The following is a 117335-nucleotide window of genomic DNA, read 5'->3' as shown; positions in this document are numbered from 1 at the left end:
CTCACAGGCAGCCCCACCCCTCCCCGCATGCAGCTGTCTACTTGCAAACTTAACTTTCAATGTTATTTTACACTGTAAATTCTCACTGCCCTGTCTTGTGTAGGTTGTGTGCGTCATATATCCCTGGTTTTTATAACTATGGTGCAATCAGTAAGGATTCCTGTAATACTGCTTTAAAACTGCTGCTCAGAAGGGCGGCCTTCATTTATAGGACACCTGTACACTTTGATGCACTAAGTGAATAAAGGCACAATTGAACCTGTCCTGAGAGCTGTCTCATGGTGTCGGGTGGGAACTGGGCCCTGGAGTGTGCCCAGGCTGCTCGTGTTGGAGGGTGGGATGGGCATCTTCCTCTCCTTGGCCAACGCCTTGCCACTAGCTCCTGCTCTTAAATTCTCTGGATAGCTGACTGACCTGCCAGCTGTGGTGTGGGAGACCTTACCCATGTGGACAGCCGCTCCACAGAGTCCCTCAGGGCAGCCCAGGAAGCCTCACTGGGTGACAGGCCTTTCAGGTCCAGTGCTGCCTCAGCAGCTCACAGTGAAGTCAGTCTCAGCCAGGGCTGTTCCAGGTTCCTGGAAGAGCAGGGCAGGCCATGCCACATGAGCTCTGTGGCTGTCAGAGCACGCAGCTGAAACCTCTCTGACCCAGCCAAGCATGTATACTGTAAGGGCACTGTTGAATGCTGGGAACAGCAGAGGAAGGCCTGGAGTCCTAGGAATGGGAAGAGAGAAGGAAGACCCTGCCTCACTCTGTGACAGAGATCTGGGAATGTCAAACACTTGCATTTTTTCAAATTTTTATTTTCCGTACATTAAATTTACTCATAAAAACAGTCTAAAAATGTACAATTTTCCTTTTTAACAAAGTATAATAAAACATAAAAACCCCAAAAACAGAATACTTGACATTTACAATTCAAAATCAAATTAGCAGAATATTAAATATTTACAAAACTATATCTTTTAAAAATATTTATAAAGTTACATGCAGTTTTGTAGAATTGACAAAAGAATGGCTCAAAAAGGGAGAATTGTCCTTCATTCCTAAAAAGAAAATATGCCCAATAGAATCTGCGAAGGTTTCAGTCTTGGTACCAACACCTCCTGTGTGTGCATGAGACCTGACCTGTGCTGAGGGCGGGGCCACTGCCCCCTTGTGGCAGGGCAGAGACCTGGACCTGGTCTTGCCAGTATAGTATGTGGTTTCCTGAAATACTGCCAAACCCTGGCCAGGTCAGCAGTCTGGTCTCCGGACCACCCGATCTGCTCTATGGGAGTCACCTGCACTTTGCAAAGGACAGCTGGGCCTGCTCTGGCTCCCCAGAACTGTCCTTGAGGATGAGGATGAGCAGACAGACTGAGAGGCCTTGCAACCTTTTAAGACTTCAGCAAGTAATGTCACCTATCAGCTGTCGGTAAAACGAGCACGTCAGACCAAACAGGAAGCAGAAAGAGCACAGGGACGGAATGAGGGTGAGACCCAATTCCCACTGGGCTGTCCTCAAGGGACTGTCATAGTACGCGTGTACCGCCAGGCTGACCCACAGAAAGGACTGGAAGCCTAACAAATCCCACACAGAAACTGCTGACTACAGCATTAACAGGCCAGCTGCTGTCATCTTTGGAGCTGAGCGTGCCACTGCTTTCCTAAAACCCAACTATACGTATATTCAAGAAAATCTTTTGCCTGTATTGTTGAGTGGTAGCTCCCATTCCTCAATGCTCTTCAGCAGTTAAGTTTTCAGCATTAAAACACTTTCCAATTTTCACTATTTTAACCGTGAAATAAAAACTAGAAAGGAAGGTAGAAAACTGAGTTATTTTGCTTAAAGAACAAAAAGGTCACATAGCTGTTTTGTCCCAACGTAGTGTTCTCCTTCCTTCCTATGTGAATGTCCCACTTTGTACCCTGAGATGTTAACACAGGACTAGAGACTGATGATGCAGCCCAGGGCCATGCCATCCTAGGTACCACTTGACACCGAGCACTTTTAGGGAAATGACCGGAAGGGGCTGGTCTGTTAAGTGTGTAACAATCAAGTCTCCTGATGATCAATAAGTGCTGGCCAGGCTGACAGCACCTGCAGGCTCTGAGAGTGAGCCCCATCTGCAAACACCACCTGTGCTTCCATGTTGTACGTGCTCCTGTCATCCTCTCCGGCTCCACAGAAATGCCACACCACCACACAAGCTCTTCGAAAGGCAGCAGCGGGTGGCTTCCAGACACAGGCTGATGCTGCCTGGACGGCTGAGATGGTGCTGGAGCTTGTTCATCTCGGCTGAATCCCACAAGTTTTATGGGAGTTGCCACAGCAGACTACTGTCTTTCAGGTTAACGGCTGTAAGAGTAACACAACACTTCCATTCCCTACACTGACCACAAAACAAAAAACTTGAATATGATTTTTTTTTATTTTGCTATGAGACAGTTTTCAACGATTTCTGTGTTGAAATAGGATTTATTTAAAATATTTCTTTGCTTTAAAAAAAAAAAAAACAAAAATTTTAAAAGTTTGGCTTTCAGCACATATCCAGGCCACTGTAACGGCCTTCAGAAATATTAAATCGTAAACATCAATGACCACTCTACGTCTTCCTTATTAACAATGCAACCAACCCCAGTCTGCTGCTGTTTAAGGCAAAGTTGTGTCAGTTCTTGTATTTGACATTTGTAGTGTTTCTGAGTGAGAGATCACAGCATCCCTAACACCTCAGAACAGATGTGACACTGTGTGCCGTGGACAGAACAGAGGTCTATCAATCCTGCACTGCACAGACTCCACAACACTCACGCCTTCCACCTGGCTTTCCACAGACAGGAAGCCCCCCTTAGGGTATGAAGCCTTACGTCACAGCCCCTCCAGTTCTAGGGCATTTTGTGATTGACACTAACTCTGCATGAGGGTGATTGTCCCATCTCAAAAATGGTCTAAGGACTGTGATTTTCTTCTCCATAAACAGGAAGCTGGAAAATCCTTGGCAAGATCTTACCATCAATTTTTAATACTGAAGGCTTCAGCATTTTAAATAATGTTATTTGAGCATAAAATTCCCTTTAACCTCGGAGGTCTAAGCCCCTCACACCGCCATTGTGCTGGGTTTGAACCCCACCCCTAGTCTGGACTGTAACTGGTGAGTGGTTTCGAGGAGTCTTGCATCTCTCTACTGAAGTTTTCCAGGCAATTTTTAACGGAATTAACTATCAACACACAGCCTACTACAAAAGAAGCTGACAGTTTCCAGTCTTGTTCATGGATCACAGGACTGGATTACCACAGCAAGCCCTGGGCTGGGGTCCTGGGGAAGCCACTTGACACGTGACAGCTTGCCAGCTTCTTATAGAACGAGGAGCATCGGTCACGACCAACTCATAAAGACGAGTCATTCCCATGTCCTCAAGAGTTGGTTCTTGTTTGGAGAGAGCAGGCTCAAAGCCACCAATGGGAGGGGTGGTCTCAAGCCTCGGTGACTGGATTCCCTGGGACTTGGACCCTTAGAAATGAAGTTGTCGAGAGTGAGCTATGTCTTATTTACTAATATAGTGTAAATCTCTTTACAGAAAAAAAATATTAAAAACCTGGAACTGCTCCAAGTGTCTAGAGAAGGACACTCTGCAACCTCTGGGTATACTAGGCTGAGCAGCCTGCTGGTGCCAACTCCAGTGCCTACCGATGGGGTCCCAGCAGAGCCTACCTCCCAGACTGTGGAGGTCCTTGTCAGGTAGTGCAATCCTTAAGAAGCCAGACATGAGGCTCCCCATTCTAGGAAATAGCAAAATCCAGTTGGCACTTTCTAGGCCAAAGGAGTCCTGGATCCGACTGGGGAACTCCACTTGAGAGAACTCTGACCTGTAGTCTTGACTCAGGTCATGCATAGCTGCCCTGGAATTATGTGTGCGCCTGGAAGGACCAGCGATCTTCAGGAGACAGGTCTTCACACTGCAGCAATGGTGTGATGGCCACACTACTGCCACAGAGATGTCCACTAGGCAATCCTTTTATCAAGCTCCAAACTAGGAATTTGGCAAAGAAATCGAGTTTGATGCATTTCTACGCTAGATTCTCTATCCAGTATAGTAAAGTAAAGCACCTTTGGGTTAAAAATATTGGCTCCACAGCAACTCGACTTCAGCTCTCTGTGATTTTCCTTAGATCTCCATGGCTCCACAGCAACTTGACCTCAGTTCTCTATGTGAATTTTCATGGCTTAATAAAATGTTCTGTTGCCAAAAAAAAAAAAAAGGATCAGTCCGTGGAGTCCAGACTTTCTGCTGGAGGGGCGTATTTCAACCTAAAAGTTCCTGGAGAGAGAGAGAAAAAGGAGAAAGAGAAAGAGAGAAAGAAAGAGAGAGAAAAAGAGAGAAAGAGAGAGAGAAGAGAGTGAAGCCTGAGTCAGTTGTAGAAGTGCACACACCACCCACCTGCCCTGAGAAGCCACCTAGGACTGACAACTCCCATGCACAGCTGGAGGTCAGGGGTCTCCAACACCTTCTGGGGGAAGTGATCAAGAGAGCACCACAGCCCATCTTTCTATGCCTTGATCTCTTTCTCTGGACATGGACCCTGTACCCAAGATAGCAGCACACACGCATGGGCAGGGAAGGCAGCAACCTGTACCACACCACTGCTCTGTCACGTCAGCTCTGCAGGTGGGGAGGACCAACAGGAGACTGTACAATTCTGAGATGGAGGTGCTAGGCTTCCAGAGTTGGGCAAAGTGGGACCAATTTTCTTAACCATACTGAAAATTTTCCAAAATACACAGCAAGAGTAAACCTAGTGCTTTAGGTGTGTGATATGTGTTAATAAATCCCTACACTCTGGAGACTGAGACCAGACAATAAAACAAGACAGGAGTAAGGCTGGCAATAAAGCAGTAGACATATTTAAGTCTGAATAACAAAGGCAAACTATAGGAAATAAGAAACAACGGGAAGGAAGCAGCAGCCAATCAGCAAGACAGTCTAACATAAGGGTACACACCCACACTGACTGGACAGCGCAGTAGAGAGGGCTGGGCTGGCGAGGACTCCTTACCTGACTACACTACCCTTAGTTCTTAACATAGCCTCCAGGACGTGGCAGAGATCACTGAGTTCCACCCAGCTATTTCTGTTTAGACAAGGAGGATCTGAGGTGATCTTTGTGTTTTTTGTTGTTTTTAATGTGTGTGTGTGCGTGTGTGTGTGTGTGTGTGTGTGTGTGTGTGTGCGCAGGTGCCTGGAGAGGCCAGCAGAAGGCAGTGGATTCCCTAGAGCTAAAATTACAAGCAGTTGTGAATGGCCCAACATGGATATAGAAACTGAACTCAGATCCCTTTAAATAAGCTGGCTTTAAAAACAAGTTTACTATGTTTTCAACAAGCCAAGCAGCCATGGGCACTTCTCTCAGGAGCCACAAGCAGTAGAGCCAGGAAGATGCAGCACCTGCCAGTGTTTACCTTGCCGGTTGAAGTCCATGGACGGTTGTTTGCAGTCCTGAGCACGGTGGCCAGTGGCCCCACAGTTGTAACAGGAGAGATTCCCACTCTTTTTGTGACTGGAGCCATTGGTACTGCCCACCAGGCCTTGGGTTTGGTACACACCCGCTGTCCCAGCCATGAAGTTCTGCATGGGTGGCACCGCAAATGTAGACTGTCCGCCTAGGACGGGGTCTGGAGTCACACTGCCACTGTAGGGTGCATGTACGACGGGGAAGGCAGAGCCACCACCATACTGCTGGGTACTGACGTAGCCGTTACTGCACATAGGATTGAAGGGGAGGAAAGGGAAGGTAAACATGGACGGTCCAGAGAATGGGTGCTGGAAGTAGTTCGCATAGCTGACTGTCAGGCCGCTAGAGCCACAGCTGCCACTGCACCCACAGGACGTGCACACAATGCAGCCAGGTGGGGGTGGCGCAGGTTGAGGGGGTGCAGGGGGCTGCTGATGGTGGTGGTGGTGGTGGTGGCTCTGACTTGAGGCAGGAATGTTTCCTGGGGAGCTGCTGCCAGCGCCGCCACTGTAGAAGCTGCTTTCAGGGACAGAGGAGAGGGCAGGGCTGGAACTGGGGGCTGGGCAACTGGGTAGAGTGGCCATGCTTGCAAAAGATGTAGAGGGGTGGCTGCTGGGGGAGGCAGTGTTGCTGTTGGCACAGAAGCTGCCCTGCAGTGGGCCCACAGGCACACTGCTCACTGCAGAGAAGGCAACTTTGGTGTTGGCTGTATACAGAGCAGTCCGGGGGCTGACTATTGCAGGGGGCACGCTCATCTGCCCGTTGTTGGGACAAGAAGTCTGCCCAGAGATGGCAGCATCAGCAGGAACAGAGGAGGGCAACAGCAGCTTGATGGGCGGCCGGGCCACATGCAGGACAGTGCTCGGTGTCCCTGTGGTGGCTGAGCTGCTCTCCACAGTCAGGGCTGGCTGCTGTGCTGTCTTCAGCACCCTGTCCAGTGTGGCTGCATGCACAACTTTGGCCCGGGGACCAAAGGAGACGGTGGGTGACACAGAGTTGTTCTCTACAAGGCCTGAGAGGACCTGCACTGGTGGATGAGGCGCCGCTGAGGGCAGTGTGTCCAGTACAGCTCCGCCAAAGCTTTTGTCCACTTTTGTGCCACTTCTAGGACCAGGCCCCTTGCTCCTTTCTTCCAGGGACAGAAGCGAGTGGACAGAGGATGAAAGGAGTGTCACGTCCGTGCTGCCTCTGTCTGACTTGTGCACAGAGTTCAGCATGCGGACAGGTGCCAGGTGTGAAGCTGCTGGCATCAGCTGTGGGGGCAGAGGGTGGTGACCTGCGGGGCTGGAGCCAGCCTCATTCTGCACAGGCAGAACTTGGGCTGTGGGTCTTGCAGAGCTAGATGGGAAGTGAGTCAGCAGCATCACAGGCTTCTCCTTATCAGTCCCCTCAACATGTATGTCCACACCTGAGGATGGAGAAGACCGTTAGCACAGCAACTGCAAGCTCAGAAGGTGGGGCAGCAACAGGCCACAGTACAAGTGTCTTACGTCTATCGCTCTCCTCAGCGCTGTCTGAGCTCTCCTCACGCACCTGCACACCCATGGGGCTAGAGGAGGAACTGGAATACTCAGAGGAGCTGCCTTCCCGGGGCAGCTGGTGAGCCGGGGGCTCCACCTCCACCCGCAGCTCTGTGGAAAAGGCAGGTAGAGGTCAACAGCTGTGTGGCGCTCAGCCACAGGCAAAAGAAGCCTGTGTGAACACTAGGAAGCAGGGCACCAACCGCATTCCTTCAGACTAAGCTCCAAGAATCTTGAAAACTGTCACATTGTTAGGTGACAGACAAAGAGTACTCAGGGTAGTAACTGCAAGGCTGAAGCCCAGGCACTGTCAGGCACCCTGTTCCATCCTGCAGAGTACAGAACAGCACTGTGCTATCTGCCATGATGGCTCCCTATGGCAGACTGAATTGTCCAAGATGGATAGGGATTTCTTCTCAATCTGCCATGACTTGTTATTCATCGTCTTGTTGATGAATAAAGCAAAGCTCAGTGCTTCCTGCAGAACAACACAGCCACTGTTTCATTAAGTCCCCACCCTCGCCACAGACAGGGATTAGGGAAGAGGAGGACATGGGCTGAAAACTCAAGTCTCAAAGCCTCCCAAGTCTTTAAGGGGAAGACAGGAAGGACAACAGTGTTCAGAGCTCATGCATGACAGGCACCTGCATAGCAAAGGGCCTTTCACCTCTCTGGACTGCACCTTGCTTTCTCCCAAAGTGTAAGAGCGTGGGGCCTAACAGTGATGCCCAAATAGCCTGGGGCCAGGCTCCAGTGTCTGGCACCTAAGGCCACCCATACAGTTACTTTCCTGTACTAGACACTACTGAGTCAGGATAAGGAAAGTTAAGTGTAAAGTTTTAAAGCTTGTAAATAAAAAACAAAAGTGACCTGAAATATAAATTCTGATCCAAAACCCTACCATACCACGACTGTACACATGCCATATAGCTGAACCACAGGCCCTCACATACCTGAGGCATGGCTGCTACGCCCAGGCTGCACAGGCCCCACATGGCTGGTGGGGGTGACTCGGGCCACTCCACTGCTGGTGACCAAGGAAGGGGCTGAGGAGCTGAGGCACCGTCTCTCTGACTTCTCCCTATGAATGACACACACAGTCAGAAAGCTCCTCCCTGGCCACACTCCAGTCTCCAGTGCAGCTCCCAGGCAGGTCCAGAGACCAAAGGATCACCTGAGAACTAGGTAAGAAATGCAGTAACCTGGACACTGACTCTTAGAAAATCTGCAGATTCTAACCTGCTTGGCACATGAGAAACTAAGATGGTCAGTTGGTTCTGTGCTGATTTGTTGTTTTGAGACACAGTCTCACTATGTAGCACAAGGTACCTCAAATTCAAATCCCCGTACTCCTACCTCAGCACCAGGATTGCAGCGTGGCCACACCCAGCAAAGCACATATCAAACACGGTTTCTCTATACAGCTTTGGCTATCCTGGAACTCACTCTATAGACCAGGCTGGCCTCAAACAAGACATCTGTCTCCCTCCCAGTGCTGGAATCAAAGGCGTGCACCACCACCCAGCACACACCACATCATCTCATGCTTACTTTTCTAGCTCCAGCTGAGTCTTGAGCTTTTTCTTTGCTCCCATGGTGAGGGACTCAAATTTATTCAGATCTTCTTCAGTAAGGCTCAGAAACTTGCATAGGAGAAACAAAAGACAATTACTGAGATGACCACAAGGACTCTGGAAGCACCACACTTGGAGCTGAGTGCAGGACAACAGATTAAAAGGATAGCAAACAAAAGCCCGAGACCACTTCCTACCGTCCTGCCCCCTGCACCTCAGCACAAGTGCAGCAGACAGCCACCCTGCAGCCCTCTGCTCCCTGCCCCTCACTGTCACTAGGCAAGGATGCACAGTTTTAACCACTAAGCATTTCAACGGAAGGTTGTCCCTGCCCTCTGGAAATGTTCTTGTCCAGGTGCAGCCTCTGCACACCGAAGCAGAGTATAGTTGCCTCGAGATGGTTCTTTTCATAAATCACCTTCAGCAACTTTGTGAGGACTCGAGTACTCTAGAAAGAAGGCATTCAGATGAAATGGTAACTAACTCATAGGCCTGACATCCCAGTACAACTGGCAACACAAGCCCCCTGTGGGAGTCTGTCATCTCATCATAATTCTGAATAGAAAATTGAAACTGATTATGACCAATGTTAGAAAATCTCGTCTTTAAGATTTATGGGCCCTCAGCAGCAGCATTGAAAGCACATAGGCTGCACTTCCCACTATGTACAAAGCTCCATGCCCGGGTCTAACAGAGTTTTTGGACATGTGGAGCTGTTAGTCATCTTGTCCAGCAGGGGGAGCTCAGATTCTGAATACCTTGTGCAGGTATCCTTTGGCTTCCTTCGTCAGTGGCACTGCGGCTCAGAATGCCAACATGCATCCCTAGCCACAACTGTCCACTAACACACACTCTGCCATGACTCCAGCTCCTACTGGTAAATGCAACCTGGGCTGTCTGAGTGCTACCTGCTTGCGTTCACGGCCATGGCCTGTGAGCTGGCCACACTGAGACATGAGCTACTCTAAAGAGGAGTAAAGGGCAGCTGAATGAACTTTGGCATGTAGCACCGTGAGGGATGGATCCAGTTCAAGTCAGAGTTCCTGGTCTCTTAAGACCTGAAAGTTCTAGAAAAGCTTGGTTTGTTTAGGCTACAGGCAGCCTGGGAGTGAAATCCTGGTCCCCTCTAACCAAGCCATGTGACTACCACCCAAGTTCTTCCATGTTATGGCATCTATAGTCCTTGCTTGACCTCATTAGGAATGAGAACAGAACACCAAGTACACTGTTGTGACCCTGAGTAACCAACATACCTTCTCCATGGTGAGCTGTTTAAAGACGGGGTAATATTTATGCAAACGCAGCTTCCTAAGCCAGTCTAAAATCCCATTTTGTTCCTGGGGCTGAGGGGCCTGCAGACCAGAGGGCATCAGGATGGTAGGCGAGTTGTCCACTTGGGCCCGGTAAGCCAGCGCTGAGCCTGTAGCCCCTGTGTGGGAGCAGTGGGGCAGGGAAGCAGACGCACTGGCCGAGTGTTGCAGGTGGTGCTGGGTGCTGCTCTGTGAGGATGGGATGCCGGCCACTCCACACACAGGCCTGCAGGACAGGGGATAGTCGAGTGCAGACGCTGTTCTACAAGACTGCTAGCTGGCACCAGGAGGCGAAGGTATCCAATGCTGGCACCTACTCCCTTATGGTATCCTGGTGTTCAGCACACTTGGGGTCCTGTCTGCCACGCCCATTACAACTTCCCCCCCTCACAGCACAGTGCCCATAGGACACTGCTGTGCCCACATGCTGTGTGTGCCCATGTGCAGAGATTCAGCTGAGCTACTTGGTGTCTGTCACCTCCAAGGAACACAATGATAGCAACAGATCACTGAGTTAAAACAAGCCGCTCAGCACTAAGATCATCATAAAACTGGGAAGCCCAAAGCTGGACCCTTTCTACCCAACTCCTCTCCTGCGTTATCCAAGAGGTAGGCCAGCAACAGCTCTGAGAGCAGCTGCTGGCAAACAACACAAGGGAGACAGTGCTGACCATGCTGGCTAAGAAGGGCTGCTCACCTTCCAGAAACTCCCATCATGGCACCTACTTTAGGAAGGGAGGGGTTGCCAGGACCTACAAAGTAGAAGGAAAGTAGCACAGAAACTTATAGACAGTAATGTGGCTTTATTTTTATTTAACTATTTACAAACGTACTTGGACTCTGGAGCTGTTGGGAGGGAGATGGAGTGCTGAAGAACTTCCTAATGTGGTCGTGTTTCAGTGTGTGGGAAGGTATTGAAGCCAAATACCTGGGGAGTAACACAGCAGCTTGTCAGCATTGAAATGATACTCAGAACAAAACAAACAAAAACATTAACATTGGGAGAATCTGAAAACTTCAGCCAAGAAAATAAGATATTAGAGAAAAAACAAGCAAGTCCCATTGCCTGACACTCTCTTTGCTGTCATTCAATTTGCATAGTTCCCTTCAAGCCCTTTAGCTCTACAAGAGCCCGTGGCATGAGCACTGGAACCCTTGTGGCCCCGAGTCTACTGGAACCAAGTCACAACATGAAGAAATGGTCCCAGAGTCCAGAGAGAACCAGCCGGAGGCTGCACCTAATACCACACAGACTGTGCAGTGAGGCACCAGCCCTTGGGAGGTAGAAGCAAGAGGATCACAAAGGCAAGGCCATCCTCAGGCTCACAACAAACCAACAGAACCACCTAGGAACATCAGCCCTGCACAGCATCAGGGTTTAGCCACACAGTACAGATGACTGTTTGCATCACACAGACAGCAAAACCCCACAATATGCACAGGCTTTTGACTCCTTCACCTCATCCTCAGCTCACTCTAAGGTGGTCTGTATCCTTCAAATGCCCACAACAGATAGCCCTGGAGATAAGGGACAGACCCACACCAGAACAGCCACAGCCACCTGGCCTTACTTACCTCAGGCCTGCTTCCAAATCCATGTGGTTACGCTCCACATAGAAGGAATCTGGGCCAGCCAAGCAAGGAATGAGTTTGTCCAAGTTCTCTTCAGGGCAGAGCTGGGATAACTGAAAGAAAGGACAAAGCAGAAGGTCAGTCTTCGCAGCACACCAGCACCCTGCCTTGCTTGGTGACAGGCCTCAAGAACATCTGTGGTAGGATAGTTTGGACCTTTCCAGCTGCTAGGTTCTACATATAAGCAAGACACCACACCATAGGCAGGGGAAAGGCCCCAATATACTCAACCCCAACTTTATGAGTCTAACATAATATGAGCCATAGGACCAGGTCCTGACCAGAATCTGAACAGGGACCAGGCCTCCAAGGAAAGCAAAGACTCTTCAATGCCACACCATGGCCAGCACAGATAAGGTGAACATATTCCCTGGGACCACACATGGCCATTATACAGAGAAAGACAGCAGCCAGCGGCAGAACAAGTACTCTGGAACAACCAGGGCCTTGTCTGCAGGGCAAAGGTCCTTAGCCCTTAGGGGAGAGACTATTCCTGGCCCAGTGTATAAAAAAGACCCCCAGCTTCTCAGGCAGGCAGTGCTCTGAGTGGAAGAGAAAAGCAAACATTGTCTGGCCCTAGAGTAATGCCACAAAAGGCCCATGGGTACAGGACCCTATCTCACTGGGAAGGGGCTGACAAAGTCTAATCTCCAAAACCTAGGCACACAGCCCTGTGTCTAGGACCAAGAGCAGGACAGGATAGTGGAGAACCTTCTCTCATCCTAACCATAATAAGCCTAGTACCAGGTAATGGGCATTGGTAGCCATTTGAGAGAGGACACAAATAGAAAGAGACCCTTTTGTGCCTCAGGTGTATTGGGGCAAATGAGAGCTGAGTGTTAAGCAAGGCTCTCAAGAGCCTTCCAGTACTGCAGGTAGCTTAAGCCCCAGGAAACAGCAGCCCGTCAAAGATAATGTCCCAGTGACACCCAGAACCAGCCATGCCTGCCTAGATTGACCCAAGGAACTCACTACTGACCTGATGGGAGATGAGTACCCACTGTACTCATGACTACTGTTTCATCAGATTCTGCAGCCTTCCAACGATAATGTTTACATAAATAAATCTCAAAGACACTGGGTGGTGGGGTACATGCCTGTTATCCCAGTACTCAGGAGGCAGAGGCAGGAGGACCTCTATGAGTTTGAGGCCAGCCTGGTCTACAAAGTGAGTCTAGGACAGCCAAGGCTACACAGAGAAACCCTGTCTTGAAAAACTAAAACAAAACAAAACAAAACAAAACAAAAAAAAAAGGAGGGGGGTTGGGGGAGAGACAAGACAAAAATCTCAAAGACACAACAGAATATAGGGTCAGTGACTATATCAATGTTATCCAAGAGATAGATTGTATGTGGTGGTCCATGCTTGTGGCTCCAGAACCTCTCTGCTGATTGTCATGGCAGCTGAAGGATGGAAGCCCTGATAGCATTGCACTTTTCACTCCTGGAGTCCTTCATCACCTTACCTTTGAAATAAATTCAGTCACTTCTGAGGAAGACTTGGTTACTGATGTAATTGAAGAATCAGACCATAAGACCTTAAAAACAAATAAACAAGCCTTAAAGACAGATGCCACACACTTGGAGTTAAATAATAAACAAGCTTTAAAGACAGATGCCACACACTCAGAGTTAACTGTCCAGGGCTCACTATAACTACTGCCTGGTAAATGGTACACTCACACTTGCTATGAAGACAGCAGTCACATAACTCAAGTCCATCCGTACACCATCACATCACTAGAGTAAGGGCCACTCCTAAGGCATTGCCTGCCACATGAGCACCCATGTGCACACGGCATCTAGTCACCAGAAATCAGCCTCTTCATCCAGAAGCAGGTGTCTGTGCCACACAAGTGCTGTGGCTATGTCAAAACTTGAGCCCAGGCCTGGCTTGGGCCCTCGGGCTTGACACCTGCTGGAACCCATAGCAATGTGGCCAGCATGGTCTTCTGACTTCATAAAGCTCTTGGCACTGGCTGAGCTCTCGTCATCTCTTCTTGACTGGCACTTGCCTACGCTCACCTAACAGTAGCTATGCAGCTACTTCTGCAAGTGTATATGTTTGTTTGTTTGGAGGAGGGGTCTGTGCAAAAAACAACCTGCATCCACTTAGAAAGGCAAGGACAAGAGGCGTGAGGAGTAGGCTGCCTGGGAGACAAAGAACACAAATTTTGCTTAAAAGGCAGAAGTCATTGCTCAAAAAGGACACCTCGCAGTTACCCTGATACAGAGGCAAGAGCTCAAGATGCCGGGCCTCCAATCCCTTCTCTGCATAGCGGAGACCTCTACCTGGGAGGGCTACAGGAATCTGTCTGCTTCCGTATCAGCACTCTGTAGGGCAGCTCTTGGGAAGCCACAGAAAATGGGGAGAGGCCCAGGACTTCATGGGTTGGGCAGCTACAGACTCTCGAGCTACCTGCCAGGAGCGTGGCTTTCATGCCAACATGTGTGCACTTACAGGAAAATGCCTCTGTAATTTTGTCTCCCAACAATCCCACAAAGCTGATATTCCTAAATTTGGGTCATATTCACCCTGACATCCCAAGTTTTAGATGAAAACTTGAGTCACCCAGAGCCTTAACAGAGACAGCTGGTAACCCGTTTCTAGCCGAGTCTTTTCTTCTACATCCATTCCACAGGACACATTTAACCCCAGGAAAGCACGGAGTCCACGGCCAAACACTGAAGCAGTACGTCAACCCCTGTCAGGATCTGACTGTGCCCTGTGTGTGTTCCTGAGATCCTCGTCGTAGCCAAGAACAGTGTTGGGAACTCACAACCCAGTCCCAGAGATCTACTGGTTCACTTCCAGGTTGCCCCACTTCAGCTGGCCAGGCCCTAGGGCTGCTCTGGCCTGCACCCTCTCTCCACTCACTCAGCACAGGGCACTGGAGGAACACAAGCAACCACAGAGGCACGGAGATGTAAGAGGACTCATATGCACCAAAGCAGAGCTGGCACCTGCCGTCCGCCTCCAGGAGCTCAACCTGAGAAGGGCTGAGGCCAGCTCCACACGCAGCCTCTCTTCCTATTCTCATGCAGCACCTCTGCTAGAGTCACTCAAATGGCAAGTTCTTCACTGTGGACCAGCTAGGGGCTGGGCAGACGGCCCCGCCCAGACACAAGGTACCTGGAAGCAGGTACAGCCCAGCATCCCCTGCTCTACCCAACCTCCCATCCATCTTAAGGAAGACAGCAACATGGAGGGTGAATGCCAGCAACCCACGCTCTCAGGGTCTTAAAGCAGAAGGGAGAGCTTGGCTGAGGCAATGGTCTGGCAGAGTAGGCAGCACAGGCCCCACGGAGGACCTGGAGGAAAGCCTCAAGCCAGCAAAGCACCACAGACAAACTAGAAACAGAAAAGCCAAGTAGAGACATAATGCCAGGGTAAGTTGAGTCCCGTAAGATGGACAAGGCAGGTGACACCAAGACTCTTCCACTAGTGTATAATCCTTGGCTGGAGCCCCGAAGACTGCCAGAGGACCAGCCAGGGTGAAATCAGGTAAGCACACTCCCACATTCCTCAGGAAAGCCATGGCTAAAGCAGGTATGATGGCATACTCCTTTAATTCCAGCAATCAAGAGGCAGAGGCAGGTGGTTTCTGTGAGTTCAAGGCCAGCCTGGTCTACACAGAGACAGACAGCTACATAGAGATACCCTGTCTCAAAAAACAAAACAAAACAAAACAAAACAAAAAAGAAACCATTAACTGCTGGGGGGTGGGGGAGACAGATGAGGCATCTCTAGCAGGAAGCATCAAAATGGTATTGCTTGGCTAGCCCTTAAGACCCTGCCAGAACTCACAAACGGATGACTCACCAGGTAGTGGTAGCTTATGTCTTCTCATTAAGAGTTTTTGCCAATGTGACACAAGCTAGAGAAGTGGTTCTCAACCTATGAGCCTCGGACCCTTTGGGGTTGAATGATATTTTCACATCACAATAGATATTTAATTACTATTCATAAACCAGGCTGTGGTGGCACCTGTCTTTAATCCCAGCACTCTGGAGGCAGAGGAAGGCGGATCTCCAGGGTATCCTGGTCTACAGAGTGACTTCCAGGACAGTCAGGGCTACACAGAGAAACCCTGTCTCAAAAAACCAAAAATAATTACTATTCATAGCAGTAGCAAAATTACAGTTATGAAGTAGCAATGAAAATAATTTTACAGTTGGGGTCACTACAACACAAGGAAATGCATTAAAGGGTTGTAGCATTAGGAAGGCCAAGAAACACTGGGCTAGAATAATTTGGGGAAAATGAAACTCAACTAAGAAAATTATTCCAGCAGACTGGCCTGTAGGCAAATCTGTAGCTCATTTTCTTGGCTGATGATTTACGTGGGAAGATGGCCAAGCCCACAGCAGACAGTGACACCCCTGCATTTCCAGGCTGAACAACCCATAAGGAGCAGTCAGGAAGCAGAACTCCTCCATGGCCTCCGCTTCAGTTCCTGCCTCTAGGCTCCTATCTTGAACTCCTGTTCTGACTTCCCTCAGAGTGTGACCTGAGAACTGTGAGCTGAAATAAACCCTTTTCTCCCAAAGTTTCTTTGGTCATGGTGTTTATCACAGCAATAGAAATCCTAACTCTGACATACTGGCAGCCATTAAACAAAAGCTAGAGAACCACACAGGCATTATAGCGGGAAGCTCTGGGCTGTGTCCTAAGCACACAGGGCTGCCCACCACAAGCTCCAGGGCTCAAGCCAAAGCGCAGAGGATACTGCTCTCAGCAATGGTCCTCACTACTCCTACTTGTTCCAGTCTGTGGAGTCGGGGCACACCGGCTCTCACACAGCAGTTTAAGGTTTTGTTTGGTAAACCACACTTGGGAGGCTGAAGCAAGAGGATGGCACACACAAAGCCAGCCTGGGACACAGCACACCTTAGACTCTACCAAACAGAAGAAAAGAAATGTTCGCTTTGCTTTACAGTCGATGGTAAGCCACACACAGGTGTGCAGTCAGATGTTTTGGCACCTGTGAAACCCCGCCCACTCAGGACAGGTGAACACATCACCACGGGCCCCCAGCAGACTCTCATCCTTCCTACAGAAGCTCCTGGCGGGCATACTCCCTCACCATGGAGCAGTTGCACTTCACAGGGCGGTGTGTAACTGGCTTGCATAGTACACACCTTTTTGGAGGAGACTGAGTCACTGTGCTCCTCCGTCCCACCTGTGGACTGCCCTGGGGCTCCCATCATTCACCTTGCAGCCTGCAGCATCACAATAAAGCTGTGCAGCACACATGGAAACAAGGGTCTACAGTACACGTGACTCAACGGCGTGCTGAGGAGGGGTCCTTTTGCCTTTTCAAAGGGTCACCTGCTCAGTGTGCCTAAGCCATTCCCTACTCCAGCAGCAGCAGCAGCAGCAGCAGCAGCAGCAGCAGCAGCAGCAGCAGCAGCAGCAGCAGCAGCACACAACTCCAATCTTAAGAGTGGCCAGCCTTCCTCATGTCAGCTCCTTCCATGGGCAAGAGCTCTTCACCCGGCCACCAGGCTGCTGGCACACCTTTCCACACATGCTCACTGCCAGTCACGCCTGTTTCCTGGTACTGTCTGTCCAAATGCTTTGCCCATTTGGTTCTTTTCTTTTTAAGATTTTATTTATTTATTTTGTGTCTGAGTGCTCTATCTGCATGTACATCTACATACCACAAGAGGGCATGAGATCACATTATAGATGTTTGTGAGCCACCATGTGGGAATTGAATTCAGGACCTCTGGAAGAGTAGCCAGTGCTCTTAACCACTGAGCCATCTCTCCAACCTGTTTCTTTTCTTTCCTGTTTGTTGGTTTTATTTGAGACAGTGTCTCACTATATAGCTTTGGCTGACCTGGAATTCACGATGTAGACCAGGCTGGCCTTGAATGCATATAGATCCACCTGCCTCTTCCTCCCAAGTGCTGGGATTAAAGGTGTGTGCTTCCAAGTCTGGCCCCATTTTTGACTGGGTATTCATATATCACTGAGCTCTTGAGAGTTCTTTGTAGAGTCTGGATGTCAATTCTTCAGGTGCCCTCCCACTCTGTGTCTAGTCTGTTCTCTTCAGAGCCCTGGGCAACAGCTTTACAGTAGGCAACAGTCCTATCTGTCAGCTGCAACTTTGTGGGGGATGGGGGTGAAGACAGGGTTTCTCTGTGTAGCCTTCGCTGTCCTCGAACTCAGCTATCTTCCTGTCTCTGCCTCCTGATTGCTAGCCCCTAGCTGTAACTTTTATAGAGCAAGTTTCAGTACTGGGCTCTGAAGCCTTTCACTAGTTTGTTTCCCAAAGCTTTCTGTTTTCTTCCAGAAACTTTATAGCTCTGACTCCCAGTCAGGTCTCTGGTCATTTCTGAGTTTACATCTGAGAGGGAGGTTCTAGGGCAGATGTCTGTTCCAAGCCAGCCATTCTCCTTGAGCCTCTGTCCCCTACGGAGCCTACCAATTCAGCCCTCTGGGCAGAAAGCTTCTCTGTGGTCTGGTGCACTGGTCAGTCTCTCGATGAGCACCAAGCAAGTCTGCTCCAGTGAGCCACACTGCTCCTCTGCCACTCTATCCTCAGCACACAGCAATAACTACTCCGATCCTGTTATGAGCCCCTCCTTCCAGAAGAGGTCAGGCAGCTGCACTACCAACATCCACCTTACACAGAAAAGCTGTAGACAGTTCTGGGTACCATGTCACCAAGCCCAGGTTCCCTTGCCACAGTAGCTGCACTGAGGACCAGGGGATTCAAACCTACTGTGACAGACTAGCAGAAGCAAGGCTGGCTCTCAAGATGGCTCTATGCACATTACCTCTACGAAAAGGCCCTGGTGGACTAAGAATGTCCCTCTCAGATATACTAGAGCAAGCAGGACAGAAAGAAGTGACATGGGAACATATCCTCAAATACCATGAGACACCCGCAGCCACCACAGCATGTCGGAGCCCCTGTGGAAGCTGCTTGCCACATTACCTTGAGCAGAGCTTGATGGACTCACAGTCCTCTTATGTTACCCACAAGTCAACAGCCCCTAGAACCTGCACCAATAGTTCTGGTGTTCAGAATAGGCCCACCTGCCAACACAGCAGGGTCTCTCCACCGAGCACCTCCTGAAAAACAGGCTCACACAGCACTAAACACTGAGCAGGGGTCTCTTCTGCGGGCTTGCCAGCACTGCCAGGGCAGGTTCGCATGATCTGTCCATATTTGAAGACAGAATCTGAGCAATGTCTAACCTGCCATGCAGGTGAGTAACAGAACCCTGATATAAGCCACCAATGCATTCCCAAGCTTCCTCTGCAGCTAAGTGAGACCAAGAAACAATTCTTGTCAACAAAATATAAGTAGAAGCTCTTCCAGCTGCTCTTGAGCATGCTCCTCCTCTCTAATCCTGCCTCCATTAAGGATGAAACTGTGAGTACTAGAGCCCTAGCTGCCATCTTGGACCACAAGGCCAAAGACTACATACATCCTGCAAGCACACACAAAATAAGCTGACGGAAGCCTGGACTGCCTTCCTGAGCACTATAACAGGGAATGAAGGGAACTTTGGACTGTCAAAGCCTTCGTTATGGCAAGCCTCTCATCACACAAGGGACAGCCCTTCCTTCACAGTGTGTGTTTGGAGCACAGTCCCTGTGTCCAAATGGCTATGGCCATGTAACCAGCATGTACGTGTGGTCTCACCTAGGGATACACATCTACAGACTTACTGCCTCAGAGTGCCCAGTGCCACAGCCTGGACTCCAGTTTCTCCAGACCCAGGGTGGATGCAACCCTGTCTCCCCTCCTGCAGGGAGAAGGCCACGAACAGGTTCAGCCACTGTTCTAGTGATATGTGACAAGGACTAAGTCATGTGACCTAGAGCTTAGCTTCTCCCTGAGACAATGGCTATCCCTCAACACCCTAGCCCGCCCACCCTAGAGACACTTGCCCCAGCCAGGCTCCAGGCCCACCTCACTCAGCACTACTGCTCTGCAAGAAGCAGAGCTTTTATTCTGGTATATCAAGTGACATGTGTGCCCCTCAATACAAGGAGAGGGAAAAAAGAGCATCTTACCTCAAAGGAACACTCAACACTTCTGTCATTTTTCGTGTGTGATAATCCCTTCAGGTCTATCTTTTCAACACTCACTGTAAAAACAAACACAAAATTGTAAGAAGGAAGTAAGACTTTGAGACACACACATTCACTGGGCACGTGACAAGTAGCTATTTCACACAAGGCTGCCAGAGCCAAGACCTGAGTAGTCCCTACACCAGCCTCACCTGACACTGGCATTTGGAAGACTAAGAGATAACCAGATACCAACCAAATCCCAAGAAACGATTTGTAGGGGGCTTCTTGGGACTGCAGGTTTGTGAGCCTTTGTGCTGTCCTTCAAGACAGTCAACTCCTGGGAAACCCATGACCATGCCTCCCCACGTGAATGTCTGTATGAGATGCCTGGCACATTCTTTGAGGGTCTCTCTTTATAGGCCTGCATGCTACTCACTGCTCAGCTTTGCTGCCAAGGCAAAAAATGGAAGCTCTGAGTGGCAAGGTCTGAGAGGAATCAAAGTGGTTCCCAGACACGATTACAAGGCTGGGGACAGAGCATCCTAACAGAGACTTGTTGTCCCCAAGGAGCTCCAAAGCTTCACTCTAGCTACAGGCACTGTTTCTGGGTCAGTCCGGACAGACACTCCCAATCCAGCTCTCCACTGGGCACACATGCTCCTCCGGAGGACAGTGCTGCTGATAATCCCATCCAGGGACTCAGCCTCTTCTGCCAGGCAACCACTGTCCACAGGCATGGCAGTCACATACCCACTGCATGAGGCAACGAGAGAAAAGCACAGTCACCTCCATGTTCTGCAGAGATTTCCACAGAGAACCCTACTGGTGGTTGGTGAAATCCTCAACAGGCTTTTACACACCCTGCAGGCACAGTCTTCGGGTGAGAAAGCCAGTCCTGTGAGATGCTGAGGGACAGCCCACAAGTTTTACAGACAGAAGACGTAGAAGGGAGGGAGTGTGCGACCCTCAGCAATGCAACCTGCTCTGTGTGGCTGCACTGCGAGCGTCCATTCTGGACACTGCTGCACGTCAGCGCACTCAGCCCCGGCACAGACCAGCTGCAGGAAAAATGGAGGCATGGCAGGAACCCACAGGGAAAAGAGATATGCCAGCATCTTGATGGCCAGTGTGGTGCCCCTGCCATTCCAGCCACTCCTTCAGCCAGAGGCCAGCAGGAAGTGACCCCTCTGCAGAGACTCAATGACATCATTGTAGACCACCGTCTTTCTCTAAGCAGCAGACTGCACACCCAGTGCCTACCCAGGCCAGAGAATCAATGTGTACCCAGTGTTCCCAGACCAAAGAGCATCAGAGTGCATGACAAAGGAAAAAGGAAAAGCCCGTTTGGACCAAGGGAAGTGACTCAGACCTGGACAGGAAAACGGGCAGGAAAATGGGCAAAGTAGATAAGTATCATTTAGCTGTTTGTATATAAGAGCATTTTGGAGCAAGGCCAATTGCTCACAGCCAGGCCACTGCCCATGAAATATGTTTTAAACCTAAGTAGAGACCTCACTGCTCTACTGCTGCCCTACAGCACCCAGCTAATTGTAGGCGCTTCCTCCAGGCTCCTGATACCATGGGCAGGGCAGTGGCTTAGCAGGTAAGGGTGTCTGCCATCAAGCCTAATGACCTGATTCAATCTCTAGGACCCAAGTGAAAGAAGGAGAGAACCATCTCTTGGAAGCCCTCTGACCTCCACAGATGTGCCATGTCACAGCACACACACTAAATAGATAAAAAAATGAATGTAGTAAGAATGTTTTAACACATCTTTAATCCCAGCAGTCGGGAGGCAGAGGCAGGTGGATCTTTGTGAGTTCGAGGCCAGTCTGGTCTACAAAGCGAGTCCTGGACAGCCAAGGCTACACAGAGAAACCCTGTCTCGAAAAACCAAAAAATAAATAATTTTTTTTTTTTTTTAGTTTTTTGTTTGTTTGTTTGTTTTTTGTTTTTTAGTTTTTTGAGACAGGGTTTCTCTGTGTAGCTTTGGATGTCCTGGACTCACTTTGTAAATCCACCTGCCTCTGCCTCCCAAGTGTTGGGATTAAAGGTGTGCGCCACCACCGCCCGGCTTAAAGAATGTTTTAAAACACCATGTTTCAGGACTGGAGAGATGGATCAGCGGTTAAGAGCACTGACTGCTTTTCCAGAGGTCCTAAATTCAATTCTCAGCAACCACATATGGCTCACAACCATCTATAATGTATATGTAATAACAGCACTGTATACATAATAATAAACAAATAGGTCTTTAAAAAAAAAAACACCTCACCATGTTTCATTACACTCTCCAACTTGGAGTCACTAAAAGCCATGGTTATAGGAACTGAAGTGGCTTAGTGGCAGAGTGCAAGCCAGGTCTGCATGCTCCAGCCCCAACACCACAAAGGCAAAACAAAGCTCACACAACTGACAACGATGAAGGACATGCAGGAGGCCAGAGACTAGAACTCTCCTCTGAGCAGCACCATGTACTGGGGAATTGTACATCTCACACCAATGCATCATGGTTGCTGCCACCTTTGTCCTTTGGACAAGAGAACCAGAGGCACCCACACAGCGGCACTGCAGCTTTGCAGCTACCCTTAGGGTACCAACAAAGCTGCACCCCAGAACACTGCCCACAGCTCTGAACAGCACCCAGGGCTGAGGTGTAGGGCAGTTGGCACCTTGGAAGCTCTATGGGAGCTAGGGAACGCCTTCCTCAGCCTTTCTTTATTTCTTTTAAGATTCACTTATTTATTTCAAGACATATTTATATGTAGCCCTGGCTGCCTGGATAAATTTATTTCCTTTTTTATTTTTATTCTATGTAAATGAGTCGGAGAGGTTTAATGGACGTTTTCTGGCTGTGACTGTTCTACCATCATTCCCTCTGTGCTTCGTTCTCTCTGACAGCCATTGCCACCCCAGGAATGGCTAGGGGTGGGGCAGGCCGTAACAGGGCACCGCTTGTGCAGTTCCCCACAAGATCCCACTAATACCTTACTACCAAGACTGCCACACTGGGTACAGGCCCAGCAACCATACCAACCCAGGAACACAAGCGAGGCTCACCATCTAGGACATTTTTGGGATAGTGGTTTGCATAGTCTGTTTTTACGTTCAGCTTCAAAATAAGCTTAAATAATAAGGGTCGGAGGAAAGCATTTCCAAAGGTTATTCATGCTTACTGATGCTGTTCAGAAATCAAGCTATATAAATACTCAGGAATTACTATTCCAAACAGGGAAGCCATTTTATCTCCTGAACAATGTACTGCTTGGCTTTCACCCCACAGAATGCTTTAACACTTTGGGGCAAAGCTTACACAGGGCGATTGTAAAACCTCAAGTCCAAAATCCAGTCAGTCAGGTTGACAGATGGACCCCCTGGGTCACCAGTCCTTAAGTCAAGTTGGGAGTCAGCTACTGGTACACTCACCTGCAGGCTGAGGCAGGGCGTGCAGATGCACATACCTGCGGGCTGAGGCAGGGCGTGCAGATGCACACACTCCTCTGCTCTGTGCAGTTCTTGGTTCTTGACCAACTTCCTCAGAAAGGCTATGTAAAGGACATCTACCTCCTGCACTAAGGTAAGGTCTGAGCATTGGCTTCCATTACACTTCCTTCTCTGTATCTTTCTGGGATCCACTGCACCACACTTCAGAACCAGCAGTGTGTGGGTCCATATGACCTCTTAGGTCTGCCCTAAGCTGTGTGATCTCGGGAAATAAAGCTGACTGCAGGTATGCAGAGTCATGTGAAGAGCTGGCATTGTGCCAACTGCTAGTGTGGACTAGTCACAGTTGATACACATCAAGGTCTAGGGGCAGAACACTGCAGTTGTCTTGCAGTTAATACCAGCCTGGTCTACACAGTGAGTCCAGGTCAGCCAAGGCTACACAGAAAAACCCTGTCTAGAAAAAACAAAACAAAACTTTTTAAATTAATGAAACCAAGGACATTAAAAAGGGATCCAAATTTCCCTGGTACCATACAGTGGCTCTGTTGGGACACTCACTTATAATAGAATTTGCCTTTGTAAACCTTCTTTCCTACTCAGTGCATTTCTTTTTTTTTTTTTTTTTTTTTTTCTTTTTTCTTATTTGGGGGGGGGACGACGACAGGGTTTCTCTGTGTAGCCCTGGCTGTCCTAGTCTCGCTTTGTAGACCAGGCTGGCCTCGAACTCACAGCCTGCCTCTGCCTCTCAAGTGCCTGCAAGGGCAAGCAGATCACTGAGTGTTCAAGACCAGCATGGTCTACAAAGTGAGTCCAGTACAACCAAGGCCACACAGAGAAACCATGTCTCAGGGGAAATCATGCTTTTATTTGGAGGTTTTTATTTAAGTCCAAGATTCATGAGGTTTAGTCTTTAAGCTGTTCTTCATCATGATAACATTATATAACAAAGCTATAAGCCTTCACGGTACACAACCAAAACACTACTCAGGCTGAAATCCTCCACTGTCTGATGGTGTAAAGTTACAACAGACATGATACATGTAAACATCAACTCCTTCATGCCCACCATTTGTAAGAACCCGATTATGAGACGTTTCAGATCTGCAGTTTAATCTCTGCCATGTCAGAAACAGACATGCTACTCCAGTTCTAGGAATAAAGGCACAGATGCTCCCGTACTGAGGATCACTAAGCTGCTTCCCCTTTGCTTGCACACGGAGAGGCCCCTAACCTCTTATGCTAGTAACAACTGACACAGAGACTGGGTCCTGAGGCCAGCTGTCTTTTGTACAATGGTTCCCAACCATGGCAGGGAGTGAGGGAGGCAACCACTCAACAGGCTTGTGGACTTCCCATCCCAAACCAATAGCTCTGCTCCTACACAGAAAGGTAAGAAAAAGCACAAAGAGAGACTGTACTCCTGGCGCTAACACTTTCCTTTCCTCCCTACTCTCTTCATCTCTGCATGTTCTCACAGGGCAAACATGTGCCCCAGGAGCTCACCTGTCACTTAAGTCTCATCTGCAAAGTGGGATATATTACCACTGGAATTAAGGGTTTCAGTTCCTAGAGTCTGAGAGCACTGTGAAATAATGGGAACACAATAAAATGCTTTAGGAATGCTAAAATCTCAAAGCCTGACTATTCTGTAAATCCCTTCATATTGCTGTAAGACATCCAAGACAGCAGAGAAAAGCTGAAACTGGACAAAAATTCAGATGAAGTGACCACAGATCAATAACCAGCACAGAGAAAGGGACCATGAGAAAGGTACTGAAAACTGAGCTAGCTCCTGGTGGTTTTTCAATTCTACCCAGAGGCTAGAGAGGCTCCTCAGTGGTTAGAGCACAGGCTCCTCTTCCAGAGGACCTGGGTTCAGTTCCCATCACCCCATGCAATTACTCATAACTTTCTATAACTCCAGTCCCAGGACACCAATGCCCTTTTCTTTTCTTTTCTTTTTTTCAAGACAGGGTTTCTCTGTATAGCCCTGGCTGTTCTGGACCAGGCTGACCTCAAACTCACAGAGATTCACCTGTCTCTGCCTCCCAAGTACTGGGATTAAAGGCATGCGCCACTGTAAGGCGCAGCCACACCCATTAATGCCGGCGACCTTTACCACTTGGCGGCAACCGTTACCGCTCCCGCACATGCGCAGACATAAGCCCTCTCAATGCACCCCTCCCGAACAGGGGTATGCAAATGAAGCACTCCAACACGGCCCTCTCGACTGCGGGCATGCTAATGAGGCATGCTAATGAGGCATCCAAATGTAACCAATGAGACTTTGACACGCCACATACAGACAGTATTTAAATGACGTGCTCGCAGGCATTCGGGGTCTTTCGCTTCAGCTTCAAGGGCGCTTCCAATAAAGCTCGATTGAGAAGAATCCTGGTGTCTGCGTCGTTCCTGCCAGCGGGAGGGCACAACACGCCACCACACCCAGGTTGCCCTTTTCTTTTTCTTTTTCTTTTTGGTTTTTTGAGACAGGGTGTCTCTATGTAACAGAGCCTTGACTGTCCTGGACTCACTTTGTGGACCAGGCTGGCCTCAGATGCACAGAGACGTGCCTGACTCTGCTTCCCAAGTGCTGGGATTAAAGGTGTACACTACCACCCCCGGCATCCAATGCCCGTTTCTAATGTTCACAAGTACTACACAGACATGGCACAGACATACATTTAGACAAAACACCCATACATAAGATAAATCTTAAAAAAAAAAAAAGAAAAGAAAAGAAAAAGGAAAAGGTAAAAGAAAAAGAAAAGAAAGAAAGAAAAAGACAATGAACTCCACAACCCTGGCCCTTGGTTATATCTCAGGAAAAAGCACTTTGGCACAAGGTGGATGCTCTGTGCGGTCTGGACGGTGCACAGAGGAAGCAGCCTACACTCCAGGTGCCAACTCCATTAGGGTGGGACAAATGGTCAACGAAGGAACACAGTCTCCTGGGAACCACACGCACCATGTGCACTGTGACCTTCCCAGGATTGCTGTTACCCACTGTACTCTACTGTGCCATGGTCTCAAGACACAGATGTAGCACAGTAGCAAGGAAGCACACTGTCGTGAACTGCAACCTAGCAGAGCAGACAGCACTTAGGCAGAATGAGCACAAGCCTTTAAAGCAGCAGCATGGAACATGCCTGTGAGATAAAAAGCTGGTGCCTGGGACACAAAAGATAGAGAAGGGCAGAAGGACCAGCTCAAGTTACAGAAGGCACGGACACATGAGCGAGGAGCAAACCCAGGCAACCCAGAGCAGAGTTGGTCAGCCTCCCATGAGTATCAGAGTACAGGAGCAGTCAAGGCAGGCCGGCCTAACTCTGCTAAGATCTGGCCCCACCAACAAGCTCATCCAGTTTAAAATACTGACCCTGTGACTGCCTAGGTGCTTCCTGAGCCAATGTGGCAGACAGTGAGGAGGACCAGGGCCTGCGATGAGAGGTCCATCAGCTACAGGGCCACACTGAGTAACCCACACTCGCCCAGAGGCATAGCAGTGTGAAACTTCACTAAGGCTGGTGGCATTGGCCAAGTGAAGACAGATCAGAATCGACTAGGTTGGGAAAGAAGTGTTCTACAGCCCAGCTACTTAGATTCTAGGCCTTGTTCTGCTGAGAGGATAATTAACCTTTTCCTCCCCTCCCTTAATAAACACTAGTATTTAAAGTTCATATTGCTGATATTTGGGTTTCTTGGGAGATTCAGGAAGATAGCCCCTCTGAGCACAGTGATGACACTTAAGTCCCAACAGTCCACAGCTCTGTAGAGTGCATTCCTCCGACCTGCACCTGGGATCTCCCACTAACATCCAGCATCCCTCACCCACCTTTGCAATGTTTTCCCAAAGGCCTCTTGGGCAAGGACTCCTCCGTGGAATGTGCTGATGTATGCAATGCATTCTCCAGACTATTGCTGATGCTGCTGACAGGGGTCTCAGTTCTGGACGCCACCTGAGGAGACAGTATCATCTTCTTAGTTTTTTCTGCACAACTTGCTGAAAGTCTCACACACATGTGGCTTCAAGTTTTCCTACCATAAACTATGCACTTCCCGAGAAAGAGGAAACACCACCATTCACTCCTTTCCCCAAGCCCATAAATGGTTCCGGGCTTCTATCTAGGATGGGTCATCAGACAGAACAGCAGTCTTAGCCATGGTGGCATGCACCATATGCCTTCATATGCTACAAAACCCAGTTTTTATATCTTTAAATTAAATGCTTTCCTGTGACAAATTCTGCAGAGCTTTAGAAGCCACAGAAAAGCAAAGAACAGCACATCTGGCTAGGTACAATTTTTGAATAGCACACAAGAGAATCCCACAGCAATTCCACTTCCAGGGATGTTGTGTAACCGTTCCCTCCCAGACTGATACATTCCATCCTCAAGAAAGCTCTTTGAGCACGAAGGTAAACAATTCAAGGTGGTTTCAGGAAGTCCCGGAAACTGACCAGATTCACTAGGCCCCTCCCTGCCAGAGAAACAATAAAAGCTGAGAGTCTCTTCAGATGCAAGGAAGCTACACAGCAAAAGCTCTCAGATAGTGAAGCTGAGCTGGCAAGATGGCTCTCAGGGAACAGCTGAGCAGACAACTCTGGAGCAGACCAGATGCATGGAAGAGTGTTAGACCAACCAAGGAACCTGGAAAGGATGCTCTCCAGCTGGCTGAGCTGCCTGAAGGCTAGGCCGTGTGTTCCAGGTTCCCAGCTTTGTGAGCTGTCACCTGTGGAGTGCGACTTAGTGATGTAAATGTCCTATACGTAACACATCACCATAATCATGTAAGTAACCTCAATAAAACAAATTGGTTCACTAGACTGGACTTTGATTTGGTAGTATTCGTGCTTTGCTCGGCCCTGGAATCCCAATCTGGAGCAAGTAGACATGTGCTGCATCTCCTCAAGAAAAGTTCTGTCACACAATAGGATTTGCCACATCAATGCTCTTACACAGGAAGAGACCTGACACCAAAAACTTCATTATTCAGAGACAGGGACCCTATGATACACACTATGGGACACCACAGCTGGACTGTGACACTGCTAGTCTCTGCCTTTTCTAGGGGTAAGGAAAAGATTCTTGTGTTGATACACACAGAACTGGAACCATAGGAAGAAGCCTTGGTCAGCTGAGTGGATGCAGAAAAGGAGATGGGCTGCAGAATCCTCCACCTCCCCCCCACCCCCCCATAACAGCCCAAATAGCCTAAATATAATTTAAAAAAACAAAACAAAACAAAAAACAATGCTTTCGGGCCGGGCGGTGGTGATACAGGCCTTTAATCCCAGCACTTGGGAGGCAGAGGTAGGTAGATCATTATGAGTTCAAGGCCAGCCTGGTCTACAAAGTGAGTCTAGGACAGGCAAGACTACACAGAAAAATCCTGGCTCAAAAAACCAAACCAAAACAAAAAAAGGCAATGCTTTCATTTCGGTCTTAAGATCTTGAAGTTTCTAATATTAGGAGAAGGCCCAAGATTTTAAATTAGGCAAAAGACTTGTGAGTTCCACAACTGAGCAGCCTGCTGTGTGTGCCACAGGGGTGTGAAATGGAGGAACTAGCAGATATTCTCAGTCCAGCCTTTATCCTGAGCAGTGAGCAGTTGTGATATGCTGCTCCTGATATCCTATCCCTGTGCCCATGGCTTTCCATTGTTTCCTGCCTGATGGTGGCAGGTGTCACTGGCCTCTGAAGAACCTGAGGTTGAGGCAGACAACCACTGAGTTTGTCAGAGCCACTCAGTAGAAGTTTGGCCAAACTGGGGTCAAGAAGGCTTGGTGGTCTATGCTTTAATCTCAGTATTAGAGAAACAGATTGGTTGACCTCTGTGAGTTAGAGGCCAGCCTGACCTACATTGTGAGTTCCAGGGCAGCTGGAGTTACATAGAGAGCCCTGTCCTAACAACAACAAAGGCTTACTCTGCGTCCAGTATTCAGTGGAGCACAACATACGCCTATAAGCAGTGTGCCACCAGCCTGTCTATGAACTTTAACGAAACTCAAGAAAATAAATCCTAGCTATTCATTCACTTTAGAAAGGCAATTCATGGGGCTGGAGAGACGGCTGCTCTTTCAAAGGTCCTGAGTTCAATTCCCAGCACCGACATGGTGGCTCACAACCCTCTATAAAGAGATCTGGTGACCCCTTCTAGCATGTAGGCATTACATGCAGGCAGAGCATTGTGTACATAATAAATCTTAAAAAGAAAGGAAGGAAAACTGATAGGCAGACAAACAACTCACTGTGGCTAACATTACCAAGAAGTTATCATGAAATTTAAATTTGGATCTGGGGGTGTCGGTAGAGTGCTTGCCTAACATACATGAATTTCTAGGTTTGATCCCCCAACACTCCATAAACCAGGCAGAACGGAGTAAACCTGTAATCCTAGCATCCAGGAGGTAGAAACAGAAGGATCAAAAGTTCAAGGTCCCCCTTGGTTATATAGTAAGTTCAATGCTAACCTGGGCTGCATGATATTCTGTCTCAGGAAGGGAGAGATGGAGGGAGGGAAGGAGGGAGGGAAAGAGGGAGGAAGGGAGGGAGGGAGGGAAAAAGTAAATAAAGAGGGTTGGGCAAAATGGCTCAGTGGATAAAGACATTTGACTTACAAGCCTGAGTTCAATCCTTGAAAAAACAATAAAGAGGTAGGAGAACTGATCCCCGGGGGTTGTCTTCTGACTTCCACAAGCATAGTGTTATAGTGACATGTGCCCCCATCATACACATACACAGTAATAATAAAGTTATAAGAGACACCAAAGAATGTTAAGTTCATAAGCCTGCCACTTCAAATGTGCCTAGAATCCCTGCACCTGGAAATCAAAATGGAAGGATCCTAAGTTCCAAACCAGCCTCAACTATACAGCAAGCTGCCTTCTGTTTAGCAGTTTCTTTCTTCATCATTCAGCAGTTGAACATGAAGACCAGGAATGCCTTTCTCCACTAACCAACCCAAAAGAAGTAGACAAGACACATCCCTATTGGGAGACAAGACTCTTAAGTAACTTTGTGAGCAGCTCAGGTACAGCCTTTCAGTTACATGGCCACCAGCCACGAGCAGCCTGTCCTGGCTGCTTAAGTCAAACAGCTCCTGACTACATCCTGGTCCCAAAGGGAGGCCAGAGTTGCTTTGACCAGTCACAGGAGACCAGCACCCCCATCACCAGAGAGCCACTAGCAAACCCCAGCTCCTACCCTAAGACAACAAGTGAAGGCAGTAGGGGTGTGCTGACAACAGGCCTCACCAGAGCAGCCCTATGCACCCAGGCCAGAGTCCTACAGAGGCTTAGCCTTGTGTGGTGGCAAGTACTGAGACGCCAGGCTGAGATAAGGACCACTTCACAAAGTACCAGCTTGCCCATGCGTAAGTGACAGGAAGCATTTCCTGTGTCCATGTAGACTCAGCCCATAGCTAAAGCTGCTATCCCCAAGCCAGGGGCCGGGGCCAGGGCCAGGTCAGGGTAAGGCTGTGAGCTGCCTGATGAAAACACATGCAGGGGGAAAATGCTTTAAAAAGTGATGAACCCGAGGCCAAATCTGCCTGCCTGCCTGGTCTTCCTCCTCTGTCTCTTGCTCCCTCCTCCCCTCTCTATTTACACTGAATGCTGCCTTCAACTGCAATTCCCAGAAATGCTGTTTTAGGTTATTTTTGGTTAGGTTAATTTGTCCACATGACCCACAGTTCGACTCAGATGCTCTCTGACTCACTTTTAGCAGAGCTCCAGTGGTCTGATGTGCATGCTGCCCTCCATCCTGTGCAAGGCCTGTAGACTAATCCACAGATCCCCTCTCTACGTTTCCTGTGAGTTCAAATCCTTTCTGAGCAAAGCACCTTACTTTATTTCCAAGGAACGATCACAGGCTCTTCTGTCCAGTTAACTGTCCTTTCATTATCATGGCCAACACTCCAAGACCACCAAGGCCTGTAGCACAGCTCACAGAGACCCAGGCAGGCACCCCATCCCATTTACCTAGCCTTCTCAACCTGGCCCAGTGGACACACAGTCCCTCCTATAAGAGTAGACCTGGGCATGAGCACCACCAGCCACAGGGTTGAGCCAGTCAAGTCCCTCAGCACAGTGCTAACTGAACAGACGTGACAGTGTAAAACAGTCAAAATGAGTTAAGTATATGTATATGTGTATATATACATACATATATAATATATATTAAAAATTTATTTATTATTAATGTACACAGTATTCTGTCTGCATATACACCCATAGGCCAGAAGAAGGCATCAGATACATTATAGATGGTTGTGAGCCACCATGTGGTGCTGGGAATTGAACTCAGGATCTCTGGAAGAGCAGACAGTGCTCTTAACCTCTGAGCCATCTCTCCAGCCCACAAGTTAAGCTTTTGAGACAGTGTTTTACTTTATGACCCACAATGGCCTCAAACTCACAGTGATCCTCCAGCCTTAGCCTCTTGAGTACTAAGGTTATAGGCACACACCACCATGGCTAACTTTATTTTCTAGTTTTCTGTTTTCCAACTTTCCTACAAAGAGCAGATACTACTTTTAGGAAAAGAAGCTAAAGATCCAGTCTAACTATAGACACATTGCTACCAGGTACGAGCCAACTCAGAAAGGCATACCCAGCTGTTCCTCCCTTCTACAGCCTCCACACCCATCCCACAAGCTGGGTCCCAGGGTACTTCTCCACTACTGCAAGGGGGTGGGAGACACCTGATCAAGCTCCCAGATGCCCTGTTTCTGACTGGGAAGATGACAACTTCAGGGTAACAAGTGAAGAGGGTAAGACAGTGGTCAGGAAACCACCACAGAGCCAGGGCCTAACTGGCAGGAAGAGCTACTGAATGCGGGGGCTGGGCCTTTAGGCGTGAGAATACGTGTAGAGCCAAAGCAACAGGAGCTGGCACTACCACCAACACAGTCTAGTCAACCAGCAGCCAGGCCTAGGCAGGAAGAGTAACATCTGCTATATGCTTTCAAGTCAAAGTAAAAAAATAAAAAAGAAAACCAATCTGTAAGCACTTTACTAAAATAGTCATTATGTGTCTCTAAACCAGAACAAGAAAACAGTTTAATAGTGAAAGCTATTTGCTGACTTAGGCCAAATGGAAGCCAGTGCTAACCAAAACCCACTTTCCACACAAAACATTCATTTTAATGTGTCTTCCAAGATAGAGAAAATGAAGAAAAAGAAAGAAGGCAGACTGCTTGGCTATGGTACTGGGAGGAATCCCTAAGGTGGCAGCAGAGCAGGTTTCTTCCACAGCAGTGAGGTCTTCTAGGACACACAGACCACCACATCCTGCATCTACATGGGCAGCTACTCAACACAGCCAGGGGTGGGGGGAGCCAAGGCCTGCTGGAGGAACCCTGCCAGGCTGGGAACTGTGTAAACAGGCTCCTCCTGGTGCACTAGTTTATGGTGCTAAAACCTGTCTCTCCACAGATGTGACTGGGGCTGGCTACCATCTAACAGCTTACAGCTTCTGCCTTAAAGTCAACCCTACTACACAGCATTTCATCCCGAGGTGTCCACAGTGAGTCCAGGCACTAGAGACAGAAAGGAGCAGGGTGGTGAGCCCCCACCAGCCTCCTATAGTCAAGATCCATGGCCTGCACACGTGCCCTTGGAAACCCTGGGCCATACACTGGTTGTGCATGCAGCTGGAGGACACAGGCGGCCTCTCTCAGAGGCTGGATCACCTTCAGGACTAAGGCTGCTGGCTCTCAGGAGCAGACCAAAACGGGGCCTGCTACACAGACTCCACCAGCTGTCACACAGCACGGTCAGAAGGCACGCACAGGCAGAAGGAATTCTGTGCAAATCACCTCAGATTCAGACTGAGACGTCAATGTCTGCTCTATGATGGGTGCTGAGGAGCTGCGGGCTGGATAGAGGAAGCAGGAAGGGCTACAGTCGCCAAGGAAAGGTCCACTATCAGCAGTGAAATGCGATCACGACCATGAAGGTGAGGGAGTGCTCAGAGGCCAAGTTTAAATGTTTGAAATTGTGTATATGTATGAGTATGTTTACATATGTGCAGGTGGCGGCAGCGGCCAGAGGAGTCACATTGCTCCCAGAGTTTGTTACACATGGCTGTAAACTGCTTGGTGTGGGTGCACTCAATCAAACTCAGACTCTGGGAGAGCAGTATGTACTCCTAACCCAAGTCACCTTTCCAGGCTAAATTGTTGGTTATTGTTTGAAGCAGTGTCTCTCTATGTAGCCTTAGCTAGCCTGGAGCTTCCTATGTAGATCAGGCCACCTTGAACTCACAGAGACCTACCTGCCTCTACCTCCTAAGTGCTAGAATTAAAGGTATGTATCACCATGCTTGGTGACTTATTTATTTTTACTTTATTCATGAGTTTTTTGTCTCTGTATACACCTGTGTACCATGTAGATAGGCATAAGGTTATCGTGTAGTTTAAATCCTCATTTCCTGTCTAGATGTTGTGTAATCTCTGCTCCCCAATTGTCCCCCTGTTATGTCAATAAAGCAGCTTACAGCCAATAGATGAGCAGGGGAGAGAATAGGGCTGGACTTCAGCCAGCCAGGGAAGAGGAGTTAGGGAGAGAAAGAGAAGAGTAGGCCAAGAGGAGAGACCCAAGGAAGAGAAAGAAAGATCTGGAGCCAAGGAAAGCTACAAAAGTGTGAGCCTTTGTCTGCAGGCAGAAGGACGGATGCTCTCTCCGGGTAAGCTTCGTGCTCGGACATAGGTGAGCGCACCCCCTGTTGGCAACAGGCCGCCAGACCCAAAAGTGTTAAAGGATAGTTTTTTGTAGACCCTAACCCACACAAAAGGTGTCAAAAGCTGGCTCAAAGGTACCCTGGAGACAGCCCCTAGAGCCCCGGGAAGTGTCCTGGGAATGTCTTCTGCTAAGTAAGCTTAGTTTAAAAACCCAGGGGCTGGACAGCACCCGCCTCCATCCCTTCCCCATAGCTCTCTGCCCTTCTCCTTTTAAGCTTGGTGAAATAAAATCTAGTTGTTAATTCTTTTGTCTTTATTTTAATAAAGTGTAGTTCGGCCTTTCGCAAGCCAGAGACCCGCTTCCCCCTCTGGAAGGGATGCAGATTTCTCTTGTCTCAACCAGGCTGAGCATGGCTACCCTGAGCATCCTCCTCCCTGCCCAGAAGGCCTTCTCTGTGACTGGTTCTCAGGGCGGAGCATTCTTCAGCTAGGCTCCATAAGGCTGGGGGGGGAAAAAAACTTCTGTGGCCAGATTTTCAGCCCAGCCTTTCAGAAAAAAGAACCCGCACAAAAGTGTAAGTAGCACTGGGATGTTTGCTAGAAGTAAGACAAATAACACAGAGGGTTAAAAACAGACTTAAGCTGCTCAAGACTGTGTTGTAAGCCTTGTATTATAAGAGTCTCAATCATTTGTGTGATAACCAGGTTAAGAAATAAGACAGAAAAAGTTTTGTTTTGGTTTGGTTTGGTTTTTGGTTTTTCAAGACAGGGTCTCTCTGTGTAGCCTTGGCTGTCCTACACTCGCTTTGTAGACCAGGCTGGCCTCAAACTCCCAGCGATCTGCCTGCCTCTACCTCCCCAGTGCTGAGATTAAAGGCGTGCGCCACCAGACCGGCCCCTGACAAAAAAATGTTTTGTTAAAAATAAATTCAAGCCAGGGCAGTGGTGGCACATGCCTTTAATCCCAGCACTCTGGGAGGCAGAGGCAGGTGGATCTCTCTGAGTTCGAGGCCAGCCTGGTCTACAGAACAAGTTCCAGGACGGCCAAGCCTACACAGAGAAATGCTGTTCCAAAAAAAAAATTTTTTTAAATAATAATAAATTTAAAAAAGAAAAGAAAAGTTGGCATGGTGGCACACTCCTTTAATCCCAGCTCTCAGGAAGCAGAAGCAGGCAGATCACTGTGAGTTTGAGGCCAGCCTGGTCTAGAAAGTGAGTCCAGGACAGCCAGGACGACACAGAGAAACCCAGTCTCGGGAAAAAAAAAAAATAATAATAATAATAACTTCAACAGTACCACATGTGTGCAGGGCTCCCAGAGGCCAAAGAAGGGTGTGAGACCCCCACTGGAAATGAGATTACAGGCATTTTGTGAGATATCATGTGGGTGCTGAAAATCAAACCCAGTTCCCAGGTCCTCTGGAAGAGCAACCCGTGCTCTAACTAATGAGCCATCTCTCCAGCTCCCAGTGGCCAAGTTCAAGGGGCACAATAAACCCTGGTACAAGAAGCCCACTCCAGTACACCAAAGGCTGCCATCAATAGTAAAGCAGCAGGGCTGGAGAGATGTCTCAGAGGTTAAGAGCACTGACTACTCTTCCAGAGGTCATGGGTTCAGTTCCCAGCAGCCACATGGTGGCTCACAACCATCTATGGTGTAATCTGATGCCCTCTTCTGGCCTGCAGATGTACATGTAGACAACTGTATAAATAATCAATAAATAAATCTTTTTAAAAAAATTTTTTTAAAGTAAAGCAGCAAAGCATACCCCAGCCTTCCTCTTCTAGAGAACCTGACAGGCAGAGAGACTCACCTCACAGCGATCCACCTGCCTCCTGAGTGCTGAGATTAATGGCATGTGCAACCATACATCTCAGAAAAAAATGAAGTTTTAAAAGTGGAAGTTTCAGAACCAGAAAATGGCATTTCTGAACTAAAAAATGCACCAGAGGGCTTAGCAGCAGGTTCGAGATGACAAACACTATGACTTTTAGCATGGGTCCATGGAAGGTGCCCCAGCAGCAGGAGGGAGGTCTGGGAGGACACCTATGGAGAACAAGCAGGTAATACACCTGCAACTGCATTCCCACAGGAATCAAACATAGGGCTGGAATGTCTTACTGAACCCCCAAATTCAGCAAAAGGCATAAATTCACAGCTCCAAAATGTCCAGAAAGCACCCAGCAAGCAACCGCAGAAGAGCATGCACATAGCAGAGCCATCAACACAACAAGAAAATCCTGAGCCCAGCCTGAGGGTGACACAGGCACAAGGGAGGCACTGTGCTTTTTAAAGTGCCAAAAGAGGAAAAAAAGCTAGCGACCAAGAGTCCTGAACTCACTGACAATATCCTCTGATGAGACAGGCAAAAGCAAAGCTATGTGCCAGCACATGCTGAAAGGATGTATTACCAAGCTAGGGCTCCTAAGGGAAGAAAAATCACAAAATGGTAACTATGTGGGCAAATGTGAAAGACTACACTCACTTACTCAAGATGGTTTTGTTCTGTAGCCCAAGCTGACCCTGAACTTGTGGTCTTCCTACTTCAGCCTTCCAAATGTTGGGATTACTGGTATGTACCACCACTTTCTGCCCCCCACCCTCACACACAGGGGGGGGGGGGGGGGAAGAGAACACAAGCTGAACTAAGGTGTAAGAGCCTTATGCATACTAAGTTAAATTTCTGCCACTGTGCTTCAGCCCAGTCTCTCTTCATCTTGATTAAAAACAAATAAATAAACCAAAAACTTCTTTCCACAGAAGCAGACTACTATACCGTACTCTGGCTTAGGGCCTGCCTCCCCTTAGGTGGGGGGATGGCCCATCACAGGTGTGAACTACTGTACATTCAAAGTAGACTGGAAAGGTACGACTACAGCACTAAGAATCTTTCAGCAGGAAGGAAGACAAGGGGGGAAAAAAATCCAAGTCCACAACTCTGCTAAATGAAGCCTTCAGCATACACAGAAGTAACCAGTGGTAGAAAGGTGACAAAAAAGAAGAAAGAAAACAAGCAAAAAGACCTGAGGAAGGGAGGGGATGAAAAGGAGGAACGGAGGAGAAAATGGCCCCTTCTCTACCCTGACAGAGGCTTATTGCCCACACTGGCTCGCACAGCTGTCAAAACACAGGGTTCGGGGAAGATCATGCACTTGCCCAGGGTAAGTTTTGCCTTTAAATAAATCACAGAGAACTACTGGTGTGTAGGTCTGAGCAACACTAGGCCTGAAGGTTCCAGGGCAGTCCTGGGAGAGGACTACGGCTCACAACCGGAGTCCTGCAAGTTGTCCCACTGCCCTGAATGCCTACTCTGTGACCTCCTGGAGCAAAGCTGAGTTCCCATCTCATTCTCCTAAGATCCGCTTCATCTCTAACAATGAACTAAAACAAATGCCATCATCATTTTGTCTTCACATAATAAAACAGCCACCAACTGATGCCACCTTTGCATATCTGTTTTTCTTGGTGCCAAAAGAGGAACATAGGTCACCTAACTCTGTGGTGATGAGTCAGCATATCCTGGACTGCACTGGGGCCAGTGCTGAGCACAGAGCAGGTGTGAGCTACCATCACCGTTAAACTCCCTCCTTGGACCCTTGGCCCTGAAGGGGAAGGGGAGGCGGTGAGAACCCCCTCATCCATCCCTGGGTGGCTCCTGCTCTCTTTACAGCACAGGTGCCTACCACAGGTGCTCTCAGAAGACTGCCCTCCCAGCCTGCCATGCCTGCTGACCATCAGCACCCTGCACAGAAGCCTCTGCCCCATCTCAAGAACCCTGGTGCTTGGCAACACATGGGCACACCACACCAACCTTCCCCCCCCCCCCCCCCCCCCCCGCCACTTGACACCTTCAAATAGCCCTTCAACTTCACCTAACACAGCCGCAGGAGAACAGTTTACTCAAGTGTCCTCATGCCTCACAGGGCCCTCACACTGGGTGCATCTGCTCAGGAGCCTGTGCATTCTATGTTGGCAGTGAAGACAGCACAAAGCCAAATGCCACTTCACAGTGGTTTTCTTCCCTGAGAGCTGTGCAGCCAGCTCTGGGGAAAGAGCAACTCTAAGGACAGAGGATGAAACTCCCTAGAAACAGCCCACAGTACAAGAGAAAAATAGTTCCTGCCATACCACTGGCCACAGCACCAGTCCCTCCCCTCTTGCCACTGGCTGGATAGATGTCCCTTGGCATGGGCAGTACAGGGATGGTGGGAGATCACCATCTCTATGTGCCAGTGAGTGAGTCTTTCAACAGAAACACAAAGACATCTGTGATCATACCAGACCGACGATCTCTAACGATGTAATGAAAAGATTGGCATGTGTGAGCCATTAAGTGGGCAATGGGGCAGGCACACCTACACAGGCTCATGGTGTGGGGAAGTCAGGGAACAGAGGAACTGCAAGAGGAGATGGTGTGCAGAGTCAGGCATGCCCTATGGGAACTGCAAGACAGGTAGAGGGAGCCCACAGCATCTTCCCAAGACCATATGCAGACACCACCACAGTACCTGCCATTGGCAACCAGGCCCAGGGCAAAGTCTCAAGTTAGGCACACTGCTGTGACTTCTTTTCTTTTTCTTTCTTTCTTTCAAAGATTAATCCAGTGTTCCTAATCTCTGAGCCATCTCTCCAGCCCCACTACTGTGATTTCTAGGTAGAGATAAGGGACCAAGCTTTTGGAGATTTCAATAAAAAAAAAAAAAAGGCAAGAAGCTGTAAACTTTCTTATCCAGGTTGAACAATGAAGAAATGTACCATATATGTGTATTCTGCACAGCACATGTCCCAGGTACCATCTGTGCCCTATGCATACACATTGTACCATATTATCTCTCCACATAAGAGTTGCAGGGAGCAAAAGAGGAAAGGAGTGGACAAGAGAGAAATAGACCCAGGCTATGATGCTATACAGGACTTGCCAAGTAACCTTCAGAGGGGACAAGGATGCCTAGACAGCCTGGGATCTTGGGAGGGGGAGGAGTGAGCAGCTTGCCTTGATGCAGACCAGCTGACTAGGGATGCTCACTTGGAGCTCCAGCCCTGGTTGGGCAAATAAGATGGGGGGGGGGCGCCACAGGGGCACAGTTATCAGAAAGAATGCAGGGGGGGGGGATCAAAGCTGAAAATATCATGAATTATACAGCTAAAAGAAGAAAAAAAAAGAAAGAAGAAAAGACAAACTAGCCTTGTCACACAACTGCAGAGCAGCCAACCAAGCCCCATCCCACAAACCACCATGTTGGGAGCTGCTCAACAGCCATGTTTGCTCACAACTAAAACCGAAAGTTGGTATCCCCTGGACAAGGAAGGAGTGGCCAGGATCAAGACGCATAGACTCCACCTTGGAAGACAACACAGGAGCCGGCCTGTACTGGTGCACAACTACAGTCCTAGCTCTAGGGAGCCTGAAATGGGAAGATCATGAATTCCAGGCAAGCCTAGGCTAGCTACAGAAACTCCACCTCAAAATAAGCAAATTAACTAAAAAAAAAAAAATTGTTGTTGTTTTGTTTTTTGAGACAGGTTTTCTCTGTGTAGCCCTGGCTGTCCTGGACTAACTTTGTAGACTAGGCTGGCCTCAAACTCACACAGCAATCCGCCTGCCTCTGCCTCCCGAGTGCTGGGATTAAAGGCGTGTGCCACCACCACCTGGCTTCTGACTAAAATTTTAACAACAACAAAATCCTCCTACACACCCACAAAACCATCCAGACAGTTCAGAAGCAAATGCAGAAAGTGACAGAGTGTGTGTAGAGAGAGCAGCTCCACTTAGGGAGTAAAGACCATCATCTGGCAGACAGTGCTAAGAGACTGGCATGGACAGTGCCAAGGTCACACCAAATTAGTTTCAGTTGGAACAATTCAACAGAGCCTGAACAGAGTCTGACTAGAAGACACGGGGGAGCATCTTCACTTACGTTGCATCATACTTAACATGTACACATCACATATGTACCCTTCACAGTACAAGTGATCTAGAACAAATTTCTACTCAGGCCACAAACCAAAGGCCATACAACAAACCAAACTGTGTGGAAAGTCAAAGATGAGAAAACAAACACAACTCCTAAAGTCAACGTCCTTACAAGCACACACCACAAAGACCCCATTACCTGGTGGGAAAGAGCAGGGAATGTGACAATGCACCAAGTGGTAAAGTGGTCCCCTAAGAAGATGTACAACAGCACCTGGACAGGACCCTGAGGATGGTTCTCTCTGAACAGCAATGACCAAGGTCTGCTACTACAGTGGCAGGTGTGGGGACAGGAGCAAAGAGGCACCCTCTGCTGCAGCCTTAAAGAGCACAGACAGACTGACAGACAGACACAGACACACTACAGTGTCTGCTGGTGCGCAGCGAGCTGTATCATGGGGATGGTGCTGGTGACACTCGAGCAGGTATATGGCCATGTCTACAAGCGCAAGGTGAACAATTCAGTCATATTCATATGGGTGGCAGTGATGCTGACAGACTGACTGCACAGGAAGAATCCAACGGATGGCTGTATGAGGAAGGAACATGTAGGTACATAGAATCACTCCCCAAATTCTAAAAAGAACTGTTCTATAAAAGGGATTACGTGGCTGGTGAAAGGCAACAATTGTTTTGGGTTTTTTGTTTGTTTGTTTGTGTTTTGGGGCAGTCTTGCTATGTAGCTTTTCCCTCTAGAGTGCTGGCTGGAAGGCCTGCCTGCAACACCATGCTGCAACACCAACAGGCACCTTAAATGCAAAACTAAAAAAAAAAAAACAAAACAAAACTAAGTGGCCCGAGCTCCAGGGAACGAAGAAACAGAACACCAACTGGCCCTGGTAAGGGCACTTCTCATCCAAGGTCCTTTTCTATCATTTTGCCACTTGTCTCTAATTATAATGCCTACTTAAAACTTTTATTTTTTTTTTAATTGATGTTTTTATTTTTTCACTTAAAACTTTTTTTTTGTTTGTTTGTTTGTAGGGGGTGGGTGGGTGTTTTGTCTTGTTTTAAGACAGGATTTCTCTGTGTAGCCTTGGCTGTCCTGGCTGGCTTCCACCTGCCTCTGCCTCCCTAAGTGTTGTGATTAAAGGTGTGCGATACCATGGCCTGCTTAAAACTTTTTTTAATCTAAGAAACAACTGAATTCTCATCAATAAAAACAATCTTAGCTGGAAAAAAGAGGCCAAAGGGAAGTGAGAGAAGTCTGTGTGTATCTGAAGATGAGCAGACGGCCTGTTCCTAGTTAACACATACATGCTTAAGTAATGTCTAAGTATGTGTCAAGTCAATCTGCATGTCCAAAAGAAATGCTGATCTGACTGGGCTCCACCCTCTCTAAACAGGAGCGTGGCTAGCTTTGTTTAAAAAGCCAATGAACATGCTCAGGGGCCTCCAACAGTAGAGGTCAAACAAAAGTGGTCAAGGGGGAAAGAGGAGACAGGAAGTGGCCAAGTTCAGGCACCTGACCCTGCAAAGTTCCTGAGGAAACAGAGGTCAGGCCCCAAACAGAGATCAGAGGGAGGGAACGGGGATGCGAAGGCCAGGACATCAAGAGAAGACCTTCTAAAATTCTGTACCTTCCTATCTGTGGCCAAGGAGAGGTAGACCAGCTGGCTGGACCTACACCCTAGCCATATGCCTGCTAGGCTATTAGAAGACCAACTATGGCAAGTTAATGTTTGTCTCCACCCTGGCCTTCCTTTAAACAGCTTCCAGCCTTTCAACCACAACAAAATCCTGTTCAGAGTTGCCTGCTTTATGAGATTTTGATGGTCTCTTTGCTTTTTTGTTTTGAGACAGGGTCTTACTATGTATCCAAGGCTAACCTTGAGCTCCTAACAGGCCTCTTGCCTCAGCCTCTCAACGGTTGGCAGGCCCTACTTTCAGTGTTCCTTCTTCTGTCCATGTAAGTACCTGCCACTGCCTTGCTAGCACAAGTCTCAGAAGGCGCAGCTAAGGTCTGAAGTCAAAGCCTGCAGCAATCTTGCTGGTGAGTTCACCTGGCAGTCCTAGCTGAAGTCCTGGGGGTGTGGGCTTTTTCTGAAATCTCACCCTGCTAAGGGAGAGAGGGAGCCCTAATGTAAAAAATATTTTTCCCAGTTAAAAAATAATTTATAAAAGCTCAGTAGGTAGGAGCATTGGCTACTTTTCCAGAGGACCTAGGTTTAATTCCCAGTACCCACATAGCAGCACACAACTGTCTGCAACTCCAGTCATATGGATCTGATGCCTCGTCTGTCTCCACAGGCACTAAGCATGTATGTGGTACAGACAGACACACAGGCAAAACACTCATATGCATAACATAAAAATAAATGTTTAAAAAAATGTACAGTGCTGTAAGTCTTTAATCCCAGCACTCAGGAGGCAGAGGCAGGCAGATCTCGGGTGTCAGAGGCCAGCCTGCTCTACAAAGTGAGTCCTGAACAGTCAGGGCTACCCAGAGAAACTCTGTCTTGAAGAAACAAAACAAAAAAACATTTACTGTGATCTACCCTCAGCTTCCAAGAAGCCAGCAGCCATTGAATCAACAGATGCCGCACATATAGGTGGCACTCTAGCGTTTATATGCCAATGTTCTAGAAACCACATATCCCAAAGGTTTGCTGTTGGAGATATGCCATTACGAAGCCCCCACCACACACTTCACTATGAAGAAGACAATCGCGTAGACCATGTGTTGGTGTACTCCCACCTCGGAAAAAACACACGGAGTCATGTATATAGACAGTGGACTCAGTACAAAGGACGCAGGGAGGAGACAGGCTGCCTTGAAGAAAAATGGGCCCCAGGTCCCTGATGTAGACACAATCTGTTCTAACTCTTCTGGAATGCGGGGGGGGGGGGAGGGGGGGGGGCGGCTTTTGGCAGCAATGTGCGGGGGTAAAAGAGAAGCCAAGCAAAGCCAGCTACTCCTCACATGACACCCACAGGACAAAATGCCTCCGTGCCTGGCTGGTGACCTATAACAACCTGCAAGAGCTTACTACAGAGGAGTGGCCAAATGGAAATGTAGCCTTTCTCAGACAAGCACTTGCTAGCAGTTTCATTCATAGTCTGTGGACATTGCTGAAAGTCTGCACGGGGCTCACCCCTAGGGCACATATGGCCAAAACCAGGTAGACAGCTCTGTAACTGTGCTCACCAAACACAAGACCAGACCTCAATACACCCCCACATGCAGCACATCATTTCAGATCTCTTTTAAAAAAAAAAAAACCTGAAGTAGTTCTGGCTTTCAGAACAAACACCAGGGTCATTGGACTGTCTCCCACCACACCTGCAGCAGGACAGACTCACAGCCAACTCCACCTGTCCCTGTAACCACAATGCCTAGACGGCCTGACAACCATGCGGCAGCCCATCCTGAGTATGAAGTCCTTTGGGATAGCCATGTGCAGACAGTGTGCCAAGGAGCATGTATTAATGTCAGGCATTCAGGAGCTCACCATGAAGAAAGATCTCAACTAAGTTCCAAGGCAAACCTCCACCCTGTGATGGACAGATAAAACCATGGTCCATCCACGTGATAAATCAATGTTACTGAGCAATAAAAAAGAGCAAAGTGAGCTGGGTGGTGGTGGTCGAATGACTTTAATCCCAGCACTTGGGAGGCAGAGGCTGGTGGGTTGCTGAGTTGAGGCCAGCCTGGTCTACAAAGTGAGCCAGGGCAGCCAGGGCTACACAGAGAAACCCTGTCTCAAAAAAACAAAAACAACAACAACAAAAAAAAAACAAAAACAAAGAGTACAGTGCTCTGCACACTTTCATAAGAGAAGCCTTAAGGCAAGCTTATGGCAAGTACTCAAGGCTCCCTCTCTGTGACAGGACCAGAGAAGACAAACCCATGGAGACAGAAATTTGATCCTGAGTGTCTGCTGAGGGAAGAGCAGGGAGGATGGAGTGGTGATGCTGGTTCCCAGGAACTGGTGTCTTTAAGGAATGATGATATGCTCTAAAGCTCCGCGATGTTGATACTGCACAGCACAACACTGCACAACACCCTGACCAGCACAGGTTAGAGCAATGCACTAGCTCCCTGCCACCAACTTGAGTACAAGTCTAACCAGGGCAGCTTCAAAGTCCAGATCCTCCCTCCTCAGCCTCCTAAGTGCTGGGCATGATTATGAGTTGGTACCTCATGCCCAGTCAAAGGTCTTGATTTAACCTGCTTCCAACCAAGGCTTTCTATTTAAATAAAATGCTAACACTGTTCTCACCACAGCATTCAGTAGACTAAGTCCTGCAGCCCCTCATGCTCCCATACCAGTGAATACAACAAATGCTCTTCTGAAGTAAGCCGTGACTATTTAATGCATCCACAGCTGGGCTTGATGACTATCCCCTCAGCTCTGAGGCAGGAGCATACCAACTCCCAGGCAAGGATGAGCAATCCTTGGTCTTTAAAATAAATAAACCACACTTCTAAACGTCTAGAACTCCTCAAAATATTATGCATTTTTAAATAAAAAGAAAAGCAAGAGCTTAGAGAAGAAACCGTAAATGATTTTTCAGAAAGTTTACTGTAGACAAATAAAAATTTAAGTCAGACAACAACATCTAAAAGCAAGCCACATCTTCATTTCTGAGAGCAGACTCTTGTGTTCTAAGTTCAACACCAGGTGACACAGCTTAGGAAGGAGTACAAGGGCCACCTTCTCCTGAGGACACGGAGGCCCATGCTCAGCCTGGGGCAGCAAGGGCACCCAGCTGGACTTCACCCTCCAAGTAAACCATCAGGTTTCAACTTCAGAGCTGCAAATGAGCCCAAAGTCCAGCTAAGGGTACTAAAGTACCTTTGGGAGTGACTTAGAGCCCAGGAAAAGAAAGAGAAATGGGTCTGTTTAGTCCTGGGCAATCTGCTAAGTCAAGAGCCCCTGTTCTAGAGTCAAATAATGTCCCTTTCTAAAGAGGACCCCAACCCTGTCAGGCCCATGGGAGTCCTGAACACTGCAACAGCTGCAATGCTCAGGCCAAGACAGATATTTAAGCCAGACGACAACACACATTTCTACAAAATGCACTGAAAAGTCAGCATGGCATGGAAGACCACACTGATGGCACAGCTGCCAGCTGCCCTGTCACCTCTGGAATACTTTACTCCAGCCTTCTATTGCACAGGAGTCAAAGCCTGGTCACACAGCTGGTGACCAGTGCGTAGACCCTGGGGGCTAGATTAACTCCCATTTCTCAGTGGACATTTGCCTGAGACAAGGCTACCTTATACAAGCTACTCTGAGGGCTGGTTGGAGTAGGGTAGAGCTTGGCAACAGAGCACCTGCCTGACATGCACAAGGATCTAGGCTCCATCCCCACCCAGTACTACTGTGTAGATGGGAGAGGACCCAAGACATTTGTTCTAGACACTTCCACTCTGAATTCACTGCCCCTCTAAAATCATTCACCACCTTCTGTAGAGAGTGGTCTCTCTGGGTACGTCATGAGCTTCACTCACATGGTGGTCTGGCTGCAACAAGGGTGGGAAAAGTCAAGCTCACGTAGATGAAGCTAAGTGCAGGTGAGGACCACAGCAACCTAGGCTCTCCAGAGAGGTGACAGTGTGCTGGCCTGGGGATTGGAGATCTCCTGCCTTTTTTTTTTAACAGCTAGCTACCTAGCACACAGCAGGGAAGTGAGGTGGCAAACTGTGCACATGTGTATCTGTATACAGGAAAAAAAAAAACCATAATCTCAGAGGCAAATGTCACTGAAAAGATAAGACACCACAAAAACTCATTCAGGAACCACAACCACTTCTTAGAGGAAGACATTAAAAAGCAGAAGCCACAACCCAAAGTTCAAAGAGAGCTGAAAGAAAAGAGAAAATCTGATTTCCCAACCACCCCACCTTGTTCACCTTGGGCAAGGGAAGCATATTACATTTTTAACTTCAAAAACGCCTCAAAGGCTGCACAGTAGCTGGGCAGGAGGCATGAGTGTGGCCTCCTACTACCAAGGACACTGTGTAGGACCTCAATAGGCCCCTGGCACTAACTAGAGAGCCTCTCTCACAGCAAGCATGGGTTCCCTGCTCCTCAGCTGCTGAAGGCCTCCGAAGGCCCAAATGCATACCAACTCACTCCAGCATCCACAGCTAAGAGGGCTGCACCGGGATGTGCCTTCTGCTACACCATGGCCTCTAACAACCTGGCCTTCAGCTCCTACCAGAAGCAGGTGCTGCGCCAGTCCTCACACACTTGGACCAAAGCTGGTATTTCTGAACACACGATCAGGCTGCCCTTCCTACCCTGCAAACTGACATGTCATCCTAAAACCAGATCCCACCTCAGTGGGATTTGGCTCTTCCGATGGCAGGTCACAGTGACAACACGCCGTCGCTGCAAAGTCCCTGTCAGTGGCTAGGCTCTCAAGCAGGTATGCTTACCAGCATGCACAAACCACACAAACGCACACGCAGACACACGTCCACGTATACGGTACCCAGGCGATGTACGAACTCGCCTTCCAGCCAGCCCGGGGACACCTGTCCCTGACAGGCAGGGGCAGGGACCACCTGGGCCCAGGTTCCAGTGCCTTGGCAGAAGTGCCAGACCTGGCCAGAGTAAGTCGACATACTGTTGAATGTTATCTGTCATCTAAGAGCCAAGTTGACAGGACAAAGGCTTTATCTCGTCTCCAGAGTGAACTGTGACACAGAACACACAAAGAGGCCACGCGCTGACGCTGCCCACCGTGTCCCTCGTGGGTCCTCTCCAGGCTGGCCAGTGAAGCACCCCAGCCGCGCTGCCCCACCGCGTGCGCACACTCACCTTGTGGCAGGCAGAGCAGGTGGGCAGCGCGCCGCCGGGACCGGGCGCGCTCTTGCCGCCGCCGCCACCGCCGCCGCTGCCGCCACCGCCGCCGTTCAGGCTGCTCTGGATCTGCGTGAGCTCCTGGCGCAGCACCTGTTTCTGGTGGAAGCTGAAGGCCGGGTGGTTGGAGGCCATGGTGAAGAGGAGAAGGAACTCATCGCCTGTGCGGCCCTCGTTGAGCTGCAGCCCGTAGTTGTGGATGATGGAGTCGGTGTGCGTGAGCGTGCGGTACAAGACGCCCGCAGCCTCGCGCTGCTCCGAGCCCAGCAGGGCCAGCGACACCAGCAGCTTGCTGCGCACCACCTCGTCCGTCAGATTGGTGAGGCTGCCCAGGTCCGCCGGGTTGTTGGCTTTAATCTCCGAGTCGCGCAGCGAATGGTAGTCCTTGCGTGCCAGGTCCTCCAGGCACGAGCCGAGAAAGCGCAACTCGAGAGGGATGCACAGGTCCAGCAGGCCGCACAGGAACTCCACGCGCTGCGGCGACGGCAGTTCGGAGAACCAGCGGTACACGCCGTCCCTCTGCAACGGGCAACGCTTCTCCACCATGCTGCCGCCCGCGCCGCGCCCGCCGCCCGGCCCGGGAGCCGCGCGCGGGCGGCCGGGGGGCGCGCAGGGCCGCAGCCGGGCGCCGGGGCCGGGAGAGGCCGCGCGCGCGCGGACCGGACGCGGACGCGGGCGCGGGCGCGGGCCGGGCGCGCGCGAGCCGGGGGAGCCGCCCGCCAGGGGCCCCGAGGCGGCCGGGGCCGCGGCCGGGGCGGCCGGGGGCGGCGAGCGGCCTCGGGGCCGCCGCTCACGGGGAGGCGCCCTGCCCGCGCCCGTCCCCAGCGGCGGCCGGTGCGCGGCAGCGGCGGCGGCCGCTCCTCGTCGTCGTCGTCGTCGCCCGGGAGGCGGCCGCCCCCATCTCCCCGCGCGCCGCAGGGTCTGTCAGTGCGGGCCGCCCCCCGACGGAGCCGCCCGGGCCATGCCGCCTCCTGCGCTTGCGCCCAGGCCAGCCGTTACCCGCTGCGAGGCTGGGCGCGGCGCCCGGACGGGCCTGGCACGGCGGAAGGATCCAACGGGACCCGCGGACGGATCACGGCCCGGGCCGTCGGAGCTGAGCAGAGCGCGCTCGCGAGCACGGGCGGCCGCGGCCAGCGGAGTGGGCGGGGTGGCCGCCTCTCGCGACAGCCCGGGCTGGTCGGACCCGCCCCCCCACGCCGATTGGCCCGACCTCCTGTCCTGCGCACGGGCTCGCTCCAGCAGCTCCGCAGGATTGGTCGAAGATTATGCCCCGCCTCTGAGAGGGGCTGTCGATCACGCCAGGCCCGCCTGCACCCGCCCCCTGGCGACCGGCGTTCGCGGATTGGTCGGTGGGAAGCGGCGTGGTGGAAAACCCGGGATGGACTTTTGGGCGCTTTTGTTCCCTCAGATTAACTCGGAGCCTTGTTTTTGGGCAAAGCCAGGCGTTGGGCCTCGACGCTTTATTCACGATCGTTGTGGCAAGGAGGCGGCGCTGGGCCTAGAAGAGCTACTGGCGCCGGGCTTCCCTCTCATCTGCCCTAGCCGAGCTGTGTGACCTTGGGCGAGTCGATATTTCTCTCAGAGCCCTAGGCGCCTCCCAGGGAAGATGCGGGTAATAATACCCTCCGGGAGGGCTGCTGAGAAGGCGGTGAGCTCACAGTGGGCGAGCACCTGCGTTTTTTGAGGCGGCCGGCCCGCCTAGGGCGAGGATGATGGGAGGAGCAAGCCTTCTCCCCAAGATCTGCCAGCCAGGTCTGTCAGGCAATCAGCTCGCCCTGTCAGCGGGCACCTCGGGCACTGGAACCGAGAAAATGCAAACCCGCGGGCAGGGGCAGGGCTCAAGGACTGCCACCACCCTACCTTGGCTTTTGATTGGCACCAGGATGCAGTTGGGGGAAGGGGAGGCGGACACCCAGCCCCTTCCAGTGCTTCCGATGCAAGGGCCCGCCATGTGCAGACAGAGAAACTGAGGCCGGCGACTAGACGCCCCATTCCTATTCCTAGATGGCGTCCTGTGATGTCCCGGGGGTTTAGGCCGCCTGTCCCTTCCTGGCCATCGGGTGTCGGGACCTCGGCTAAGAGGATCCCCCCTCTCCCCTCCCCCCTGGTGCAGAGCCTGCAGCAAGGTCTGTGGAGTCAGAAAATAGATCCTTCCAGTCTGGTCCAAGGTGCTGAAAACTCGGCAGAACATTCCTGGCCTTAGGTCTCCTACCTTGAGCGGACATTGCCTGCCAAAAGCTGGGAAAGTGTTCCACCTTTTTGGGCGCATTTCTCTGACTGCCCCAGTGTGTTGGGAGGCTTGCGGGGGCGGGAACTAGGACTCCGAGGGCTAGTCCTACCAGCCCCCCACCCCATCCCGCCCGGTTTCCCAGGGCAGGCTACCGAATGGATCATAATTCTCTGCAGAAGCGGGGAAATCTTCCATTGCTAAAGTCTAAGAGCCAGGAAGCAAGGAAGCCTGACCTGGAACATAGCACACCCCCGCTTGCTGCAGGAGTGCCCCAGAACCCATGGGCACCTGGGTGCCTTGCCCCACCTCTGGCTGCCTGTGTGACCTAGGCCATCTGCTCAGCCCTTCCGAGCCTCAGTTTCCTCATCCGTAAAGGCAGCCTAAAGCCCAGCCTGGCAGGTGGCACTGGAGGCACTAGAAAGCCCTTTCTAGCTTGAAAGCAGAGGCTGGAACCATGGAAGGTCCCGAACTCACGCTCCTTTGGTACTATCTGCTTCCTGGCTGTGTGGTATGTTATTTAAGGCCATGCTGGATTAAATAACGGCCCCTAGAAGCTCATGTCCACCTGAAACCTCTAAATGTGGTCTTGTTTAGAAATAGAGTTTCTGTAGATATAATGTGTGTCTTGTTAGTGCCAGGTTAAGGATAGGCCCCATATCCAATGAGAATGCCCTAATAGGAAAGCTCTGTGTTCCTGAGCACAGAAGACAAGGGCAGAAAGGTCATGTAAAGATAGACCCTATAGTGGAGGATGGCAAAAGCTGAGGAGGCTGGCCTGATCCTTCCCTCACACCCACCCCGCGCCGTCTGTGGGGGGACACTGGCCACCACACCTTGACTCTAGATCAAGACCTCCAAGAGAGGAGGATGCAGCTTATGGTTGGGTTGGTTCTGAGGGCAACCACAGGAAGCCAGGGGAAGGTTATTACCCAGCCCCCAGCCCCCCGCCTTTGCTTCAGCTATAGGACCAGACCTTATTTGAGGATATGGGTCATGGGGCTGAGTGAGACCCAAGTTCACACACCCAAGCCTTAGAGGACTCTACTCCCTAGCCGCCCCCCTTGCCAGGCTCAGCTCAGTCCTGGGTACATCATCCTGGAAGAAGATAGCCACTGTCTGTGTCACTGTTGCTGTCCCTATTTCAGCACACTCCAGGCCTCATTGGTTGCAAAGCTCTGGGTGTCTGTGGTGGGTCTCAGTCTCCTAGCGCTCAGGGCTCCCTCCCTGGTACAGCCTTGGCTGTGGGCCCCTGAGCCTTCCACCCCATGTTCGTATAGGTCGGGAGGGATTGCCGTTCTAATGTTTATCTTCTCCTCACCTCACTTTTCTCCAGGGAGGGTTGGTGACCCCTAAGACATGCTGGGAACTGACCCTGGAGCTCAGGCCAAACCATAAGGGCTGCTGAGGCACTGTGGGGACAGCACGGGAGAAAGCCTGCAGTCAATGGAAAGTCCAACTAGCTGTCATTCAGATCCCAAGCACCCATGCATGCACAGAGAGCCAGGTGTGGGGGTACTGCTTGAGGCATATGGACCCCAAAGCCATCCAGAGTGTGAGCCAGTCTAGGGCGGCGTGGCTTCCCTGCCAGCATTTGTTTGTTCCATACTGGCTTCCTCTGGGAATAAGATTGGGAAGAAAGGGCCACCCTTCAGAAGTGAGTAGAGCACAGGTTACTTGAGACAGAAATGTGGTGTTTATCCCCAAGTCCCCAGAACAGGCCATCCAGATGGTGTGAAGTGCCATCCGGATGGGATTTGTTTTCGCGTCTGTACTAGTAGTCCTACCTCTGTGGGGATGCACATCACCCTGCTCCCCAAGTGCCCTTCCCCCAGTGACGGCCTCCTGTTTTTCCCTCTGCTCAGCACCCAGCCAGGGAGAAGGGTGAGCATGGGGGCCCAGCAGTCACAAAGCCACGAAGACAAACCAAGACGTGGTTCTGGTTAGGGACAAAGAGCTCCGTGTAAACTGGATATTGAGCAGAGGGAGCAGACTCTCTCGCTGTGGCCTCTGTCCCCTCCCCAAGCCTGCTCTCCCATGTGGGTGCTGGGAACCAAACTCAGGTCCTCTGCAATAGCAGCCATCAGCTCCCACTGCTGGGGCTGTTACATCAGGCCTGGGGGCCCAGCGCCACGACCTCAGCAATGGCTCCTAATGCTGCCATCCAAATCAAAAGTCCCAGGTGTGGAGCAGTCCAGACACCAGCCTGACACAGCAGCTCACTCATGTTGGAAGTGGAGTGTGGCATGTCAGTCACCTACTGGTGACACCCTTCTCGGGGCAGAATTGTAGCCAGCACAAGTGGTTGACTTGATGCTTTGCCAGCCCAAGGTGGCAAGGATGGCTACTGTATGCTAGCCCACCTGCAGCCATAAGCAGGCATCTACCTGCAGAACTCCTGGGCCTGGCGTCTGCACGGGGGCAGAGGTTTGCTGACAGAACTGCTCTCCCAGCAGTCTGGTGTGGGGCCAGATGTTCTATTTTCCCAATGGAAGCAAAAAACAAAACAAAACAAACAAACCTTGGCTCTTATCTAAAATGGAGAGTTCTGCCAGGTATAGTCCTGGGACTCAAGAAGCTGAGGCAGGAGGATCAAAAAGTCAACACTAAAGCTGGGTTTGGTGGTACATGCTTGTAATCCCAGGATTCTTGGAGGCAGAGGCAGGTGGATCTCTGCGAGTTCCAGGCCAGCCTGGTGTACAAAGTGAGTCCAGGACAGCCAGAGAGTCTACAAAGAGAAACCCTGTCTCGAAAAACTTAAAAAAAAAAAAAAGTCAACACTAGCCCAAGTTATAAGTTATGTGAGCATTGCCTCAAAAAAGTGAGGCCAATGAGATGGCTCAGTGGGTAGAGGGGCCATCTGTAATCTGACAGCCAGCTGGGAGGAGACAGAGACGAGAATCAGAGGTTCAAGGGCTGTGCAGCACTACAGAAGCACCTGTTGCCACGCCTGACAAGTTCACTATCCAGAACCCACACAGTAGAGAGAACACCCTCCTGCCAGCTGTCGGCTGACTTCTACATGTGTGCCATCGTGTGTGCTTACACACACACACACACACACACACACACACACACACACACGCACATACAATCAGTTGAGTCTTTAAAGCAAAAGCATAGATTCAAGTCCTGAAAGTTGTGTCTTCACATCTGAAAACAAGCCATGCCACAAACATTCACACACACACACACACACACACACACACACACACACACACTGGAAACACTCCTAGGATCTGTTTCTGCTTCCAAGCCCCTAGGGGTTTTTCCTCCTTCTCTTCTCTTACAAGACACTTATCTTAAAATAGAAATGTGTTTTGATATTTATCCAGTATTTTGAAACAGTCAAATGGAAATGAAATTATTGAATGATTTTGTACATACATTTTCATACTGTCATCAACTGATAACCTAATGGTTAATGGACAGAAGAAAATGCTGGCGAAATGGGGAAAAACAAAAGCTAAGGTGCTGAGATTTCCCTTAGGCATTTGAATATACAGAGATGTCATGCTTTTAATTTGCCTTAAGTTTTGGTTTCAATTTTTTGACTTTGTCTTAGTGGCCTTGTAAGTCAAAGTGACTAAAGAATTGTAAACGAGAGGAGAGGAACAGGGTGCAAGAGGGAGGGAGGGGGAACAGGAAGATACAAGTGAGGGGATAACAACTGAGATGTAATCAGAATTATTTAAATTTGAAAAAATTTTTTAAAAAAGAATTGTGAATAAGCTGGGTGGTGGTGGCGCACGCCTTTAATCCCAGCCCTTGGGAGGCAGAGGCAGGCGGATTGCTGTGAGTTCGAGGCCAGCCTGGTCTACAAAGTGAGTCTAGGACAGCCAAGGCTACACAGAGAAACCCTGTATCAAAAAACCAAAAAAAAAAAAAAAAAAAAAAAAGAAAAGAAAAAAATTTGTGAAAGTGTTTTACTACTTTTATGAAATGCATATAAAGGCTGTTTTATTTTTAGTTATGTTTATATAAGGACATATGTACACATAAGGGTGTCCATAGAAGCCAGACCCTGGAGCTGGAGTTATGAGCCACCCTATTACATGTGTGCTGAGAACAAAACACAGGTTCCCTGGAAGACCAGTAAGCACTTAGCCACTGAGCCCTGAAAATGCATGCATGCATACATACATACATACATACATACATACATACATACATACATACATATGTAACTTGGTTTTTTGTTTTTATTTATTGTATGTGAGTACTTTATCTGCAGAAGAGGGCATAAGATCACATTATAGATGGCTGTGAACCACCATGTGGTTGCTGGGAATTAAACTCAGGACCTCAGAAAGAGCAGGTGGCACTCTTAAACTCTTAGCCATCTCTCCAGCCCTTTGTTTTTTGAGACAGGGTTTCACTGGTTGTCCTGAAACTCTCTCTGTAGACCAGGCTGGCCTCAAAGTCACAGCAACCCGCCTGCCTCTGCCTCCCAAGAGGTGGGATTAAAGGCATGCGCCCCCACCTCAGGATAATGCATGTATTTTTATTGGATTCCTGAAATCTCTCCAAGCCAGTGGTGCTATTGCCAGTGGTGGTACACTAGCCACACAGAGCTTTGCTGTGCCTTAGCCTATTGGACCAGCCTCCCAGTTCCAGGTGCTCATGCTGAGGGAGACAAGGAGGGCAGTCTTACCTGCCCTGGACTTTGTTCTATCTGGGTTGGACTGGGGTTCATAGAAGGATCACATTCCAGAAAAAGAGCCAAGATGGAGGACTTGACCTGCCTCCTAGTGCCACCCAGTCAAGCCTTCCTGCCTCCATTGCTGTTCTGGTCGACACTCAGAAGACACACCCAGATGAATCATGGGTAAGGAACACATCACTCCATAGGTACAGAGCACGAGTCGGGTGAGGGAGTGTGCACCTCTCAAATGCTGGCGGCAAGGCAGGTGTGGTCACACACACTTGTAATCCTAGCACCTAGAAGGCTGTGGTAGGGAGATCAGAGTTTGAGGCCAGTCTAGAGTAACTAGCAAGTTCAAGGCCAGCCTGAGCATCATAGGGTGACCTTGTTCAGAAAACAGAGGGCAGGCAAGATGGCTCAGTGGGTAAGGGCATTTGCTGTGCAAGCCTGCCACCTGAGTTTGAGTTCCTGAGACTCACATAAAAGTGAAAGGAAAGACCTGAGTCTACAAAATTGCCCGTCTACCTCCACATAGCAGCACTATGGAAGGCCCTCACCTTCCTACAGTAATAACTTTTAAAGTAAAATCCCTTTGTTAGGCTGGTCTCAAACTCATATACTTCAAATGGCCCTGAATTTCTGACCATGTGGTTTATAAGATGCTGGGATTCAAACCAAGGGCCCTGTGAGTGTTAGACACCTACCAACTGAACTAAACCCCCAACCCCTAATCAAAAATTCATAACACTAGTTTTTAAATTTATTTTTGAAGCTTTTCTTTTTAAAAAGTATTTAAACCTATTTTTGTTTGTTTTGTTTTGTTTTGTTTTTGAGACAGGGTTTCTCTGTTGTAGCCTTGGCTGTCCTGGACTCACTTTGTAGACCAGACTGGTCTTGAACTCAGATCAATCGGCCTGCTTCTGCCTCCTGAGTGCTGGGATCAAAGGCGTGTGCCACCATGCCTGGCTCTTAAACCTATGTTTAAAAACGTGTGTGTTTGGTTGCTTTGCCTGCATGTGTGTATAAGCACCATGTGTGTGCCTGGTGCTGGAGGAGGCCAGAAGGCATCAGATCCCCTGAAATTAAGGTTACAGACAGTCATGAGCTGCCATGTGTGTGCTGGAAACTGAACCCAGGTCCTCTGCCAGACCAGCCAGTGCTCTGAATGGCTGAGCCATTTCTCCAGCCCCTTAACACTAGGTTTAACCTAGCCTGTTAAGGTGGCTATAAAGGGTCACACAAGATGGTGGTCACAAAATGAAAGTGTAAAAATAGACACTTTGCGGGCTCTGCAGGCTGGAGGTATGCCATTAAACTAGGCAAGCTTCTTCCTCATGTGGCTCTAGGCCCTCCGGCTTTTGGTGGCTAAGGACCTCTCTATTATCCCTTGCCAACACCCCATCCTTCCTCCAGCTTCCACCTCCTCCCTCATCATCAGGACCATGTCCCAGCAGGCCTCTGTCCAGTTCACAGGCAGCAGCTCACCCTGGTTTCAATCCTGTCTTCCTGTGAAATGGAGAAAAGAAGCTCAGGCCTCACCTGAGAACTGGGAGGACTAGAGATAGCAAAGCTTGGTGGATGGGCTGACGGGTTCCTCACAGTCACAGGCACCTCTCACGTCGCTGTGTGTGTGTGTGTGTGTGTGTGTGTGTGTGTGTGATGAATTGGTAATTCCCCGTGACCTAACTCTAATGCACCACTGTTCTGCATATCACGATTTTGCAGATAAACAAGCCCTACCACAGTAAGGCCAAGTCACTTGCAGTGGACACACAGCAAATGGCAGACTGAGGTCTTGACACTGGCACCCTTCTCACACCTTGTGCCAAGCCTACCAGCGTAAAGGTTTTGGCTTCAAGAACAGGAAGGGAAGCAATGCCAGGAGACAGAGCGCCTTCATGGCCCATTTCACCCTTGTGGTACACTTTAAAGTCAGGATATCATTGTTTCCACGTGCAGAAGTCAGGCAACGGTGGGGACAGCCATGTGGTCCTGATTCCACTGCCCTGTACCCCAGGAAGGGATGCAGAGAGAGGCTGGGTCCTGAGGGCATCTGTGTGGGAGGGGAGCCCACAGTGGCAGTCAGCTCCTCGCATCCTGTGGAGGAGCCAGGTGGATGCCTCAGCCCTGCTCAACGTCTCATTTGTGCAGTGCTTCACAATTTTACCACTATATCCTCCCACCCCTTACAGGAAGGATAGAACAGCATGCCGATTACAATGCCTGTGCTCTCCTCACTGTGGGATCGCACTGTTCCCCTATGTTTGAGTCCCTGTGGCTCTGGGAGTGTGTGTGTGTGTGTGTGTGTGTGTGTGTGTGTGTGTGTGTGTGTGTGTGAGAGAGAGAGAGAGACAGACAGACAGACAGACAGACAGACGGAGACAGAGAGAGACAGAAGAATGGGGGGAGGGGGAAAGAGGAGAGAAGAGAGAGGAGAGATATCTAGCTCCATTAAGGATAGCATAGTGTCTGTATTCTCTCTCGTGTGTGTGTGTGTGTGTGTGTGTGTGTGTGTGTGTGTGTGTGTGTGTCCCCATCTACACATGGGTGTGCACATGGAGACCAAAGGACAATTACAACCTCATCTGCCCCTCCTTGGGCAACATGCACTTTGGTTTTTGTTTTGTTTTGTTTTGTTTTGTTGAGACAGGGTTTCTCTGTGTAGCCTTGGCTGTCCTGGACTCACTTTGTAGACCAGGCTGGCCTCGAACTCACAGCAATGCACCTGCATATCCACATGTCACCTCTCAGGTGCTTTTCAACGCTTTGAGCCTCCTTGATATTGGAACATATCCTGTTCTCCAGCGATGTCCCCTGGGACACCTGATGGCCATTGGTGTGATCAAACACCATGCAGCTTGTGGTGTCCTGACAAGGTCAGCCCCACTGCTGCACAACACAGGACCTAACAAGGGGTATACAGTAGGTGCTTATTCAGCACTTGTTAGTGGTTGGTCTGACTCCCTGCATAAGCCTAGGTGATGCTTCTCCTGAAGAGTCCACCTCTGTGCAGATCATGGACTTTGGCCATTCCTTCCATTGTCAATCTTATCCATCAAGTGGGACCAGTGTGTCTCTGGTTTCTCTTGGAATGCTTGCAAAATGGAAGCTCTCCAAAATAGTGTTAGTACTTCCTTATCTCTTGGCAATAATCCCAGGATGCAAAAGACCTGTGCTGGAAGCAAATTCCCCAGGCCGTCAAGGTTAACCCTTTAGTTGGCAAATGAAAAGAGTGAATTCCCAGCCGAAGCATGGCCTGGGAATGTGGTAGAGCCTTGCCCAGTGTGCAGAAAGCCCTGGGTTCCATCCCCAGCTCCACATAACTCAGAGATGGTGACACAGGCCTGCGACTCCAGGACTCAGGAGGTAGAGGCAGGATGACCAGAAGTTCAGGGTCATCCTCAGCTACACACAGTGAGTTTGAGGCCAGCCTGGGCTACATGAGACCCTCATCTCAAACAAGGCAGTGAGATTTTTAGCCACTGATCACTAACTGTACTAGCTATTATTGTTGTTGCTTATTTATATGTACATGTGTGTATGTCTGTATTTGCACATGTGCCTGAGGTTAAAGGCATCCTCTGGAGCTGGAGTTATAAGCAGTTGTAAGCTGCCTGATGTGGGTGCTGGGAATTGAACTCGGGGTCCTCTGTAAGAGCATGACCTTAACCACTGAGTCCTCTCTCCAGCCCCACTCAGCAACTTCAGATTTGCATCAGCTACATGTTTGGCCAGACTCTTCCACATCTGTACTTGCAGAATAACCATCCCTGTGTCCTTAGAGAACTCAGTGTCCATGCAAGCTGCTCTCCAGAAGCCCGCGGAGGCAGGCTTTAGGCACACCTGCTCCTGGGGACTGGCATGCAGAAGGCAGTCAGGGTGTATGCGTTGCTGATGGCCCAGTGAAACCAGAAGGGAGCTGCAGGGCATAGCTTGTCATTGAACAGGAGGCACCCCACCTGTGGCTTCCAGTCTGCCAGCCTGTGCCATTTGGTGGCTTCTGGATTACCCTAAAAAGTTTCTATGGTGGTCTAGCTATGAAGTGCCCCGCCCCCACAGACTCACGTTTGAACACTTGGCTCCCAGGTGCTCACTGGAAGAAGTGGTCACTGGAGGTGTTACTGGAGGCGGGCCCTGAGGATTCTGATGTGGCCCATTTCCGGCTCCATTCTTTCTGCTTCCTGATCAGCTGAGATGTGAGCAAGCAGTGAACTACTCTCCTCCGGGCTTCTCCCTTCCGTGATAGACTGTACTCTGAAGTGCGAACCCGGACGAATCCAAGTAAGTCATGTAAGTCACTCTAGCCAAGCGTTTTATCACAGTGGCAACAATGAGCAGTGGTATCAACATGCAGTTTATCTTCTCACAGGACAGGAAGCCCATTGTTGGTCAGTTGTGGCAGGGACAGTGTTTGCAAGTCTTTCAATCTTTTCTCTGTTCTTTTTGTTGTTGTTGTTGTTGTTCTTGTTTTTCAAGACAGGGTTTCTCTGTGTAGCCTTGGCTGTCCTGGACTCACTTTGTAGACCAGGCTGGCCTCGAACTCACAGCGATCCACCTGCCTCTGCCTCCCGAGTGCTGGGACTAAAGGCGTGTGCCACCACACCTGGCTTGGATCTTTTCTTATAATACCAGTATGGCTGCCATAGCTCCAAGCATCACATTGTGCAGTCAGTGCAGGACCAGGAGAGGCTGACAGATTTCTGCTTAAATCTCATTTGCTGACTGTGAGTCAGCCTGGCACAGTCTGGGACCACCTGGGGCGTAGGCCTCCTGGCACGCCTGTGGGGGATTATCTTAATGACATTAATCAACGTGAGGAGACCCTTCCTGATGGTAGGCACACCTGTTGCCTGGAGAAAGCCAGCTGAGCACCAGCGTTCATCTCTTTCCACTTCTTATCTGTGGATGTGCCGTGACCAGCTACCATACAGCCCTGCTACCTTGTCTTCCGCGTCTGTATGCTTGACCTATGGGCCAGAACACACCCTTTCTCCTTTAGCAATCTTTAGGTTGTTTTGTCAGGGTGACTTACTACAGCCACAGGAAAACACACGGAAACCACAAAACTACAGCGAAATCCCAAGGCACAGGCTTTGTATAGCTAGCTGTTGAGGCTAAGGCAGCTTGCCTGGACCCGAGAGATACATGAGCTGGGTGGAGCAGAGGCATCGTGACCAAGTCAGCCTGTAGAGGACACCTGGAAGGTGTCAGGAGGACAAGCAGAGCCCACAGGACTTCAGGCCACCTGGGGAAGCGTAAGCGTAAGAATTGAGTGCTGGGTGGGGATCTGACCAGCGCCCTGCGATAGGGCCACAGGTGAGGCAGACAGTGTCCTGAGTCTCACAGCAAGTTGGGAGAAGAACACTGGACCCAGCTCAGGGGTCCCTAGCCAGGCTTCTTTTCAGGAAGTTAGCTCTCCACTTGGGCTTGTAAGTCCATGGAGTCAGGGTCCCCTGGCTTCCTAGCCTTCATCATTCCCTCACACTACAAAAGACCTAATGTGTGCTAGGTAGGGTGGTATATACACCTGCGTGTGTGTGTGTGTGTGTGTGTGTGTGTGTGTGTGTGTGTGTGTGTGTAGTGGCTGTTGAGAAAACCCGAATCCAGCTGATTACGGACACTCCTGCATGAGTGATGACGAAGAGCTTCTTTGAAGTGAATTTTGCTCTCACTTCACAGTGAGGTGGAGGTCACATAGTTGGAGACCACAGCACACAGCGGGCAACGTGCAGAGGCTGACAGGAGACATGAAGCTCTGGGTGGGTCTTGTGGATAGACCAGGGCTGGCTTGTTTAGCGTTGGTTTTACTCAGTCTTATGGTTGTGTTAGGACACAGAAGTGACTTCTGCTCTCTGTTATCTCCCCCTTCTGGGTAGTTTGCAGGAGTCGAAAGCCCTGGAGGGGGCTGGCGAGGTGGCTCAGTGGTTCAGAGCACTAGCTGCTCTTCCACCAGTGCTGTGTTCAATTCCCAGCAACCACATGGTGGCTCACAACCATCTACATTGGGATCTGGTGCCCTCTTCTGGCAAGCAGGCGAACATGCAGATAGAGCACTCCTATACATTAAATAAATGAATGAATCCAAACAAACAAATAAATAAATAAATAAATAAATAAAAGGAGCTGGAGGGATCCAGACACTACGAGGCAGTCCTGGCCCCTCCAGCTTCTGCTTAGAATTCTGGTCCTAAAAGTGTCATGGTTCTGGGTCATTCTGAAGAGAGACTGGTGGAGGAAAGGCCCTCCCAACATCCACAGGCCCCGGCTGGCCAGGTACAGGGGAAGTGAGTGTTTTTGATTGGCTGATGGCATTCCTGACAAAAACCTCTGTGAATTTAAATACAGCAGCACCCAGTGAAGGCTTCTGTTCTCCCCGTCACCCGCCTCCCTCTCAATCCCTTCTGTGTGTGAGTGTGTGTGTGTGTGTGTGTGTGCGCGTGTGTCTGTGTGTCTGTGTGTCTGTCATGTGAACCTCCAGACTATTTTGTTGTGGTTGTTGTATAGCTTGTTTAATAGGCTAGGCCAGCTGGTCAGGGGGCCTGAAGGATCTATTTGTTTCTGCCTCCCGGGTGCTAGGATTACAAGTATATGCCATTACACCGAGCTTATGTTATTTATTTTTTATGTGGTTCTGGAGAGCAAACTCAGGTCCTCGTGCTTGCAAGGCCGGCACTCTATGGAGAGTCATTTTCTTAGTCCCAGTGTGGTCCTCCTTCTCCTCCTCCTCCTCCTCCTCCTCCTCCTCCTTCTTCTTCTTCTTCTTCTTTTTGGTTTTTCAAGACAGGGTTTCTCTGTGTAGTCTTGACTGTCCTGGACTCGCTTTCTAGACCAGGCTGGCCTCGAACTCACAGTGATCCACCTGCCTCTGCCTCCTGAGCGCTGGGATTAAAGGCGTGCGCCACCACGCCCAGCTTAGCGTGGTCCTTCTTAAGGCTCAAGAATCTGTAACTTCACAAGATGCGTAGGACCAGGAGAATTAAAAGGACAAACAGAAGCCTCTGTGTTCAAGCCTGGTACAAGTCATGGCCCCCTGTGCCTCACTTCCCTGAATCCTGTGTGGTAGGACCAGGCCTGCCAGCACGTGGGCTGTGTGTTGCTCAGAGCCTAGACTCCAGGGGCCAGCTGCTAGCCACAGAGCCCACAGCCCATAATCCCAGGATCCCAGGAACCACTGACTTCCTTCTCCTCCCCATGGCTGCGCCAGCCTCCCTGACCTCCCCGCCACCGTTTCCCAGCAGCCTTTGTTTATTTGGACAACGTCTGGGGTCTCCTAGAGAAAGAGGCTCAGCTGAGTTCCAGGAAGTGAGCCCGCACTGCCTGCTCTTGGAAGGCTCCCAGCTGTCCCTCGGCGGCTCCTTTGGGCAAAAGCAGCTCAGCCTGCAGCTGCTGGAGCTCCTTTGCCTTGCTGTGCCTCGGTGCCTGGCCTCCGTGTCCAAGGCTCGATGCTTGATGTTTCTGTTGATCTGGTCAAACCACAGGGACGGTTTTGTGTCACGAGGCACGTCGTCGCAGCATCATAGCTGACAGCAGGCGTCTTTCTTGGATGCTCTTTTCGCTCTGAGTTGAACTGTGGTCTTACAAAATAAAAATAACAAAATGTTTACTTATTCTTAGGCAGGGCATATGTGCCACAGCGCATGCAGAGGTCAAAGGACAACTCTGTGAGGTCAGTTTTCCTTCCACTTTTATGTGGGTTTCAGGGATCAAACTTGGGTCACCAGGACCCAAAACGTGGCAAGCACCTTCCCCCACTGAGCCTTTCAATCACCTTTTGGGAGGGGGTTGAGATAGGGTTTGTTTTGTTTTGTTTCAAGACAGGGTCTCCCTGTGTAGCCTTGGCTGTCCTAGACTTGCTTTGTAGACCAGGCTGGCCTTAAACTCACAGCCATCCACCTGCCTCTGCCTCCTGAGTGCTGGAGTTAAAGGCAAATGCCACCACTCCTGGCCTCTTTTTCTTTCTTGTTTGTTTTGTTTTTTAAGACAGGGTTTCTCTGTGTAGCCTTGATTGTTTTGGACTCACTTTGTAGACCAGGCTGGCCTCTAACTCACTGAGATCCTGTTGGGAGTAATGGTGTGTGCCACCACACTCAACTTCTTCTGTCCTTAAGAAACAGTCTTCATAGGGCTGGAGAGATGGCTCAGAGGTTAAGAGCACTGGCTGCTCATCCAGAGGTCCTGAGTTCAATTCTCAGCAACCACATGGTGGCTCACAACCATCTATAATGAGATCTGGTGTCCTCCTCTGGAGTGCAAGCCCATGTGCAGGCAGAACATTGTATACATAATAAATAAATCTTAAAAAAAAAAAAAAAGAAAGAAGAAAGAAAGAAAGAGTCTTCAGCCAGGTGGTGGTGGAGCATGCCTTTAACCCCAGTTCTAGGAAGCCAGGGCTACACAGAGGAACCCTGTCTGGAAAAAACCAAAACCAATAAAGTAATAAAAAGAAAATGTCTTTTGAGTTTGTGTCAGTCAGGAATGGTTATAGCCTCTAATTTATAGCCTGGAGCTGTGATTGCAAGAAAGAACCAAGAGTGGCTTTCTCCATGGACACTGTGGATTTGAACTCTTGCCTTCATGCTTTTGTGGCGAACACTTTGCTGCCTGAGCTATAACCTCAAAACTCCACATTTTAAAAAATAATTTATTTTTATGTTGTGTACATTGTGTTTTGACTGCATGTATGTCTGTGTCTGAGTGTCAGATCCACTGTAACAGGTTTGTTGGTAGGTTTCTTTCTTTCTTTCTTTTTTTCTCTTTTCTTTTTTGGTTTTTTGAGACAAGGTTTCTCTGTGTAGCCATGGCTGTCACGGACTTGCTTTGTAGACCAGGCTGGCCTCAAACTCACAGCACTCCGCCAGCCTCTGCCTCCTGAGTGCTGGGATTAAAGGTGTGTGCCACCACGCTCCGCTCCTTCTGATATATATATTGAACTCACAGAGGTTCGCCTGCCTCTAACTCCTAAGTGCTGAGGTTACTGGTGTGCAGCACTATGCCCAGCTCTTCTGCTTTTTTTTTTAATCTAAATTATTTTGTGTGTATGAGTGTTGGCCCTGAATGTATGTTTGTGAACTATGTGTGTGTGCCATAAGTTTGACAGCCAGAAAAGGGTATTGTATCTCCTAGGACTGGAATTACTGACAGTTGTGACTCACAGTGGGTGCTGGGAATCAAACCTGGTCCTCTGCAAGAGCAGCCAATGCTCTCAATCACTGAGCCATCACTCCAGCCTCCATCATCCGCTATTTTCTTTTTAAACATTTTTAAGTTTTAACATACACATCTATATTATTACACTATATACAATAAAGTACCTATAGCAAGAAGAACCATGACACAATCAGGAATTATATGTTATATTTTTGGTGTTTTGGCTATTGGCCAACAAGACATGATCAGAGGGTTCCAGGACCAAGCAGTGGGATGAAGGGATGGAGACGTTGCAGGGTTTACAAGCTCTCTGTCTGGTCCTGGCCACTCTCCTTCCTTCATCTTTCATGCTGAGGCTGATCCTCGTGGGATGTAGAGAGGTTAGAAAGAGGATGCCTGGGGAGAAGGCGAGTGTCCCTGGAAAGACAGAGGTGCCCCAGCAGAAGCCTGTCAGTGGCTTTCCCTCTGTTCAGAGCAGAAAGCCGAGGCAGGCCCCCAGCTCAGCTTCAGGGTGGACAGCTCATGAATGGCTGGCACCAAGGCACAAGGGGGAGAGGCCGCCGCCTCTTGTGGAGTTCCGCCTCAGGCCTCCATTTCAGGCAGGTTGCTATTTTTAGGGGGCTGGCACTGTGGATAAGTGCTGGGTAGAGAGCAGAGGGGACCTGACACAAAGGGGGCTGGGCATGCTGCAGCAGGGTGGGGCAAAGGAAAGGGGGGGCTGCTGGGCTGTTGAACAATGGGCTTTGGGGGCTGGCAGGCGGGAGGGCTGTCACACCCACTGCAACGTTAATCACATCCTGCCTGGCATCTCAGCCTCTCTGACACATGTAGCCCCACCCCGCTCAAGAGCACCGTCCCCACAGACTGCACAGGGTGCTGCCTCCCAGGCAGGGTCCCTCCACCGTGGACTTCTTTTGTCTGTACCTGCACCACGGGGGGTCGGGGGGTGGGTGGGGGGGGAGGGGAGGCAGGGCCCATTCCGGGAAGGCCTGAAGGCCCAGGGTGCCATCTGCTCCTTCTTGGAACCTTGGCAGCCGTGGGCTGACGCACAGGGGCCCTTACTGATATTCCAGCTAAGACTCTCGGGCTGTAATGACAGAAGCAGACCCTGGCTAGGCAGCACGAGGCGGGGAACAGTTGCTCCTGGGATCTGAGGGAGCTTATCAGTGGAAAGATGACAACCAGGTGGCAGGAAGGCTGCCTGGGAATGGCTCTGGGAATGGGGGTTGGGGCATGCAAGCCTTAGGGATATTCTGCTTCCTCCTCCGCACTCTTCCATTGGACAAAGAACTCAGTCTTTGTACAGACCTATGTGGTCTAGAAAGGACCGGGTTCCCATCCCTGGACACCCTGATTAGGACTTCCTCTGAGATCCTGCAACCTCAGACACACATTGTTTCTTTGGATCATGAGACTAAGGACCAAGGAGAAGGGGGGCCAGGCAGGCATGGGGAGTGTGACTCACTTGTGGCCACCCAGCCAAGAGACTGGCGGGGGTGGGGTGGGGGGGTGGGGGGGGTAGGGGTGAGGGGGCGATTTGCAGCCTCTCAACCCCAGCTCAGCTGGCTAGGCTGGACTTACCAGAAGCCAACTCCCTCCCCTCCTCACGCTGAGCTCTCTCTCCGTCCTGTACTTCACTAGGCACCCCTTTCTGTTCGTTAGCCTCCATGCCACATATCCCGTCAGGTCCCCTGGGTCTGCTGTGAAGGAAGTCGGGGCTCACCCTGGGGCCGCACACCTTCTCTGTTGTGGGTCTTGCATATGTTGTACTACTTTAATCTGCCCTCATGTTCTTCTCTGATCTGTGACAGACATCATGACCAAAAATCAACTCAGGGAGGAAAGGGTTTCTTTTAGCTTACACGTTACAGCTCATTATCAAAAGACGTCAAGGCAGGAACTCAATACAGAAACTTGACGCAAAAACCACAGAGGAATGCTGCGTTATGGTTTGCTCCCTCTGGCCTGCTCAGCTACTTTTCTTTCTTTCTTTCTTTCTTTTTTTTTAAACACAACTCGGGCCCACCTGCCTAGGGCTGGCATCACCCACAGTGAGCTAAGCTCTCCTAGATCAATTAGCAAGCAAGAAAACACCTCCCAAATATGGCCCCAGGCCAACCTGCTAGAGTCAACTCCTCCACTGGAGGGTCTTGCTTCCCAGGTATAGCAGGCCCACAACCAAGATGAGTCACCAACTTTGTGTCCTTCCTTGTAACACAGGGATGAGACCCCTTTTGTAGGGCTGTTGTCAGTCACCAGGTGGGTACCAGGCACAGGATGGATGTTAGCTCTGTGGACTTTCTCCTCTTCCCAATGCTGAGCTCTAGGCTGGAGGAATGGTCCAGCCTAGAGCTACCCACTCCTGGAGCAGGCCACTTCACAGCACCATTCAGGGGCTGTAGGTGAACGCTGTGTTGCCCTCAGGGCAGGAAGAGAATGCTCTGGGTGCTTAAAACCTAATGAAAGAACAAGAGGGCTCAGCAGGTAAAAGCACTCCCAAGCTTGACAATCTGAATTCCATCCCTGAAACCAACATGTTGGGAGGAAGGAACCAACTCCTGACCTCCACTTGTGCACCAGGGCACGAGCATGCCACACCCTTACAGAACACATAAATGAATAAATGAATTAAATAATGATAAATGTCCCAGCACTTGGGAGGCAGAGGCAGATGGATCTCTTGAGTGCGAAGCCAGCCTGGTCTACAAAGTGACTCCAGGACAACCAGGACCCAGGGACAATCAGAGAAACCCTGTATAAAAAAACCAAAATAAATAAGTAAATAAGTAATAATAATAACAACAACAACAATAACGACAACAACAAATGAAACCTGACTGAACGACAGCTTGCATCCATAGGGAGTGACAGCTCACACTAGGGAGGCATCTGCTAGTCAGGGACAGAAGAAACTGTCCCTTCAAAGTACCAGCTAGACTAGGCATGTTGGCACATGTTTTGTTTGTTTGTTTTGGTTTTTCGAGACAGGGTTTCTTTGTGTAGCCTTGGCTGTCCTAGTCTCACTTTGTGGACCAGGCTGGCCTCAAACTCACACCAATCTGCCTGTCTCTGCCCCCCCCCCCCCCCCGAGTGCTGGGATTAAAGGCGTGTGTCACCACTGCCTGGCGTGGTGGCACATGTCTATAATTAGGAGGTTGAAACAGATGAAGGATCACAGATCAGAGGCCAGCCTGGGCTGCATAATGAGTTTAAGGCCGACCTGGGCTACAATAAAACTGTCTCAAAACAAAAAAACCCACAAAGGAAAGATAACAGCACTAGACAGTATCTAGTGGCCCCTCCATGGCCTCCTGGTCTTAATCAGGGCTCTCTTGAATGTCAATGGCAGAAGGCCAACTATAACTACTAATCATGTGCACATGCATGTACACACGTGTGTATGTGTGTGTGTGCCTATGTGTGCATTAGTGCGTGTCTGTGTATGTGTGTGTACATGCATGTGTGTGGGGGGGTGTGTCTGCGTGTAACTCAGGACTCAGGAACTTGTTCAATCTACAGTAACAACAAACTCTGCCAATCAGCTACACACATAGCTCAGATAATTTTTAGTGGCCTATTAAGTCTCTCTCTCCCTCCCTCTCCCTCCCTCCCTCCCTCCCTCCCTCCCTCTCTCTCTCTCTCTCTCTCTCTCTCTCTCTCTCTCTCTCTCTGTCCCCAGGGCATCATAAGCCCTGGATGGTCTCACACTCATATATCTGGAATGGGGAGCAACAGTCTTCATTTTGAGATAGAGTTTCACTGTGTAGCCCTGGCTGTTCTTGAAATCTGGTAGACCAGGCTGGCCTTGAACTCTCAGGGATCTTCCTGCCTCTGCCTCCCAAGTACGGAGATTAAATTAAAAATATCTATTTTGTGTACATGGACCTGCATGTATGTTTGGGCAGCTCATGGGTGCTTGGTGCCCTAGGAGGTAGAGGGCGTCAGATCTCCTGGGTCTGGAGTGGTTGGTTGTGAGCTGCCATGCGGGTTCTGGGAATTGAACCTGGATCCTCTGTGCTCTAAACTACTAATCCGTCCCCCTATCACCAGCTTCTCTTCCTAAGGACTCGGGTTCGATTCCCAGTGCCCACCTGGCAGCTCACAGCTGCCTATATCTCTAGCTCCGGGGAATCTGAGTTCCTTTTCCTGCCTCTGTGGGTACCAGGCACACACCGTGCACAGATATGCATGTAGGCAAAACACCAGCACATACAAAATAAAGTGGGAATTTAAACAGAGAGCTCTGTGTATCTAGGAGGACCTTAAGCGTCTGATTCTCCCACCTACCACACACCTTTTCATGAACCTCTGGGCATTGAACCCAGGCCTTCATACACACTAGACAAATATTCTATTGACTGACCCACAACATAAGCCCCTTGATTGGTGTACTCAATGGAAAAGAAACCCCCAGGTGAGGCTGGATTCTGGTCCTACTGGATAGAGGGATGAAGCCCTTGTCTTTTCTCTGTGTGTTGGGATCATGTTGTAGAGAGACGTGTCTGAGAAGGGAGGAGGGCGGTCCTACACTTCCTAGAAGGCTGTATGATCCAAGTTTGGTCTTGAACTTATTTCTATCTAAATGTCCTTACAATGGGCGCAACTGTCCTTCCAGCCCTCTCTCTCCTCTTGACCTTGGTCAGGGTCAAGGGTTGTCCTCAGTTACAGAGATTTTGGGGTGACTTTCTTGTCATGCAGCTATCACAACTGTGATCTCGTCCATGGTGAGAAAGCAGATCTGCTGACTGCCCAAAGCCACAAGTCAGCGCCTAGAAACATTCTCTTCTGGGTCAGGGCATTTGACGATTGATCTTGACTTTCAACTTGACTGGACTGAGAAGAGCCAAGGAGGGCAGTAACACACCACTGTGTCTGGGAGAGTGAGGAGCCCTGAAGTGTGGGTGATACTGTCCCACAGGCTGAGGGCCTGGGTGGACTAAAAGCGGGGAAGGGAGCCTGCTAGGGACTGCAGCGCACTCTCTCTCTTCCTCTCTCCGTGTTCATCTCTTTCTCCTTCTCCCTTTCACACACACTCTCTCCTCCATAGTATGAGTCAATCTCACAACACTTTCCCTACCATGACAGACCGGAGCCTCTGAAACAAGTGGGCCAAACAAGTGGCAAACCCCAGCTGGGTCACAAGTGCCCCTCTGTCCTGATGGAAGGTAGGGACAAAGAGGGACCACCTCATCAGGCTTTTGAGGAGCTGTCCAGGTGGCTCCTTGTGGAGCAGTGGGGAGGTCTGTTAGGTGAAGGAAGAAGGCGTTAGCCAGGGTCCCCATTACAGCATCGGAAGGCATGTCTGGGGCTGACTGTGAGTGCCTCAGCCTATCAAGGGGACATTTTATCTATTGCGGTATAGGCTTAGTGGACGGAGAATGCAGTAGAGTCGGAGTTGCGTTTTTCCTGCCCTCACCACACAGGCTCCTTGATGTCCAGGCTCTGGGCTAGCCATCTCTTTTAGTCACCCCGATGCACTCAGAAGACAGAGCCGTCCTCCCGATGGAAAGAAGACATAAAGGTGTGGGTTCACCAGCTGCTGGAACAAAGGCGGAAGTAACAGCAGCTTATAGCAGATAGCAGGTTATTTCCTACGACACAGCCAGGGAGTAAGCAATTCTCGCCAACAGGCCAACGCTGGGCCTTGTTTTGTGTTCATCTTCCTTATCTGTCAACCCAAATGTGTGGTTTCTGCCCTAAGACAGGATGCTTCTGCTCCTACCAACGCATCTACATTCCAGCTATTTCCCAGGGAAGGGGAAATGAATGGGAACTTTCCTCCTTATAAAGGATGCTGCCTAGAAGGGTCTACACCCCGCCACCCTTCCGATTATATCCAATTGGTTAAAACTTTATCACAAGGCCACATGTAGTCGCAAAGGAGGCTGGGACATGTAGTTTTTAGTGAGTGATCATGTGCCCCACTGAAGATTAAGGGTTCAAATGTTAGAAGAAGGTGGTAAGAATGAACGCTGGGCAGTATTAGCTGGCCCAGCCCAAGACAGCCTGCACTGGATAGCTGGCGATCTCTGAAGCAAGGGAGGAAATACAGGCAGCGCCAATGCACTCAGGTCTTGGGGTGTCACGTTGGATCTCCCTTGGACCGGCTGTATTACTTTGGTCTCACGAGGGTGCTGTCAACACCAGATCTCGGTTCTACCTTCACATCACTAAAGTTAAGTGTTTACAAGGAATGACATGTTTAAAGGACCGTTTCAGTCATTCTTAAATAGTCTCTAGTGGTGTATCATGCAACTGAGGGTACCTGATAGTCAAAGACCTACAAGGCAGCTGTTTGGAGGGTAACTTCATCGGTGGAGTTCACATCTCCCACACCCGGATAAGCTATCAGTACAGAGGCTTGAGACAGCTCAGGAAGTAGTTAAGAGAGAGTCGTGTTCTAGCCCAGGACCAGAGTTCAACTCTTAGCACCTATATCAGGTGGCTCACAACTAACTGTGACTCCAACTCAGGGGCATTTGATGCTCCCGTTTGGCCTCTGAGGGCACTGCACTTATGCGTAAATAAAAATGTCTTTTTTGTTGTTGTTGTTTTGGGCTTATTTTAGGTTTTTTGAGACAGGATTTCTCTGTGTATCCTTGGCTGTTCTGGACTCCCTTTGTAGACCAGGCTGGCCTTGAACTCACAGAGATCCACCTGTGTCTGCCTCCCAAGTGCTGGGATTAAAGGTGTGTACCACCTCACCTGGCTCTTCTTTTTCTTTCTTTCTTTCTTTCTTTCTTTCTTTCTTTCTTTCTTTCTTTCTTTCTTTCTTTCTCTTTCCAAGACAGTGTTTCTCTGTGTAGCCCTGGCTGTCCTGGACTTACTCAGAGCTTTGCCTGCCTTTGACTTTTGAGTGCTGGGATTAAAGGTGTGTCTCACCATCACCCAGTTTAAAAATAAGTCTTAAAAAGTTATTAATGCAATAGATAGAGTATGGGCTGTCTATGTTTGTCTGTGCTTTCTTGGCGAGTGCCAGGAGAGTATAAAGAACTCCAAGTGCTTAATTTATTACTGTCACCAAGTACACCTGTGGAAGAAAGGAGGCGGTTTCACTTAGCAGGTTCTAGGCAAATGCCCGGGGCCTACTCAGTGAGCCTGTGAACTTTAAAGGCCAGAGAGACAAGGCTAACCTTTCCCCAAACCCACATTCTGCTCCAGCTCTGAAACCATTGCTGGCTAAACAGAGGGACAGTGGGAAAATGGGACAGGACAGGAAACAGCTCACAGACTTTCTTGCTTTCCACTGTATGCTTTAGGGCAAGCTTCCCACAGCTGCCACTACAGATGACCTAGCAGGAACGGTCCTCTGCAGGTCACCAGGAAGAACTTGCCTTGCCTTCCCACGTCCCGTGGCTCCTGAAGTCCTTGGTGTCCCTTAACTCTTGGCCACACCACTCCAGCCACTGCCTCCATCTTTACATGGCTTTCCCTTTGTGCCCCTGTCCTCTGCTCCACACCCCTGTTGTGTCCAGGTGTCCAGGGTCCCCAGATCCAGCCTGACTTTAACTCCACCGGCAGAGACTCTGTTTCCCAACAAAACATATTGTGCTTACGGGTGCCTGTGGGTTTCTGGAGGGCGTTGCGGAGCCCTGAGCACCCCCATCCCCCACCCCCGCTTTTGCAGTGGGCTTGGCTCTGTTTGGGTGAGTCTCATTTTCCCACGCTTGCCGCCCCCTCCCTTCCCCCCTCCCCCGCAGCTCATCTGCGGGTTCTGCAAAGCGTCTCAGACACCAGCCTCACGGAAAGGTCTGTTCTGCACCGAGGGGAAGGCGGCACCCAGCCAGCCCTTTTGGGCCGCTGTCAGCCAGCGTGTTAGTGGAGACGGAGGAGCCCAGAGAGCATCAGCCCAGCCTGTCACGCGGCTCGAACCACACGAGCACGTGGGGGATTCATTACCAGACACTTCCTTGGAGCTCTGGTTCTTCTTATTTTATTTTTCCTTCCAGTAAAACAACAACGACAAAACATTCCGGTTAAGCATTTAACTTGTCAAAGCACAGCGATTGCCAAAGAAAGACTTTCAGTTTGGGGATACCAGGCTCACCCCTCCCCTCTGCAGGGGAAAGGAAATAAACCGAGCAGGCGTGTTGCAGCTGAAGGTCACGTGTTGCCGCTGAAGGTCACGTGTGAAGTTCTTTGCAAGGCAACCAAGGAGAATTGTATTGAGTCTTCAGACGAGGGGTGACAGTGTTCAGTTGTCACCCCATTGTTCAGGAGATGGAGATGGAGACTGTGCGTTCTGGGCCCGCCTGGGCTACATAAGGAGACCCTGTCTTATAAAACAGTCATGGGACCGGTCATTACGGCACATACCCTTAATCTCAGGAGGCAGAGGCAGGCGGATCCCTTCAAGTGAGGCCATCCACCATGAGACCTTGTCTTAAAGAAAACAAAACTAGGAATGAAGAGCCTTCCCGGCCAAGATTCCTGGCACAGAGACTCTCGTGAGAGGGAGGCCCTCTGCACTTCTTAAGAGGAGTCGGGGAGCTTCAAGGGTATTGTACACTCTGCTCTATTTAAATCAAGGAGAACATTTTGGTTGCTTGTTTTTGTGGTTCAGTTTGCTTGTGTGTGTGTGTGTGTGTGTGTGTGTGTGTGTGTGCGCGTGCATATTTATCTGTGTAAGGGTGTTGGATCCCCCTGGGAACTGGAGCTACAGACAGTTGTGAACTGCCATGTAGTTGCTGGGAATTGAACTCGAGTCCTCTGGAAGAGCAGCCAAAGGCTAATGAGCCATCTCTCCAGCTCATTAGTTTTTGAGTGAGTTTATTTATTTGTTTGTTTGTTTTTGAGACAGGGTTTCTCTGTGTAGCCTTGGCTGTCCTATACTAGCTTTGAAGACCAGGCTGGCCTCGAAGTCACAGTGATCCACCTGCCTCTGCCTCCCGAGTGGTGGGATTAAAAGCGTGCACCACCACACCGGCCTCAGGATTATTTCTGAGACAGGGTTTCTCTGGACTTGCTTTGTAGAGATCTGCCTGCCTCTGCCTCCCCAAGTGATGGTATTGCGGTTGTGAGCCACCACACCTGGCTATCTGGTCATTTTTTTTAAGATCAGCAAAATGAAGCTGAAAGTGAGGCTGAGGCAGAACACATAGCACACAGTTGCTGGCAGCATGGTGATGCAAGGGACCAGGACATGTTATCTTAGCACTGGCTCCTTCCCCCTTGGAATCTGGTTTCTACTTTCCTGCCAAGGGAAACACAGAAGCTTCTAGGCTGAGGAGCCTTATGAACCTGGAAAGGAAAAGAGGAACTCCCCCAGGGGTCTCCACCCTACTTACAAAGAAGCATGCAGACTGCACTGTGAACCAGGTGGGCCTAGGTTCATCCCATTGGAGGGCTACATGTCCATGGATCAGTTGCTCAGGCTTTGAACATGTACAGACTTGGGTCTGGGCCCGCCCCCCTGTGTGTCCCTGTGCACTGTGACCTCTCTGACCTCAGTTTTCTCTCCTCTCACAGATGGCTGTGGGGTAGAGACCGTCTTTGGAAGCGACTAGCCCTGGAGGACAGGGGTGGTTAGCAGATGCCTCTTATCTGCCTGAAGCAATCCCTCAGCACCTCAGCCATTCTTAGCCAGGGTGCCCTGCCCCCTCAGTTCAGAAGACAGAGTCTAGGGATCTGGCCAGGCCTGCATTAGCTTGCTGGAACCTAACTATATCCCTCCAACCCCCTGTTCAGGTCCACACCAGGCGCCCGGAATCAACCAATACACAGTCAAAGAACCACAGATCTTCAATCACAACTCACTCCAAACCCTCACTCCAGAGAGTCTGGCTAAGTGCATTATCAGCACAACTTTTAGTGTTTTCTGTCAAGCTGCCCAGAGCCACGCTGCCAAGAGTCAGGCAGGACAATCCATGTCAAGCCACATTCAGCTTGGTGCCCCCATGCTTTTACCATACTCCCGCTGGCCAGGCTGACTTCCTCATCTAACACCTGGATGCTGTGTGTTTGCTGATCCCTCCCTCTTAACAGAACCTGAGGTAGTCTGCGTGGGGTGGGGAGTGCTGGAGGAACCTTCCTTCCTACCGGAAAGGATGCGGAGGAGAAGGCACCCTCCTTCTTCAATATTTTCATGTGTTATACATGTGCCAGCGTTGAAGCAACCATTATGCCACTACGTGGAGTAGAACGTGGCCTTCCAGTGGTATTAGTGCCCTGTGAGCCTGTTCCGGCCTGGGCCATCCTGCATCTAGACTGCTTCTAACAATCCAGTAAAGATTCTCCGCTGCTATAGGAAACATATTATGGTGTGCACCCACCACACCTGGCAACTACTGTGTAATCTTTTAAGCTGTGTGTAGATTTGCAAATCTACACACGGGCATATGCACATGAATGCAGGTTCCTGCCAAGGTCAAAGGCATCAGATATCCTAGAGTTTAGAGTTCCAGGCAGTTGAGAGCCATGCAGTGTGGATGCTGAAACTGCTGTCTGCAACAGCAGTCTATCCTCTTAACTGTTAAGCCACCTCTCTGGCCCTGTTTTTGTTGTTGTTGTTTGAAGCAGACTTTCATGTAAGCCCATAGTAGCCTCAAACCGACTGTTCAACTGAAGATGACCTTGAATTTCCAATCTTCCTGCTGTCACCTCCTAAGAGCCTGGACGATAGTCACACAACCACATCCTGTTTATGAGTGCTGGGGATGGAACCCATGTTTTTTTTGCATACTGGGAAAGCATTGAGCTACATGCCTAGATCACTTTTGGCCAAATGGTCTGTTATCTGGAGCTCTGAGAGTCCAGACACAGAAATCAATGTGAGGCGAGAGGAAGAGGAGAGAGATTCCAGGGGACTAGTGGGAGGCACCAAGGTAAGCAGAGAGCAGAAGGTGAGGGTCAGGACGGTGCCTCATCAGACAGCGGGAGGGAGGGCATACTGCTCTTTGCTACCACTCCCTATCACTAGATAGGAGAGAAAAAAGGATAAAGGAAGAGCGGGGAGAGAGAGAAATAGAGATCCCTGAATCTAATTTCTTTCCTTTTGTTTCTTCTTTGAGCATCACTACTAACAAATCACAACCAGTCCCTCCTAAATGGCCAACCAACACAACCTCTTGGGGCCCTAGCATTTATGTACCCTCTGAAACATTCTCAGGATTCCAAACGTCACACAATTGCAGAAACCAACTGCAGCTGGCCAGACCACGCCCCTGCCAGAGCAGGAGAGGCATCGTGCTCAGCTGCTGCAGACAGTCCGAAGCGGCCCCACAGCCCCACACCTGGGATGAAAATGAAAACATATTCTTAAAAACATTTCTGTGGCTGGGCGGTGGTGGCTCATGCCTTTAATCCCAGCACTTGGGAGGCAGAGGCAGGCGGATTGCTGTGAGTTCGAAGCCAGCCTGGTCTACAAAGTGAGTCCAGGACAGCCAAGGCTAACACAGAAAGACCCTGTCTCGAAAAACAAAATAAATAAGAACTTCACAAGGTAGTGTCCACAGCCAGTAATCACTAAGCTGAATGGAGCAGAGCTAAGATAAATGACCCAGTGTTCAACAGCAAGAGTGGAGCCCAAGCCAGGCAAGCCAGTGGTGGTGCAAGCCTGTCATCCCTGAACTTGGGCAGCTGCTTCAGGGTTGACGTGAGTTCAAGGCCAGCCTGGGTTAGTGAGGGTGCCCTTGGTTGACGTGAGTTCAAGGCCAGCCTGGGCTAGTGAGGGTGCCCTTGGTTTTTTTATTTGTTTATTTTAAATACTGGCGGGTTGGCTGTGCTGGTAAAGGCACTTGCTGCTGAGCCTGACACCCTGAGTTTTGATCTATGGAATCTAAACGGTGGGAGGAAGAAAACCTGACTCCTACAAGTTGCCTCTAATGTCCACACACATGCCCACCCCTTCTCTCTCTCTCTCTCTCTCTCTCTCTCTCTCTCTCTCTCTCTCTCTCAATACCATTTGATAAACAAAAAACAGAGTGCCTCTCAAAGCTACATCCCCCAGAGAAATGGGGGGCACTACATGTCCTGGGCTCTACCTGAGCAGAGAGGGCGGGGAGCCCCCCATGGCCTTACCCTCTCAGTCCCTTGGCTTCTCTCTCAGCACCTCCGGAGCTTGGGTTCGGTTCTTTTATGTCTACAAGGGCAGAGGCTCCCTTGGGTGGCTGGACCCTGCACTGGCTCTGATCCTTCTGCCTCTTGCCTTTTTTCACTTGCAGAAAGAAAGGTACCGATGGAGAGGCCTCTCCTCCCCTTGCTCACCTGCCATTTTCACTAGTGATTGCTGCCAAATGAACCACTTCAGACCTGGTAGCTGGGACATTCCCTCTTATGGCAAATCCTGTGATACTACACGGAGACACCTCAGTCACTGTCGAGGCCCATCTAGACCCAGCTGAAGGAAACCCAGACTGGAGTTTGTTTTTTTTTTTTCTTTTGGTTTTTCGAGACAGGGTCTCTCTGCATTAGCCTTGGCTGTCCTGGACTCACTTTGTTAGACTAGGCTGGACTCGAACTCACAGCCCTCTACCTGCCTCTGCCTCCCCAGTGCTGGGATTAAAGGTGTGTGCCACCACCACGTGGCTCAGACTGTAGTTCTTGATAGGAAAAGAGGTTCCAGGAAAAAAAAAATCCCCATATGGATGGAGGGACAGTAGGGCTTGCTCTCCTCAGCCCCTAGTTCATCCATTGGTCATCCTCTTTCTTCCATAGTGCCTTTCACCTTGGCCTCAGCAGCTGTTTGGAGGTGGGCCTGTGGCTCACTGAGGCTGGCCAGCCCAGCTTCCCAGCCTGCGTCAGCCAGAGGAAGAGAAGGAGAGAGCGCCCCCTGGTGCCCTCTGTTACACGGACACTAACCTCATCCTGAGGGCCCTACCTCATGGTCGCATCTGATCTTTTTGCTGTTGTTGTTTTTAGGTTTTTCGAGACAGAGTTTCTCTGTGTTAGCCTTGGCTGTCCTGGACTCGCTTTGTAGACCAGTCTGGCCTCGAACTCACAACGATCCGCCTGCCTCTGCCTCCCGAGTGCCGGGAGTAAAGGTGTGCACCACCACGCCCTGCTTCATCTGACCTTTTTGCATCCTGACACCACGGTTGTACCTGCATTTCCATCCATCACCCTGCATGTGGGTCTAGCCTGGGATTCTCCAGCCTGGCTGCCTCCCAGCCCTTATGGCAAGATGAATACAGCCTCCTGAACCCCCAGGTGAAACTTGGTATTGGGAAAGGTTGTTGTTTGTGTTTACTGTTTGTGTGTTTGTTTCTCTTAAAACAGGCTCTCATGTTGCCCAAACTGGCCTTAAACTCCTTATGTAGTTGAAGGCTTGAACGCCGGATCCTTCTGCCTCTACGTAGCCGAGTACCAGAATTATGGTGGTGTGCACCCACACCTGATTTGTACTTACTATCATCATGGTGTATGTATGCACGATAAGTAAGCGTGGGCACACATACAGAGGTTGTTAGGTCTCAAACCAGGGATAACTGGCCAACTGAGGTGCCTATTTATATATCAGAGTGGACCTGACTGCCAGGTTCTCCCAGCATCCCTCAGTCCCTACCTGCCGTTACTCACTGGGGCATCTCCACAGACCTGGTATCTGTTCCTGATATCTGGGAGGCATCAGCTGAGGGGAACTCGGGACTCACTGGGATCCACCAGCCCACAGCTCCTCTCATGTCAGGTCCATCTCTGTCTTCTGGATCTTTGGATGGCTTTGGCTCACAAGGGTGCTGCCACTAAGCTGACAATCCAAGTGACCCCAGCAGTGTCAGAGTTCCTTCTCAAGACACAAAAACCTTTGAAGCCAAGGAGGAGTGTGGCGCCCAGGCTTGCTCTGCTGCATAATGAGGGAACCAACCCGTCTTCAGCTGTCACTTATGACACTTGACATTTGACTTAACTGCTAAAGCAGAGACAAGTAGATGTCCAGTCCAGTGGTGACTGGCCTTCCCCTAGTGTCTGAGGAAACAGTCCAGTGATGACTGGCCTTCCCCTAGTGTCTGAGGAAACAGTCCAGTGGTGACTGGCCTTTTCCTAGTATCTGAGGAAACAGTCCAGTGGTGACTGGCCTTCCCCTAGTGTCTGAGGAAACAGTCCAGTGGTGACTGGCCTTCCCCTAGTGTCTGAGGAGACAGTCCAGTGGTGACTGGCCTTCCCCTAGTGTCTGAGGAGACAGTCCAGTGGTGACTGGCCTTCCCCTAGTGTCTGAGGAGACAGTCCAGTGGTGATCGGCCTTCCCCTAGCGAATAAGGAAAGCACAGGACTTGCCTTCTTAACACTTTTGTTGGGCCAGGCGGTGGTTGCACACACCTTTAATCCCAGCACTTGGGAGGCAGAGGCAAGTAGATCTCCGTGAGTTCAAGGCTAGCCTGGACTACAGAGGGAGTTCCAGGACAGCTAGAGCTGTAGCTGTTATACAGAGAAACTCTGTCTCGAAAAACCAAAACTAAAACCAACCAACCAAACAAACAAACAAACAAAAAACCCAAACAAACCAAAAACCCCAAACCTTTTTCTTGTTATTTTTATTTTTATGTGTGTGGGTGTTTTGTTTGAATGTGTGTCTGTGCACCATAAGCATGTCTGGTGCCCACAAAGACCAGAAGAGGGCATCAGATTCCCCTGGAACTGGGGTTACAGACAGTTGTGAGCCGCCATGTAGGTGCTGGGAATTGAGCCCAGGTCCTCTGGAAGAACAGCCAGTGCTCTTAACCACTAAGCCACCTCTCTAATGTCTTGCCTTTTAATTACTTACTTTTATTTTTGAGCTGGGGTCAAACTGTGTATTAAGAGGATGACCTTGAACTTCTGACCCTTCTGCCTTGTCATCCCTAGTGCTAGGATATGGTGTGTGTCCCCACATCGGTGTGGTGCTAAGGGTGGAGCCCAGGTCTTTGTGCACATTTAGACCCTTTCCTCCCCTTTCCCTGAGCTTCTACCTGCTCTCTCCCTGTAATCTCAGACTCAGAGGCCGCTCTGCCCTCCTCTCCCTGGAACTGTCCTTTGTTGAACGCAGCTTGTGCTGGGCCACAGCAAGCACTTCCTTAGAAGGCCTGTGGGACACCTAGTCATCATTTTCTTGAGCCTCCAGGTTGGACTGCAGCACCCTTAAACCACTCAAGGCAGCCTCCTCTGATCTGTCACCCTGAAAGCCAACTCCAGCTGCTCCAGGGTGAAAGATGGAGCCAGCCAGAGTAGAGCCTGAGCTAGTCTCCCAGGCCAAGGCCTCACTCCCTTTCCCTGTTGTGGCATTGGCCAGCAAGGACCTGCCAGTGGAGCCCACCTCACTCACATCACCCTGACCCATCTAGAAATTATTTATAGAACCAAACTCTACAGAAACCATTGTCTGCTGTTGCCATGGCAACAGGGATATGAGGAGCAGCAGGCTCCCAGGCACTGGTGGAGGCCTTGATGACGGTCGATTTCTACCCAGGAGGCCTGGGCTCATAGCCACCATCAGAGAGGCCTGGGGTGGACCCCCTCCCCCAGTATTGAAGGCCTATTAGTTGTTGGGTTTTGCTTAAATCTATCCATGAAGCCATCTAGAACTGAATTAGGCTAGCTAGGCACAGGGAAAATAGGGGACAAATTCAGCCAGTTATGATGGCTCACTCCTGTAATTCCAGCACTTGGGAGACAGAGGCAGGTGGATCTCTTTCAGTTCCAGGCTAGTCTGGTCTACAATAGCAGGTTCCAGGGTAGCAAGGGCTACATAGTGAGACCCTGTCTTAAAAAAAAAAAAAAAAAAAAAAAAAAAGCAAAACAGAAAAACCAAAAATACCAATTCACAGGCTTGACAATGAAGAACCGCCAACAGTGCTCCATGCAGCCACAACTGCTAAAGAGGAGGCTGAGCAGAAGACCTTCCAAAACTGAGTGAGACCAGCACAGTGGAGCCAGATGGCTGCTAACTGCTCTCTGTTTTACTCTAGAGCATCTTCATAAGACCAGCCTCACACACTTACATGTGAGGATGGGAAAGAGAGGAGCCCCTCTCCCAGCTTAAGTCATGAATAACCTTCCTTCTGCTAAAGCCATCCGAGGCCCCAGCGATGCAGCTTCCCCAGAAGTGTGTGCTCTGGTCGTGAGTGTGCGTCTTCACTCTGTGAAGAGATCTCTTGCTTCGTCTCTCATGGCAACGGAACCTGCCTACAGCAGGCAGAGGTCTCGGGCAGCCTGCTTATCCCTAAGACCCCTACAGCAGTCATGATGGTAGCAGGACCAGCTACTACGCCTGAGAACCCAGATCCGGCTCCTCCCCCTAACAAGACACGAAGGCTCCTTAGACAATGGGCTGGGAAGCCGGGGGTTTAATTTTCAGAGTAGCTCAGATTTGCAGGACCCAGTGACCTGGCCACAGAAAGACAGGAGCCGCCCCTACGATTGTATCGTACCCTGCTAACAAGGGAGGCTGGAAGCAGAATACTTACAAGTTCCGTGTTAAAAGGCAGGGTTGCTCTCAGTAAAGGGCAGCCTATGGCACCGGACATCCGCATGGCCTCTGTGCTCGGTGAGCAGATGTGTAAGTAAAGGTGGAAGCCACAGCATGGTGATGTGACCAGGGCATTTCTCATAGGTGAGGAGCATCCACGTGTGCTGCAATTGCTCCCACAAACGCAGTAGCTCAGAACAACACAAAATTATCACCTCAGGGTCTCTGAGAGTCCAGAGTCACTGGCTCAGTTTATCCAGGTCTGTTGTTCAGGGAGGTAAGGGAAAGGGACTGGTGGAGTGGAGTTTTTAGCAGTAGGCTCAGTTCCCAGAGCATCTGCTTCCAAGTTCACCCAGGCTGTTGGCAGGGTTCGCTTCCTGCAGCTGCAGGCTGGAGAGCCTGGTTTTGTGGCTAGCCGTCACCTGAGGTGACCAGCCCTGTTCCTGGCTCTGCCACCCACCCCTCACCCCACCCAAAAGTTCCCACAGCTTGGCAGGTCCCTGGCTTGCAAACACAAACAGGGACAGAGTCACAAGTATACTTGTGTGGTTGGGTGGAAGCAGGTCTCAAGCCGGGTGGTGGTGGCGGTGGAGGGCTTTAAACCCAGCACTTGGGAGGCAGAGGCAGGTGGATCTTTGTGAGTTTGAGGCCAGCCTGGTCTACAGTGAAAGTTCCATGACAGTCAAAACTACACAGAGAAACCCTGTATCAAAGGGAGAAAAAACCTTAACAGGAAGCAGATCTTGGACCTGCTACCTCCGAAGGACAGAGTGACTCTGGGCAGGTCAGCCCAGTTCACCACAATTAATACTGTACCAACACCCTGACCTGTGGAATGTTTCTGTTCCTGCTGTGTCACACCAAGCAAGCGTGCCACCTTCTCCAGGCCTCAAGTGTACAGCCAAGAAGTACAGGTCAGTGGGCTGTCACAACCCCAAGTATTCTGCACATACCTAATGTTGTCTCTGAGTTAAAAGGATGCCTTTAGCTCTGGCTTCATATAATGGGCACTGGAAGGATTCTCCAACTCTCACCAAACAGAGAAAGCTGGTGATGGCTGACAGCTGCCTCATGCCCAGGGTTTCCCAGACATCCTGTGGAGGCCTGCCAGCCGCCCTGCAAGAGGCTCGGAGGCTGAGGGCCTTGCCCCAGCTACCCACCCAGAGCAGCAAGAGCCAGAGCCCTGTGTGGGATCAGCTCCAGTCACATACCCTGCAGCAGGTACTGTTTCACAGGCAGCCAGCCGTGCTCTACTGATCTGCAACTTGCCAGCAGACAGGGGTGCTGGGCTAGGCAGTGGGCATGCGCAGAGAGGGGTGCCTGGCTAGGAAGTGGGCATGTGGGCTGAGCCTGGATTTTGTATTTGCTCATTGCTGTCATGTAGGAAAGCACGACCAGGCCCTGGACCTTGGAGGGCAGATGGTTCTGCAATAGACTGGGTTTTGGGACTCAGAGGTGGAAATGTGGCATGAGATGTGGCCAAGAGAGAAGGGAGTCATAAAAGGCCGGGAGGGATGGCTTACATCCCAGGACAGTTTCAAACTAACAAAGGCATCAAACTTCTGGGAAAGCCCCTGTGATATGTATGACTCAGGGCTGATGAATGATTTTTCTTTTAAAAACATTACACCTATTCTCTCTCTCTCTCTCTCTCTCTCTCTCTCTCTCTCTCTCTCTCTCTCTCTCTGTGTGTGTGTGTGTGTGTGTGTGTGTGTGTGTGTGTGTGTGTGTGTGTGTGCACGCATGCCACCACCCTTAGTAGTGACTTTGGCTAAAAAAAATTCTGCTGGGTATTGTGGCACATACCTTTAATCCCAATGCTTGGGAGGCACAGGCAAGTGGATCTCCATGAGTTTGAGGCTGGTCTGGTCTGTAAAGAGTTCTAGGACAGTCAGGGCTACACAGAGAAACTCTGTCTTGAAGCCAAACAAACAAACAAACAAAAAACCCCCAAAAAACAAAAAACAAACAAACAAAAAACTCTTTGCTTTAAATTTGGATTTGAAGTGTCTTCTCAGAAGGCTGGTGGCTTGATTCCTTAATTCCTCAGTTGGTGGAACTATTTCAGGAGGTTCAGAATCCTTAGGCGGTGGGGCCTTAGCTAGAGGAAGTAAGTCATTGGGTGTAAGCCTTTGGGGGGTGTATTTTACCCCTGTCCCTCTGGGTTGCTCTTCCTGCTTCTGCCAGACACTCCCACCATGATGCGTCCCACGTCACCTTGGCAGGATCAAGGCTGAGAAGGACTGTGGACTGAAGCCAGAGAGCCCAAATAAACCTCTCCTTCCTATGTCATTTATATCAGGGATCTTGTGACAGTGCCGAAGAGCTGACACACAGACATGGCTTAGGAGCTCTTTGATGTCGGTCACGGGGCGGGAAAGGATCCAAACTGTGTAAAGAACTCAACACCTAGAGGACATGCACGGCAGCGGAAAGATGCCTGGGGGTCAGCACATGCCCTCCAAGGGGAAACGGGGAAGGAAGAAAAAGAGGTGTCCATCGGGGTAGAGGTGTCTGTGGTCCTCTCTGTGCGGCAATTCCTTCCGATTTTAAACACTCCCTTCTGGAGAGAGGAGAGAGGATCACAGGAAGGAAACAAAACCTACAGGAAGCTGCTGAAAAGCACGAGACTCTCAAGGTCTTGCCCAAGGGTTATATGCAAGTAGTAACAAGGGCTGGGTGTGGAGTTGCCTTCACCTTGTGTGGAGAGCTCCAGGGGTGCAGCTTTCTGTCCTGAGGTGTCACCCATGCTTGTGTGGACAGTTCAGTGAGGCAGCTGCCTGAGTCACCCATGCTTCTTGTGGGCGACCCTCACCCATGCTGCTGTGGGCGACTCCATTAAACTCACTGCCTCATTAAGCCGGATGTGGGCAGAGTCCTTTCTTGGGTCTGTGGTCTGCACCCTGTCTTACAAGAACAGACATTGGTTGACTTCTCTCCAGAAAAAAGTTACATAACAGGTCCACTGAGCAGAGCGATACCGATATGCTGGGATGCGCGTGCATGAGTGTCAGATACCATTAACAGGATGCATAAGTCACAGCAGACGCCTCTGAGGGGATTCAGGAACGGTGACAGTGGATGAACAGAAGCTACATAGAGAAGCTTCTAAATATGGTGTAGAGTCAGCAAAGCTGAGCAGCGGATGCAATCGTCCCCTCTACAAGAAGTTTGAGAAGATCCCAGAGAAGGGTTGCCGAGTCTTTCCTCCCCCTCAGGAACTCCAGAGTAAGGGTCCCTGCACAGTAGAGGCAAGAGACAGGTGTGCATATATAAGCGTGCATCCTTATATGTGAGTGTGCATGAGGATTTGCTGGTTGTACGTGTGTGAGCATATGTGCATGCACAGCCGCCTATGGGTGTCAGTGCGCATGCGCGTCCATCTGTGGGTGTCAGTATTCGAGGCAGTACCTGTGAGAACAGAACGTGGGTGTGAGATGCGTATGTGACAGCGCGTGCATGCGCCTGCTGAGCATGGGACCTGGGCCTCAGATACGCAACTGTGGTTTCCATACCAGGTGACCCTGGGCTAGCCCCTAGGATGGCCCTTCTTTGGGTCTCTCCCTGTCACAGACAGTTGGGCCTTTCTGTCACCACAGCCTGTGGTCCCTGAGGGCAGAACTCAGCAGCAGAGGAAAGATCATAGGGAACGGGCCTCTGTGAGCACCTGCCACTCAGGGTGGGTCATGGGACCTACCTGGTGCACTACCTAGGACATCCAGCAGATGGCTCAGCCTGGGCCATTTGCAGTACGCTATCTGGGGCATCTGTCCCAACCCCTTGGTGCTGATGAGGAAACTGAGGCTGGAGCTTCTTCTTCCTCTTACACATTGGGTAACTCTTCCTTGCTCCTAAGTTTGAGGCTCTTGATCTCTCTTGGGCATGGTAGCCATGGTGAGCTGAACCACCAGGGCCTCCTCTCCAAACTGAAGCCGCTGAAGGAAAAGAGGGTCCGGCCTCCTCCTCCCCAGTACCGAGATTATAGGCGAGGACCACAATACCCAGTTTATGTGGTGCTAAGTGTTGAGCCCAGGGCCATGCTAGGCAACCTCTCCACCCTCTTGAGCCATGTCCTTAGTTATTATTATATCTCTGGAATATTTTGCAACCAGTATGTGTGGCTATTTTGCAATAAAAAAAAATACTGTTGAAAGAGGAGATAGCTTCACTGAGATCCCCACACCCTGAGGACAGACAGGGTAAGGCAGAATCGAGGGTGAGGGGCACTCCTCTCTGTGCCTCAGGACTGTGGCCTCACCTTTGCCCAGGCTCTGCCTTTGCCTGAAACGCCCCTGTTGCTCCTGTCCATGAGACAGGAGTGTCTGGGCATTGCTCCAGGGCCTAGGGCAAAAAGGCCGGTGACAGCAGTCTGGACTTTTTGCCAGCCTGCCTCAGGCCTGGCTGCGGCTGTGCTTGCTTATGGCTGGCTGATATCTCCACTTCTGGGCCAGGCCAGCATGGCCCATCCTGCCAGACCTTTCAGGAAAACAGCTGGGCGGTGGGGCAGGTGGCAAGAGGGGCGTGGCCATCAGAGCCAGAGGTTTTTCTGGCCAGCTGGACCCTAGAGGCATAACAGGCACTTCTTGTTCTTAGTCTCCAGCACAGGGCCAGCAGCTTGGTAAGACCTGAGGCCAGGCCGGCTTCCTTGCAGGTGGAACAGAGTCAGGGGATGTGGCTTAGTTGGCTGAGAGCTTGCCTAGCATGCGAAGGGCCCTGGGTTCAAATCCAGGCCCCGCATAAACTGAGTGCGGTGATCCACACCTGTAATCTCAGCACTCGGAGGTAGAATCGAGCGGATGAGAAGTTCAAGGTCAGCCTCAGCTACATACTAAATGACCGTAGGAGGTTCTTCCTCAAGTAAAGGAGTCGGGGAAGAAAAGGGATGGTAGCTCAGACCATCAGCCTGCCGGCCCGTGGGGAGTTCACTCGTGGGCCAATGCATATCTGTTACCTGAGGTCAGAAGATGCTGTTCAAGCCTCTGGAACTGGATACCGACTGCTGGGAGCCAGTGTGTGGGAACTGAACCTGGGTCCTCTGCAAGAGCAACAGTGCTCATAATCACCGAGCCAGCTCTCAAGCCCCTGAACCGTTTTAAAGCTTCCCGCTGTCCAAAGAAGGACATAAATAGGCTGAGGTCCTGCCCAGTTCCCTCAGCCCCGTGAGCCTGCGCGTGTCCAGCTGTGGCTTTGCCATATACAGAGAGCATGGTTCATAGCAGCCAGAGTCAGAGTGGGACCTTCTGGTCACACCTGCTCACCTCCAGCCCCCAGGGAGGTGCTGCGGGCATCTCCGCCTCACTGAGCGTGACTGGCATGGCTTGCCCTCTACTTAGGGCCAGGGTTTCCCCTCTCCCAGAAAGTCACTGTATAAACCAGACATTTTGGTTCCAGGGCCTCCCTTTCCCCCCACCCCAACTCCCCACCCTCTCTCCTTCCCTTCCCTCCCCCCCCTCCTGTGCCACCTCCAATAAACCTGCGTTTATACATATTCTAGCTTCGTCGTCAGTTAGCTCATTCTGTTTCTTTAATCAATCAAGCATAAAGCCTAGGGCTGGCAAGTCCCTCCCTAGCCCGGGGCCCCCAGTATGTGAACAGCCGGTCTCTGTTTCCATCCTAGGTCTGTGCACCCTGGGACTCCTGCAATTAGAGGCCAGCCTAGGTTACATAGTGATAGATACCCTGTCCCAAAACCCATCATGGATCCATCCACCCATCCACGCATCCTCCACTCATCTGTTCATCCAATCCATCATCTTCATCTTCCATCCCCACCCACCCATCCACCCTCCCACCCATCCACCTATCCATCCTCCACTCACCCATTTTCTCTCTCTTCGTTAACTTCTTCACTCACTGTTGTGATTAAATACCTGACAAAAAGACAGTGTAAGAAAGGAAGGGTTCTCTTTCCGCCGTCTTTCTGCACTGTCACCATGGTGCTCATCAGTGTCCTGGCAGATGCTCTCAAGAGCATCAGCAATGCTGAGAAAAGAGGCAAATGCCAGGTGCTGCTCATCAGCCCGTGCTCCAGAGGCATCGTCAGGTTCCTGTGATGATGAAGCATGGCCACATGGGTGAAGCTGAGACCATTGGTGACCACAGAGCTGGGAAATCCTGGTGAACCTCACAGGAAGGCTGTACAAGTGTGGAGCTGACTTGATGCGCAACTCAAGGAAGGACCTAGAAAAATGGCAGAGCAATCTGCTCCTGTCCCGTCAGTTTGGCTTCATTGTACTGACGATCTCAGCTGGCATCATGGACCATGAAGAAGCAAGGCGGAAACACACAGGAGGGAAAATGCTAGGATTCTTTTTCTAGAGATGTAAAACGTAAATAAAAAGCCTCCGTGGACTGTGGGAAAAAGGAAGAAAGAAAGGAAGGAAGGAAGGAAGGGTTTACTGTGATTCACAGTGTGAGTATATAACCAGACATGCTGGGGAAGGCATTGCCGAGGCCCGCCAACATTGAAACATGTCCAGACATGTCCTGGCCTGGCTACCTCACACAAGATCGGCCATTTTGTCTTCCATAGCTTGCGATTCAATACCTGTTGCTTAGAATAGAATATTGGCAGAGATGATAAATGTATATCCTGCTTGAGCTAAACCGCAGTGCCCCGCTGTGTTTCTATGTCCCTGATCATGAGCAGTCAATAAGCCATATCTGACTGAGATCGGTTTCTCATGGACTTCGACAGCATGGTGGCACAAATGTGAGGCAGCGTCCATCCACCTAGTCACCCATCTATCCACATATATGCATACATCTGTTCACTGTTCATCCATGATCTAGCTACTGGTCCATCCAGTACCCATCATCGGACTTTTATTTATTTATTTATTTCATTTTTTGAGACAGGGTCTCTCTATGTAGCCTTGGCTCTCCTAGATTTGCTTTGTAGACCAAGCTGGCCTCAAACTCACAGCAATCCACCTGCCTCTGCCTCCCGAGTGATGGGATTAAAGGCGTGCACCACCATGTTCGGCTGGGTTTTATTTATTTATTTTTTGTTTTTTTGAGACAGGGTTTCCCTGTGTAGCCTTGGCTGTCCTGGACTCACTTTGTAGACCAGGCTGGCCTCCAATTCACAGAGATCTGCCTGCCTCTGCCTCCTGAGTGATGGGATTAAAGACGTGCACCACCATGCCATCATCGGACATTTTTAAAAAAATAACTTACCTATTTTTAATTTATATGCATTTGTATGTAGCCTGCATGTATGTCTGTGTGAGGGTGTCAGCTCTTGGCATACCAGACAGTTGTTAGCTGCCATGTGGTTGCTGGGAATTGAACCCAGGTCCTCTGGAAGAGCAGATAGTGCTCTTAGCTGCTGAGCCATCTCTCCAGCCCCCATCATCAGATTTTTAATGCGTTATGAATGTTTCCTTCAGTACTTCAGAATACATACCACTGACAAAATTTTATTCTACCTTTGTTGTTGTTGTTTTATTTTTTTTATCTGTATGTGAGCTCTGCCTGGGTGTATGTCTGTCACCGTGGAAATGCCTGGTATCTGGGGAGACTAGAAGAGGAAGTTACAGACAGTTGTGAGCCTCCGCGTGGGTGCTGAGAAACGGACCTAGGTCCTTTGGAAGAGCAGTTAGTGTCTTAACCGCTGAGCCATTTCCCCAGTTCCACCAACAAAATCTTAACATCTCAGAAGTATAAATTTACCCTAGAAACAATGGTCAAGTCCTGTCTCTTTCTGGTCACTCCCATGCTGGTCCTGTAGTTCCAAGCTGAGAGATCCCTTGGCAGGGAGAGCCCTCTCCTTCCTCCCTTTATCCTTTTTTTCCTCTTTCTTTCTTTCTTTCTTTCTTTCTTTCTTTCTTTTTTTTTTTTTTGAGACAGAGTTTCTCTGTGTGTAGCCCTGGCTGTCCTGGAACTCACTCTGTAGACCAAGCTGGCCTCGAACTCAGAGACCTGCCTGCTTCTACTTCCTACCTTCAACCCTAGTGCTGGGATTAAAGGCATGAGCTGCTGCCGTCACCCTCCCCCACCCGGTACACCCATCCCCATCCCCCCTGCAGGTTCCCTCCCCCACCCCGTACACCCCCCCCCCCCGCAGCTTCCTTCGGGGACAAAACTGAACATGCGGCTCAGTTTCCTGGAGGGCGATCCTGGGATAGCCCCTCAGTGGGAGCCCGTTGTTTTTCTGGCTGAGATCTACAGTCCACCTCCCCAGCATGCCCAGCCAGCCCTGGCTCTGTTGACCAGCTTTACTACCTCAAGGCAGCAGCTCCCAGAGTCAGCGTGCTGCCACCATAGGAAGCAGACAAAGACTGAGACAACCCTGCGGGCGGGCGGGTGGGGGAGGCGTAACCCAGAGCAGGGACTGAACTGCTTAAGGTCTCAGCCTTGACGTCATCGATATTTTGGGCCAGATAGCTCTTTGTGGTGAGGGTGACCTGTGCACCAAAGCGATGACCTCCGGTTGCCACTGATGTACCTCAGGGAAGATGCGCTCTAGCTAAGGACCTCTAGACCAGAGGAGATCCGAGCCCACTTCTGTCTTGAAAGCCTGTGACTTGTCCCCTCCCCAGGGGACCGCCACTTCAGCCCTCGCTGTTCACAGAAAGAAGATCAGTTCCTCAGTTCACAGGACTACATCCCTGTTGCTATGGAAACCAGGGATTTTTTTTTTCCTTTGCCTCTTCTTTCTCCTTTGCTCGCCTCATTTGAGTGTTCTCTTACCCAGCAAGTTCCCGGTGTGGATCCCGGGGGTGGGGGTGGGGGTGGGGAAGCATAATACAAACAGGCTTTGTAACAATGGTCTGACCTAGAACCGTTGGAGAATTAAGTGAGAAGATGGCTAGGAAAACAGGATTAGGATGCTCCGGTCACCAGCTCTGAGAACTGGGCCAGAAGGGGTAGCTAGGGCAACGGGAGGAGCAGATACAGAGGAGGCAGGCAGGTGCTGCAGGAGGGAGGGTGAGAGCCTCCACCCGAAGGGCTGCACGCCCCAGGTGTGGAGAGGTCTAACCAGAGGTGAGTGACACACGGTGTGAGCGCGCGTGAGCGAGGACTGGGCTTGGTGTGAGGTAAAGCAGTCTGAGAATTAGGGGGTGGAGCCTGACTTAGAAGGAGGTGGGTTGGAGCAGGGTAAGTCTCCTGGGGGAGGAGCAAAGTATACAGGGGGTGTGGCCATGATGCCCTGGGGGGTTCGGGGAGCAGGTGTTTAAGGATATGACCTTGTCTTCTAGGGGAGAAGCCAGGTTTATAGGGCTAAGTTGAGGGTTATGGTCATTGTCCTGGGGAAAGAGCCAACGTTACAGGTACGACCAGATCTCCTGTGATAGGACCTCGCCTAGGGCAGGAGCCAGCCTTCCTGGGGGCGGGGCTAGCCCCAGGCAAGACCAGTGTTGGTGAAAGCCAAGTTCATGGGTGGGGCCAGGCCTCTAGAGTGGCATCCTGCTGGCCATCCTGCTGGCCTTCCATCTGGTTGTCACCGAGGCCGCATCTATGCACCAGACTTAATTATCTGGCCCCAAACCGTGGCTGACAAGTTTGCTAAGCTAGAAAAGAGCTGTGGTCCTCTCAGTAGGGGGTTGGACAAGCTAGCTTAGGCAGCACACACGCAGCGGCTGCAGAGGGCAGCCCCTCAGAGGAAGGCCAGGCGCCTTATTAGGTAGAAAAAAAAGCCAGGGCCAGACCAGAGAGCGGCAGCTCGTACTGGGTTGTCATTTGCGCAAAAAGAGGAACTGCCCTGCATCTTTGGGAGACTGGTCACATGACCCACCTCTGGGGAAGCTGGGAGCCCAGGGAACCTCAGAGGACCCTCTGACTTTATCTTATCATTCCTACTTTTAAATCTGTTTTTCCTTTCCTCTCTTCTTCCTTCTCTCTCAGCCCTACTAGGTCCTTTAAGACAGGGTTTCCCTATGAAACCTAGCCTGGGCATCGAACTTGCAACTTCTGTTGACGTCTCCTGAGTGCTGGAACGACGTACTTATTCCACTTAGACTGGCATTCCGTATGGACAGCCCTAGCCGGGGCAGCAAGTACACAGTGGCAGGGGCCACTTCAGCTGGCTCTTGTGCTCATGGTTGCTGGGGGACCCTGGAAGGAATTCAGCCCATGGACCAGGGGCCGCCGAGTGGGAACGGCTTCTTCCAGAAGGCCCACTGACTAGGGCCCTGTGGAGGAAGATGGTAAATGCTTCCAGCTGTGTTTGCCCTGTACCAAACTGAGAGCCTGTACAAAGTGCAGATCTGGGGAAGGGGCCTTGGGCACTAGTGAATTCTGCCCTGTCTGACTGTTACCTTTCTTCAACATAGAGCTTAGAACTGGGCCGCCTGCCTGTCCCCTCCCCCAGGGTAGTGTGTTCTCTGGTCTGCTGCAAGTCATCCACGGTCTTGCTTGCTCTGAGCCCCCTGTGGGGCAGGATGTAGGCAGAACTAGCAGGGAGGAAATCCAAGGTAACAGGGCTGTCCCTTCCTGACAGGAGGATGAGGTGGTGCCAGGTGCCAGGTGAGACAGCAGATGGTGGCTGAGGGGGGTGTCAGTCTAAGGAGGAGTGAGGTAGCCCGTTACCAGGCCATGGCTGAGTCGGCCTGGGGACAAGGTCAGAGCTTAGGGATGCCTGTGTGAGAAACTGGCTAACCCTGTCTGCGGGTGAAGTGTCTTTTGATCTGTCCTCCTGTAAGCCCAGAGCTGGTCCTCAAACCTGCCTGTGCTTCTTGGTGACTGGGTTTGTTTTGGGTAGCACTTGAGCTCCATCACCTTGCAGATTCGGTGTCTGCAGATTCCCGCAACTGCGATTTCAAACTCCCAGGCGCTTAGACAAAGGAAGCCCATGGCTGTTTGTCTACTGACACTCAGGCGCAGTTTGCAGGGTACTTGTCTGTGGTCAGGCTCCATTCTAGATCTTGTCATAAAACAAATACATTCTGTTTGGTCCCTGAATGGTTACCACTGCCAAGGCGATACTCTGCCTCACAGCAAGGTAATTGGAAACCAAGATGAAAGTCCCTGGTATAGGTTTGTAGCTGTTCCGATCAGCCTGTTTGTCATGGTCATCTTGAAAGCTGCTTGAAGGCCTGCTGCTGGTGTTTCCTGTTGTTCCCTGGGGACAAATGGGGCAGGTGAGGGGCGGGGGTGGACTTCAGGAGCTAGGCAGTCCCCTAAGTCCCAGACTTCTAGGCTCTATCCCTCTCCCATGAACCCTAGGTTTCTGGCTCCAACAAGGCCTCAGAGAACCTGTCCTTGGCCAAGTGCCAGGGACTCAGCGATGCTCCTATCCGAGGGATCTGGGGTGAATCCTTCCCCATCTTGGGCTTCCATCTGCCCATCTGCAGAGAAAGGGGTCCAGGAAGCTCCAGCTCTGAGCTCTGAGGAAACCAGGGTGGCTAAAGATCAGTGACTCCACAGTCTCCTTTGAGCACAACTCTTGGGTCCTTCACCCTAATCTTGTGGCTCAGCCAGAGCTGTGAAGGTATCTGCATCCTGGAGCCAGGAGCCAGGAGCCAGGAGCCAGGACTAGCCATTCCCTCTAAGAAGCACAGGGCCTCCTTGTGTGGAGGAAGGGAAGGGATTATTCTAGAGAAGCCCAGAGGCTATTTTAACTAGTGCAGTTTGGCCCAAGTGACAAGGTTGGCTATCTTTCCTTCTTTATACCCCGCCCCCCTCTGAGTTTGATGGTCTCCCTGATCAGGAGTTTACTGCTGACTATATGAGAGTTTCTTCCTTTACTTATTCTCACAGTGAGAGACACTGAGGAACCTCACAGTCAGACACAGTGAGCTCAGGGCTGCAGAGACAGCTCACTTAGTGAGTTTAATGCCCAGCATTTACATACTCCTCTCTGCCTCTCTCTCTCTGCAAGGACCCAGTGGTGACTCTGGGCATCACCAAGCTAGACTCACTCCCCACCTTAGGGTCACCAGCTCCACGGGTTAGGATGTGGGCATGCTGGAGGCCATTGCTTTGCTGATCACACCCTGCTCCTCCCATTGACCTACACTGCAGGCAACAGGACAATGATCAGGAAAGAGTCATAGCATGCTTTGAGGGGAGGCCTGAAAGGGGAGTTCTGTCTGTGCAGAGCCGTGTGAATAACGGGATGAGGCTCTCAGCGGACCAGACCTGACTTCATTGGGGGTGGGTGGGGGTGGCTGGAAGGCTTCATCCAACGAGTCCTTGGAATGTGCCCCCAGCTGATACCTCCTCCTGTTACTATGAGCCCTGCTGGGTGTGGCTGGGGTCCTGGTCCCAGAGTCTGACTGGAGCCTCTCTGAATACTGTCTATGAAATGGGCACATAGGCAGCTCTCTCTGCACACCAAGACACAGAGCCAGGGGAGGGGCTGTCACAGGTAAGAGCCCAGGTGAGTGCTCTTCCATGACCACCTTCCCAGACATTTGCTTTCAGGCTGGCTGTTAAAGATGATTCACAACCAAAGCCTCAAAGACTGTGTCACCTAGCCAGGAGCAGTCTTTGGATCTCTGGTCACAGCTACTTGAGGAGTTGAGGCAGGAGGATCCCTTGAGCCCAGGAATTAGAGGCCAGCCGGGGCAATATAGTGTGACTCCCATCTCAAGATCCCAAAACAGAAGGGCAGGGAGATGGCTCAGTTGGTAAAGTGCTTGTCTTGCAGGGCCCAGCTCCTGAGCTCAGATCTCCAGGACCCACGTGAACAAGCCAGGTGTGGTGGCACACATGTGTGGTCCCAATGCTAGAGAGGCAGAGACAGGAAGATCCTTGGGGCTTAATGGCTAGCTTAGCCTAACTGACAAGCTCCAGGTCAGTGAGAAACCCTGACTCAAAAAAGCAGGGGTTTATCCTCTGGCTTCCACATGCATGTGCATATATGTGTACCCCTACACAAAGGAACACCACACACACACACACACACACACACACACACACACACACACACACACGGAGGGCTGGGGAGATGGCTCAGAGGGCCAGAAAAGTTGTTGTATAAGCATAAAGACCACAGTTCAAGTCTCCAGCAGCTGTGTGAAAAGATGAGAATAGTCTGGTGCATGCCCAATGCCCCAGTGCATGCCCAATGCCCCAGTGCATGCCCATAGCCCCAGTGCATGCCCATAGCCCCAGTGCATGCCCATAGCCCCAGTGCATGCCCATAACCCCAGTGCGTGCCCATAGCCCCAGTGCATGCCCATAACCCCAGTGCATGCCCATAGCCCCAGTGCATGCCCATAGCCCCAGTGCATGCCCATAACCCCAGTGCGTGCCCATAGCCCCAGTGCATGCCCATAGCCCCAGTGCATGCCCATAGCCCCAGTGCATGCCCATAGCCCCAGTGCATGCCCATAACCCCAGTGCGTGCCCATAGCCCCAGTGCATGCCCATAGCCCCAGTGCATGCCCATAGCCCCAGTGCATGCCCATAACCCCAGTGCGTGCCCATAGCCCCAGTGCATGCCCATAACCCCAGTGCGTGCCCATAGCCCCAGTGCGTGCCCATAGCCCCAGTACTTGCCCATAGCCCCAGTGCGTGCCCATAACCCCAGTGCGTGCCCATAGCCCCAGTGCATGCCCATAGCCCCAGTACTTGCCCATAGCCCCAGTGCGTGCCCATAACCCCAGTGCATGCCCATAGCCCCAGTACTTGCCCATAGCCCCAGTGCGTGCCCATAGCCCCAGTGCGTGCCCATATCCCCAGTGCATGCCCATAGCCCCAGTACTTGCCCATAGCCCCAGTGCGTGCCCATAACCCCAGTGCATGCCCATAGCCCCAGTACTTGCCCATAGCCCCAGTGCGTGCCCATAGCCCCAGTGCGTGCCCATAGCCCCAGTGCATGCCCATAGCCCCAGTACTTGCCCATAGCCCCAGTGCATGCCCATAGCCCCAGTACTTGCCCATAGCCCCAGTGCATGCCCATAACCCCAGTGCGTGCCCATAGCCCCAGTGCATGCCCATAGCCCCAGTGCATGCCCATAGCCCCAGTGCATGCCCATAGCCCCAGTGCATGCCCATAACCCCAGTGCGTGCCCATAGCCCCAGTGCATGCCCATAGCCCCAGTGCATGCCCATAGCCCCAGTGCATGCCCATAACCCCAGTGCGTGCCCATAGCCCCAGTGCATGCCCATAACCCCAGTGCGTGCCCATAGCCCCAGTACTTGCCCATAGCCCCAGTGCGTGCCCATAACCCCAGTGCGTGCCCATAGCCCCAGTGCATGCCCATAGCCCCAGTACTTGCCCATAACCCCAGTGCATGCCCATAGCCCCAGTACTTGCCCATAGCCCCAGTGCGTGCCCATAGCCCCAGTGCGTGCCCATAACCCCAGTGCATGCCCATAGCCCCAGTACTTGCCCATAGCCCCAGTGCATGCCCATAGCCCCAGTACTTGCCCATAGCCCCAGTGCGTGCCCATAACCCCAGTGCGTGCCCATAGCCCCAGTGCGTGCCCATAGCCCCAGTGCGTGCCCATAGCCCCAGTGCGTGCCCATAGCCCCAGTACTTGCCCATAGCCCCAGTGCGTGCCCATAACCCCAGTGCGTGCCCATAGCCCCAGTGCGTGCCCATAGCCCCAGTGCGTGCCCATAGCCCCAGTGCGTGCCCATAGCCCCAGTGCTGCCCATAGCCCCAGTGCATGCCCATAGCCCCAGTGCGTGCCCATAACCCCAGTGCGTGCCCATAGCCCCAGTGCGTGCCCATAGCCCCAGTGCGTGCCCATAACCCCAGTGCGTGCCCATAGCCCCAGTGCTGCCCATAGCCCCAGTGCTGCCCATAGCCCCAGTGCGTGCCCATAACCCCAGTACTTGCCCATAGCCCCAGTGCTGCTCATAGCCCCAGTGCATGCCCATAGCCCCAGTGCATGCCCATAGCCCCAGTGCGTGCCCATAACCCCAGTGCGTGCCCATAGCCCCAGTGCGTGCCCATAGCCCCAGTGCATGCCCATAGCCCCAGTGCATGCCCATAGCCCCAGTGCATGCCCATAGCCCCAGTGCGTGCCCATAGCCCCAGTGCGTGCCCATAGCCCCAGTGCGTGCCCATAGCCCCAGTGCGTGCCCATAACCCCAGTGCGTGCCCATAGCCCCAGTGCGTGCCCATAGCCCCAGTGCGTGCCCAACGTCCCAGTGCGTGCCCATAGCCCCAGTGCGTGCCCATAACCCCAGTGCGTGCCCATAGCCCCAGTGCGTGCCCATAGCCCCAGTGCGTGCCCATAGCCCCAGTGCGTGCCCATAGCCCCAGTGCGTGCCCATAACCCCAGTGCGTGCCCATAACCCCAGTGCGTGCCCATAGCCCCAGTGCTGCCCATAGCCCCAGTGCGTGCCCATAGCCCCAGTGCGTGCCCATAGCCCCAGTGCATGTCCATAGCCCCAAAACTGTTGGGGACAAAAGACATGAGGATCAATAAGAGACATGAGAATCAATGGGGCTCGATAGCTACCAGCCTAGCTCCAGGTTCAGTCAGAGAACTTGTCTCAAGAAAAAGAGGTGAGCCAGGTGTGGTGGAGCACACCTTTAATCCCAGCACTCAGGAGACTGAGGCAGGTGGATCTATGTGAGTTCGAGGCAGCCCGATCTACATAGCGAGTCCAGGACAGCCAGGGCTACACAAAGAAACCCTGTCTCAAAATAAAGAAAGAAAGAGAGGTGATGTGGTAGGGCAGGACACCTGGCATCCTCCTCTGACCTCCAAGCACACACATAGCCCTGCAGACACATTTGTGTATAAACCACACACAATAGAATTAAAATAACCACCCAGCCAATCTCCCTCTTCCCTGCTTGTTGGATTTGTTTCCTCACAAGATTGTAAAAGTATAGATCCCATGGAAAGGTTAGGCCTTCCTGGGTGGGAGCAGGGAAGCCTCCATTGTGCCAAGTGAGTGTCACTATTCCATAGCAGTGGCTTCTTGGGGGGGGGGGCAGGAGAATGTCCCTGGGGAGCTCGAGGAGAACGGAGTCCTTGCCATGTCAAAATCCACTCACTCTGGCTTCATTTCTCCTCAGCAACACCCTCCTGTCTTGCTAATTTGCCACTTAGCTCCACCTAGTTTCATGGCTTTGGAAGGAACAACCAGCCTTGGGAAAAGGCCTGTTCAACCCTCGTGTCTGCAAGGCAATGGAGGTTGCTGGCAAGGTAGGTACCCAGGATTCCTGCCTTGTGCAAGCCAGTGAGAGGCATCACACCCCTGGATCCCTGAAGCTTCCAACATAGCTCGCAGGAGGTGCTTACATCAGCTGGGGCATGAGGGATTGCACGGGATGGATGAGGCTGGGCTTCGGACATCCTGTGGAGCCTGTATCCACATCATTTCTCAGCTGAACCCCTCAGTGGGGAGTAGCCCGCCAGGAATGACACAGGGCTTCTCAACCCTGTGTTTTATAGCTTGGGTCCCAGCAGCTTCCAATCCGACTCAGTGTGTGGAGACCCTCACAGCCTCCTGCCCATGGGTGGATGACCCGTGTGTGGCCATCTACCTACACAGGTGCAGCCAAGCTTTGCAAAGAGATTTAGAGATGGTCTCAGAAGTCTTGCTTTTCTAAGAGGGAAGAAGTCACAGGGAGCTTGTGTATCTGCACACACCACATGGGATCAAGCAGCGACTGGGGGACCCTGCTACAGACTCACTCCCTGGGGGCGTGTCTTCTCCAAACTGAGGTCCACCTGCCACGCTTGGTTCCCTTCTGGCTTCCCTTCCAGGAGGAAGCCCATTGAAGCTGGGTCACATAGTACTCTGCAGACTTGGGGACCCTTGTATCTATCTGGCCTTGGGCCATTTCTGTAGCTTTCTACTCTGACCTGCTGAAGCTAAGTCCCCTTGTTGGGAGAAAGGCAGGAATCAAGGTTGCTGCGTCACATGGCCCAGTGCAGTGGTCTGGAGATGCTGCTAGGAGCCATGTTGGAAGCTCTGGGGATCGAGGGGTGCTGATGCCTCTCAATGATTGACACCTGCAAGGTGGGAATCCTGGGTACCCCACCTCTCCAGTATCCTCCATTGCAATGTGTGTGTGCACACAGTGGAAGCTGTTTTCTAACTCTGTGTCAGGGACCAAGCCGATCTGGCAGGAAAAATATCAGGTATGGTTTTATATGTTTCTCTGCAGGTACCAGATATACAGGGCTTTTCAAAAGTAGAGGAGACTTCATTGTGTTTGCTGAGCACATTCCAAAGCGCTCTTTCCACTCTGGGGGCAAAATTGAGGGAAGGGGTAGGCTTTTCCCAGCCACATCTGCACCAAGGGCTGGAGAGTGGTGTCCTACTCACTCAGACCCCAGGGCACTGTGGGTGCAGCAAACCTCTCCCTCCAGTCAGTCTTCCAGGGGAGGCTGGAAAGCCCCTTCTATATTGGGACATATTATGGAGCCAAGTAAATTGGCTCAGGTCCCCCCCCCCCAACCCCCAGACTGGGTATCTCTGTGTAATAGCCCTGGCTGTCTCAGACTCACTTTATAGCCAGATTGGTCTGGAATTCACAGAGATTCCACCTGCCTCTGCCTCCCATGTGCTGGGATTATAGACATGCACGACTGTGGCCGACTTTGGCCAGGGTTCTATGCATTGGAACAGCACTGGAGTGTTAAAAAAAAAAAAAAGGATTAGCCAGGTGGTGGCGGCTCACATCTTTTGACACAGCAGAGGCAGGCAGGCAGGCTGAGTTTGAAGACAGCCTGGTAACAGAGCGAGTTCCAGGATAGCCAGGACTACAGAGAAAGACTCTGTCTTGTTTGTAATCCCAGCACTCGGAAGGCTGATGCAGGAGTGTGACTGTATTTCTGTTACTTTGTTGAGTTCTTTTCCCTACCTTCCTGCACCACCTCATCCCTTCCAAACCTCCAACACCAGGTAACACAGAGAGAAGGAGTAGAGGGGAAGGGGCATTAACATCAGAGGACTTCCTGTGATTAAGGGTGTTCCTTGGGGGCAGGATATCTCCAACCAGCAACGGCAGCAGGAGCAGCAGCCACGGTCCCACTTGGGGCCTCTGCATTTTTAAAAAAGATTTATTTATTTATTGCATATGAGTGCTTTATCTTCAGAAGAGGGTATCAGCTTACATTATAGATGGTTGTGAGCCACCATGTGGTTGCTGGGAATTGAACTCAGGACCTCTGGAAGAGCAGGTGGCGCTCTTAACCACTGAGCCATCTCTCCAGCCGTGCATTTATATCCCTCTGAATTCGACTCCCCAGAATTCGAAATGTGAACTATGCTCAGCTGGCAAAGTCACTCCCCTGCCAGAGCACAAAAACATGTCATAGTCAGCTGCTGTGGTCACTCTGAAGCTGCCCCACATCCCACACCTGGGATTAAAATAAAAACACATTCATAAAACAATGTGTGTGTGTGTGTGTGTGTGTGTGTGTGTCTTTGTTTTTTGTTATAGTTTGTTTATTTCTGAGGCAGGATTTCTCTGTTACATAGAATTCTGGCTGTCCTAGACTTACTTTGTAGACCAGGCTGGCCTCAAACTCACATTGATCCACCTGCCTCTGCCTCCCAAGTACTGGGATTAAAGGTGTGTGCCACCACCACTGGCCCACATTTCTCTGTGGGTTTGTTTTGTTTTTATTTTTGTTTTTGTTTTTGTTTTCTGTTTTCCAAGACAGGGTTTCTCTGTGTAGCCTTGACTGTCCTGACTCGCTTTTGGCCTCGAATTCACAGTGATCCACCTGCCTCTGCCTCCCAAGTGCTGGGATTAAAGGCATGCACCACGATTGCCCAGCTTTTTCTGTGTTTTTAAAGAACCCAAAATTTGTCCGATGTGGTGGCAACACACCTTTAATCCCAGCACTTGGGAGGCAGAAGCAGGCGGATTGCTGTGAGTTCAAGGCCAGCCTGGTCTATAAAGTGAGTCTAGGACAACCAAGGCTGTCTCAAAATACCATTAAAAAAAGAAAAAGAAAAAGAAAGAAACCAAAATTCTCATCATACAGGCTTGCTGAAGGGCTGTACAATAAGGCTGTCTTAGAAGAAAATGAAACAGACTTTGGGGGTGGGGAGGAGTCTTTCCTCAGCTTTCCCAGTTACAGTCTGGGGCATGTCCTTTCCTTTCCTAGCTATTATTTTGTTTTATTTGTAAATGTGTTTTGCCTTTATGAGTGCCTGTGCCCCGTGTACATGCCTGGTGCCTGCAGAGGCCAGAAGAGGGTGTCAGATCCCCTGGACCTGGAGTTACAGATGGCTGTGAGCCACCAAGTGGTTCTGGGAACTGAACCTGCATCCTCTGGAAGAGCAGCCAGTGCTCTAACTCCTCTTCCACATTTCCTGTCTCAGGTCACTGTTTATTCCTATCCTGTGCCTAACTCAAAAGGCACTACTTTTTCTCCATCTGCTGTTGATGGCTGCTCAGATTTCCTACCTAATCTGTGCTGCGTTTTCTTGTAAACTCTAATAACATTGTCCTTGAGCCTCAGAACTAGGAGGGCAAGGTGGAGGGGGAGAGGGAAGAGGAGGAAGAGGAAAGGAAGGGAGGAGAGCAAAGGCTGTTTGGTTGGATTGGGAGTCACTGGCTGAGCAGACGCTCACTAGCAGCTGTTCAAATACTCTAAAATGTTATCTTCGCCACTTGCTCTTTAAAAAAATAAAATAAAATCAGCCTTATTGAGGTAAAATTGGTGTACCGAGCCCTGCCTGTATTTAGTGTGTGCAGTTTGGTGAGTGTGGTGCAGATGTGGGCCTGGAAACCCTGGAAGTCTCAGATGTAGCACTCACGTTCTGTTCCCACTCCAGGCTGTGGTGAGGTGTGGTCTTCGGCCTGCACACTTAACCACGTGCTGGAACTTGACCTCAGTTGTGCTGACCTCGGCACTCTGCTGAACCCGACGATCTGGGGAATTTCCTGCCTCCTAAATTAAGGTATAAATTAATTACTTTTTAATGAATTATTTTTGGTGCTGAGGATAACTGCCTGCACATATCAGGTCAGAGGACAACTTATAGAAACCAGTTCTTTCCTCCCAGCATGAGGACCTGGGGATCACACTCAGACCTTCAGGCTTGGGGACCGCTGAGCCATCTCACCAGCCCTCAGACAGCTGTAAAGCGGTTTCAATGACTCTGCCATGCCAGTTATAGTGTTTTCTGACCCAGGACTTTTTCCTTTCTGACTTCTTCTCCTCTTCCTCCTCCTCCTCCTCCTCTTCTTCCTCCTCTTCCTCCTTCTTCTTATTCTTGTTCTTATTTTTGTTTTTTTGAGACAGGGTTTCTCTGTGCAGCCTTGGCTGTCCTGGACTCACTTTGTAGACCAGGCTGGCCTCAAACTCACAGTGGTGATTGACCTGCCTGCCTCTGTCTCCCAAGTGCTAGGATTAAAGGCGTGTGCCACCACCGCCGCCTGGCCTAATGACTTTTCTTACAATGCACAGTGTCAGCCTTCTGGCCAGTAGCAACATTTCCACACGTGATCCAAGACTCAGAGTCAGGGTCAAATGTCTCCAGCTACCCAGTGCTGCTTTTATGGGGTTTCCTTAGTGTTAGGATCCAGATAGGCTCTTCTCTGCCCCCTAACCCACACACCTGGCTAATGGTGGGAGCAGCCTGGTCGCCTTCCCTTCTACCTCTCTACCCACTAGCTGGTTTTGAAACACCTCCTGGGGACATGGTACTGACAGTGGCCCTGGATAACTGGACAGCAGAGGCTTGGGGGAGGCCAAGGATAGGAGGACAAAGTGGCCAGCTGCCCTTCATCACCTGTGCTACAGAGCGCCTCCACCTATTGCCTGTGTTTCCAGCCCGCCCTCAATTCCTCCCTCCTGCCCCATAGGGCCTGCCTGTTAATTACTTCTGCCTCTCTCCACTGCCTTTGCTCAATCCCAAGTGCTTTGGTCTCATAGCCCAAAAGAGCATCCTGTCCCTTCCAGATGACAGCCCACTCCACTCTGTGGCTGAGCTCCAGCACAACAGCTGTTATTTCCAGCCACACCCAGAAAGATGTGTGTGTGTGTGTGTGTGTGTGTGTGTGTGTGTGTGTGTGTGTGTGTGTGTGTGTTTGTGTACCTCAGTTTTTGTCTTTTTTTTTTTTTTTTTTTTGAGACTGGGTTTCTCTGTGTTAACCTTGCCTGTCCTGGACTCACTTTGTAGACCAGGCTGGCCTTGAACTCACATTGATCCGTCTGCCTCTGTCTCCTGAGTGCTGAGATTAGAGGCATGTGCTACCATGCCTGGCTGTGTACCTCAGTTTTTTTTCATTTGTTTTCTTTTACAATACCAGTGACTGATCCAGGCACTTAGTGGGGCTAGGCAAGCCCTTCACTGCTGAGCCACATATACAGCACTCTTTTCCATCTTTCCTGAGCCTGGTCCTCAACAGGTTACCCAAGCTAGTCTTGAATTTAAACCTGTAGCCTGGGCAGGTCCACAGTCTACAATCCTCCTGCCTCGTCTTTCCAATGATCAGGCACTACAGCTTCCTTTCTCTGAGGTTAACGTTAGTGACTTGCTGGAGCCACACAGCTGATGGATATTGAGGTAACTTGGTCCCTTGGAGGCTCTTCATTGTTTGAATGCCTTGGGAGCTCAAGCAAGGTGCACCTGAGGGTGTGAGGGCAGATGAGCCATAGCTGCTAGATTGTTCTCAGGCTGAGTCCAGCTGAAACTGGTTCTGTGGGCCACTAGAGACCCAGTAGAGCTACAGAGGGCATGCCACAGGCCTGTAACCCCAGCTAACAGGGGGACCAAACGCAGGAGGATTCCAAGTTCTAAGCCTGCCTGGGCTATTAAATACGTTTAAGGTCATACCTGGTATCTACTGTAGTTCTACAGGGCAGAGCCTGGTAGTCATGACAGTGGCCACGTGTATGCAAAGCTGAAACGACAGGTGAAATCAGTTACCCCTTGAGCCGTGTGTTTCTCTGTTCCAAACTGGAGAGGGAAATATCAGCAACCCAAATCACTTCAGATTTAAACACAAAACCCAGAGGCTGATGGCTGCGGTCCACTCTGTGTGGATCTGACAAGGGCCACTTCCATGAACGGCAGATGGTAGCGTCCTGTCACGGTATGGAACACAGGAGTCCAGAGTCCCAAGGCATGGTGGCCATGCTCCGGGGAACTCCCTGCCCAAACTGGAGTTTCGGTATTTAATGGGGGAGAGCAGCGACCTGAATGTGCTCGAGTGCAGCCGGCCGACTCAGACAAGGATGAGGACCTGTCTGAACTGAGTCAGATCCGATCCACACCCTGCAGCATCTGGACGGAAGCTTCTCAGGTGAGATAGGTGGGTGCCGAAGTCTGTGACCCCAGCATGCGGAGCTGATGCAGGAGGATTGGCAAGTTCCGGGCTATATGTAAGTGAGCTGCTGATTCGAATACAAACCTCGGGAGGTGAGAAGAGGAAAGCAACCTTCCCTATTCCCTAATCCCAGCTTTCTTCCCTATGCATATGCCCACGTGTCATCTCTGTATGTGCTAATGTGTTTGTGTATGTGTGTGCGTGCATATATGGAGACCAGAGTTGGTACTGGTGTCTTTCTCAATCGTTCTCCACCTTTTTTTTTTTTTTTAAAGTCAGAGTTGCTCAAAGATTCCAGAGCTTGCTGATTGGCTAACCTGGCTGTCCAGCAAGCTCAGGTCCTCATGCCCACATGGATAGCACTTTATCGACTGATCTGTCTCCCTTGGCCCCACTAGCTTTCATCCTACGAATACAAAATGAATGTCTCTAGTCTGTGTAGGTGACCGCCATGATCTCACTCTGGCATTTATGTGAACCAAGGTGGAGGACTCCCTTGTCACATAATCTTAACTGAGAGTCTGTGCGTCCTCTGTTAGATAGTCCAGGGGTGCAGGCACCTTCTGGGTAGCTGGTCCCCATCATCTGGGGCTTCAGTGTGTGAGTGAGTTCTGGGGTGAGCCATGCCCAGTGTGCCGATTTCAGTGCCGTTGGACGCTCTGTTACATGGCTGCTTGACCGACCCCAGGGGATTCCCTGAAAGACTGTCACACAACCTGTGATCTACACTCTGTTCAGTCTCATTTGGTTTCTAAGTAGCTAATATATTAAACACCTAAGTGCCTTGTGGCATCTTGAACGTCTACATAGCAAATTTCAGGCCAGCTACAGAGTGAGACCCTGTCCTCTTGAACAAACAAAAACGCAAAGTAAGGCAAAACTAGTGGAGTTTAAGGGAAGTTCAAAAAACGAAATGAAGCTCTCTCCTGAGCCTCTGGGCCAGGAAGCTCTCAGGACACGTGACTTGTGGCTGAGGCCAGCCTGTACGTGAGTAGCTGTCTTGTCAGGACCTCTGTGCAGGGTCCATTCTCTGCAAGCAGAGGAAGCTGCAGCCGGGCTGGCCTGTTCCTCCCCTCCAGCCCCACACCCTGCTGGGGCTCTTCCTCCTCCAGCCCAGGGTCTACCTGCCTGTTGGCTTTTTAGAGTTTCCCACAAGGGGAGACAAAGACCACCACCCTCCTCCCAGGAAATGAACCGTCAGGAGAGTGAGTATCATAACAGCTGACCTCACAGGCACTCTCCCCAAGACAAGACACTTGTGCATGTGACCTCTCTCCTTTGGAGGCCACAGGCCAGGAGGCCCACTAAGACCAAGACACACGGTGGAGGACTGGATGTTTCTTTTCTTTTTTTTTTTTTCCTCCTTTATTAATTTATTCTTGTTACATCTCAATGGTAATCCCATCCCTTGTATCCTCCCATTCTTCCCTCCCTCCCAATTTCCCCTTATTCCCCTCCCCTATGACTGTTCCTGAGGGGGATTACCTCCCCCTCTATATGCTCATAGGGTATCAAGTCTCTTCTTGGTAACCTGCTGTCCTTCCTCTGATTGCCACCAGGTCTCCCCGTCCAGGGGACATGGTCAAAGGTGAGGCACCAGAGTATGTGAGAAAGTAATATCCCACTCTCCACTCTACTGTGGAGAGTGTTCTGTCCATTGGCTAGATCTGGGTAGGAGCTTAAGGTTTACCGCCTGTATTGTCCTTGGCTGGTGCCTTAGTTTGAGCGGGACCCCTGTGCCCAAATCTGCCTATCATAATGTTCTACTTGTAGGCTTCTAGGACCCTCTGGGTCCTTCTACTTTGCCTTTCTCCCATTATTCTCTCATCTAGAGTCCCATGGATGTTTCACAGAGACATCCCATAGCTCAGATGTCTGGTGCCAGTCAGGCAGCATGTCAGGTGTATGGCGTTGGGAAAGCCAGTCTGCCTCCCCGAGCCTCAGTTCCCTCAACTGTAAGATGAGGCTAGTGACAGGACACACCTCACTGTGTCACCGTGAGGACTGTTGAACTTAGTAGATACAGATCTCTCAGAGCCACCTTGGACTTTAATCATTTTCATAAGCTATGATAACACATTAATATACATGTATATACACACATATTCATACCCAGACACACAGGCATTAGAATACACACAATATATACACTAACACTCAACTATGTACATACTTATACAGTGTACACATGTACTTAAGGACACAACCCTCATGTGTGCACACTTGGCCCCTCTCTTAGGATAGGGCCATCAGGACCTCCTGATACTGGTATCACCCTGCTTGTGTGTACATTGGCGTGTGGGTCCACCCCACCCTCACACTGCCTTTACTGCCCCCACCGCTAACACACACAGTGAGTACCGCACACCTGCAGACTTTTTCTTGCTGCCTCCCCGAGCCTGACCTTGGTCGGGCTCTTCAGACAAGTTGTGGGAGTGAAACAGAAGGATTTAAACAGCATCTCTGGCTGCGCCATGCTGTTTAGCCTACACTGAAAAACTGTTAACATGGTAAATCTGGCTGAGTTTCTTTTCTAAAGAAAAGGAGCTGGGGTGGCGGTTTGCATCTCCAGACTCATGGAGGTGTCCACATGACTGGTAGGGCTCAAGGTACAGTGGCTGGAGCTCCTGAGCTCCCTGCCACCCCACAGCTGGCTTGGGCTTATACCATGCATCTCAGGAAAGCAGAGTGCAAGCCCCAGTCAGGGGTCTCCCTGGGCTGGGAACATGATCTGGTACTGTATCCACAGATGACCATGTCTGACATGGCCTGAGAACAGGGAGCTCTTGTATGCCCACTCACACACTCAGCCATCCTCACTCTGTCCCATTTTGCAGAGGAAAGAAGCAAGGCTCAGGGACCAAAGTGGAGGTGGGGGCGGGTAGAAAGCCCACATCCTCACATAAATCACCCCACTCGGCAAAACTGCTTCTGAGGGGCGGGCTGCTGGAGTTGAGGGGAGCAAGCGACACTGACAGGTAAGCTCACATGGGACATTGGCCCTGTTGAGCAGAGCTGCCTCTGAGTTCCTGTCAGGATTGTGGTGATGGTGGGGTGTGTCTGTCATCTACAAACACGGAACAAACAGCCCCAGAGTCTCAGCATAGCACAATAGCTCACCTCACGGCATTTGCAGGACCTGTCGTGGCAGGGGCTGGCTCAGGGACTCTCTGGCAGAGGAAGGATTGGCCAGGGCTTCAGTGTGAAGCATTGACTGGCTGAGGACTCCACACCCAGCCTTACTCTGTGGGAAGCTTGTTCCCTGCTCTGTGGGAGGCTCACAGCAGGCGGCTGGCTTCTAGAAGAGTAGACAGAGTTCCCACAAAGATGGGGGTGGGAACAAGAGAGACAGAAAAGGATGGAGGGGGGATGTGGGGGGAGGGAGCCCCAGCTCTTGAGGGGCAAAATATCCAGGCATTTTCAGACCAGTCTTTAGAGTTTGAGGAGCCTTGATTAGGGCTTCTAGGCAGAGGCCTTAGACGCTTCTTCTAAAAGCAGTGGCCATATTAAGAGTAGGCTGCCAAGACATGTGACCCAGGTGATGCCCTGTGAGGTCCTGGGACAGGTTCTGGTTCCGGAGGCAGGCACACAGAGCTGGGGCAGGGATGTCAATGGGAACCCTTCACTCAACTCCCAGACAGGTTTCCTTGGTCGACGTGAGGCCTGGGGACAGTGCCAATTCTCTCCAAGTTTGCTCTCCTAAAAGAACACTCAAGAACAAATGTGGAAAGATGAACATTTGTTCACTCTGCACGGTGGTACGTGTCATCAGTACATGTTGAACTGTGCACGATGGGACGTCTTCTCTGTGTTTTGACAAGAGACCTCCCTGAGGATGCTCCATGGAGGCAGAGAGTGCCCCACCTCCACCCCGTCCCTACACAGCACACACTGATCTCAGCCTTCCCAGCGGATACACAGGGACACACATGTGTCCTGTCTCAGCACTCCAGTGTGTTCAGCTGGGACCAGGCAGTGGATATGTCAGATTGAACACCTGGACGCTAGAACATTCATAGCCCAGGCCCTTCCTCCTGGGGTATCGACAGAAGGTTCAGGTTAGGCAAGCTCCTTCCCAGACTTGGTCGGTCCCCCAGCCACGGTGAAGCCACAGCCAGGCTCCTGTCTTTGATTGGTAGCTTACATCATGTCAGGAGCATGTGGGAGTCATCCTGCTCCCTCACAGAGCCTCATCCTGTGGAGATGAACTCTTCCCTCCCTACCACTCCCCACACCTGAGCGAGCCTGATTTTGTTTCTCTCTTGTTTTCTTTTCTTTCTTTTTGTGTTTTTTTTTCAAGACAGGGCTTCTCTGTGTAGCTCTGGCTATCCTGGACTTGCTTTGTAGACCAGGCTGGCCTCAAACTCACAGGAATCAGCCTGCCTCTGCCTCTCCGGGTGCTGGGATTACAGGCATGCACCATCACACCGAGCCTCTCTTGTTTTCTTTTTTTATTTTTCAGGCTTTTCGAGATAAGGTTTCTCTATGTGTCCTTTGCTGTCCTGGAGTCACTTTGTAGACCAGGCTGGTCTTGAACTTACAGAGATCCGCCTGCCTCTGCCTCCCGAGTGCTGGGATTAAAGGCGTGTGCCACTATGCCCAGCACCTCTCTTGTTTTCTTTAGCCCAGGCTGTCCTCAAACACGTAACAATCTTCCTGCCTTGGCCTTCCAGATCCTGAGATTACAGGTTTGAGCCTCTATCCTTGGTTCTGAAAGCAAGAGTCTCCTGTGACCTCATTGTGGTCACTACATTGGGATGTCTGGACACTGGGACCAGGTGGGTGAGTTACCCTCTCCTGGCTTTGTCATCTGTCTTGGACTCAGTCAAGCTCAGTTCTTCCTCTGCCTTGATGTTCTCCCAGGATTGGAACTTTGGCCTTGTTTTTGTTCCTCTCAAACTCTTCCCCAGAACTGACCCTCCCCAAGAGCTTCTGGGGAGAAAGAAGAGAAAACTAGGACCGCTGGGCATGGTGGTGCACACCTTTAATGCCAGCACTTGGAAGGCAGAGGCAGGCGGATCTCTGTGAGTTCGAGGCCAGCCTGGTCTACAAAGCGAGTCTAGGACAGCCAAGACTACACAGAGAAACCCTGTCTCGAAACCGCCCCCCCCCCCGAAAGAAAGAAAGAAAGAAAGAAAGAAAGAAAGAAAGAAAGAAAACTAGGACCAGCTACACATTCACAAGGACCCCAGTTTGATCCCCAGACAACTTGGAAAAAAGCCTGGTATGAGAATGCATACCATAATCCTAGCGCTGGGAACGTAGACAGCAGGGACTTTCTGGGACTCAGTGGCCAGCCAGCCTAGCCTACTTGGGAGTTCCAGACTCCATTGAGAGAGTATGTCTCAAAAAACAAGGTGGACGGCTCCTGAGGACAGCACCCCAAGTGGCCTCTGGCCTTCACATGCACCTGTGCACACGTGCATCTACACACACCACCGCTCCACACAATAGTGATGAAGAGACTGCCCGGTTTGCTTATCTCCCCAGGAGGCAGGGCTCATGTCTCCATAGCTTGGCAGTCCTGCCTAGGTGTGCTCTGTTGTGTGTGTGAAGCTTGCCACACACACAGCTAGAATCCTTTCACTGCCCCTCAGCCTACCCCAGAGCTCTCCCAAGGCCCCCTCTGTCCAGGGATGAGGGTCCTGAGCTAGTGATGTTGTGGATTCAGAGGCAATTCAGGGGACATTCAGGGCAATGTCAGCTGTCATATGGGCTATGGGTGTCACTGCATACAGTTGCACCAGCATCACACCTCCTAGGGACAGGGAGGCCATAGAGCTGCCTCAGAGGTTTGCTGGAGCTTGGCTGTTAATGTTAACCACTGTGAAATTTCTCTTTTGGAGACAGAAAATGCCCAAATGCCCAAAATATCAATGGTTCAAATAGAAAGTAAAATAACCCAAGTGCCTGTACCCTCCCCTGACTTTTACCTGAACATAAAGCCTTCCAAACACAGAGAATGCAGGGGGATGTGCAGTGGGGGGGATGAGGGTGAGGGTGGAGTGGGGGTGGGAGTGTGTCATCTGGTGCAGTACGCATGCTCAGGTTCCCAAGGCAAGGCTGTGCCTCTGGGGCAGCGCAGGAGCAGCTGCAGTGTCACTCCTGGGCCAGATGGGGTCTCCCTCGATCTGTGATCCTCTGAGAACTCACTCAACAAGCCTCCAGAGAAGCAAAGCCACAGGCCCTAGTCCCGCCTGGGACCTCACCTTGCTAGCTGGCGCCTTTCACCTCCTCCAGGTGTCTGTGCCTCTCCTGAGCTGGTCAGCTTCAGGCGTTGGCTATACAAATACCCAGGCTGTACCAGCGGCTGAGGGCAGAGATTCAGGCATCATGGAGAGGGCAAGAGTGAAGCCTGGATGTGAGCAGCGTGACAGACACATGTCTGTCCTGGCTACTGGCTGGCTGCTCTGGGCTGCCGCCTGTACCAGACTTCCTGCAAGATAGAAGGTGGGAAAAAGGTGTCCGTGCTGTACAAGGGGGTAGCAGCCACTTAGGGTGCAGTCTGTGAATGGAAACTGGGTCTCGGTGGCACCAGAGAATCTGAAGGGAGTCAGGGGCTCCAGCCGACTCTATTGTGTGCTGGGGGCTGTGCTAGTGTGCGGTGAGTGGGCCGCAGACAGCAGACAGCAGCTGTACTAAGTGCTCACGCACTTTGATCCAGGCATTGTATTAATTCAGAATTGGTGGAAGTAGAACGGGCAAGACAGCTCAGTGGGTAAAGGTGTTTGTCCCCAAGCTTGAGGATCTGAGTTCGATCCCCAGAACCCACGTGGTGGACAGCGAGAACCGACTCCTCAGGTTGCCCTCCGACCCATCCCCCATCCCCCTGTAGAACTGCTGGAAGGGAGCCTTTGGGACTATGGCCATCCTCTACAAGGACAGGGGATGATGCTCGCACTTCATCTGGGAGATGGCTGCTTTGATAGAGGAGACACCGAGGCTCTGACTTGTCAGACATGGGAGTATAATTGTTTCTACGTCTCCTATTCCTACCCAATATCATCACCACCCTGGACAGCGTGCCCGATGTAGTACAGTTCAGCATGTCAGTCTGCCTGTCTGTCTGTCTCAAACACACACACACACACACACACACACACACACACACACATACACACACACCCTACAAGCTTGAGCACCTCTCCTAGGCAGCTGCCTGAAGTCTAGCCTCACCCCCTGAAGTCTAGCTCCTCCTCCTGAAGTCTAGCCCCTCCCCCTGGTATCCCCAGGAAAGAGAGAAAAACTTCTCTACCCTCAGAGGTTGCCCTGTCTCTGGCCACTGCTGTCTGCACTGAATGGCGCAGTCTGTGCCAACTCTGGCATCACTTGAGCAGTTGAGAGGTCCTCATTCCAAACTTTGGTGCTTAGGACCAAGGGGAGGGGAGGGGAGAGCAGAGGAGTGTGCTGCCCCTGCCTCTGTGTCTCTGCAGTTACAAAGACTTTGAGCTCTTTGGGTTCCTATATGTCCCTTGGATGCACATGTCCACAGAGCCAGGAACAGCCCTGCCCCACCCCCAGCCGAGCCGTGGGACTGTGGTGGCTGGTTATGCACATCCTACATCTCTCTGACTCTGTCAGCTGGAGAGCCAAAGAAGAAGAGGTAGGCCTGTCTACTTTAGTGCTGTCTATGCCAGTGTAGGCCCCATGCTGTCCCTTCCACTTTGCCCAAAGTGAGACCGTATGGACTACAGAGGCCATCTGCACAGGGTCAAGTCCCAGCTTGAGTCTTAGCTGTGTGACTCTGGGCAAATGCCTTGCCTCTCTGAGCCTCAGCGTCCTCCTCCACAAGGGAGTCAGTAGTTAACCGCTTCACGCGCTGGTGCCAGGGAGTGGACAGGAGGACGTACACCAGAAATGGAGTGGACAGGAGGACGTACACCAGAAATGGAGTGGACAGGTGGACATATGGAAAGCTTGATGTACACACGACAAGGCTCCAAGGCGGTATAGACTCAAAAAACAAAACTGCTTGGCTGGGCATGGTAGCGCACACCTTCAATCCCAGCACTTGGGAGGCAGAGGCAGGTGGATCGCTATGAGTTCAAGGCCAGCCTGGTCTACAAAGTGAGTCCAGGACAGCCAGGGCTACACAGAGAGACCCTGTCTCGAAAAACCAAAAAATAGAGAGAGAGAGAGAGAGAGAGAGAGAGAGAGAGAGAGAGAGGGAGAGAAGAAACAAAACTGTCATTCCTGCTCCTGTGGAAAGATGCAAGTCACTGATGAGTCTGACTGAAGACAATCTGATGAAACACGGAACCTGCCAGGAGAGTTTGCAATACAGAAAGCAGGGAGTGCAGGAAGCCCGGGCAGTGTGCTCCCAACTCTATAAAGTGTATCTGTGTTAGCAGCGCCACAGAGGCTCTGGAAGGAACTATGCTGAGCGAGCACTAGCTGTCAGAACTTCTAGATGGTGGAATAGGATCATTTTCTTTTTGATGTTTTGTTGTTTTTGCACAATCTCTGAGTGGATTGATTATAACACAAAATATGTTTTCAAAAGACTGTCCTCTGGGCAGGAAGCACGAGCCCACAGGGTCCCCACCTCTTGTTGTGTGGAAGCTGCTTTCCCAGGCCACAGCTCTATTGGAAAGAAAAGGTGATGGGGTCAGAGGAGCACAGGGCAAGAAGCGTCCACAGAGCAGCCATCCCGAAAGAGAGAGGGTGTGCCAGGGCTCACTGGAAGGCCCCAAATGAGACCAGCGCCTTATTTTTCCACCAAGGAGAAACTTGTGCCACAGGACGGTGAGATGGCTTGAAGGGCAAGACGCTTGCAGGGAAGTCTGACACCCCGAGTCCATCCCCAGAGCTTACACAGCAGAAGGAAAGAAACAAGTTCTGTGAGATGTTCTCGGCTCTCAACGCGGATGCCTTGGCACATGCACAGTGGACCGTCCAGGAAGTGAATAGACTTTAATTAAATCTCCTTCAAACAAAGCAAAACAGAGCTGGGCCTGGTGGCACACGCCTTTAATCCCAGCACTTAGGCAGAAGCAGGCAGATCAATGTGAGTTCAGGGCCAGCCTGGTCTACAAAACGAGTATACGACAGCCAAGGCTACACAGAGAAACCCTGTCTCGGAAAAACGAACAAAAACCAAAACCCTTGTGTTGCAAATAATGCCATGAAGAAAGCAGAGATCCGGTTTGCCTGTAATTCCAGGAGAGGGGAGGTCGAAGCAGGAGGATTGCCATGACTTCCAGGCTACCTTAGATACAAAACAAGATCTCATCTCAAAAGACAAGAAAAGAAGAAAGAAAGTTGGGGGGAGAGGGAGGGAAAAGACAGCTCACAAAATAGAAGGTTTTTGCAATCACACATCCAGTAAAAGCCTTGAATACAGAAGATGTAAAGGACACAGCAGAAATACAATGGAACAGTTTCATAGCAGAAGAAGAACCTGAACAGACATTTCTTCAGCGAGGACACACAGATGGCCAGGAAGCACACGAGGAGATGCTCAATGGCTGATTGCCAGGGAAACACAAATCACAGTCTCACAGAGGTACTGCCGCACTCTGCAGGGACAGCCACCACCAGAACGACCCAACAGTGACTATGGAAGGTACCGGAGACACGGGAACCCCCTGCTCTTACGCCCTGCTCCTAGTGGGAATGCAGATGGAGCAGCCGTGGTGGAAAATGCTGGGCAGTACCTCAAAAAACAACTCACACGGCTGTCATAGGGACAGTGACTCCTCTCCCAGCTCACGCCAGAGACATTAAAATCTTGGGTCCATGCGAAAAATTCATGCAGACCTCTGCAAAGCAACCTCAAAGCAAAAACAGCCAAATGTCCAGCTTCCAAGGGATGGACAGACGGCGCACGCTGTCCACATGACTGGCAAATGGCACCCTCTACCCACCTGAAGCAGAGAGCACAACCCGTTCACGTGACAGGGTGGTATGTAGCCATGGAAAGGAGAGAAGCGTGGACACAGGCCAGTGCAGATGAAGCTCAGGGACATTGTGCTGGGTGAAAGAAGCCGAGCGCCCAGGGCCAGGTGCCGCTCAATGCCACCAACGTGGTGTGTTCAGAAGACCATAGAGAAACAGAAAACAGAGTGGTAGGTTCTAGGAATGGGGAGGAAGAGGCACAGGGAAAGGCTGTTCAGGGAGGCAGGGTTTCTGGCAAGGGTCATAGAAGAGCTAAGCTTTGCGACATGGTGGCTGACACTGTGTGAACCCCTGTAATCATCAACGGCACCCTCTCGGTGGGCAGCTGGTACGGCATATCTGTCTTGTCAGGGTTTCTGCTGCTGTGATAAACATCCTGTCCAAAAGCAATCTGGGGGAGGAAAGGGTTTATTTGGCTTACACGTCATTAGCACAGCCCATCGCAGAAGGAAGTCCAGGCAGGAGCTCAAAGGCAGGGACATAGAGGCAGGTCTGAGGCAGGAGCCGTGGAGGGAGCATTGTTTACTGGCTTGCTCCCCATGGCTTCCTCAGCCTGTTTTCTTACAGAACCTTGGACCATCTGCCCAGGGATGGCGCCACACACAGATCATGAAAATGTTCCATAAACTTGTCTGCAGGCCAATCTAGCTTTTTGTTGTTGTTGTTGTTGTTTTCCAAGACAAGGTTTCTCCCTGTAGCCCTGGCTGTCCTAGACTCATTTTGTAGACCAGGCTGGCCTTGAACTCACAGAGCTCCTCTTTCCTCTGCCTCCCCAGTGCTGGGATTACAGGCATGTGCCACCACTTCCGATGGCATATTCTCAGTTAAGATTTTCTCTTCTCAGATATGTCTAATTTGTACCAAGTTGGCAAAAGCAAACAGCAAAACACCTCAGAGGTCCTGAGTTCAATTCTCAGCAACCACATGGTGGCTTATAACCATCTATAATGAGATCTGTTGTCCTTTTCCGGTGAGCAGGTGTACATGCAAGCAGAACATTGTATATGTAATAAATAAATAAATCTTTTTGTTTGTTTTTTGTTTTGTTTTTTTGAGAGAGGGTTTCTCTGTGTAGCCTTGGCTGTCCTGGACTCACTTTGTAGACCAGGCTGGCCTCAAACTCACAGCAATCTGCCTGCCTCTGCCTTCCGAGTGCTGGGATTAAAGGCATGCGCCACCATGCCTGGCTATAAATAAATCTTTTTTTAAAAAATCCCCCTTAATATCCTTTTAACTGACACAACCCCCCACAGGAAGGCACACCCCTTTAATCCCAGCTCTCAGGGAGGCAGAAGCAGGCAGATCTCTGTGAGTTTGAGACCAGCTGCTCTACAGAGTAAGTTCCAGGACAGTCAGGGCTATATACAGAGAAACCCTGTCTAAAAAAAAAAAAAAAAAAAAAAGCTAAAACAACCTCAACCCCCCAGGGACTAATGCACAAGCAGCAATCGGTGCCGCTTGAAGTTTGGTTGTGCTTTCTGAGGCCAATGGCTTTGGGTACTGATGGATCCGTGGTCTGACACACAGGTAAAGCCCACCGAGTGTGTGAGCTGAAGAGAAAGAGGTCCGAATGAGTTGCCTTTGGCTAATGGGCTTGGGTGCCAGCATCCTTTATGATGCCCTGAGGGCTGGCACAGGAGACAGGGGAAGGGAAGAGATGGGTACAGAGAACCCTGTGCCGTGATATGGAGACGCTGGGCAGGAGGGGTGAAGGGGCAGAGGGCTGGGCAGGCTTCCTGGAGGACTACAGGCAAAGGCCCAAAAGGAAACGCCAACAGAGGGAACCCAGTACGAGAAGGCAGAAGCTGCATGTAGCCAGGGCCATACAGGAGTTGAAAAGTAGAGGGAGTGAGGCCATATTGAGGGGGCCAGGTGTCATCCTAAATTCAGGGAGTGGTAGGTCTCTCCCTGAAAAGTGTAGCTGTAAGCTCCCCTGGGGGCCTATGTGTCTAATGGAGCTGGTCCGTGCCAGCCATTCCCCCAGTCTACCACTGTGATTTCTGACCCTTGGATCCCACTACAATCTCAGCAGCCACTGACTCCCTCGGACAGGCAAGTCCTCTTGAGGTCTGTTCACACGGATGGATGTGGGAGCAGGGAGGAAGGGGGGTGCGTGAAAGTAACGTGTCTGAGAGCAATGGCAGGGAGGCGGTTCTTCAGATGGCTTCTATGTCCCCCACACCATCTGCTGAGCAGGAGGGGTGAGCAGGGCCCCCATAGTCCCCCCCCCCACAGTCCGTACGTTGTGTCCCCAAGTGCAGTGTTAGCGATACCAGCTGGAGTCTAGAAAGTATGAAAACGTGGGTCAGAAGTAGCCTGCAAAGCACCTTGAGTTGTGCCCTTCGCCATACGACAAGCTTCAGTTCAGTCTGTATTCGGGGATCCTGGCTGTCCGGCTTATTTGTTTGCTCATCTGCCATTTAGTCAAAGTCATCTGCGCCAGGCATGGAGCTCAGTGCCACGTGACAGGTCCAGCCGGCCACGCTCTCCACTCCCCTGTTTTAGCGGAGGAGACCATACATGTGGTTCAGTGTTCTGACTGAGCTCAGAGGGTGCTAGCCTTGTCTGATCTCCCCTGGTACTAGAGGCGAATCCCAGTGTGCAATGCGTGCAGGGTCCCCCCCCCCCCCCCCCCGGGCAAGAAGATCATGGGAGCGGTTTGAGCAGAACAGCTGTGGCTCGAGTGTGCGTCTCTCTAGGGTCTCCTGTGGTTGAAGGCTTAGTGCCCAGGGTGAGGCTGTTGGGAAGTGGCAGAACCTTTGGCAGGCGAGGTCTAGTGGACTGTCCTTGATCAGTGGGCATGTGCTCTTTGGAGGGGAATTGTGGGGCCTAGTCCTTCTGATTCCACAGCTGGCAATGTGAACTCTTCCATGCATATACTTGCACCTCTGCTGTGACATGATGGCTGAAAGGGCCCTCCCCAAAACTGAGCTGATTACAGGCACTATGCCCTTGAACCTCTAGCACCTACAGCTAAATAAACCTTTTCACTTGATAACGTTAACTGCCTCAGGCATTAGGCTACAGTGAGGTTTTTTTCCCCCCTTTTCTTTTTAAAGCTGAGTAGTACAGTCCTAAAACTGGAAACAAATATCTATTCATGGCAGAAAGGGTGAGTTAAGAGTGTACAGCGGAGCAGATGAATCTTAAGCACAGCGCTGGGCAAAAAGAAAGAGTGGATATGGCAAGACTGTGTTTGGAAGCAAGCAAGACGAAACCGAACAGCGCAGGTTGTTAAGTGATAAAGAAAAGCAAAGGTCAATAATTTAGGTTCATGGTTTTCTCTAGGAGGAACAGAAAGTAGGTTATACGTGGTTTGGGATGCTGGAGATAAGGTTCAATTCCCTACCCTGCGTGGGGTCCTGCCATGGGCATTCACTATATAATGATTCACTAATTGTACAAATATGCCCTTGGCTATGGGCAGCACCCACCTTTCCCAGGGAGTAGACACATGAGACAGAAGGAAGGTGGTGAGTGCGAATGTGCTGTGATGTTTGCTCATGTCTGCCTTGGGCGGATGACTTGACCCATCTAAGTCTCAAGATTCCTCATCTATAAAGGGGAAATAACAACAATAATAAAATAATACCTGTTCCATAAAGTTGTTTTAGGATCAAATATGACAGCAAATTTAAGTGCTACATTCAGATACATAAGCTTAATTTTTCATCATTATCACCACCATCATAATCATTATCAGCATCATCACCACCACCATAGTCATCACCACCATCATCATCGCTACCACCATCACCACCACCATAGTCACCACTATCACCATCACAACCACCATAGGCATCATCATCACCATCATCATCGCCACCACCAGCATCATCACCACCATTGCCACCACCGTAGTCAACACTATTACCACCAGCAGCATCACCACCATAGTCAGCACCATCACCACCATAGTCAGCACCATCATCACCACCATCATCACTACCGTAGTCAGCACCATCACTACCACCACCATCACCACTATCACCATCACTACCACCAGAGTCATCACCACACCACCATCACCATCATCATTGCCACCACCATAGTCAGCACCATAATCACCGCCACCATAGACATCACCATCATCTTAACCACCGTCACCATCAATTTTAAATCAACCATGCCACCCAATGGTTGGCCCATCATGGCTTGGTCCTGTACCTCCTCCTGCTGCACTAAGGCACAGTCACACTTTCCTCCTGCTGTCACAAGCCAGGACACTCACTATTCCTTGACTGGGGTTCCCAGACCAGGAATGGACATCTGGCTTTAGCTGACCCAAGCTGAATCTGTCTCCTATGATTCTGGAATCCATATAAGCAATAGCAATACTTATGATGGAGAGAGAAGACTGCAGCAGAGAAAGCAAGGTCACAGAGAGCAGAGGAATAAAAGCCTGGCGGGAGGGTTGACTGCAGGATACAGAAGGCAGAGACTCGAGCTCCAACACGGTAAAAAGATGGCCATGGCGCCAAATCAGGGGAGAGCCTTTGGAGAAACTGAGTCAGTTGGGACCTTGACCTTGACCACAACTTTGAGTAATAGATTACTGTTGCATAAACCCCTGGGTCTGTGGCTACTAGTTATGGCTGACCCACAGCCCCATCCCAGGACTTGGTACATTGTTATATAAGTAGGTGGCAGGGATTGGATTGAGAAGCAGAGCTCTTGCCTAGCATGCAAGAAGCCCTGAGTTCAGTCCCCAGCATCACATAACCCAGGCTTGTGCACACCTGTAGTCCCAGCTTTCAGGAGGATCAGAAGTTCAAGGTCAGCCTGGGCTATGTGAGTTCTTGTCTCAAACAAGCAGAGAAGTCACTCAAGGGTCAGATGACTTCAGCTTTGTGATCCATGTGGTGTCTAACGGAACTGCTCCATTAACCTATTAGAGTTATGAGCATCCTAAGTGGATGGCCACAGCTCTGTTACAAACAAACAAACAACAACAAAGAACAACTGTATCAAAAAAAAAAAGCTAGAGTTGGCATGACTTGAAACAACAATGCATTTTGTTCAGAGACAAATATGAGATTGGAACAGGAGGATTCTCTCTCAGGATGGCACATGTACATAGCTTTTCCTGGATCCTGGCTGCTTCTGGGAATCCTTTCTCTTTTTCATTCATTCATTAATCTATTTATTTATTTATTGCCCATGCACTACTGTCTGGGCTTCCTTACAGCATGGCAGCTATCCTGAGCTCCAGCAGTTTCAGGCTGCCACTCACCATTCATGCGCTAACTTCTGTTGCACTTGCAAGCCAGTCAGAGTTCAGGGAACAGAAAAGCAGACCCCAACTCGGGGTGGGAGGGGGGTTGAACAGGCACGCACATATGAGAGATTTTCCTTTGGTGGTGGAGAGAATTGGCAAGCATAAATATAGGTGAGACTAGATGGTGGCTGGGTTCTTTTCTAAAGTTGTGTGTGTGTGTGTGTGTGTGTGTGTGTGTGTGTGTGTGTGTGTGTGTGTCTTGGAATGTCTATGTATACCATATGTGTGCAGTACCGATGTGGACCAGAAGAGGGCGTCTGATTCCCTGGAACTGGGGGTACAGTTGGTTGCAAGCCCTCCAGGGAGGACACTGGAAACTCAACCTGGTTGCTCTGCAGGAGCAGGAAGTGACCCTAACCTCTGAACCATCCTTCCAGGCCCAAGATACTGTATTTTATAGGTGCTACTTAAGTTTTAAGTAATTCTACTCAGCTCTCAGTTCTACCTTAATTAACACCTTCTGGGGATGAGAAAATAATTGGGATCAGACCCAGGACCTTCTACATATGGGGCAAACATTCTGCCACTATGCCAACTCCTTAGACCATGGCTGAATTCTTCCAAGGAGACAAACAGGCTCATGTGGGGCCAGAGTGCCCCACCACTACCACCGAGTTACAACCAGAAAACATTCTGGGTACGGGTAGAGAGACCAGCAAATAACAAAAAATGATACTCTAGGCTAGAGAGGGCTGCGACCTCAACTGTCAGCATTTTCCCCATCAGCAATGCTCTTGCCCAGAAGGGCCAGGCAATCTTCTTGACAAGGAGAGCGTGTGATTCCACAGGAAGTCGCCAAGACTAAGTTTCCAGCCAAGCTCAGAACCCAAAGAGTCCACGGAGGACTGAGACTGTAGCTTAGTGGTAGAGCACACACACACACACACACACACACACACACACACACACGGCCCTGGTTTCATCCCCAGTGAGAAGCTGCAGCATCCTGCTTGTGAGGGCATCTTTGCCTCTTCCTTGGCTATTGTTTTAAGTCACAGGGTGGTACTGTGTTTAAATCACTTTGGCAAAATTCCCCTTAAATGCAATCAATACCTCCAGCCCTATTTTATGGGACAAATGGCTCCAAACTGCACACAAACGCTCCTCAAATATCTGCA

At 50.6% G+C, this 117335-nt stretch overlaps 1 protein-coding gene and 1 pseudogene across 3 annotated transcripts; one reads left to right on the top strand and one right to left on the bottom strand.

The window, feature by feature from the left end:
• Nucleotides 1-2460: 2460 nt before the first annotated feature.
• On the bottom strand, nt 2461-47113 carry ZCCHC14 (zinc finger CCHC-type containing 14). 2 transcript variants are annotated; one of them, XM_084757685.1, is made up of 13 exons: nt 46447-47113; nt 26851-26974; nt 19569-19642; nt 12997-13068; nt 11474-11583; nt 10732-10826; nt 10596-10650; nt 9842-10124; nt 8566-8657; nt 7968-8095; nt 6985-7125; nt 5442-6902; nt 2461-4302 (listed from the first exon to the last, which is right to left on the bottom strand). In XM_084757685.1, exons 1-13 carry the CDS (start codon nt 47032-47034, stop codon nt 4247-4249), a joined length of 3279 nt encoding a protein of 1092 aa, XP_084613811.1. In that variant the 5' UTR covers nt 47035-47113; the 3' UTR covers nt 2461-4246. The 2 variants fall into 2 exon arrangements, with proteins under 2 accessions (XP_084613811.1, XP_084613812.1); XM_084757686.1 differs by having other exon boundaries at nt 2461-4221.
• A 37705-nt stretch (nt 47114-84818) lies between these two features.
• On the top strand, nt 84819-85211 carry LOC311582841 (small ribosomal subunit protein uS8-like; annotated as a pseudogene). The gene has a single exon. The product of its transcript is annotated as a small ribosomal subunit protein uS8-like (transcript).
• The last annotated feature ends 32124 nt before the right edge of the window (nt 85212-117335 follow it).

The sequence above is a fragment of the Acomys minous genome (genome assembly GCF_964271855.1).
Source record: "Acomys minous genome assembly, chromosome: 14".
Lineage (NCBI taxonomy): Eukaryota > Metazoa > Chordata > Mammalia > Rodentia > Muridae > Acomys > Acomys minous.
This window is presented reverse-complemented; position numbering and strand designations above follow the sequence as displayed.

Bases quoted from the DNA above. Each gene is read 5' to 3' on its own strand.
- ZCCHC14 (XM_084757685.1), bottom strand. From the start codon at position 47,034: ATGGTGGAGAAGCGTTGCCCGTTGCAGAGGGACGGCGTGTACCGCTGG. The intron at 19,643-26,850 runs GTGGGTGAGGGA...TTGTTTTTACAG, and splicing joins TTTGGGAAAACATTGCAAAG to TGAGTGTTGAAAAGATAGAC. The intron at 8,658-9,841 runs GTATGTTGGTTA...CTCCTATGCAAG, and splicing joins AACAGCTCACCATGGAGAAG to TTTCTGAGCCTTACTGAAGA.